This window comes from Nuphar pumila, chromosome 16 (genome assembly GCF_984573655.1).
Source record: "Nuphar pumila chromosome 16, dmNupPumi1.hap1.1, whole genome shotgun sequence".
NCBI lineage: Eukaryota > Viridiplantae > Streptophyta > Magnoliopsida > Nymphaeales > Nymphaeaceae > Nuphar > Nuphar pumila.
Window position 1 is genome coordinate 83,633,016 of NC_143264.1, and position 144,179 is coordinate 83,777,194.

At 38.4% G+C, this 144,179-nt stretch overlaps 5 protein-coding genes, 1 long non-coding RNA gene and 1 pseudogene across 17 annotated transcripts; 6 read left to right on the forward strand and 1 right to left on the reverse strand.

The window, feature by feature from the left end:
• Positions 1-7,012: 7,012 nt before the first annotated feature.
• On the reverse strand, positions 7,013-7,866 carry LOC149813894 (protein RADIALIS-like 4). Its single transcript, XM_089990884.1, has 2 exons — positions 7,513-7,866; positions 7,013-7,408 (listed from the first exon to the last, which is right to left on the reverse strand). Exons 1-2 carry the CDS (start codon positions 7,791-7,793, stop codon positions 7,375-7,377), a joined length of 315 nt encoding a protein of 104 aa, XP_089847010.1. The 5' UTR covers positions 7,794-7,866; the 3' UTR covers positions 7,013-7,374.
• An 11,591-nt stretch (positions 7,867-19,457) lies between these two features.
• LOC149813895 (uncharacterized) lies at positions 19,458-20,744 on the forward strand. The gene is made up of 3 exons (XR_016428368.1): positions 19,458-19,622; positions 19,865-19,924; positions 20,059-20,744. It is a non-coding gene; the product is annotated as an uncharacterized LOC149813895 (long non-coding RNA).
• A 2,809-nt stretch (positions 20,745-23,553) lies between these two features.
• On the forward strand, positions 23,554-25,417 carry LOC149813896 (transcription factor DUO1 pseudogene; annotated as a pseudogene).
• A 2,694-nt stretch (positions 25,418-28,111) lies between these two features.
• Positions 28,112-56,526, forward strand: ACD5 (Diacylglycerol kinase family protein). Of its 6 annotated transcripts, none has more exons than XM_089991550.1 (16): positions 28,112-28,250; positions 28,552-28,738; positions 29,190-29,351; positions 29,430-29,597; positions 29,676-29,799; positions 29,981-30,073; positions 31,550-31,661; positions 31,740-31,817; positions 31,905-31,931; positions 32,095-32,179; positions 52,691-52,840; positions 53,856-53,957; positions 54,058-54,432; positions 54,789-54,855; positions 54,931-55,097; positions 56,073-56,526. In XM_089991550.1, the coding sequence occupies exons 4-15, from the start codon at positions 29,557-29,559 to the stop codon at positions 55,066-55,068; spliced, it is 1,392 nt and encodes a 463-aa protein (XP_089847676.1). In that variant the 5' UTR covers positions 28,112-28,250; positions 28,552-28,738; positions 29,190-29,351; positions 29,430-29,556; the 3' UTR covers positions 55,069-55,097; positions 56,073-56,526. The 6 variants fall into 6 exon arrangements, with proteins under 6 accessions (XP_089847676.1, XP_089847673.1, XP_089847674.1 ...); XM_089991547.1 differs by having other exon boundaries at positions 29,707-29,799; XM_089991548.1 differs by having other exon boundaries at positions 28,143-28,250; positions 28,544-28,738; positions 29,707-29,799.
• A 5,358-nt stretch (positions 56,527-61,884) lies between these two features.
• Positions 61,885-87,098, forward strand: LOC149813898 (U-box domain-containing protein 52-like). The gene is made up of 9 exons (XM_089991221.1): positions 61,885-62,080; positions 63,948-64,066; positions 65,295-65,416; positions 67,229-67,335; positions 68,471-68,715; positions 68,818-68,913; positions 69,252-69,596; positions 85,795-86,544; positions 86,836-87,098. The coding sequence occupies exons 1-9, from the start codon at positions 61,885-61,887 to the stop codon at positions 87,016-87,018; spliced, it is 2,163 nt and encodes a 720-aa protein (XP_089847347.1). The 3' UTR covers positions 87,019-87,098.
• Positions 87,099-97,875: 10,777 nt separating this feature from the next.
• On the forward strand, positions 97,876-113,272 carry LOC149813899 (U-box domain-containing protein 35-like). 7 transcript variants are annotated; one of them, XM_089991685.1, is made up of 12 exons: positions 97,921-98,228; positions 98,330-98,438; positions 98,786-98,893; positions 99,741-99,982; positions 106,448-106,569; positions 107,098-107,219; positions 108,544-108,707; positions 109,121-109,440; positions 109,601-109,702; positions 109,863-110,291; positions 111,184-111,930; positions 112,439-113,272. In XM_089991685.1, the coding sequence occupies exons 4-12, from the start codon at positions 99,787-99,789 to the stop codon at positions 112,619-112,621; spliced, it is 2,385 nt and encodes a 794-aa protein (XP_089847811.1). In that variant the 5' UTR covers positions 97,921-98,228; positions 98,330-98,438; positions 98,786-98,893; positions 99,741-99,786; the 3' UTR covers positions 112,622-113,272. The 7 variants fall into 7 exon arrangements, with proteins under 7 accessions (XP_089847812.1, XP_089847810.1, XP_089847811.1 ...); XM_089991684.1 differs by lacking the exon at positions 98,330-98,438 and having other exon boundaries at positions 97,910-98,228; XM_089991682.1 differs by lacking the exon at positions 98,786-98,893.
• A 14,146-nt stretch (positions 113,273-127,418) lies between these two features.
• On the forward strand, positions 127,419-129,510 carry LOC149813900 (homeobox-leucine zipper protein HAT2-like). Its single transcript, XM_089991690.1, has 4 exons — positions 127,419-127,714; positions 128,321-128,646; positions 128,794-128,873; positions 128,969-129,510. The coding sequence occupies exons 1-4, from the start codon at positions 127,588-127,590 to the stop codon at positions 129,246-129,248; spliced, it is 813 nt and encodes a 270-aa protein (XP_089847816.1). The 5' UTR covers positions 127,419-127,587; the 3' UTR covers positions 129,249-129,510.
• Positions 129,511-144,179: the final 14,669 nt, after the last annotated feature.

The following is a 144,179-nucleotide window of genomic DNA, read 5'->3' on the forward strand; positions in this document are numbered from 1 at the left end:
ATCAGCCCAGAAAGTATATGACAAAGAGAAAATATGTAATAAACAAAGCATAGTTTCAATGACATGCCGATGTTTGCACTCAATAAGCATGTTTTATTCTGAGGTATGCAGGTATAAAAATTTATGAAGTATGCCATGGTTATATAAAAAACTTTTAAAATCACAACTGGTAAATTCGCCTCCATTATCAGTTAAAAAATCATGGATGGAGAGTTGAAGTTGCTTTTCAATGACATGCTTAAAAAACTTAAAACACTCAAACACTTGATACTTAGTATGCAATGAAAAATCCATGAGAAAAGAGAGAAATAATCCACTATGAGGAGATAAAAGTGAAATCCTTCACGTGAAGAGACTGGAGCAGACCCCCAAACATCGGCATATAAAAGTTCAAGTGAAAATATCGTAGAAGAGCAAGAGTGACCAAAAGAAAGTTTGTGAGCTTTGCCAATAAGACAACTCTCACACACTTTTATTTTGTTATTTTTATTAACAGAAATAGAATGACGAGAGTTTAAGTAAGAAACGATCTTCTTATTTTCATGTTCGAGATGTTGGTGCCATATATCAAAAGAAGCCACTCTGCCTGCATATGCCGCCACCTGCATATAATAATTAAATTTGATTTGATAGAGTCTCGCGTTGGATTTCGGTACCCTGAGGTTAATCTTACATGTATGTCGATCCTTGATAAGGAATTCAAAAGGGGTGAATTCAAAAATACAATCATTATTTTCAGTAAACTGACCCATATATAAAAGGTTCTTCATAATAGAAGGAACATGAAGAGCATTCTTTAAATCAATTGAAGAGTCATGAGCTTTCAGAATAAGATTACCAATGTACGAGATGTAAAGCATCTTACTATTGCCAACCATGATTTGCTCAGCCCCATGATATTGTGATTTATGAGAGAATTGTTGGTCATCCATGATTAGATGATTTATAGCACCAGTGTCAGGATACCAATAGTCATCAGTGGATTGCTGAAGAGACATGGCTGAGAATGCTTTAGGGATATCCCAAGAAGTTTTGGCAATATATCATCGTTTTCCATAATATTGACAGGTGACAACCCCACGACCACCTTGAGTTTGAGAGACAGAGTTACTATTAGACGTGTTTGAAAATAAATTTTTTTCTTGTCCTTTGTCACGACCACGATAAAAATCGCGGCCACGACCACGACCCTTGAAGACAATGAAGGCAGTTTGATGGGGTTTGGGTGTTTCAGAAGGCTTGGCATGAATTAAAAGGATACATTTTTCTTGGTTAAGAAGCATATCATATAAATTTGTGAAGGTATACATGGCTGAATTAGTGGTGACGAAAGTCACAAAGCTTTCGTACTCCAGAGGAAGCCCATTCAAAGTTATTTGAACTAATTCTTCATCTTCTACTGGATGGTTGGCGACGGAAAGAGAGTTGGATAGAAACTTTATGCGGTCTAGATAAGACAACATATCCATACTTTTTTTCTTAATAAAAGTCAAATCTTTCTTTAGAAGCATGAGTTTAAAAAAAGATTGAGATCCATAGGATTTTTCTAGAATAAGCCAGGCTTCACGGGCTATTTTTGTTCTCATGATTTGACCGAGAACAACTTCAAAAACAATAGCTTTGATCTAGTTGATAGCCAGTTGATCAGAGTGAATCCAAATAGGATAATTACGATTCTCTATTTTACCTCCATCTATCGCGACAATGAAGGGATCTGATTGAGGAGAAGAACTGTCGATAAACTTGGCTAATCATAACTGATTCGAGCTGGGATCTCAACAACAGATAGTTGTCCTGATTTAGTTTTATCGAGACAAGGTTGGCGATGGCATTCCACTGAGTCATAAAAGAGGAAAAAGATGATGAAGAGTCCATTGACAACTCATTGGAGCTTAATGGACATGATACCATGAAAGAACTTTAAGGCAGATGGAAAGCTCAATTTTTGTCTCTTTTGTTCACCGAGAAGTCGAGCACTTTATTTATAATCATAACAAAGTTTTATAATATATGGAATAACAGAGTTTGAGTTTTATAAGGTTTATAATACATTGTTCTAGAACACTCATGAATTATCATTTTTGATAATTCTATAAAAAATGGTAACACTGGTTTATCAATTATCATTTTTGATAATCTGATATTATCAAATTATCAAATGGACAGTTGGCTCATGAGACTCCTAATTGAGCTGGATTCCTTGTAGCTGCATTTGAGTTATCCTGAAAACCGTTATCGTTTTTGGTTTATGAGAAAGTCATGTGAGCGTTATTCTTATCAGCTGCCACTTTAACAGTAAGCTTTAGCATCCTGCAATTATAGTATTAGAAAATATGATATGAATAACTTAGAAGTCCATGTTTATTTTTTATGAAGGATGGGGAAACCACTATCAGCTGGCTAAGCCTGCCATACTTAAGGTTGTTGATGGTGTAAACTCATGCCCCTAGAGAGTCGCCAAGCTTCGGCTGGTCAAGTAGAGTCGCCAAGCTTCGTTTGGCCAAGGGCTTGTCTGAAATCGAGGCACTTTCATGCCGCTCTTATTTGATGATGATGCACATTTTGACCATGTACAATGCTGACTTTCAATGACATGACCATTCTGTTGGAAAAAACTCGCAAGAGAATGATAAAATTTTCATCTGAAAAATTCTTCATAAACACACAATGGTCTGTGGTGGTTCTTGAATATCCATGCTCAGTTATAAAAAAATCAAACTTATTATACCACTGCCTTGGTGCTTACTTCAATCCATACAAGCTCTTCTTCAGCTTGCAGACTAGGTGTTCTTTGCCCTTGTCAATGAAGCCTTCAGGTTACTCCATATAAATTTCTTCCTCCAAGTCACCATACATAAATACAATCTTCACATCAAGTTGTTCAACTTCTAAATTCATGCTAGCAGCTATACCGAGCACAGTTCGGATGGAGGACATCTTCACAACTGGTGAGAAGATCTCATCAAAGTCAACTCTCTTTTTCTGACCAAAACCTTTTACAACAAGTCGTGCCTTGAATCTAGGTTGAGAGTTGTTCACATAAGTCTTCTGCCTGAAGACCCACTTGTTCTTCAACACCTTCTTCCCTTTAGGTGGCTTTACCAGATTAAAGGTGTGATTCTCATGCAATGAATTCATTTTCTCTTTCATTGCCTTAAACCACTCAGATTTGTTTTCATTCTCCAAAACTTCTTGAAAAGTTTCTGGCTCACCTTGATCTGTAATCAACACATACTCATTTGATGAGTATTTCCTGGATGACTATTTCTCTCTAGTAGACTTCCTTATCAGAGTCTGAGGAAGTGACTCTTAGGGTGTTGGCTCTCCCTCAATTTCTGTCTCAGTACTTCCTTCCTCTGCATCATTATGAGAAGATGGCATCTCCTCTATGAAATCATGAACAATCGGTGCATCAAGGGGATCTAAATCAACAAGATCCCCCGTACTGGACTCTGATGGCTCAAACTTACCAATGTCTTCAATGGTCTGATCTTCCAAGAAGACAACATCTCGACTTCTAACAACCTTTTTATCAATAGGGTCATACAGTCTGTAGCCAAATTCTTCATGGCCATAGCCAAGAAATATGCACTGCTTGGCTTTTGGATCAAGCTTGGACCTCTCTTCCTTTGGAATATGAACAAATGCTCTACAATCGGACACTCTTAAGTGATCATAGGAAGCTTCTTTCCCGGTCAAAACTTTCTCTGGAACATCTTTCTTCAAGAGAATTAAAGAAGACAAGTTGATAAGATCAGCTGTTGTCCTCATTGCCTCACCCCAGAAAGATCTTGGCAATTTAGAGTGTGACAACAAACATCTGACACTCTCAAGAATGGTGCGATTCATTCTCTCAGCAACCCCATTCTGTTGAGGTGTCATTTTTACGATCCTTTCATGCTTGATGCCATGATTTATGCAATACCGATCAAATGACCCAATGTATTCGCCACCATTATCCGAGCGAATACATTTCAACTGTCTACAAATTTCTCTTTCAACCATAGCTTAAAAATGCTTGAATACATTTAGAACTTGGTCTTTAGTTCTTAGTGTATAAGCTCAGACTTTCTTAGAGTAATCATTTATGAAAGTCACAAAATACAATGCACCACCAAGTGTCTTGACCTTCAAGGGTTCACATACATCAGAATGTACAAGATCTAAAACATAAGATTTTCTAAATGCAATGCTTCTATAGAAAGAAACCTTATTTTGTTTACCATGGAAGTAATGGACACATGGTTCTAAGGATGTACCTTCAGCCCCCGCTAGGAGCTCTTTCTTGACCAAGACTTGCAGCCCCTTCTCGCTCATATGCCCAAGCCTTTTATGCCATAACTCTGTGGATGAGCCAGTCTCCACAACATTCACAATACTCTTGCATATCTTTGCTTGCAAAGTGTAAATAGAACATGTCTTTGTTCCTCTCGCTACCACCAATGAGCCTTTGGTTAGCTTCCACCTTCCGTCACTCAAGGTGTTATTGTAGCCTTCATCATCCAACTTTCTGGTAGAGCTCAGATTTTGTCGGATGTCTGGTACATGCCTAACATCTTTGAGCAACAATTTGCAGCCAATGTTTGTTTTCAAGCAAATGTCGCCTATGCCAACAATCTTTGACACATCTTCATTTCCCATTCAGACATTCCCGAAATCACCTTGTGAATAGAAAGTAAAGAAATCAGACCGTGAGGTAACATGAAATGAAGCTCCAAAATCATTTACCCAATCAGTCTCTTGACCAATCAAATTGATGCTAGTACCATCATAGATAACCATAAGCTCTCCATCTGTGAATTCGCTTGTAGCACTCTGCTTTTCTTTTGAGCTTTTTTCTTTGTTCTGCTCCTTGAACTTGAGCTTCTTGCACTCCCGTTTCATGTGCCTTTTCTTGTAGCAATAATAACACTCGACGTCTTTCTTTGAACTCGAGTGTGAGTGACTTCTGGATTTGTCACGATAATGTAGAGTATCACTCTTACTCCTTCTTCTCCTCCGATTTTCAATCACAAGTGCTTCAGAGAGGGAAAGACCTGATGATTTTCTTCTAGTTTATTTATTCAGTAGACTGTTGATAACTTGGCTCGTCGTTACGGTTCCATCAGGTGTGGAGTTACTAACTGTGACCACCAAAGTTTCCTAGCTCTCAAGAAGGGAACTAAGGAGCAACAAGGCTTGTAACTCATCATCAAAATCGATTTTCATTGTGGCCAACTGATTCACAATGCTTTTGATCTCATTTAAATGCTCTGCAATAGAGCTGCCCTTTTTGTATTTGAGGTTCACAAGCTTTCGAAATAGAAAAGCCTTATTCACTGTCATCTTTCTGTCATAAATGTTTTCTAGTTTGGTCCAAAGACCATGCGCCGAAGTTTTTGTGGATACATGATGAAAGACACTATCATCTATCCATTGCCGAATGAAACTGATCGCCTTTTGGTCTAGCTTTTTCCATTCGTCATCTTTCATCTCTTCTAGTTTGCCGCTGTTACCCTCTATAGGTCCATCTAAATCTTTACAAACCAAAAGGTCTTCCATTTTTATTTTTCAGGTCATTCAGTTTGTGCCATTCAAACTGATTATACTACCGACGTTATTCTTCATGACTTCCCACACAAATATAATAAACTGAGACTAGATGAACCAAGACTTTGATACCAGATGTTGAAAAAAACTGGCTTTCCCACAAGTGTGAATCGATGGAGGCAATATAACGATGACAGTGGAAGAAAGGTAAACCAACAACGGAAACAAAAACATCACACAAAGATTTATGTGGTTTCTTCTCAAACTGAGGTACGTCCACGACGACCAATAGGTCAACACCTTTCACTATTTTCAAACAAAGATTACAAAGTTGCCAAAAGGCATACGCCTTACAAACACACACGGTGTAACAAAAATAAACAAAGAGGATATGCCTCACTGAAGAATAAAGAACAAATGCTCTGAAGAACCAGCCTCACGAAGTTGTCCTGAAAGAAGTGTAACAACACTTCTTGCCTTTTTTTCATAACACACCCTTTCGGTGCTCTAAAAGTGTTTCTTACACTTTCTTTCTGTCTTTTCAGCTCTCTCTTACTCTCTCTCATCCATCCCTTAAATAGAGGACGAGACCCGCATTTAATGTGAAAGATTAAACGTCTTGCACAACTTACAATGCGCCTGAATCACTTTATCACAAATCGCTATCCAGCAAATACTACAAATCACTATCCAACGAAGCTACAAATCGCTATCCAACGAATACTGCAAATCACTATGCAGCTTAAAGCACTACCCACAAATCGCCATCGAAAAATTGTTGATCCTCAAAACTCTGAACAACTGATTCATCATTCAGCTGTGAGGATTTCTACAAATTGCTGTCCAGCGAATACTCCAAGTCGTCATCGAAAAGATCAAACATCGTGCTTGTGAATTCTGCCGCGATAATGAATATGCATCGAACTACTGCTGATGCCATAAATGATCTACTATTAGGCGATTTATTTCCAAGATAGATGGGTCCCATAAGGAGGGAAACCCAACACATTCTGCTACTTGGACTATGCATGGTGTGACTCCAATATGTGAATGATTGGGCGACCACTTGGAGGCTAACTTTTGTATGCTTTTAGTTTGTCCACCCTCAATCTTTTGAAAATCTCTTTTAAAATGTTTGCCAATATGTGCAAAAGTGTGCCTCTTATTTCACTAGTTGTATGAGCATACCTTTTCGATCCATACCAATTTCTTTGCACTCCTTTTGAAATCATTATGAATCAGGTGGCTCACTCGGCCTCAATGAAACTTGTTCTATAAGTTAGGACATATACCACATGGAACTGTTGGAGATTGATTGCAAGCTACAGTAAAGGCAGCCATGATCATACACCCCCTCCCCCCCCCCTCTCTCCACCACCGTTGTTTATGCAATATTATTTGTCTGTAATCCAAGAATGGCCAGTCGGGTAAAAGGAAAGGAAAAGCATAATAATCAACACGATCCATGCGTTGCGTGATATAATTATTGAAAAAGAAAGTTGCATTTAGTAGTATGATAGTTGCACAAGCTGAAGGTCTATTGTCACATCATGACACAGAGAGAGAGAATATACAACTAAAGGAAGCCTTAAATTCTCTAGGCAACCAGAACAGCAGTACTTCCCCACATATATAATAACGACTATGTTGAACCTTTACAGTTCAAACTTATCTAAACAACATTAAAAGCAGAGCCCATTTCTCATGGGAGACAACGGGGTTTCTATACAAACTATATTTACTATACCATACCATGAAACTACACATCTAAACCACTGGATGGTAGAGGGAGCCATCCAGCCATACACTTTATCATATAAACTGTCGTCTTCTAGCGTCAACTTTTCATTGACGTTGCAATTTCAGTTGCATCAGATGCCTGTAACATGAAAAGCCAAAAACAGAATTATAACATGTTCATATATACCACCATAGCACTGAATTCATGATGTCAGGAAATGAGTAGAGTTAAAAAAGGTTTACCTGCAATCATCATCTGTTAAACCAGACTTCCTTGCTTTGTTGTTGGCTGCAGAGGAGGACTTGTAGCTTGGGGATGGCCACTGACCTGATTCAATACGGCTTACATCCTCCATTAAGAGGTCATAGTGACGTTTCACCTCCTCTGCAGTCTTTCCTCCAACCATGGCTGCCACATTCTTCCATCGATCGGGCATGTCCTTGTCGAATACAGCGAGTGCCCTCTCGAAGGACTTGTTCTGCTTTGGTGTCCATGAGGATGAGCTCAGGGAACTGGAAGCCATTGCTTTGTGAAGAGAGTGAGGACACCAACAAGAATTTTATAATGAAACAGTAGAAGTGGTGGTTTTCTTGCATAACAGAGGATTGCATGATGACGGTATTTATAGAAAGGTGAAGGGACTCTCTTTCTGAGGATATGGGAATAAGGAATTATACACAAGGGATTAGAGGAATCAGAATCTCTCTGAATGGGAGATATTTGAAGACCATATGCACCCCAAAAGCGTTGTGATGACAAAGGTGGTGCACTTGAGATACCCATTCCATTGTTCAACTGAGAAATTTAAATTGCATGAGTAAAGTTGTAAAATTTCAGCAAGCTACAATATGCCCTGTCCATCTTGTTAATCCTTATTGCTGTGATAATGTTGGCTCTTGCAGATTCAGCAAGGTGAGAAAATTATGTTTTAAAATACCAAACTTCATTTTCTGTTAATTTTTGTTTTATTTTCTGAATGAGAGACTTGGAAGAAGTTTTCTTAGTTTGTTTATGACGATTATATTTCTAACCGACAAAAACGTAGATGGCATTGGCTTTTGGCACAATTCCGTGTTTTGAAGGCATAGCAGCGAGTTAGAGCGGTTGAAACGATGAACGGGGTTTAAAACATATAATGATTGAATTCCAACAAGGTGCCTGAACTTTCGAGCTGCAAAAGTGTTAAGTAAATTGTAAACTGTCTAGATTTGCCATATTATCTAGCTTGCGGTCAGTCTCAGTATTGGGCCAATAGTCAGTGCTATTTACTTAATTGTCCATATTTCTGGAGGTTTTTATTGTCTGATTGAGGATAATTTAACAGTAAATCATTCATTTGGGTTGGATTTATCTTATGCTATCTCATCCATGACAACTTATTTTTTTATCACTTAATTTAATGCCAAAACCATGGTTTTTATTTTTAACTAATGAATCAAGATCATTTGTATAACCAATTAATGGATCCAAGGTTGCAAAACAGATCACTTCAAGTTGACAAGGTCAGTCCTGAGATCATGTCAACTTCAACAGAATCTTTGAACGAATTTAGAATCCGCATCAATTGTGATGAGGGCAAGTTGCAGGAAAAAATGATGCAGGAATCGTGTATTGGATCCACTAGAAAAGATCCCAAATATGTTATGTTGGAAGTATCTACTTTTATTGCCTTCTTTTTTTCCAGAACAGTGGCACACCAGGACATCTTAAGATTAAATAGTAATTGAATCTGTCAAGTTTAACGGTTTGTACGTCTGGAATTTTTGAAGAAAAAAAGGGCCTTCTAAAAGAGGACAATTGGTACGTTGTCATTTTCAGAATTTGGTGTACTTGTTGGAACTTCAAGATTTCCCTTTCTTTTGTTCTTTGTCTTTTCTTAATTGATGCCGAGTGAAACGTTGAAATTTCATATTTTTATAGCTTGGAGGGATTGATATGTTGAAAAAAGTTTCATAATAAATTATTTTCTATTATGTGAATGTACATATCACTTACTTTTTATAAATATTTGATTCATTTAGTGTTTCCCACCAAAATACTTTTGAAAAGTGTTTAGTTTCATATCTAGAAAAAATAAATTTTTTATGGTTTAATTAAAGTCTTTTTTCTATTTTTAATAGTTTCAGGGTGACTTGCAAACGTTGTTGTCGATCGAGTGCATGTGTGAGTCACAATGTGACACTTTGATGACGCACTTTGCACAATCGAAGAGGCGCGAAGCATATTTAGAGGTGCCTAGGTCCACTTTCATCATACCGCACCCATGATGATTTTTTTGATCAAACTAGTTTTGATTTTCAGTTTCTCTAATTGATTTGGCCCGTTTGAGAGCATACAAATTGTGATTATGAGTAGGGGTGTCAATGGGCCCAGTTTGACCCATACCAAGCTTTATAGGGTGAAGGTTTGGTGAAAAATAAGATCCACAATTTTTCAATGTAAAAATAATAAAAAATGTTATTTTACTAGGTATGGTCCAAGTCTGGTTCATGTAATCCTCATAGGATTTGGGTGTGGTTTCTCTCATGGTGGGTTCAATTAGATCCGAGTTCGTACCCAGTACCATCATCTCAGATAAGGTTTGGGTTTGGTTCCACCTTAGTCCGAACAAAACCCAACCCGTTAACACCCCTAATTATGAGGCTTTGTGACTGTTGGGCGGTTTGGAGGTCTTTGATTTAATCTCATTTATAAACCAAAATGTTGTTTTTTATAAGCAAGCTCGGGTTAGGCAGACCCCTACCAGTTATCTCTTAAGCCCCATGTGGCAGAGGGATTTGAACATGGGCCTCTGCTTAGCACATGACCTCGCTTATCACATGGGATACTACTTTGGTGGTAAACAAAATGTCGTTAACCTTCCCAAGTTAACAAAGACCTTTCATTTTTGTCTTTTTTATCATAATATTTTTTTTATTCTTAAACTTTTCTTACTTTCTATTCTTTTGGCTCTAGTTTGGCGTGTAAGTTCGTGTATGAGAGAGATCACATTATCTTGCGAAGCAGTGATACTTTTGAGGTCCAAGCCTACTTGTATCTTGAGGACTCATTCACACACAAACCCAGGTGACCTGATCTTCTGAAGCAATCTTAAGAATGTGCTTCTAGACTTAGGATCTCGATTATTCAAAATCCTATGTTTTTGTCAATTGTGTTTCTATAAAACACACACACACACACATATATATATATATATAGATGCGTCACTATAATATGTTTAATTAAAATATGTTACCGGAGTGTGGGAACTAGGTATTTATGATTTTGCTAGGACTGTTAATTGTATATTTTTGATGAAAATATGATTTTTGGTTGCTTTAATATTTGCGAGAATTCTGAGCTGTCAATTTTTTATCCTTAAAAGATCTTGCTTATACATCTTAATTGGCTAATCCGAGAGAGCCGATCTCCATAAAACTGAGCATGCACATCACATCTGTACGGTGAGATTAATGAAAAAAAACCTACCAAATTTTGATTCATACTTCAGTAAACATATTCTAGTGACTATATATATATATTGCACATGTGATCTACCTTTTTGGATTAGTAAACATTTATGCTGGATTTACGAGGGTTAAAAAAATTTAACTGCCTACAATATACCAAATTTGCACCAGAGAGAGAGAGAGAGAGAGAGAGAGAGAGAGAGAGAGAGAGAGAGAGATTTTGTTTTGAAGACGTTGAAACTCCTATCTCTGAGTTCAGAAAAGACAGCTTGTCCAAGAGGAGGTTGGGATTCTAGATTTTCAAGAACATTTTGGACATCCTACTATTTGAATTTCTAATATGATTGGGAATAAAGCACACGATCTTGGGAATATATGGTCCCTCAAGTTGGGGGTGGTGAGGACCCTTTCATCTTTGACAGAAAGCAAAAGCTTTTTCACATAGAATCTTGGAACAGAAAAGAGTGAAGAAATTCATGTGATGTGATCTGTTTGCACTGCATATGCAACCACCACTAAAGGAAGGAAGTATGGCCTAAGCATAAGGAATTTGAAGTCTGGAGATGCACAGTGTGCACCATAGGTATACTAGTGCACCAATGGGACTCAGTTATTGAAGAATAGAGATGCATGAATCCCTTGATTTTCTAGTAGAAAAGCTGAAACATGATTCCAACTTAGATCTCTTCCCCTTCTCAGGATTTTTTCTTGGGGTGTCAACCGGTTGGGTTTGGTTCAGACTCAGGTGGAACCAGACCCAACCTAATTTGAGATGCTGATACTGGGTCCCGACCTGGGTCCAATCGGATACATGAACCAGACCAGGTAAAACAACAATTTTTATCCTTTTTACATTGACAAATTGAAGATCATAGTCAGAACTTGGGTCACGCCTGGGTCTGGTATGAAATTTCACAAACCATACCTTGTTTCATATATTAATCGGACCCTTGGGGTCCAACCCGGATTGTAGTCGATCGGATCTTCGTATTTATTGGGTCGGTCCGGGTCAAACCCAACCCATTGACACCCTAATTCTTTCTGATGTGTTTCTCGATTGTAAAGGGAGCTTTTCTGACTGCAAGTGGCTGCGTCCACTCTTCTTTTCTTTACCTTGCTTTTTTATTGGTTGATGGTCACCTTCTCTTTGACCTAATTGAGTTGCAGATCTCGTTACTTATTTTGGGTTGATTAATGAAATGCTTCCTTTACTAATGATGCTCCAGTTAGAAGGGTGGAGAAATGAGAAAATATATTAGTTAAAAGCGGTCGGGGTAGGCCTAAGAAGACTTGGATGGAGATGATAGGAAAGGATATGAATGCTTTGAACCTCACCGAGGACATGGCATTGGATAGAAATGATTGGAGGAGAAGGATTCATGTGGAAGACCCAGAATGATTTTCTTTTTTGGTTCATATCGCCCACCCCAATTGTTTTGGGATGAAGGTGTAGTTGTTGTTGTTTGTTGTAATGAAATGCTTCCTATTCTTTTAAAAAAATAAAAACTCAGATCCTATAATTTGAATTTTCTCAGTTTCGAAGCAGAACAGAATAAATCTGGCCATATTTGTTCCGAATCGGACTCAAATTACCATCCAGAACCAACAATCCGGATGGTATTCTATTCGGATCTGGATCAAAACTTCGACTACCGGCCTATCTAGGGTAGGATTTTGAGAGGGATACGAGTCATATTCAAAAGGAAAAATGGATCTTTACGTCCTTTCCCCCTTACCTTATTGGTCTCTCTCTCTCTCTCTCTCTCTCTCTCTCTCTCTCTCTCTCTCTCTCTCTCTCTCTCTCTCTCTCTCTCTTTCTCTCTCGTTTATTGCTTGCCTTTTCACCTAGGCATCTTTTGGCCTCTTCATCGAATTCACCACCATCTTCTCTCTTTCTCGTGCTTTTGTTAGTTTTGAAGGTTAATCTGTTTGATGTTGGGGTTATGCGACTTCGGGACGATTGTGAAATACATGACATGATTGATTCAGGTTTTGAATTTAGAGTGGTGAGTGTAGTGAGGGTCGAGTTGTTGCTTTGTGGGTGTTGGTGAAGATGCATCGGGTTAAGCATAGAGTGGGAGAATTAAGAGTCTTGGTTGGGAACAATCTGTCCAACATCTCTCTATCTCCTTTGGTGGAGAGATGGAGTTCTCCACTTGGAGGTCCTTAGCGGAGTGTTAATCCAATTGAGATCACTGTGATCATGTTTCACGAAGGATCTCATCTGTTAAAGAGAGAGGAGGGCCCACTCTCTCCTTAACGGGTGAAACTGTCCCATTCTGGACCTTGTCCAGAGATGAAACACACTTCATCCTGGATAATCTCAAGTAGTGAAACAATCCTAATTTCACGCTGGGTTATTGGCTACCCAGAAGGGCGCAAGAGACCAACACAAACTCTCTATTTAAGCTAGAGAGGGTTACTCACTGAAACACTGTGAAATCGAGTAATCACCAACTCCTCCTGAAGCAGGCCGTAAACAATCTTCATGCACTCTCCACGATCCTTTAGTGGTATCAGAGCTAGAGTTAAGAGGTGTGTGCAGGACCATCGTTGGATCAACATTCAGTGATCAACCGTTACCTAAAAATCAAACACCTGAAAACAGGTTAGTGTTTTTTATTTGGACATATCAGGCATGTCGTCGAATTCTGGCAACCTCTGTTCCTATTTGCAAATAACAAAGGAAACAAACATTGATTTGGGTCTGCCTATTGCAAATCACTCAAGAAGGGGATTTGATCCCTCGACTTTTCTGTCCTTTGGTTTTTAGGTTGGGTTCTCTATTTTTTTGAAGGTCGCTTGTTGTAGGCAACCTCATCGAGAAAAATAAATAAATAAATAAAATAAAGACATAGAACACAGACCCCATCTGGGGTCTACGACAAATATCAGAGGGTCACCAAAGTTCTTTTTAATAAAACAAAAAGGTTTCCTTGACCGTTGGCATCGATCGCTGATAGTGATTATTAAAAAAAAAAAAAGTTTTTTTTCTCTTTCGATTTTATCTTGGATTTGGGAAAAACCTAATTTTTCTTTTGCACAAGAAGGGTTTGATTCTACGACCTCTGTAACAAAAATAGGAGAGGTCGGGGTCTCCATTTCCCTTTTGAAAGGTCCCCTTCAATAAGCGACCCCAACAAAAAAAAGCAGAAGAGGTCACCGACATCGGGCGACCTCAAAAAATAAAAAAGGGGAGGAAGAAACATTTTTTTAAGATTTCTTTTCTTCAGAGGGTCGCTAGTTACTGACGACCTCTGTTTCTTTTAAAAAGAAGGTCGTTGGCATCGGGTGACCTCTGTAAATAAAAAAGAAAGGGGAAAATACAGTGGGTCACCAGAATCAAGCGACCCATGTTCTTAAAAAAACAACAACAAAAACACACACCTATTTTTTTCATCGCTCTCGTCTAACCATGTTTCGGCACACCGAACGTGCCTCTCGTCGTTATATTTTTTTCGATGATTCACCAGCAAACCGATTGATCTGTCTCTTTTTCTTTTCCAACGAACAAACCATCAGAGATCAGCATCCTCTCGCTGAATGAAACACAAAAAAATGAGAAAAAATACACACTGACATAGATCGGTCCTTTTTCTTCCCTTTTCCGATGAACTCCGACGAAGATCAGTCTCTTTTTCAGCAATCGACTAGTGGTTTTCTCACAAACTAAAAAAAACAAAAAAACAAAAATAAAAGAACATGCAGAAGCTTTATCTAGAAGCTTATGAAATTTTTGAGAAACCCTTTTATACTCTTTGAGAGGTTATATTACTCTTCTGTCCCTAGCCTTTCCAGAAATTCTGGTCATATCCCTGTCAGATTAAAATTATAATTTGACCAAGGTCTTTTTTATTATTCTCGGTCAAGTCCCCTGATAGATTGAATTACTTTTTTTGTCCTTGCATATTTATATTAATGCATGTTCTGTCCTGTTGTAGTTTATTTACATTACTGCCTCTGCTTTTAAATTAATTGCCAATTATATCCTTTAGTTGTAAATTACAGCAGTATAATTCACTTTGCTATTTATTACTTTTGTGTCCCTAAATTACAGGAGTATTACTAGGTTTTGCTGGTAATTCTAGAGAATGACTCAATCTCGGAAAATATTTTTTGAAACAGTTCAGTTTTCTGATTTTTACAGAAAATTCCCAGTTTCCTTTTAAGACCTACTTTTGGGGGATTATTATTACAGTGTTGTCCTTTGACTTCTCTGAAATTATAGAAAAGTGCTCAGAGTTTGCGAATTAACTCAATTTTAGTGAAAATCAAAGAACTTAATTGCAATACATTTTTTTTTGTATTTGCATGATATAATAAGATTGATATCATGATTTTTTTTATTATGAACATGATATTTTATGCATTCATATCTGATATTCTTTTATTTATCTACTTGTTGATTGTTGGACTTATACTTATCAAGTTTCACCATCTTAAAATAACCCAAAATAGAAAAATGACAAGTAGGGTTTTTGTTACTGAATTAGCTAAAATCGACAAGCTTAATGACATAAATTCTTACATTTGAAAGAGGTGGATTCTTCTTGTTGTAACTTTAGAGGGCTCTGACAATGCCCTCACTACTAAAATGAGCGATTATGGTACTTCTGCTACTTACGAGGTCAAAGCCTCATATATAAAATACAAAAGGGACAACATGTTCGCTAGAACCATCATGTTAACGTATATGGATGATGATCTCATTAGGGTATTTAAGGATTACCCTACAATGAAGTCAATGTTTGAAGTCATCTCTAAGAAATATGACACAACCTCTGAAACCCACATTCAACTTCTCTTAGAACAATAAAATACATGCCGTATTGAAGAAAATGACAATGTTATTGACCATGTCAATAAAATGCTTGTTATGACTAAGGACTTGACAATTGTTGAGAATGTGATTCCTAATCGGATGCAGATATCTACCATTCTGCATAGTTTACGATCCTCTTGGAAGATGGTATAAACAACTCTTAGGTTGAATTTAAAAAAATCTAATCTTAGAAGAACTTTCTGCTCAACTAAAAATTAAGCAACAACACATGCAACAAGAACAGAAGAACGAATTACACTTCACTAAAGATGGTCCTTATCGAGGCTATACCCCTTCTAGACGTCCACAATTCAAGAAGAAATGCTTTAAAGGAAATGGCAAATTTGATAAGAAGAAAGCTCCAACATTTTGCAAGTCGCATGCAACCACGTCACATGTGAAATGCTTCAAGTGTGAAAAACCTAAACACTTCAAGAGAGATTCCAGGAGCCGATCAAACAACAACACTGATAGAAACAAAAGAAATAGCCTGCAAAATAAGAGGCAAGATATAATCTATGTGATATCGGAATGCTCCTATACGAAACAAGCTCCTTTCGGTTGGTGGGTGGACTCTAGGGAAACACGACATATACCCATAACCAAGGAAGGGATAGTGGGCATGGTCGACGATAAACCTGGTAAACATCGGGTGTACATGGGCAACAATACCTACTCTGATGTTATGGGTGTTGGGACTTATTGAATTGAAACCTCTAAAAACAATATTTTTTTGTCCAATGTCCAGTTTGTACTGTCCATGAGACATAATCTAGTGTTATCCCGACCTTGGTTGCCAAGAGTTTTGAAGTTCATTTTTTACCAGGGAAGGTCACTATAGAAAAACATGGTCGAGTCCTATTTGATGGAATATTTGATAAAAATCATGGATTGTTCAAAATTCATGATTTAGATATGAATACAATTCATTTGACTTTTGCTTATATTGATATTGTCTTAATGTAGATGTAAATGTTTGGCACCAAAGACTTGAACACATTAACTTAAAAAAGATGAAAAAACTTGCTGAATTAAAATTAATACCTGACTTTAATGAATCATCATTTCATAGATGTGAACCTTGTATTTATGAAAAAATGACAAGGAAACTATTCTCACAAAATGTTGTTAGAGCATCAGAATTATTAGAAATCATACATACAAACATTTGTGGTCCATTCAGGACTCCAACTCAGAAAGGAATGCAATATTTTATATCATTTATTGATGTTTTTTCTAGATAAAGTTATGTGTATCTTATAACTTATAAGTATGAAGCATTAGATAAATTTAAAGAATATCGTCAAAAAGTCAAAAAGAAACTTGGTAGAAAGATTAAAGTTTTACAGTATGATTAGGGAGAAGAATATATCTCAAATGAGTTTTTCGAATATTACAAAATCAATATGATGAGACCTGAAACTACTACTCTGGGCACACCTTAATAAAATGGTGTGACTGAAAGATTTAATAAAACTCTTCTTAATATGGTTAGATGTATGTTATCTGATGCTTCATTACCCAAAGTATTTTGGGAAGAAGAAATACATACGACAACATATGTTTTAAAAGGGTTTCATATAAAGCTATTGTCCTAATCCCTTATGAGTCATTGAAAGGAAGAAAACCTAGTCTAAGTCATCTTCGTAGATAAGGTTATGTAGCTCATATAAAAGTTATAGAGTGAGCAAGGGATAAACTCGATACTAGATCTATAAGGTGTATTTTTATCGGATATCCAAAATGATCTAAAGGCTCTAGATTTTACCACCTAAATAAGAGTTTAATCAAAAGTAAAGATATAATCTTATTGGAAGATCAAAACATGAAAGAAGTTATTTAAGAAATAAATGGAGATGATCATCTTAATTTACAGTATGATTCTGATGACATGCATTAACTTATAAGTAGCGATGAATCTTTTGAAATCACTTCTTCTTCTCAATAGTTTTAAGTTGAATACAAAGGGTCTAGAGCTCCTTCATCTTATTTAAACTATTTTGTCTATCTATCAGAGGAACTGTGCTATGCTTTAGACATAGATGACATGAAAGATAACCTGTCATATAGTGAGGCAATAAACTCACGTGAGTCAATAGATTAGGTAAAAGGCATGGACGAGAAACTTGAGTCCATTGAGAAAAACCAGGTCTGAGAATTGACTGATTTACCTGAGGAAAGAAAAGGCATCAGATATAAATGGATATTAAAGAAAAAATTTAAGTCTGATAGTAGAATTGATAAATTTAAAACAAGATTAGTTGCTAAGAGTTTTTCTAAAAAAAATTGATTAGATTATGTTGACACATATTTACCTATTGCAAAATTCGCCTCGATAAGGATAATTCTTGCGATAATAGCTCACTACGACCTAGATCTACATTAAATGTATGTTAAAACTGCTTTTCTTAATGGTCAACTTAAGGAAACCATTTTTATAGAGCAACCTTAAGGATAGATAATAAAAGACAAACAAGATAAAATATATGGGTTGAAAAAATCTCTATACGAACTCAAACAATCACCACGTCAGTGGTACTTAAAGTTTCATAAGGATATTATATCATTAAGGTTTGTGGAAAATAAGTTTGACCATTGTGTTTATGTTTGGAAAAGTGAGGGTAATTTTTTATTCTCTCACTATATGTGGATGTCATTCTTCTGATTGAAAATGACAACAGTATGATTGCCAAAATCAAGTCATGGTTAAATTTTTACTTCAAAATGAAAGACATGGGAGAAGCATTCTATGTTCTTGGAATTAAAATCACTCAAGATAGACGCTCCAAATTTTTAAGCTTGAGTCAAGAAAGATATTTAAATCCTATACTCAAGAAATTTAAAATGAGTAATTGTAAGTCAGTTAGAACAACTGTGGTTAAATGTGTCAAGTTGAGTAAAAATGATAGTACAAGTGATGGACAAGAAAAACTAAACGTCCCTTATGTTCAAGATGTTGGTAGCTTGATGTATGCTACGATATGCACTAGTTTGAATATCAGTTTTGTTGTTAGTCTCGTTAGTTGCTACTAGAGTAATCCTGGTTGGTCATACTGGCAAGCGGTAAAAAGAATATTTCGATATTTAAAATAGACTATAAACTTGAAACTATGTTTTCAAGCTGATTCTTTAGAATTAACATGATATTCTGATGCTGACTTTGCTGGTAGCAGAGATGATAGTAAATTCACCTCTAGATATATTTTTCTCCTAGGAGGATCAGTTTCTTGGTCTTATAAAAAATAAGGTTGTGTAGCACAACATACTCAGGAAGCTGAATATATTGTATGCAATGCAGCTGCCACATTTGTTGTTTGGATAAACCGCTTCATTAATGATTTGAAGCAGGAAATAACCAACGAACCAGCCCAGATTTATTATGATAATCAGACTGCCATATCTCTTATGAAGAGTGGAGCTAATAATTCAAAAAGTAAACATATAATGATAAAGTACCATTACATTCATGATATAATTGAAAGAAATGAAATAAAAGTCAGCTACTTACCATATGATTGTTGATCCTTTAAAATGGGTATATCATTGAAAATATTCTCAAAACATGTATCTTATATGAAATTAAGATATGTCTAATAAAGACATATCTGGATGAGAAACTCAAAATATAACTCATTCCAAGAATGTTAATGCAAGGGAAATACTCCAATAGTGGGAGGCTAAATCGTGCATCTGGTTTTTTGTTTCACATGGCCAAGTGAGAGATGTTGATTCAATTGAGATCGATGTGACCATGTTTCATGAAATATCTCATCCATTAAAGAGAGAGGAGGGCCCAATACTCTCTCTTTAACGGGTGAAATTGTCCCATTGTGAACCTTATCCAGAGATGAAGCACACTTCATACTGTATAAGCAGGTCATGAAACGATTCTAATTTCACGCTGGGTTATCGGCTACCTAGAAGGGTGCAGGACTCGAGGAGAAACTCTTTGTTTAAGCTAGAGAGGGTTACTCATCGAAACACTATGAAATCCAGTGAGTGCGCCGACCCCTTCTGAAGCAAGCCGTAAACAATCTTCACGGAGCTGGGTGCAGTTGACTCCGTGCCGAAGAGGTCTTAGGTGAGTGTCCGTCATCAAATTCAGGCCGGAAAGGTGATTTTTGTGATTCATGGGTTGATCGGTACATGCTTTTTTGGTTTTTTTTTTTTTGGGTGGAGGGGGGGGGGGGTGTTGTGAAATTAAAGCTCATGGTTTTCGTTTTGTGGCTGTGCATTTCCTGGTATGATTGTTTCCGATTGGTAAGTTCAGTAAGTATGAACTGATCAATGGTGGTGAATCTAATGTTGTATCTGGGATTTCAGGTAACAGTCAATGGTGGCCATGCTGCTGGTTTTGGCATCTGTAAAAGCTGGCGGAGAAAGGTGGGTTAGAATTGTCTACTCTGCTTCCCTGATTCACGCATTTTTTTAGCTTTGTTGTGAAATATGATTGTTTTGGGATGAAGGCGTAGTTGTTGTTGTTGTGAAATATGATTCCTTCTCTTGTTGGCATGCAGGATTCGGCAACGGTGAGTGGTTAGTCATGCTGTCATCTCCATCTAGGAATCTTTAAGATGTTCAGTTCCTCAATCTTAATGCTGTGGTGATGAAATAATCTTTGATGAACATCTGTTAGCTGCTTTTGTGATTCATGTGCATTGCCTCTTCGTATATCAGTTAAATCTTATGATCATAGACGAACCATGGTTTCCCAATAATCATTTGTTGAAATATCTTGCCAATATCTGGTCCTGCTGTACATCTGACTGACTGCAGTGCTGATACTTTCCTGTTTTTAATGCATTTACCATGAGGGGTGCATGATATGTGATAGAAATTGTTGATGATAGAGAATAAGTCCTGGAAGTTATGATCTTCTGTTAGAAAAGTCGGTAATATTTTGGAGGAGCTGCCTTATCTTTATACTTTTCTTTCTGTTATTTTCTCTTGGGTTTAGCCGCGTTCTTAGAAAGATATCCTTCCACATTTGTTGGGATATCGATCTTATATTTTTTCTCCCATCCTGTAACATTTGTGTATTGCAACATTAATGAACTCGTGGATGTAGGCACATTGCCGAACCACGTAATTGCTTGTGTGCTTTGGTGGATTTACAGTGAGTTTTTCTTTCTTTCATCTTCTGAATCCAAAGAACATGATGGATTCACATGATGCCATTAGCATGTCACAAGTTTATAGGGGAGCCCTTGTATGAATGTTGAAGATGTGACTAATAGAACAGGTGTTGAAGATGAAATTCATGGGCGCTGGCCGATGACATGCTGGTGGTAAGCATCTCAATCAATGAGATGCACTTTGTCTAGACGTTAGGATCTAGTCTTGATGTATTCTGTTGATATTTGGATATTTTATTGGATTCTTTTGGACAGTGAAGTCTTAATCTTGGGCGAACTTTTCAAGGGTTAATTAATACGAATTTTGGTTGATGCATCTGGGCAGGGATGTAAATGGGTCGGATTTGGTTTGGATGTGCATTACCAAATCCGACAAACCAAATATATCTTAATCCAACTCCGATTCGGATTCGGATTCAGGTTCGAATAAAAATTATTGAAACTGAATCCTAATCCAATGAAAATTAAGTAACCGAATCCCACCCGAAATCTTCTTAAAAAGGGCGAATTGGGTTGGATTCGTTGGTAGTCTTTATCAGATTATATCATTCTGCCATTTATCACAATCTCAGAGGTGCGTGGGTGGTTAGTGGCTTACATTAAAAGCTGTCACAAAGATACATCGACAGCAGGACGCATGTCCCAGATTCGTCTTGCAAGTTTAATTTTTTTTTTTGAAAAATAGGACATGAGGACACAGTTTTTTTTAATCCATAAAAACTATTTTTTGATATTTTAATATTTAAAAATGGAATTCTTATTAAAATAATACTTAAAACCATTACAAGTATTAAAATATTGGCCATACGTGTCCGTGTCCACTCGTGTCACGTGGGACACACCACCAAACAAATGTGTCCCCCGTGATATGGATTACAAGTTGCACATGCATGTGAGATCCTGTGTTCTAATGGGTGACTGTTTTCTTTATTATGTCATATGGTACCTGATCGGATCCTGGTAAAAAAAACCGAGTTTGAATCTGAATCAGATCGTATAAAACTGAATCCAACCCGGTTTTGTAATCTGATTCAGTTTTTCTTTTTATACCGAAGCCAATCAATCAGATTCAGGTCCGTCAGACATCTGGCCCAAACCTAACTATAGACATCCCAACTACAAACTATGATGATCATTAAGTCCTTATTTAGATTTTAAAAGATATGGTGCATTTTTTTCTAGCTTTTTGAATGCCAACTACAAACTGAATCTGGCCAAAAAGCATAATATGCTTTTCTGATTGCAAGTGGGTCTGTCTGCAGTATCAATGGTCCGCATTTTATGCGAAATGAATGAGATAAATAGTTGAACTGCAGAAAGATTTTTGCTGATTATAGCCATCTTATGATAAAAAAGGTGATACTCGTATGTGTGATTTTAAGGGGGAAACATGGCTTACTAGAATCTGCCTATATATCAAAACATATGCTAGTGATATTTTGAAAATAACGTGATTTTATCGTGATATTTTCAGAAGCAGACATATTCCTGAAGAATCATGAAATTTCAAAATACCTCTGATTTTAAAGGTATTACTATTTTATCGCACGCCCATTTGCCACGCATCCAGTTCAAATAACTGGATATTTTCAGGCTGGGTTCGAGCATCATGGTTATGTCTTAGGGTTGAGTTTGGGTTTGGGTTGGATCAAATACTTGACATAGATCCAATCCACTGACACCCGTAGTCCTGAGACTCTGTAAGACCTGTTTTGATGACGTAGTGCTTAAAAAGAAATCAAATCAGCCACAAAAAAATGCCTAATTTGTGGATTAAACCAATTAAATCAGTCATAAAAATTAAAAACTAAATGGCGGCATTTTTGTGCCTATAACTATAAATTTGGTTTTCTTAGATCATCGGCACAGGTCAAACCCAGTAAGACTTTTAAACAGGAAGTTTACCTAAAACAAGTCAAACCAATCACAGAAAAATGGTGAAAAAATTGTGGATTAATTTAGTTAAATGAAGTGTAAAAATCAAAACTAAATGGTGAGACTATGAGTGCATGTGGTAAAAAGGGATGCTCACTAAATTGTCTGATTAATAAACCAAAATCTAAGAATATACTAAAAGGATAAAGAATAACTCAACTTTAGTCTTAAAAATTAATATGTCTACGCTTTTGCTATGAAGTGAAGGATTCATGAGGATGCCTAGAAATAAATATCTGGGTCTACTGAGAAACTGCCCTTTGGCATCCAATATGATTGGCTGTGAAAATTGAAATGCATTATTTTGTCAAACCATGAGAAAAAAGAGGAACTGTTGTGAACGTGGGAGAGAGAGAGAGAGTTTTGGAGGGAACAGTTAAAAAGGGAGTGGTAAACGTGGAGTGCTTATAGGAAGTATGGTCTTCAGGCTCTTTACCATTATCCAATTCTTTTTATGACATAAATCTGCAATAATGTTTTTACCATTTCCTTTAATCAGAATCAAGTGACACCGTAAAAAATATCAAAAAAAAAAAAAGTGACACCGTAAAAATTACCGAGTAACTTTTTACCATGTTGCTTGCCAAATTACCGACAGTTATGAGTAATGGATATTTGGATAACTCGAAAAGTTAACCGAGAGAGAGAGAGAGAGAGAGAGAGAGAGAGAGAGAGAGAGAGAGAGAGAGAGAGAGAGAGAGAGAGCGTGGGCTATAGTCTCTCTCACGAAGCAAGAGATTACAAATTTTATGGAGGCATGTCTGAACTCTGAAATACATTTGGTTTTGAGAATTTGATTTAGAACCAAATGCAAAAAACGCCAAGAAGTTTTAATGAACATGAGCGAGGCTTGGATTCTTTGCTAAGTCCATTCTGCTTTACTTCGTATCATTAGATTTAGATTGATCAAACTCAGGATTTCTTCACTAAATCACTTGGAACATGATAGGAAGTATCAGCCACGGTGCAAAAAGTTCGGAAACAGGGCCTCCCATGAGGAAGGGGCCATGGATGCCTGAGGAGGATGAGATACTGTTGGAGTATGTAAGGCAATTTGGTGCCAGAGATTGGAGCTCCATTCGATCCAAAGGTTTACTACCAAGGACAGGAAAATCTTGCCGTCTGCGTTGGGTTAACAAGCTTAAGCCTGATTTAAAGAGGTAACAAATTCCCTTAAAAGGCCTGATACATGAATCCTCTGTTGGTTTCAAGTGGCATACAATTCCATGGCATTGATCCCATTTATATTAGTGTCAGTGATACACATGCTGCAGTTAGAAAGTGGTAATTGTAGTAATGAATTAATCTATGTAGAAGGTTGTCATGCTTTCTGATGAACTTTATGTTATATTAGCCTCAACACTACACTGATTGTTTGACATTATTATTTCCATGGAGACTTGCACAAATTCTTGTGATTATATTATGCTGATGAGTAACATGCCTCACTTCTGGCGCGATGTCGCCAACCCTGTGCTTTAAAATGGCAATCCATGTTTCATTCTCTATTCCTGTATCACAGAGATACTCCAATTTACTCGTGTCTTATTATCTTATATGCCACTCTCAATGGAAAATTAATCAAGAATGGTGTATCCTGTGTCCTTCTTGGTGTGCACATGTGACATGCTTAATTTCATTGGCTATATATTTTGTTAAAATCAACAATTTGCTTTATTTTCGTTATTTAAATTAATTACATATATAGATGTCAAGTCTTACGATGATTAGTTATATTTGCATGATCACTGATCTGGACAAGATCTATAGTGTGGATATTAGTTACAGTTATTATAGGAGATTTTATTTCTGTATTGTTTTTGTTTTTCAATTTTGATGATGGGTTGTAAACAATTGATGATATAACATGACAGTGGATGTAAATTCTCACCGGAAGAAGAGAGGGTGGTGATAGATCTGCAAGCCAAATTTGGTAATAAATGGGCTAGAATTGCTACTTATCTGCCAGGAAGGACAGATAATGATGTTAAGAATTTCTGGAGCACAAGACAAAAGAGGCTATCCAGGATTCTACAGGCTTCATCCCCAAGTACTCTGGAGGCCCCGGCCCGGGACCCGGTTCTGGATTTGCCTCATACACCACCTAACCCAGTCGAAGTGGATCCCGGGGGCATTGACCCCATTGAGAATATCCAATTTTTTCATGAATTTTCAGTTTTTGAGGTGAGAAGAATGGTAATTGGTATGGTTTTCTTTCTCAATTACATTGGGTGTTCATCCTACTATTAAGTTCATTGTGCTGAGCTAACAATGATTAAGAAAATTAAGTCTTTTTAACAAAGTCAATGACCAAATTTGTTATTTTTTCAAAATTGAAAATACTTAGGTGCCTCCGGTCAACTGCCCGCCGTACTCCGGCGAATCACAGACCAACCAAACCACCAAGCCTGCCACTCTTAGCACTGCTGATGTCATCAACATGGTACCCTTGCTGGACCCGGTCAGCGATAGTTTCCTCAATTTGGACGTAGGAAGTGGCTGTCTGCTCCAAGAGTTCAAGTATATCAACCAAGAGGCTGAGGAAGACCCAACAAGTAGCCAGATCCCACATCCCCCACTTGATGCGCAGTTTATGCCAGTGAAGGATGAATTAACTGCTGAATTCTGTGATGACAATTTCCCGGTTGAAGCCATTGGCCATGACACTTTGAAGCTCCCACTTAGCTTGCCAATCTTAAATTATGGTGATGATAAAGCAGTGATCAAGCAGGAAGATATCGATGTTCCGGCGACGCCTGACAGTTTCTTTGATGATTTCCCAGCCGATATGTTCGATTATGTTTAGCAAGTGCCGGTGCTTGTGGTGTTGCCGCCGGATTGGTAATGTGTTATGTAATATGAGAGTGGTAGACACTGGTGATGCTAGTATTTTAGTTAGCTTAGAGTCACAGTACTCATGCTAGTATATGTAGCTTAATGTATAGCGCAGTGTTTCCCTTTCTTTTAATGTTTTTATTCTTTTTTGCTGATCAGAACATTCAGTGGAGATGATGGTGACGAAGGATTCAGTGTGTTGATTTGTATATGTTGGATTTAATGGACGTGTTTGTGATCAAGATGTTAGGTTGTGAATACACTGCAAAAACCTGTTGTAATTTTGAGTTTTTAATTGCCAATATCTGATCACTTCTGTTAGTCTTGACAAGAAAATAGAAGGAACATGTAGGAATGGCAGTGGACCGGGGTGTGGGACAAGGTCTCCACCCTCGCAACATCTCAAAATCCTGCCCTCCATCCCCGCACGGGTTTTGATTTTAACCTCCATCCTCGTTTCATGTCCTCCATCCCCGGTCCAAACGGGGCGAAGCAGGGTGGGGCCCGATTTCCACTCGATCCATTGCCATCCCTAAAAAAGGATCGGGAATGGAACGGGGACGGGGCAAGGCAGGGAAAATTGTAAGTCCATCCCCGCCTCCATCCCCACATGGGTTTTGAATTTAACCTCCATCCCCGGTCCAAATGGGGCGAGACGGAGCAGGGCTCCGTTTTCCCCGGTCCACTGCCATCCCTAGGAACAAGGACAGAGTTATAAACCAATTTCAGGTAGATAAGTTAAGATTCAAACCGTGGGTTCCAAGTAGGTTTGACACAGCAAGAAGATTAAGTAGTGGGTGGGTGCCTTTCTATCCATGCCCAGTCTTTTGGCTTCAATCAAGTCTTATATAATATGAGTATAATCGAACATGGGCTCATTCTTTATGAAGAATTAAAACAATGCAGCCTTGAGGGATGTGACTGTCAATGGTAGGGATGCAAACTGATCGGATCAGATAAATACATGGGAGATTCAGATTGGGGCCGGGTTGGAACAACGAAAAATTACAAAACCTCAATACTAGATCTGGCCCATTTGCATCCCTTGGTATTTGACCCATCAGGTTTTACCTGAACCCAGCCAAATAACAAACAGTCAGGTTCCAGTAACCAGTAAGGTCAAGAAAAGGAATCCCAAACCTAACCTGTATAACTTAAAGGGTATTTAAATTGTAAATTTGCACTTAGAATACATATAAAACACTCGGGTCAGCTGAGTAGGTCGGACATAGGACAAAATTATACTGAAAATTCGGTTTGACGTAAATGATATTCGGGTCGGACTTTTTATGCCCATAGCCAAGTGTTCGGGTTTGGGCCAGAGGGACACAAACCCGAAGCATTTCCCAGGCAAGACCAGGCCTAGTCAACTTGCTGGTGCTATGCATTTGGTCCGAACGCAGCCTAAGATTGGCCCAATCCAACCCAACACCTTTGCACAAATAGTGGCATAACTCCAAACTATGGCATAGTTGGTTCTGCAACAAGTAGTCAAGCACAATCAATTTTCCTATGGAAACTCTTTTTTTTTTTCCGGATAGGCTGTTTTCCTATGGAAACTTTAAATCAATGGTGAAAAGAAGAGTAACAACGGGGACTCCGCTTGCCTGGTAGGAGCAGCTAGTGCACGTTACCTTGTGTTGAGATGTTGCAGGCTCAAAACCCAATGGTATAATTGTATACCTAACCCCCAACTTGCTTTTCAAATAAAGGGAGTTTGCTAATCGTAATAATGGAAACTTTGGGGCTCTTTCATAAGTAGCTAACGTGGCTTTTTGTAAATTACTTTAAAAAAAAACTTATTTTTCATATTGTTGGAAAAACTCTTTTCTTGAACGAAATGATTAGATCATGATAATTCATATTAAAAAAAAACTATTTTTGGAAAACAATCTTCAACATGAATCCAAATTTGTAGACCTTATTTACCTATCACGTTTGTCTGGATTTAGGGATGTAAACGGATCGGACACCATATTCAATTAATTGGATGTTGGTTACACGGGTTAGGATTAGGATAGTAACCAGCTCATATTAGATCCACTTTTTTGCATATAAAAGATTCAGATATTCGTCAAATTCAGATATATTTTTTTTAAGATTCGGTAGCAAAACGGCATCCCAAAAAGTCAAGGGGGCGTTTGCATGTCACCGAATGGGTGCTGCGGTACCCCCTTCCTTGGATTTCACTGTTGCGGAAATGAAATCGGACCTCCCTCACGGGAACCGTTTCCACGGAAAAGAAGAGTCCAGCATGCATTTTGGTCGTAAATCCACGCTCTCACGTTTGTTTCTAAATTTTGGTCCCCACTAAAACACACGCCCGTCGATGAGTTTCCTTTGAAAATGCCCATTTTCCGTTACATGCAAAAGCCCCCCTAAATGCAACTAAACGGAATATCACCTCTTGTAGTTCATTTTACCCTGACTTATATATTTCACGAAAAGAATCTCCTATAAACGTCCTTTTTAAATCTCGTTTTATAAATTAAAACTGAATTAATCTCGGATAAGTTATTAGCTGATATTTTAGTCTCATTTTTATGTTTTTTAATTAATTTTTATTCATGTAATCATTGTTCAAAGAAATTCTTGAAAACGGTAATTGCTAATTATGGTCATGGCTCCTCCCCCAATAGAAAATGGTCCAAGACGCATATACCATGTGGATCACCAATTGTGTGTCTTACATTCTCCATCCAATAGGGGTACGTAAGAAGAAAGCGGAGGAAGAGGAGAGGAAGGGAATCAGGAATTCGGGACCCCTCTTCTCTCCAATCTTTGTGTACTGAAAAGATAGTTTGGTATTCCTCAAATTTCCCTTTCAATTCCTCCTTTGTGCTTTGGTGGTGGGAGAAGGGGAATTTTCAATCCTCCCCAAGGATTTCCCATCACTAAGATATCTTTCTGTTATCAGATGAGATAAGCAGCCAAGCAGAAACCTGATCCCCAAAAGAAAAAATGCGGCCGATGATTCGTTTTTTATTTTCTTTGTTGTTTCGCCAAGTGGGTCGTCTCTTTTTCGTTCCATAAATTGATACTTTCTCAATTTCTCTGCTACACGATTGTGAATCGAATCCTTTTAAATTCTATGGAGGCAAACAGAGGTGGGTCTGCCGAAATTGAGAATGTGGGCGAGTTGTTGAAGCCTCAATCTGCACAGAAAATGCATGTTGGTGCGGTGGAAGATGATGGGTTGGTTCTGAGTTCCACTTTGTTCCTGGATTATGTTGGGGAGGTCGACGTCACTCTAAATTCAAGTGGGTTGTCGTGGAAACCAACCGGCGATTCGGTAAGTCAGTTTTTTTTTTGGTTGAATTCTTGATTTTTTTATAATTGGTTATAATGGGTAGATAGCTGCAGCGTTGTTGGAATTTATGGCAGAATTATTTGGTTTTTTTTCAAATGATCTTTTATTAATTCATGTAAATTGTTGGTTGTTCTTGAGATTCAATTTCGGGTTCAGATTTATGTTTTCTAATTGCTAAAGCTTGATAATATTCCTCATTGATACAAATTGTGTGAGCTTGTTGATGTTTCTATGACATCTAAAGGGTGTTCATATTGGTTATATGTACAATGTCATTGTCCATACATGTGTATGCATGTGTTTTTGCTTATTTTGTTTGGTTGACCTGTTTTTTTCCATCTTTAGCCTGGGGAAACTGAAGAGCTGAATTGCCCGCATCGAATTCTTTTTTTAAACATACTACTAAAACTAATTTTCCTCTCTATGTCCATAGCTGGCAGATACCTCTACCTGTCTAAGAATTCAGCTCTCGCACAAAGGCCTGTCTGAAATAAAATTTTCGGAGATATATGCCGTTGAACTTACTAGTTGCGGTTTGGTTCATGACTGCAGCCTACCAATTACTGGAAGGTGTCTTTTGAGCTGTGACTCTGAGGTATAAATATATCATCTGCTTTCCTTCCTTATTTTGCGATAAGTAATGGATCTTTTACATGCATATTTGATTTTACAGATGCACCGGTTTGTGGTACATGGATTTAAAAGATCTAAGACACAGCCTTCTCTTTGGGTTCTGGCATCATATACTTTTTGTCATAAAGATCTACAGACCTGTAAAACATGGGTAGAACAAATAAATAATGTTCCGACTCTGGATATTGGAAGGCCTAAAAATTTATTGGTATATCTTCATTTGGATTGACAATTTGGAAGTTTAGAGTTATGACTTTTGATGATTGAAAGATGCAATCATTGCCAGCCTCTTCGAGGCAACTTTCCTGCTTCCTCAGGTCTTCGTTCATCCATTGAGCGGAAAAGGTAACGGATGTATGATATGGGAAAAAGTCACCCCAATATTCTCCCGTGCAAAAGTAGCAACAAAGGTAAGTATACGTCTAAATGTTGCATTGGTCTCTATATCCTTTTCGTTTGGCTGTGCACATGGGTACGCATAAGTTTTCAATTGTTTGCTTAAAAAGCATCCCTTTCTTTTTTTATGAATTGATGACCTCTCGCCTGTGGGTAATTATACAATTGTACTCAGCTGCAAACTTTCTCATGTAGGTCGTGGTAACACAGAGGGCTGGTCATGCATTTGATATGCTGTTGTCTATCACAGATGAGGAACTCAAGAACTATGATGGTGTTGTTGCTGTAGTAAGTACCTTCTTTTTCAAAGAGTGATTGATTAAAATGGTAACTTGCTTGTCCATAGAGGATGGGAAACTTTGTTGTGGCTGAATGCTATGTAATGAAACAAAGGTGCACGAATACAATGCCAACAAAGGGCTACACAAGTGCACAACAAAATTGTAGTCTCTAATGGTCACAATCTCATAAAAGAAATAAAGGAACTTCACACAAATACAAAAGCACAAGGCCTATAAGAAAAAGAGAACTTTATAACCTCACACAAAATGCTAGAAAAGTATACATACAAAGTTGGAGTGAGGGGAGGCTGCCTCCAACGGTCATATTTATGACCGTTGGGGGCAGTCCAACGACTAGTTGGACTGCCACCCAACAGTCACATTACATCTTTTAATAAAAAGAAAATAAAAAGAATAAAAACAAATACATTTCAGTTCCTAATGGATTGTACTAAATACATTGTATAAAAAGACAAAAATACACCTGACAGGTATACATATGTACATAGTATTTTAACATACTACCTAGGTGATAGGAGAAAAACACTCATACGGGCTCGTCTTCACTAGTATATTTGTCTTTCAGAAGGTTTTCAAAGTCAAGCATGTTGGTTTAATAGCTGTACTAAGTCACATGGGTGTGGGTGCGGGGATGCGGCACTTCCAAAAAACCTAGGTGCGGGGGTGTGGCAATATATATATATATATATATATATATATATATATATATATATATATATATATATATATATATATAAAGTCCAAAAGTTGGACATAAATGACCCTGGGTGCGTTGACTGCACCCAGGGTCAGGTTGACCGCATCGGGTGCGGCACCTAGTTGGAGAATCCCTGTGACATATAGGGCAAAAAGAATTTCTTGGTAAACAGATTTTTTTTTAAGTCCGAAAATTGGACCAAAATGACCCTGGGTGCGTTGACCGCACCCGGTGCCGCACCCGCATCGCATCGCATCGACGTGGGTGCGGCACCCTGCTAGCCAAATCCCTGTGACATAGTAGCTGTATTAGCAATTTAAAAGAACTAACCTTCTGAGAAGACTTTATGTTGTTAGATCTGGTCTGCGCGCAGGTCAACAAAGGAAGTATCACATGTGGATGAATTGTATAAACACCCAAGGAAATAACAGAACCGTTTCAAGACAAAATTCCCTGATATTTTGTTCTTGTACCTACTGCATTGTGCAGTACTGTTTTCCCAGTGTGGCTTGACATGTCAGTGGATTTGTTTTGATTGATAGATGAAAGGACTAGGCGCAGCTGTTTTGTATTCAGCCTTCACGATAGCTCCTTGCACTTTTTTCAGCTGTAGCTTTATAATTTTCTTATTCATGTCATAGGACTTTGTTCCTAGCTCGTATATATTATGATTGAATGGCTTTCAATTTGTGTTTTGAGAATGGATGCTTAAGGTTACATTTGGCTCAAAAGAGCTAAAACTCCAATTTTGGATTTGTTTTCCAGGGTGGTGATGGTTTTTTTAATGAAATTATGAATGGGATTCTCTGTACTAGACATAAGGCTTCTTATCCTCCCGCACCTACAGAATTTATGCAGTCTATTGACAAGGAAAATGGTAACTATCCCATAAATGGTGAGTTTAGGTTCAACGAATTCTGTGATTTTAATGTTCCTGTACATGACATTCTCATAGGGGAAATGCAGCAAGATGATGCTTCTGATCCTCTTCTTAGCAGCTCAGAGTCTGTTGAACTAGACTTACTAAAGTTTCGTATGTATCAGTCTGTTCTCTTTGACTGTTTGAACCGTAAGTTGGACCATCAAGTGCTAAAGTTTTCATTGACTACTGTGGTTTCAGGAACAGGAGCAAGGTCATGCATCACAGGTGATTTTATTCCTGCAGAGATATGGCATTGAAATCATTATAACCAATCAAATATATTACTTTGATATGACATGGAAATCATTATAACCAATCAAATATCTTACTTTTTGGTGATAATGAAGCAGACCTAATATTGACCAGTAGGTTGTTCTGTACACTTCAGGCCAAGGTTCTGCTTTTTCTCTCCCACATCAATGGTTTACGTTTGGAATTATTCCTGCAGGATCAACAGATGCAATTGTAATTAGGTATCCTCATGTTTCTGTGACCTGAATCTTGAAAACATAAATTCTGTGCTAAACATCCTAAAATGGCTGACCTTGCATGTTTTTGGCTTTATCTGTTTTTTATATAATGATGATCCATCAACAAATAATATGTATTTTATGATTAGGTATATAGTTATTGAAAATACTGTATTTTTTCTTTCTTTCCTTTTATTCTTTCATCCCTTTATTCTTTTACTTGGTAAATTCAAGGGCTGTAAGCGTGTAAGTCTATTTCTTTTACATCCACTATAACCTCATCAGGGATTATATTTGAGTGTTATACTTACAGATGTAGATAAATGCGCATCATCAAACTTTAATGCGCTGAGATGGGCGGGAAGAAAAAAAGAAAAAAAGAAAAAAAAAGGTCCTAAAATAATTTAGAGTGGTTTTTTAATGTGTTTCATTCTTCTTACTGAAGAGAACCCTTGTATTCTTGTCTCCTTTTTGGAAACAAGTGGCTATGTCATATCCCCATGAGATACCAAAGTTATTAGTTCCAGTCCATCAGTTTCCAATGATTTGAACAAAATGTTTCAAGGTGCTTATGTGTGGATAAAGATAAACCATTTCTTTATAAGTTCAATCCTGATGATTGCATAAAGTTATTTATGATACTATTTAATCAATTGAAGCATTAAGTGTGAGTTTAAGCAGAACTCACATACTAAAGATCATCTGCTAGGTTGATGTAATCTACACACATGCACGCACCCAGACACGTGTGCAAACAATGGTTTTGCATGTAAAAAGAAAAAAGAAAAAAGAAATTGGATCACCATATTTAAGGATTTAACATTTTTTCTCTTTTTCTCCCTATGGTACCCACACACACACACACATGCACACCCGAATCTCTCTCTCTCTCTCTCTCTTGATATATGTAAACAAAATCTTGACTAGCTGGGTGAGAGTCTAGGACAATGAACCTGATTGATTAAGTATCATGCCTTCAGTGGTCTTGTCAACTTCAACTCCAAGAAAGTACCACAGTTTACCAAGGTCCTTCATCTTAAACCTGTGATTCAAAAGCTCTTTGACCTGCTCAATATGCTCATTAGAATTGCCTGTAATGATAATGTCATCTACATATATCAATAACAATGTAACTATATCTTTGCATTTGAATATAAAGAGAGAATGATCAAGAAGAGATCGACTAAAACCATATTTCTCTACTTCAAGAGAAAAACTGTCGAACCAAGATCGAGATGCATGCTTCAAACCATATATAGCTTTCTTTAATTTGCACACGTATTCTTTGGAGTTTCCTTTTGGATATCCAATGAGTTGCTCAATGTATACTTCCTCTTTTAGATTTCCATGTAGGAATGCATTTTTGACATCCAGTTGACTAAGTGTCCACTGTTGCTCAACAACTAATGACAATATAATTCTAATGGTGCCCATTTTTACAATCGGACTGAAGGTCTTATCATAGTCTTGCCCTTGCTCCTATGTGAAGCCTTTTGCAATCAGTCTAGCTTTATATCGCTCAATAGTACCATCTGGCTTGTACTTTATCTTATACACCCACTTTGATCCAACAACATTTTTATCTTGTGGTCTAAGAACAATATCCCAAGTACCACATTCATGAAGAGCCTCCATTTCTTCATTCATAGCTTCGATCCATCTTTTAGAATTTGTTGCTTGATAAAAAGTTGTGGGTTGATCTTCCTTACCTAAAGAGGTTAAAAAGAGCTGGAAATCCATCGTGAAATTCTCATAACTAACCCACATTTCAATCGAATGTCGAGGGCGAGCAGATCTTCTGGGAATAGAGGATGAAACATAAACAGAAGAAGAGTTCATCTCCTGATTAGAGATAGGGGAAGTCTCCTTCTCTCGTCGAGAGTAAACAATGCTTTTATGCCTTTCGGGAGGCAAGAGTGGCTCCGATTCCATGCTATTTTGAGTCCTTTGTGTGACATCAGGCATGATATTTTTCTCATTCCTTTGATCACATTCTGAAGGAAAAATATCATCAGTACTAGAAAAAAGATCAGAGTTCAACCAGGGATGATAAACCTCAATTTCAGAAGGAGTGTTAACATTATGATCAAAGTTTAATTCATCAAAGAAAACATTCCTAGATATTTTGATGCGCTTACTTACGGGATCATAACATCTGTATCCTTTATAATTATCAACATATCCCACAAATCTGCACTTAAGAGCCTTATCCTGAAACGTGTATTGTATTGAACTGTCAACATGAACATAACATACACCGCCGAATACACACAAATCATGATAACTTGGATGAACTCCATACAAAGAAAAGTAGGGTGATTTATCTTCCAAGATATTCATGGGCAGTCAGTTTATGACATGAACTGCTGAATGAAAGGCTTCTGCCTAGAAGGCAACTGGGAGATTACTATCATGCATCATACTCATGGCACTCTTGACAATATGGCGATGCTTTCATTCAACAATTCCATTCTGTTGGGGTATATGAGGGCAAGACACCCGCCTACTTATTCCATTAATTTGGAGGAAATTAATAAAATCATTGGAGGATAATTCACCCCCTTCGTCACATTGTAAACAGAGAATATTTTCAGAAAATTGATTCTTAACAAAGGAATAAAAATTTTGAAATAACTTGAAAGTTTCAGATTTGCATTTCATAAAGAAGATCCATGAGAAGCGAGAATAGCTATCAACGAATATGAGATAATATCTAATTCCAGACATAGAGGAAACTGGGGCAGGACCCCAAACACCAGAACAGATAATTTCAAACGGTCTTGAAGCTCTTTTATTAATAGAATGAAATGGAAGAACATGACTCTTATACTGAAGGCAGCTAGAACATTTTTTATTATCAACACTTAAACCTAAACTTGACTTGGGAATAAGATTTTTTGAAACAAACTTTTCAATAAAATGACCACTACAATGACCCAGACGACCATGCCAAAGATTCGGCTCAATACATTCGGAAAGACTAAAGACACTCTTAGGAAGTACTGAAGAGGGCGATGAGGTGAGCTTCAAGGTGGAACCAACAAGCCGAACAAGAGTAGAAGGATTCTCTTGGAAGACATACATATTGCCTTGTCGTTTTTCTTCAGCGAACGTTTCCCTCGTGTGAAGGTCTTTGACACGAACAGAAAAAGGACTAAACTCAACTGAAGCATTAATATCATCAACAAGCTTAGAAACAGAAACAATATTTTTCTTGATGTTAGGGGCATGAATGACATTCGAAAGAGTGAGCGAGGATTTTGACATAGGAGTAATAGAGTTTCCAATGTGAGAAATGAGGTGGTGAGATCCATCCCCAGTGACTATACTATTTCTACTAACATAAGGAACAAGGGTTAGGAGTTTACTAGCATCACCAGTAACATGAGTGGTTGCACCAGAATCAACATATCAAGTGCCCTGATCATTCTGTTTTAAGTTTAATTCAGCTAAGATGAACAATAACAACTCCTTGACTTCTCCACTGTTCCTCAAACTATCTGTCCCCTTTCTTATCTCTGATTGCTTTCCTCTGTTTTGGGGGTTGAACTAGCAATGAGCTTTGATGTGCCCTCTTTTGTTGCATAAAAAACAAGTTGGTATCGTCCTTTGTCTCTGTGGATTGGGAGGAATATTGGGTGTAGGTAATATGCCACGACTTGTTCATCCCTTCCTTGACCACCCTTCTCTCTAAAATCATACCTACCACGTTCTCGCCCATAAGCAACCCCTGTGGCAAGCACGTTTTGTGCTCCAATGGGAATATGAGTCTCTTCAAAAAAAACCTTCAAGATCATCTCATACTGAAAAAGTTTGGCACGAAGATCTTTAAATGTAGGTAAATCTGGTAAACATAACAAGTAACTATCATATGGTAATCGGGTCCCAGCCCGCTCAAAGTTTGTTGTACCATATCCTTGTCACTAACTGCACATCCCACGATAGCTAGTTGATTTGTAATAGTCTTCATTTTATTCAAATATTCCATGATAATCATAGAATCCTTTTTCAACATTTGAAACTCCTTTAAAAATAGTACTCTGGCCTGAGAAACTTGAGAATACGTCTGAACCAGACGGTGCCATAACTGCATAGCAAAGCAGTTGTTTGGAATTTCCACAAGCACTTCTTGCGATAGAGTAGAAGTGATATAGGCCACCAACGCTTATCTCGCTTCATCCAGGATATATATTCTGGATTTCTGGTATATGTAATAGAAGAGTCTCCCTTACCATTCTTGTCTTCTTGTGGTATGAACTCTGGAGGAACTGGGACAGAGCCATCTAGATGTCTGGAAAGATCCTGACTTCTTATGAACGGAATAAGTTGTCTCTTCCAGGTTAGGAAATTGGAGTTGTTCAGTTTCTCAGACACGAGTTGACTGAGGAAGCTTGAGGAAAGACTAGATTGAGGAGGAAATGAATCCATACTCAAGAGATGAAGAATATTGAAATCGAAAATGAAAATTCAAAGGAAATACAGAAAAGAAATGAGAAACAAAGGAGAAAGATGATTTTAGAACAAGGTGGCAAGTAAAAGTCTGATTCAAAGGAAATTCAGAACAAAAATTTTGCTTCACTCTTTTTTTTTTAAACCAGACGATTTGCAGACCAGAAGCAGTAAAACAGATTTTGTTGTAAAATTTGTTTCGAATAAGACTCAATCAGTGTTGAGCACGTCACTTTGAAAATGACGTGTTTTCTGAATTAAAAGAAAAGAAGAAAGAGATTCAAGAGATTGATCAACAAAGAGAATGACAGTTGATTAAAAGAAAGAGAAGATTATGCCCATATCAAAGTTTGGCTTTGCATCTACTTTGGAAATCAGGAAAAAAAACTTTTTGACGTGATCCTTTCAATTTTGAAATCACGCCTAGGTCAAAACTGATCTTATACAAGAAGAAATCTTGTTTGTGAAAGATCACGTTCAAATTAGAGAGACAGTGAAAAGGGAAACAAATAATCGAAGGAAAGAAAAGAAAGCACGTCTTACCAATCCAAGATTGAATTTTGGAAACCAAGAATGAAAAAGAAGCTGATAAAATCGGTAGAAGAAAGAGTACAGGAAGGGGATTTGAGATGGAATAGAAAGATACCTTAGAAGAGGACGAGAAATCAGATTTTGATGAACCGAGAAGATCACAGACTTCAATGTTGGATCTGTTGCTCTGATATCATGTTAGAGATTGAAGGTTCTGCTGTTCAGCCACAGGAATAGAGAGAGAATGGAGGGGAGAACGTATGCTGCTGAAAACCCCTTCAGTTGGGACCTCGTATTAGGCTTCTCTTTAAGTATTTGTAATACAAATATTAGGGTACTAAAATACCCTCACACAATAGACTAAAATACAAGTGAGCCATTAATGAACATGTGCATAATGAATTTGAGTTGGGTTTAGATCTCAGATCCAAACCCAACCCAGATATGATTGATGATTTCTTTTCATTAAATACCTCAACACTCTCTTGACTGCATCCATGTGCCTTGTTCGCGGCTCATGCATGAACTGCGACACTTGATTGACAGAATAAACAATGTTAGGGTGAGTAAATGTAAGATATTGAAGCATATCGATTACACTTCGATATCTTGTAGGATATGGGTACAAATCTCCATCCTGTGAACTTAGCTTTTAATGTAAGACCCTCGGTGTAGACAAAGGCTTGCAATCTTGCATACCAAATTTCTTCAATAAATCTAATGTGTATTTATGTTGTGTCAATGTCAGGTAACCATCCTTCCTGTCTACCTTGACCCCAAGGAAATAACGCAAATCTCTCAAATCTTTCATTTTAAACCTTTGACTTAATAGTCTTTTTGTTTCTTCAATGTGATTCATCGAGTTCCCTGTAACAATAATATCATCAATATATATTAACAACATGGTGGTTATGCCCTTACCCTTGAATATCCATGTAAACTTCTTTCTTTAAGTCTCCATGAAGAAATGCATTTTTGATATTTAACTGACTTAATGTCCATTCATGTTTGACAGCTAAAGACAATGTAATTCTTATTATCCCCATTTTGACCACGGGACTGAAAGTCTCATCATAATCCTGACCATATTCCTATGTAAACCCCTTTGCAACAAGCCTTGCTTTGTATCGTTCTATAGTACCATCGGGTTTGTACTTAATTTTATAAACCCACTTGGAATCAACAACATTTTTGTTAGGAGGTCTGGCAACAATTTCTCATGTCTGACATTCATGAAGCGCTTCCACTTCTTCATTCATGGCCTCAATCCATTTGTTTGATTTCACAACATGATAAAACCCTACAGGTTCATCATGCTTATCAACCTGAAACAGAAAGAGTTGAAGATCCATAGAAAAATTATTGTAGCTGACCTACCTGTCAATAGGATGTCTGATTCTATTTGAACTCGTCAGGTTTCCAACTGGCACATAAGTATTTAATCCAATGTGAGGAGCAGGAAGAACACCTTTTTCTCTTCGCACATACGCATACCCTTTAAATTTGTCAATAGGATGAGATTGTGGGTCTGCCTCTTCTTCAGCGTGTGAAGCTGCATCGACCTGATCACCTGATTGAGGTAAGCATGCTTGACCTGGGTCAATGTCATTTTGGTTTTCATTAAAATTGCTATTGTCGCCTCTTTTAGCATGCTTTTCCTTTTTTTATTTCAAGAAATCATGTGAGGGGCCTCAAGATGATGATAAGCTGATGTTTGATGTTCCCTTACACATTTTTTATACATTAATAATATTTATTTTTTATTTATTTTATTAAACACTCGAAAAAAGATCGAGATTCGATCCCTCTATGGATTGAATTCCTCTTTTAGTGGCCAAATCAAATTTTTTATTGTGCTTCCTTATGTTTTTATTTTTATTTCATCATATTCATATTTATTTTCAGTTATTCATGCATTTAATCATGATCCATGACATTATTTACATGTTTTATCAATTTTATCATGTTAAATTAGGTTTTATTTTGATTTAGGGTTTTAGTTTTGTAATCTTAAATTTTGGCCGTCTGATAATGCTATTATTTGTCCAATTTATGCCAAAGGCTTGGCTTATTACATTTAGAAAGACTAAAAGCAGACTCAGGACCTGACTTAGATAACTCAGACTGAAAGGACTTAGACTTCAATAAGGGCTTTAAGACGGAACTGGTATGCGCAAATGGATCTTCCTTGAAGATGTACATATTTCCTTTTTGCTCTCCTTCAGCGAATGTCTCCCTCGTTTGAAGATCCTTGACATACACAGAAGGGGGAGTGAATTCAATATAAGAATGTGTATCATCAACAAGTTTGGACACAAAAATAATGTTCTTTTTTATGTTAGGAGCATGAATAACATTTGACAAATTGAGGGATGATTTTGACAAATGAATGATTGCATCACCAATGTGAGAAATGTGATGGTGAGATCCATCTCCAGTAACAATACTATTTTTACCAAAGTAAGGAACCAAGTTCGAGAGCTTACCAACATCCCCTGTAACATGGATCGCTGCTCCTGAATCAACATACCATAATCCTTGATTATTCTGTTTCAAGTGCAACCCAGACAATGCTGCCAGCAAAAGTTGTTTCACCTCCCCATCAGACTTGGTAACATTATCTTCCTTCTTGCTCTCAGTGTTTTGCAATTTGCCTTTATTTTGAGGATTAAACCAACAATTTTCCTTAATATGCCCCTTTTTATTGCACATGTAACATGTCGAGACAACTCTTTGATTTTGGTTCTTCGCATTGGAGTTGAACGACATATTAGGTGTGAGAAGCAAACCTGAACCTGCAAATCTACTACGACCTCTTCCTCCTCTGAAGCTATTTCCTCCACGACCACGACCGAAGGAGAACCCAGTAGCTAAAACATCTTGAGAATCAAATTGAGCACCAAAATCTTCAGCAATGCCTTTCAATGACATTTCGTATTGTAGAATTTTGCCCGAAGGTCCTCAAATGTGGGAAGCATGGGCAAGCACAACAATGATGTCACCAATACATGATAATCTAGGCCTAAACCATTCAATGTCTGTTGTACTTTATCCTTGTCCGACACTTTACATCCAATCATGGCTAGCTGATCGGTAATAGTTTTCATCTTATTCAAATAATCCGTGATAGATAGACCGCCTTTCTTGAAAAGTTGGAATTCACGCTTGAGTAACAAAACTCTTGCTTCAGATATCTGAGAGTATGTCTGTGTCAACCTGTTCCACAATTCCATCGTTGTGCAGTCGTCGGGGATAGCAACTAGTACTTCCTGAGACAGGGTAGATGTGATGTAGGCAATTAATGCCTGATATTTTCTCATCTAAGAGACATAATCCGAGTTGCGAACAAGCTTGGTAGATGCAACCCCTTGTGCGTCTGTTTCCTCCTTTGCGATGAAGTCTGGTGGGGCTGAGATTGATCCATCCAGATGACCAAAGAGATCTTGGCTCTTGATAAAATGAACTATCTGTCTCTTCCAAGTCAGGAAATTGGAATTATTTAATTTTTCATAAACAAGTTGGCTAAGGAAGTTTGATGAAAAACCAGACTGGGTTGAAGAAGAATCCATGATTATGAGACACGTGAATATAAGGTAGAAAATACTTTAAGAGGGGATCAATGGAATGACTAATCAAACTGCAAGATAATGTGACTGTTTAAGTTCAGTCCAGAAGAGAACTGATTATAACGGAATTTGGATCTGCTGCCTTTTTTTTTGACAGATATCAGATCACGTAAATATTCAAAGTATGAATCAAGCCACCTAATCATGTCGTGTTCGATTAGCATTAATAGGCTAAAAAAATTCGTTGTGTTCGAGTAGTGTGAATCAAGATCACGATGAATCGTGTTTTCAGATGAATCGACGATCAGTTTTGAAATGGGGGAATAGGAGAACAAATTCTAAGAAAAGGAAATCACGAGTTTTGTTTGGAACATAGTATCGATTCAAGAAGATGGGTCACGATGAGGATTTAAAAGGCAAGCAGAATTTGTGAGTTTCAAGATGGGTCACGATTAGGGTTTCAAGATGAAAGTGCAATAGATAACATGCCTTTAAAGGGAAAACACGTGTTTCAGATGGAAACACGAAAGCAGTTTTAAGAAGGGATGGGGACGAGAAAAAGGGATCGTCCTTTTGGAAGAAAACACGATAGCATAGATTTTGGAAGAGAGGAAAAATAAAAAAAACAGAGAGAGAAGAATACCTTCTTGACCGAAATCAGATATTCTCTATGGTCATACCTTTTGGAAGCAATATCGAGCCCTAGATCCAACCTTGCTCTGATACCATGTTAGAACTTTGGTTTACACCAAATCTGATCTTCAACAGAGGAAAGAGAGAGAAGAAAAAAGTAGAAGAAGAAGAATACGCAGAGTCGTTGGGCTGCACAAGGTTCATGACTTTTTTTTTTTCTTTTCGTGACCTGATCTAATATATTTATGTATTAGGTTACAAGGTAATTTAGTTATGGACATGATTGTCCTACAACAAAATGCAATATTACAGTTGTGCCCTAGTAAGCTCGTCAATACACAATCCCAATTTGGGTCTGGATCAGACCCAAACTGGTCCATCACTACACGACACTTAATACATGCTCCCTCTGTATGCAGGGGAGGGGTCGAGCCCCCTCCCTGTGCCTTCTGGTTACAGGGGAGGGGTCGAGCCCCCTCCCTGCTTCCTTTGTACACAGGGAGGGGCCTCCCCCCCTCTCTGTGTCCTTTGTTTGCAGGGGAGGGGCAGAGCCCCTCCCTGCTTCCTCCGTATGTTGGGGAGGGTACGAGCCCCCTCCCTTTGTTCCTCTATTACAGGTGAGGCACCGAGCCCCTTCCTGTTCCCTCTGTACGCAGAAGAGGGGCTAGGCCCCTCTCTTTTCTCTCTGTGCTCTCCGATAGGTAGGGGCTTTTCCCCTGGCTCTGCGTCTCTTGGCAGGTAGGGGCAGAACCCCTGCCTCCTTCCTCCTCCTCCCTTGGCGGGTTGGGGTCGGGCTCACTGCTGAGTCCACCCTTCGGCCTTGCGCTTTGCGAGCTGGGGTCGAGCTCGGCCAGACAGTCGAGTCCACCCTTCGGCTTTGTTGTCTTCAAACAAAGGACGTGCTCAGCCTGACAATCGATCTCACCTTTGCCCCTTTTCTTTATTTTTTCTTATATCATACTAAGTGTTTTTGCTTTTCGCAGCTTGCGCAAGGGAGCCCACTCGCACCTCGCGGCCTGAGATGTATATTACTTACACTCAGAGATGTACGCAGCGTTGTGACTCCCCAAGATAGGGGAAAGTTGCACAAAGGACAATGGACAAACTTAAATTAAGCAATTAAAACCAAAAATGGGAAAAGAAAGGACTAAGGACTATATATATGTATACATATATCTATATATGTATGCATTTAACTCAAGGATGCAGTTTCGTGATCCTTATCCTTTTACTTTCCTGGCTTTATTGCTTTGTATCGCAGCCATGCTTAATGTGCCTAGGCTTTTCTTTCTGCATTTACTTGTCTTTTACTGCTTTCTGTTGCCGATGCCCTTTATGTGCCTATGCTTTTCTTTTCGCATTTACATTTTTGTCCTTACTACTTTCTGTTGCCGCCGCGCTTTGCACACAGGCTTTGCTTACGGTTTTGTACCTCATGCATCGCCTTGCATATTTACTTGCTTGCATGGTTATTTAGCCAATGTACGATTAGTACCTCGTGCATTACTTACGAGGTTTTGCGTTGAACACACAGTTTTGCACTTTGGGGATCAATTGCACTTTACCCTGTATTGTGCACGAGCTCGCTTTTTGCTCACTTGCACTTAAGTGCAGCTTTGAGCATATGCTATTTCGTTAATTTGTTTTAAAAGACACGACTCACACTTATGCACATCGGTTCTCCAAAAAATGATGATTTTTTTGGCATAAACCATTTTTGAAATGCATAGTTTTGCAAAGCAGATTTTGAAAGTCTTTTGCGAAATAGCGGCTAGATCTCTCAAATCAATGTATTTGGAAGAGGTGTTGTACAACTTCGGTTCGTGTATCTGATACAACTCGGATAATCCCAATCAGGGACATGAACTCATGTTTTGGGGTGATTCATGTGAAAAACCCTTATCGCGTTTATCGAGACCAGTATTGCAAGGTATGCGTAGCATACAGATACTGCGATAGACGAATGAGAAATCTGTGGTGATCTTGCCTCGTACGAGTTGCACAGTGTTGTACTCACGATTTGAAAGATAAATCATGTTCAGAATAAGATGTTTGGTTCAACATATTCTAAGTATTCTCTTTTTCAAAGGATACAGGTTTGCACATGGGCACTAAAATTCTTAAGAAAAGGATTTCTTTTCGTGAGTACAATTTTTTGAATAAACAGTTTTGCAAAGTAAAGTCTTAGAGTCTTTTAATTTCGAAATACCAGCCAAGTCTTCCTCATCACCGTATTTGGGAATAGTGTTTTTGCTACTTCTGTTGTGTTTCGATACAACTCGGATAACCCCGTTTAGGAGCATGGGCATGGGTTTTGGCGAAGTTTTCGCTGAGAAACCTTGCATCATTACTGGTATCGCAAGGCATGCGCGTCATGCTAATGCTGTGTTATCTTTGGATGAAAGATCTGTGGAAATCTCGTATCTTGCAATGTTAATCAAGTAGTTAAAAGTCAAGATCTTATTGCATCACTCTTTTTACGAGTTATTGCTGTGGGAATTTTCTTTGAGAAATTTTTACCCCTCTCATCGTGGTTGTACTTTTAGACATGTACGTTGCATACCACGATGAGTAGGATGAGAGGTCTATGATTACCTCGAACGTGCGATGGCACGTGATTGAAATCACATAATGGTAATGTTTTCACCCTCACAAGTAAGTTGACCCCTCTCATCGTGGTTGTACTTTTAGATAGGTACGTTGCGTACTACGATGAGTAGGATGAAAGGTTTATGATTACCTCGAACATGTGATGGCACGTGATTGAAATCACATAATGGTAATGTTTTCACCCTCATAAGTTAACCCCTCTCATCGTGGTTGTATTTTTAGATAGGTACGGTATGTTTGTACTACGATGAGTAGGATATGAGGTATGTGGTAATCTCGAAACGTGCAATAACATATTGTTGAAATCACATAATGATGATGTTCGTCTTCATAGGCAAGATGCTTGAGTGGGGTGAAAGACCAGAGCATATAAAATGAGTCTTCAGTTAAATAACACTGGATGCACCCATTCAACCCACTGTGTTCATCAAGAGAGAGGATGGATTGATACAAAACTCTGATGGATAGGTTGTTCACAACCACCCTACGAGCAAATGACTCGGTTTTCCCAATCATCGGAGTTAGGAGAAAGGGACTACTGAAAATCATCCTAGGTGGTAGCTCCTATGGACTTCTGCAAAAGTAGGATGCATCCATTGTCTACGAATGCCTTTGGAAAATTCTCTCTCGGTTACTAGTCATCCCCTTAGGAGCAGATTCAGCTAGCTACTCGAGGTATCTAAAATACATGGCATAATAAACCTCCAGATTAGTCTCAGTTATTTCTACGTGTCGTGCCTTGTGTGTACCTGCAAGGCCAGCTAATATCGAAACATTAAATATCCTGTTCACAACACTGGTTGGCACGAGTCTCTTATGATTAATAAAACTGCTTGTGCAATTGTTTACAGCTCGTAATCCACGAACTGTTTACAACTTATGACTAATGTAATTGTTTGCTTTATAAGTTGTTTATATCTTGTGATTAATAAAATTTCTTGTTGTGTAATTGCTTGCATCTTATGTATCTACTTGTCATGAAATTACATATATCTTGTGGTACATGAACTCTTACCTTGTGATAGTTAATAGCTCACTTGATTTCATAATTAATTTCTCACATTGGAAACACTCACGGGGTTGTATAATCAATTGCTCATTTGCATAATCTATTGCTCCTGCTAGAGGTAACTTGCTAGAATAAGTAAACTAATCATGTTAGACATAATTTATTACTTGTTAAAATTGCTTATTTCAGTTCCATATTGTTTTACTTGTTCCCTACTATTTTTTCATGAAACTGACCTATTTTATGGGTACAAGTGATGTTTAGGTTTACAGGACAGACGATGGCACGATGGCGTGATGAGATCAAGATGAGACTCTTTTCCTGACGTTTCGCTCCTGAAGACCTTTTGGTAAATTTGCATAAAGGTTTTCTTGAAAAATCTCTCCTTTATACAAGTCTTAAACTATTAAAAATTATATTTTCGTAATCTATTTGGTTTCTTAAATATACAGAGTTTCAAATCTGTTTGTGAAAGAAAGTTTACGTTGTAATGTGCCCAAGGTCTATTGACTTGGTATTTCAAATGCCATTTTCCGTTGACCTGCTTTTTAAAACTCTGAAAAATGACTGATTGTGAAGCTTTCAAATTTTTCGTAAAATGTTATAAGTCCTGGATTTTTGGGGTGTTATAGTATTCTTCAAGCTTTTGAGCTCCCATTCAATAAAGCCTTTTTTACTTATTTATGTGTAGCCTTTAAAGGCCTCTTGTATTGTCCCTTAATGGACTTCTTTTGTATTTCTCTCTTGTGACTTTGTGCTTGTCCATTATTGGACCTTGTGAATGTGTTAAGCATTCTTGTATTACGTTTCTGCATACTTCATTACATGGTATCATAGACATACAATTCTTAGCGTGGAAATCGTAACAAGGTTCTCCCTCTTCCTTCTCATACCCTATTCGTGCAATGGAATCCAAGATTGATCTCTCCTTCAAACTCAATGGCAAGAATTACATGATGTGGGCATCCACAATGGAGAATAATCTTAAAGGAAAAAACTTTGGGGTTATGTAATGGGTTCTATTCTGGAACCTCAACTAAAGCTCAACAAGATAGAAGGAGGTCAAGAAAAAGCTTTTGAGGGAGATGCTCGCCTCAAAGCCATTGAAGAACATCAAAGAAAGGTGAAAGATTGAGAGAGAATTCATGCAAAAATTCTTGTATGGTTCATGAATAACGTTGAACTCAAGTTATCTGCTAATATAGCTAAATTTCGAAGAGCCAATGAGGCTTAGTTCTTTATGAAGGATATGTATACCCAAAAAGATCTTGCAATAACTTATTTTTTGCAAGAAAAAGTAAGAATTGTCAAACAAGGTGATTTGAGCATTTAAGATTATTATAGTGCTTTAAATCCTCTATGGGATGAATTAGCACTTTTAGAGCCTAAGTGGGTAGTCATTGAGGATGTGAAACTTAGGCAAAAACAAATAGAACAAGAAAGATTGTTTCAATTTCTATTTGGGCTTCGTCTCGAATTTGAGCAAGTAAGATTTTCCCTTCTACATAGATCCACTCTTTCTCTGTTGGAAGATGCTATTGCCGAAATTACTCAAGAAGAAACTCGGCTTGGCATGAGTAAGAGTATTGATGATGCCTTAGTCATGTCTAAACCGGGCAACAATGTTAAAACATATAAACCCCTATACTTTGGGAGGCAAGGTAACTATACCAACAATAATAACTATGGTGGAGGTAGAAAAATGATTGTTTGTCATCATTGCTATGAGTCGGGTCATATTAAACTCGCTTGCTCCAAATTAAAGGGAACTTTCAAGCCAAGGATTGCTTTTGTTGAAGAGTCAACTACCAAAAAGGAAGATGGAGGCAATAATGGAGATCTTAAAGAAACACTTGGACAAATTTCTATGGCTCTTCAACAAATTCTCAAAGCTACCTCCTCTACATCGGGTGCCGTCATCGCCTCCACATCACCACCTGGTATGTATTCTTTGATTTTAGATTTTGAAGCATCTTTTCATATGACTCTCCATGAAAATGCTTTAACCTATGTCACACAGACTCAGCTAGGGGGTCGACGCACCCGCGTCGACATGCCCCGACACGGGTGCGGCTTTGGACACGGGGTGGACACGGTCAACGAAGAGTCAGACTCGGTCAACGCATCAGGGCTGAGTTTGTCCACATTTTGGACTCGGTCAACATTGACCGAGTCTATATTTGTCCATTTTTATGGCAAAAAACAAAAAAAAATGATATATATATATATATATATATATATATATATATATATATATATATATATATATATATATATATATATATATATATATATATATATATATATATATATATATATATATATAAACTAGACTGTGCACAGTCCCCGTGTCCAAAATTTTTGAAATTGCGAAGCACTCGTGTCGCACCCGCACCCATGTGACATAGGCTTTAACCAATGTATGCACCAATTCAAAAACATCTGTCTATACGGCTGATAGAACTTTTTTTAAAATAAAGAGTATAGGAACACTAGATCCCAAAAATTCTCAAAAGTTTTTTGTTCCAAAAGTTAGAGTTGTTCCAAAACTGAACCTAAACCTTTTTCGGTCTCTCAAATTGTCGACTATGGATATGAAATACATTTTTCATCTAATGGTTGTTTTGTGCAAGATCTCCAGTTCGGGAAGCGGTTTGGGCAAGGCTATAGGAAGGGAGACCTCTACTTCATGGATCATTTGACTCTTCCTTCAAACTCTTTTTGTACTTATATCTAAGACAAAAGTATTGAAACTTAGCATAAAAGACTTGGACAACCAAGCTACTAAAAAATGTATCCTTTTCCTTTTGGGAACAAAATTTGTAAAGAAAAAGATATGAATTGCAAAGATTGTATTTTTGGAAAAATGAAGTCTATTCCATTTCCAACTAAAACATTTATTTCAGCAAGACCTTTTGAATTTGTGCACTCGGATGTGTGGGGTCCATCTCCAGTTATGTCTAAAGGTGGTTATTCATATTATGTAACATTCATCGATGACTTTACTTGATATGTGTGAATTTATTTTCTTAATTTTAAATCCGAAGTTTTCTTCATTTTTAAAGAATTTTGCATAAAAATTAAAAATCAATTTCAAAGTAATATATTTATTCTTAGATCCGATTCGGGTAGCGAATATCTATCCAATGATTTCAAAAATTGTCTAAAACAAAATAGAATTTGTCATCAAAGATCATGTTCTAGAACACTTCAACAAAACAAACTAGCGGAAAGAAAACATAGGCATATTATAAAACCGTTAGAACATTACTTATTTCTAAAAATATCCCTAAATTTTTTTGGGCCGAAGCCTTTTTAACTTCCACTTATTTAATAAATCGTATGCCATTATCCAATTTGAAAAATATCTCTCATTATGAAAAACTTCTTAACTTGACACCCGACTTCAATCGTCTACGTATTTTTGGTTGCAAATGCTTTGTACTTTTACATAAAAGAGATAATTTGTTTTCAAAAGAGATTGAATGTGTTTTTCTTGGATACGGTGAAAATAAAAAATGATATAGATGCTTTGATTTCAAAAATAACAAACTTTATGTTTCTAAAGATGTGACCTTCTTAGAATATGAAAATGGTTTGAAAAATCTTGATAAGAAAGATGAAATTAACTATATGTTTTTGTTTGATCTTTCTCCTACAAAAGATATGCATACTATTGATGATTCATTGAATCATTTTGAATTAATAGATGACACACAATATGAAAACTTTAATATTGAAGCATCATTAAGTAGTGATGACATCATTGATAAAAACCTTTAAGTTTATACCCGGCGTGAGCACAATAAACCTATTAGTGCCTTAGAAAAATTCTCTCAAAATAATGAATCTCTAGAAGAAACCTCTCTTAGGCAATTTACTAGAGAATCAATTCCACCAAATAGGTTTATGTCATACGAAATACTAACACCTAATTATAGGGCTTGCTTAATAGCTTTACACTTCCATTATGAGCTCACACATTATAATCAAGCAAAAAACATACCACATTGGATTGAAGCCATAAACATAGAATTAGATGCTCTCAAGAAAGCTAACACTTGGAAAATAGTTAAACTTCCTCCTAATAAGAAATCTATTGGATGCCGGTGGGTTTTTAAAGTTAAAACTAAAAGTGATGGAACTTTAGGACATTATAAAGCAAGATTAGTAGCTAAAAGCTATTCACGAGAATATGATATTGACTATGAGGAAACCTTTGCGCCCGTGACTAGAATGACTAGTGTTAGGACCCTAATAGTCGTAGCATCAACCAAAAAACTGGCCTATATATCGATTGGATGTTAAAAATGTCTTTCTTAATGGAAACCTAAATGAAGAAGTCTATATGGATCTTCCACCGGGATTTAATATTGAACAGAGAAAAACTCTTAAACTTTTAAAAGCATTATATGGTCTTAAGTAGGCTCTTAAGGCTTAGTATGATAGATTTAGTAATGTCATGACTAGTTTGAGTTTTCATTCATGTTATACTGAGTTGCTGCTCTCTTTGTGAAAAATGCAAGAACTAGTATTATTATTATTTTACTCTATGTAGATGATATGATTATAACAGAGAATGATCAAATGTGTGTTTGTAATGTTAAAAATATGTTAAAAAATAATTTTGATATTTCTAACTTAGGATTCTTGAGATATTTTTTAGGAATTGAAGTTGCATATTCTTTCCGTGGATATATGCTCTCACAAACGAAACTTGCTGCAGATATATGTACTAAGTCTGAAATTTCAAATGATAAGAAGGTGAAAACTCCTAAAGTGATCAATGCTAAACTAAGACTAGAGGATGAGATTCTTCTAGAAGATTTCACATCGTACAGACAACTCATTGGGTCTCTCACCTATTCGACCATTACCAGACTAGACATTGCTCATGTTGTTCACTTTGCTAGCCAGTTTCAACATGCTCCTACAACTGTCCACACGAGTGTTGTATTAAGAATCATTAGATACCTCAAAAATACCATCACTAAAGGGTTATTTTTATCCTCATCCTCTTCATTAAATTTACTTGCTTATACTAATGTTGATTGGAGAGGAGACCCTAATGATAGAGTCTCAACTACTGGTTTTTGTGTCTTTTTAAGAGATTCTCTTATTGCCTTGAGATGCAAGAAGTAACATAAAGTTTTGCTATCCTCTACTGAAGCCGAATACCAGGCTATGGCAACTACCACTATTAAACTTGTTTGGTTACAAAGTCTTCTCAAAGATATGGGTGTCGATATCTCCGATCCTTCAAAGCTATGTTGCGATAACAAAAGTGCAATTTACATTGCCAATAATCACACCTTCCATGAGCGTACCAAACATATAGAGATGGATTGTCACTATATACACGACGAATATCTGAGAGGAACGGTTACCCTGCCATATGTCACATCAGAATATCAATAGGCGGACTTCTTCACTAAAGCTTATCCTGCTCCCCGTTTTATTTTTTTTATTCTTACACACCGTAAATATACTATGGATCTCCTTAATAAGATAGGGATGAAGGAATCTAAACCAGCTTTCACCCATATTCCTATCTACCAAAGATTGAGTATTAGTGAAGTAGAATTGCACTCCGATCCGACCAAATATTGGAGTGTAGTTGGTATGTTGCAGTATCTCACATTTACTCATCCAAACACACACACACACACACACACACACACACACACACATATATATATATATATATATGTGTGTGTGTGTGTGTGTGTGCACCTCACAAGGGCATTTTGGTTTTTTCACATGTAAATATGTTTTCCATTTTTCTTGTTTTGTATTTTTGTATTCTTTATTTATTTATTTTTGTAAATATCTCAACCTTGAAGGGCATTATTGGGATTTTCTCATAGGAGCCGTTAGACTCTACCCAATGACTACATTTCTAGCCGTTGGGTAGACCCCAATGGCTCTATGAAGCCTCTTTCTTGTATATATAGGGGTGTCTCCCCTTCTCTTATGTATTCTTCTTCAAGGGTTTTTCCCTAATACAAGTTGTATTCTTTATATGCATTTCAGCCCTTAAGTGGCTTATTTCAATATTGCCTTTGTGTCAGACTCATAAGTGGTAGTCTCTCGTGTTAAGGTTTTGCTCATAAGTGGCTCATTGAAGAATTGTATTGAATCATGACAATTCTATGTGCAGACCTACCAGAATTTTTCTCCAATTCATGTGAGGAATTGGATCATATTCTCATTAATATTGATTTGACTACTTTCTATGAAGAGCAGTGTCCGGTTACAAACCACCAAATTCATCCATTGAGGCAACAACTGTCAAACAAACATTTACCCAATTATGGTGGCACACATGTTTGACAAAACATGGCTATGAAAAGCCTTCCATTTTCAAGGAATCACAAATAGCCCAAGTGTCCCAATTTGTGACTAAGGAGGTCAAAAAGTGGGAAACAAATGATCACGAAGAGAGAACCCCACACAATGGGAAAACATATTCCCATACTTTTAGGGGGTTCTCACCTTGGACACGTGTATTCTCTTATGGTTTTCGGGGTTTCTCACCTTGGACACATGTATTCTCTTATGGTTTTCGGGGTTTCTCACCCTGCAGCAAGAGCTGCAAGACACATGTTTTCTCTTATGCTTTCCGTGGGTTTTCACCATCTGAAGAAACCTTCTTGAGAGCCATTGTGGGCAACCGGGAAAAGCATAAATCTCACTTGCTGCCTTGGGCTGAGTGGATCACTCTTCTCCCAATAAGGCCCCATTTAAAGCACTATATGGGAATCTACCTTCGACTATCACTCACCTTATGGATGATGCCACATGGGTCAGATTGGTTGAGGCTCTCTTACACGAGAAGGACCAACTTGTGAGGAAGCTCAGGTTACATCCTCATGGAGCTCAAAGGAGGGGACAACAACAATCCCACAAGTACCCACTTGTAGATGAATCTCCAGCTTCCGGCCTTGAGGACAAGGCCACTTTGAAGAGGATGAGATTGATAGCATACCATTTTATTGGATCCAGTCTACTTGTAAAAAGAGGGTTATTGAGTTGTATTTTGAGTCCCCTCTTGGACATGTTTAGATCCAAGACCCAATTATAGGGGTATTGGACCATGGGTACTATAACCATTTGGGTGAGTTTCTTGTTTTAGGTCTTCTTTTGTATTGGGCGGATTTGGATCTCCTCACACGTTGTATTTGGATCCAAGGATCTATGGAGGGTGTATGGGGTTACATGACTTAGTGAGGGGTATTCTAGTCTTTTGAGGTTCATGGGGTCTATAAATACTTCCCTGCTAGGGTTATTTCATAATGCTTAAGGATCCTTCTTAATGAATTACCTCTCTTTGGTCTCTCTCTTGTAGAGTGGATGTGGCTCTTGCCTCTTGGGGCTTGAGATTAGCTCATTAGGGTTCTTTAGTGAGATTTCCCCTTCATCTTTCATCTACCCTGATTCCTCACTCATCTCCACCATAGCCAACCCCCCTATTCCTCCATCCATCCAAACTCCTCCATGATCAGCTACCATTTGCTAAGCTTTGCTTTGTTATGATTAATCTTTTTCTTTAGCGTGGTGATAAGTTGATGGTAGCAGTGCTGGTCAATGTTTGTCATTACTCTTTAACCAGATACTGCGACTTTTGTACCAATGTACACAAGGCTGGCTTATTTGGATGTTACCTCTTGATTTGTAAATGAAAACATGTTTTCATTATTTGTTTCATGTTTGTAGTTCTACTGGAGTTCGTGATCCTGTGACATCTGCATTGAACATTGTCCTTGGAAAACGAAGGTTTCTTGATGTTGCTCAGATTGTTAGATGGAAAGCTACTGCATCATCTATGGAGGCACCTTCTGTACGCTATGCAGCATCTTTTGCAGGGTATTCTCTCTATATTACTGATGTTCTTTGCTTTTGCAGATTTTCAATCACAATAATGTGACCATTTTTTTTTTGTAATATTTGTAATCCTTTTTCTCTGCATGAGGTTAATATTCATAAAATTTGTATGCATAACTAAAATCAAATTGATAATAACAAGATGACACGAATAACAATGAGGTGCATTAACAATAACTAGCACTACAAAGACTGACAATTAAAGGAAAAAAATAGAAGGCCTAGGGACAAGAGCACCAAGGGGCATAACTAAGGTTATCAGACTAGGAAGGGAAGCAGGAAACTAAACAAGAAGTGGAAGCAAGAAGTGAGGCATTTTAAAATTTATAAAAAAGCAGGAAGCAAGGAGTCCATTTAAAAACGAAATAGGAACAAAAAAGGAAGTTATATGGGATCGAATGGAAAGCAAAATACTAATCAAACATGAAGAGAATAAAAACTAACATAAAAATGACTTCTTAAATTTCATTATTTTGTAGTGTAAGAATTAAATTCTTCTCAAAATGTAAAAAAGATGGTTGTCAATTTAGAGAAAGTACAATGTGAGTGAGTGAAGAGTGAAAGGAAGCACATGGAAAACGTGAAAAGTGGCATGAGAGGTGTATAGGATGCATGTAGGGAAGCAAGGAAAAAAATATGTGGGAAGCATAGGAGAAGTGTGGGAGAATTCAGATTCCCATCAAGTTTCAGAAGCGAGGAGTATCACTCTTCCAAAGCGAGTTTTTGAGAAGTGCACTTCTTACCTATCTATGAAGCTTCTGGTAACTTTGGGCACAACAATGGCTAGATGACTGCTTCAAACAAATGAGTTCTTAAAAACCAGAATTTTATTTGTTCATGTTTTTTTGAGAACCCAGATAATTCAGCTGACTTCTGAATTATAATGGGCACTTAATGTTGCTGTTCATTGTTGATATTCTAAACTTCTTAAATTGCCGATGTTTCATTTCAGTAAGGATTTCTCATACTTACATTGATCATGCGAGCCTATCATCAGGTATGGATTCTATGGAGACGTAATCAAAGAGAGTGAGTGCTATCGCTGGCTGGGCCCTGTTCGTTATGATTATGCTGGAACAAAGGTGTTTTTACAACACAGGTATCCTAGAGAAAGATGATCCGGACATGTAAATCTTGAGCAGTGCTTTGTTTTTAGCCTCACCCTTCTGTTTCTCTCTAATCATACTTGGTCTCTTCAGATCATATGAAGCAGAGGTCTCTTTTGTGGCATCCAAAGAAACAGAGGAAGATAGTAGTGAAAGCGGATCCCAAGAAATTGGGGAAAGAGTTAACGGCCCAGCAAAGAAATTTATCTGCCGGGTGGACTGTCCCACTTGTAGTGAGGCTGTAAAGCCTGTTCAGTTGTTTTCAGATGATGATACATCTCAATCATGTGCACAGAATGAAAGTTTAAGGTGGATAAGGACAAAAGGGCGTTTCTTAAGTGTGGGTGCAGCCATTATCTCATGTCGCAACGAAAGGGCCCCTGATGGTGTGGTGGCTGATGCACACCTTGCAGATGGTCTCCTACATCTTATACTGATTAGGGATTGCCCTCATGCTCTGTATCTCTGGTAATCTGGAAAAGAATTTTCTCATTGCACTCAAATTTGGAGAATGTTTTCATCATGGACTTAGTTTTATCCAATTAATCGCATTACATAATGAAAGTTGGAGCAGGAAAAAAAATCTAAAATCTGCTTTTCAACAAAATAAGTTTAAAAGAAGGATTGCTAACTTCGTCACCTGCTCTCATTTCTTGTTCAATTGAGTTTCTTTAAGAAAACTGTTCTTTCCTTTCTGCTGTTGCTCTCTTGTCCTCTAATTATGTGTGGAGAACTTGATTTTACCATCAAGTGTTGAAACTTCTCATTTCTTAATTTTGCTAAGAAAGGGGATTGACCTTTTCTGATGTTTTTTTTATATCTAGGCATCTAACTCGGCTTGCAAGGAAAGGCGCGGATCCACTAGATTTTAAGTTTGTGGAACACCATAAAGTATGCAAAACATTTGGAAAAATTGACATCTTGCCTTATGTTCTTTACTGCTAATTCATCCGTTTTCATTTCTAGACTCCAATGTTCACCTTCATCTCGTCTGGGGATGAAAGTGTATGGAACTTGGATGGTGAACTCTTTCAGGCACACCAACTGTCTGCTCAAGTTTTCCGGGGTTTGATCAGTCTGTTTGCAAATGGGCCTGAAGATTAAAGACTGTTAACGGTCCTGTTGAGCTTCAGGTAAAATGCCTGAAATATTTCAAACTTTGATTACTTTTAATTGGATATGGTATTGCTTTTGCTATTTCTATTTTGATGGCTCTACTCTAGGAGTCAATGTAAGAGTGTGCTGGTTGCAGACTCGCAGCTTGCTCAATTTGGTCAGGGTTTCCACTGACTCATCAAAACTCTAGCAACTCAGTCTGACCCACACATGCAGTTGCGAGTCTATCAAAAAGCATAACGGATTGACCTTTTTTTATGCCTATTGGATTCCTGTGACCTGGACTTTTTAGATGATTGGAGAAATATATGATCTTGAGTCAAGGTGCTTGGTTGCACTTAACACGATGGTTGGCAAATGAGATGAGTGGCTCATTGCCTCGGCTCATTAAGTGCTCATTCAGATGAGCAGATCATTATGGTTGGCAAATGAGATGAGCAGCTCGTTGTCTCATGGAGATGGCAAACGAAATGAGCATCTTATTATGGTATGGTTAGCTGAGCCGTGGGCTGCTCATGATGATGAGCTCGGGCTGGTTTGCCATTATTTGGAGCTTCAACACTCCAAGCTTGGTAATTTTGCCCTTTACTAGCCTTACCAGACCCAGGTGGACTGAATCATATCCAGTTCTGGCCAAATCTAGGTGGGTTGGGCCAGGCCGGGCCCTTTAAACCCGACTGATAAATGGGCTAGGTCAGTCTGGGCTCCGCTGAAATTGTATTTTGGCCCTACACGGGCCCACCCATTTACCAGTCAGGTCGGGTTGGGCCCGATTCTTATAGGGCTTGGGTGCAGATACCGCCCAAACCTCTGCCATAGCGGGCTTGGGTACCCACCAGCCCATGGGATACCCGGCCTGTTACCCACTCTTACTGTGAGCTGATTCTATTTAAATCATATATGTGGCTTATGTTACAAGTTCCCCAAATTCTAAGATTATGACTAAAAGGTCATTTATGTAGTTTTTTTACTTGTGATATTGGTTCTTTCAGGTTTGCTCAAAGAGTCAAGCAACCGGCCAACAAAAATATAAGTTCTTTTCCAGAAATATATGTTATGCTCCCCCAACAACACCACTCCCCCCCCCCCCCCCCCCCCAACTTGGCAGCATTTCAGAGTCACCAATTTTTGTATACCAACTGTATTTGCTTGCATGAATTGACGCAACTGCGGATGCAAGGAAAGTAATACAAGACAGAGGGAGCTTGGTGCAACATGTTGTACTTAGAAAGCACCTTTGCCAGAAAAATGGGGATATTATTCTAAGAATCTTTTTTATCAAACTGGCAGGCCTGTACGACGAATAATGAGAAGTGCATAAAAAAAGGATATCTGACCTGCCTTTAATCTCATTTGTAAAGCTCTCATGATGGTTAAGATCCAATCTAAACATATTGTAATGGAATTTCAAAAGCTAAAATTGAACATAAAAGTTTTTTTTTCGTCAATGTGCCTTATTTGAGGCAGGAACAATGGTGTCTTGTAGATGTAGTGCGAGTAGCCTTATGTGACTATAAAAACGCTTGCTGTTTTCGTGCAAAGTCATTAGGACACGAACCACCTCTCTCTCTCTTTCTCTCTCTCACATGCAGTGCATGCACTCCAGCAAAAAAGACGATCTTTTAATTATGAAATTTTGGCATTTTTATGGCCATTGGTTTTTTAATGGCCAAAAAGTCACACAGGTGATTAAAATGCTGATCTTCACTACAGATCATGTAGATCATGTCGTTAGAGTCGGATTTCATGAAAACAACCTGCAACAATGAAATCCAATAAGGGGTATGACATTACGATGCAAAGATAAGGATGAGTGGATCTCGTTCTTTCATTATAATCCAATTTACCAAAAAAAAGTGATTTATACTCTTCATTAGTATCAAATAACAAAATATATATAGAGAGAGAGATGGGAGTAGCTGCCTACGGCAGCCTACCAGGGTTTCCAAGTTTTTTTTTTCATAACTGACCACGCAGATGCGGTGGGCATGATTGATTTGCTAGGAAATGACACTCGGATCATATTTTTTGATAAATATGATTTTTTTAAGCCTTGAATATTTATGATATTTATAAACATTTTACACCATCAATTTTTTAACCCTATAAAAACCTACCTGCGTGTTTGAATAGAATGATTCAAGAGTTCATTCCTATAAAATCAAACACATAAAACACATCTATATGGTCAGATTCTAGAAAAACATGGAAAGGAACCCTTAAAAAGCCCCTATAGGCAGCAGTATATATATATATATATATATATATATATATATATATATATATATATATATATATATATATATATATATATAGAGAGAGAGAGAGAGAGAGAGAGAGAGAGAGAGTAGCTGCTTACGGCAGCCTACTCCCCCAGGCCATCCATCACTGATGATGGATGGTTGAAGTTGCACAGCATGTGTGTGGCACATGGCGCACACACGCAAAGGTCTTTGGCGGCGGTTGTGACCGCCAAAGACCCTTTCAGCATTACAAAAATTTGTGCACCGTCCATCACACACGCTATGAACACCTAGGGGGTGTAGGCAGCTACTCCTCTCTCTCTCTCTCTCTCTCTCTCTCTATATATATATATATATATATATATATATATATATATATATATATATAATCACTAGAATATGTGAATTAGAAATATAATAACTACCATGTGAACTAGCCATTTCCAATGCCCTTTTTGTAAATCCAACCATGTAGATGTGTTCGGCATGATGAATTTACGAGGAATCAACTCTTGGATCACATATTTTCAATGGAAAATATGATTTTTGGATGGTTGAATATTTATGAAGATTATGAGTCATTGATTTTAAAGCCTTAAAAGATCTTTTTTATGCATCATAATAGGATGATTCAAGGGCTGGTTCTTATAAAACTTAGGATGTAGATCACATCTGTGATTTAACAGAAAATAGCAAAAAATCTATAAAGCACAGTTTATAAGCTAGATCTCATATTTTCAGTTCTCGTGTCTTATATGGATGTCTTTGGTATCAATGTCCATACAGTATCTGATACATTAGATGTAATGCATGTTTGATTTAGTGGATATCGGCCCATTGATCATGGTTTTTTGACAATTTTTTTTTTAAGTCAGAAAGATTTCAGCTGTTGAATTTTTCATTTGCTGGAAAACCTGTTTGTACATCAGAATTTGGTGATCCAAGGGCCGATCCTCACTAAAAAAACACGTTACGGTGTCAAATTGAGTCGAAACAACTCACCCATGTGAATTTAGACTCATTTATACTGTATGGACATTGATACTAAAGATCATCATATATATATGGACTGGCGGGGTTGAGAGAGAGAGAGAGAGCTTGGCCTCACGAGTATGCGACTTTCCATGGTCATTGACGACTTATGTTAGCATATTAGGTGTACAGATGAGTTGAGTAAGGCAAAAGTAATGGTACATATTTGATATAGAAATCTGGTATTGAATTTGATACAGATATGTGTTCATATTCCATGTAGGAACGTGGTACTGAATTGGATACAGATACATCATGTCCCTCCAATGTGGTGGACATCATTATTCCTCAAACATATTTATATATATTTTAAAAGTTTATCCAACTTCAATCTAGTTATATTAATGCTAACAAACATTCTATTGATTAAAGTAATCAAAACACTTTTAAAAGCAAAATTCTTCAAGTAAACTATAATCTAAAAAAAAATGTGTTTTGACCTTTTATTTATCTTAAAAACAAAAAATATTCTCCACTTGAAGGTAATTGTGTGCTTTTAAAAAATACAATTACTTAACAAATGTCTCTTTCATTTGACCAGCTGAATATGGTTATGTTTAATATAATTAGTTTAAGTTAGACAAATATATATAGATGTGTGTGTTGAACATTGACTACTATGAAGTTATGATGCTATTAACTATAAATCATTGCTTTTTCATATTTTCTATATATTTTTCTTTTTAACACACCTTATAGCTCTGATCAGCATGGTTTGCATGCTCAGTGTAAAATGAGTTTTGGTTCATGCGTTTGTGATGTGCAAACAGGTTTTCACGGACTTGAAAAGTTGACGAGCCATAATCTGTGAAGATTTTATGATTCAAAAAATAACGCTTTTATTTGAGAAAATTTGATCCATGTTGCAATCCTTAACAAACAAATCATTCTAAACACATCTACGTGGTTAGCTTCAGTTAATACATCTTGCACCTAAGATTTTCAGTTGTATAGTATATATGGTACCTTCAATAATAGCAAATATCATATTTCAAAAGCTTCAAAAATCAACTACTCATAATGCATCAAACTCCAGGACTTAAAAAATCATATATATATATATATATATATATATATATATATATATATATATGGGTCAATATTTAGTGCTATTGAAGGTACAAAATTATTGAGTATAAATCACCTTCTTTTCATATTTTTAGATTTTTTTGGTGAATCAGACAATGGATGCGATATAGATCGGTTTGTTTAATAGAAGATGAGTTTTGAATCATGTGAATTTGGCATATAAGTAGGTTTTTAAAGAGCATAAAAAATCAATGGCCCACAAAATACTAAAATTTGTCAACTCAAAAAATCATACTTTTGGATAGAAATAACCCATTCTAAGGTTTGACTCTTAGCAAACAAATCATGCTAAATACATCTATCTGGTTACATAAAGGTTGAAACTATGATATCCAGTTCAATAGTTTCATGCTCTGAATAGAATTCTTGTTAAATTAATTTGATTCAAAGCATGATTTTTAGTGAATAATGATAAATACATCTAAAAGCTTAAATTAAGCATTAAACACATTTAAGCACAATTTTTTAAAGGGGTATGGGAGATAAATGGTTTGGAACTTAAACATTACTCTCTATATATATATTTATATATATAGTAACCTTTATCATCAAACACTTGAGTCATTCGATGCAAATTAGACGCTTTTGCACCGCTGATCTCATGCACGATAAGCGACACAATTTTTTTGCGTGAATACAATTTTTAGAAGCGGTCAAGAACGTGTCGTTCGATGCTTCACCTGTTCAATGATATAAGTTTTCGTGTGTGTATATATATATATATAAATTGGTAGCTGCTCACATGTTAGTGCTAAATGATACGTGCTAAATTGGTTTTTTTCTGTTTTCTGGTATTTTTTGCAGTTTTGACTTCATAAATGTGTTGGGCATGATCGATTTATGAGGAAACCACACTGTGTTTTCAATGAAAAAGATGATATTTGGAGCCTCAAAAATTTACAAAGATTTTACACTGTTCATTTTTTCAAACATTATAAAAACTTAACCATGTGTCGGAATTCTATGAATTTATAAGTAAAATAAAAAGACTGAAAAACTCACCTAATATATAAAGAGAGAGAGAGAGAGAGAGAGAGAGAGAGAGCAGTTTGACCTCAACGGGGATGTAATGTGATGGTACTACCTATGTGAGCACGTTAGGTGGCCAATTTGTTTAGTGTAAAACAGTATGAACGTGGTACTGAATTTGGTACAGATGCATTGTCCCTCGAGCGGGGCGATGGACGTCACTTGCTCATGCCACCCTGACGCATATCCCCATCCTTTTACATCTACACGAGCTCAGATACATCTATCTTTGATTTCTCATCAGGCACTACTCCGCCCATGCACAGAGAGAGAGAGAGAGAGAGAGAACGTGCCCACCTCTTTTCAATCACCATGAGTTTCTGTTCCATTAAGACCGAGACGTGAGTTTCTGGTTTTTGGTACACGCGTGGACGTGTTCTTGTCTCTTTCTCAGGAGCATTCTCACGTCATACTTGATAAGAGACGAAGTTCTGCTAAGAGGCAAGAGTTGTTTCTGCGACAGAGTTTCTTCCCTTTATAGCTGCAGGAGTTTCCGGGTAATGGGTTTCTTCCTCTTTGGTGCAATGTTTCGTGCAATCCCAAGGTTTTTGCTTCGTTGATCATCGAATCATTGCCTTGGTTTTTGAAGATTTTGAGTCATTGCTTGGGCTTTTGAGGATTTCTCTTGTGTACCTTTTGTTTTCTCTGGGCCGGTGATTGAGCTTTTGGGTTCTTTGGTTTTGTAACTTTGCAATCTACTGCAGTTTGCTTGTGGGGAATTCACTTCTGCTGCTGTATATGTTTGAAGGTCTTTTTTGTGTTCTAAGCGATTACCACCAATCTTCTCATGAATAGTTTTGGCTTTCTGCTTGACGGAAGACTATGTTCAAACACATTAATTCTTTTGTAATGTACTCGTTTCTTGAATTTATTTACGTTTATGGGTTGTTACATGATAGATTCATGATTTTGTAATCCTACCCACTTTCCGTGTTTGGTTAATTAGTGATGACCTTTTATGGCCTAGGATGTTTTAAGAGAAAAAAGGAGAAAAAGAAGATGGCATTGATTATCTTAGTTTAAGTTTTGTTTCTTTGCTCATCTTGGTTTCAGAATTTCTTAGTGAAGTCTGTGAATGTAAAGTGTACACTCTGATTGAGACTTGTAAAACCTGCTTGGGACTAGTCCACTGGAACCCGCTTGGACAGGGTATCCGGTTTTGGAGTTTGGGCAGCTGAGCAGATTAGCAGCTCGGCTATACCAAACAACTTGGTGATTGTTTTGGGCTTGGAGTCCCAGCCAGTTTTAATGTGAGACTCCCAAATGGCCATTATGTTTCTGAAGAATGGTGGTGCCTGTTAGAACCCTAAAACCAAGTTTATTCTGGTTGCTGTACTAATGTTGCTTCTTGTATCCTTTTTCTTTCCTAGTAGAGAGAAGAATCTTTGATTTTTCCAGCTCAGAAGTGCAAATGGAAGTGCCTAATGTGGAAAAAGAACACGCATCTCCGCCGACACCAACTACAACAATTGCAGTCGCTGCCAGTGGAAAGAAGAACAGCAAGCTTGCACTTAAATGGGCACTGGGGAACTTTGTTTCTGATGGAAGAAGAATTGTATTCAAGATCCTACACATACGACCCAAAATTACAATGATTCAAGGCCCAAGTATGTTAATTATGAAATATTGGCAACCCTTCTGGAGGGGATTGCCCGTGAAACTCTTTTAGCAGAACACAATTAAAACCAGAAAACTGTTGATTTTCTTGTAGCATGTAAAAGCATATAAAGTTCATTTCTGTTATTGCAAACATCTGTTACCACAGACTTGCATCACCTCTAATTTTCCCTTTAGCCCTAAACTCTTTTTTTTTCGAGAATAGATTTCACTTGTGATATCCTGTAAATGATTTGATAGATTTCATCTGTTTAGATTTGTTTATTACCTGTATATAGGGCATGAAAACAGGGGAGATGGTTGTAAATGAAGGCTGAGACATTGATATGTTTGTACGCCAAGGGAACTGTCGGTTTCAACATGACAGAGACGTGTTAAATGAATGGTAGTTGAGCATGTTGTCTTTTTATTTTTATCACAATGGAATTGTAAGAAAAGTGACTAACCAAATTAATATTAAAGACAAAAGATCTGTAAGAAAGATCAAGCAACCAATTAAGGAAACAAACTTTTATGTAACAAAGTATCAAGTCAAGTTAAATATGTAGGTGAAGAACACTACAATGAGAAGAAGTACAAAAGAACTGAGACTAGGGATATACATGCATGCATGCATACATACATACATACATCTATATATGTGTGTGTATGCGTGTGCATGTGTGTGTGTATAGAAATAGAAAAAAGGAAAGAAAGATAAAATCAGCTAGTATTAAAATCTCCTATTGCTAGCATAGGAAATCCATGGAGAAATAAACAAAATAGGCTTTCTACATATCCATTATCCAAAGGGGAACAAGTTTTATAAGCTGTAGCAAAGAAACAGACTTCATAGAAGCTGATATATGAAAAGCTAAGTATGGCTCATATACTAGATTCTATGGATAAAGGATCTAATTGATAGAAGAAGCACCGTAAAGATCAATTATTGAGGTTTTTGGCTGATACCGTAAGTCCTGCTTACTTATGTATGTTATAATATGATATAAAAGCTAGGATAGGAATCAACTTATGTAATAGAGTTGATCAACTAAGGTATGGAGAGTGGTATAGTATCATGTATGTATGTACATGTACATGTATGTATGCATGAGTAACATATAGGTCCTAAGCAATCTTATCTCCTAATCATCCTAAATGGGCTTAAAGTAGCATGTGTAGGTGTTTGCTTAATCTAACTTACAGATATTTTATATAGCTTAGTAGAAAACATGCATTGGATGAGGTACCTTTCATGTTTAGATATGTTTTTAGGCAGTCAAAAATCAGTGGCTCATATTACTCTAAGCTTGATGATAAATAAATAAATAATTTCTAGTTAAATTGAGCTCATGCAAACTATGTTTTTTTTAGTAAATAAGCAATAATAAACACATCCACCGGTTTAGATTAAACAGAAAATACCTGCAACTTTTTTTTAAAGTGATTAGGACTTAGGACAGTTAGGAGGTAAAACTGTTTAAGAGATACAAATTTTCCCATATAATATATATATATATATATATGTGTGTGTGTGTGTGCGCACTTACATATAAGCACAAATATCAATATGACCAAAATATGGAAAATAAGGCTTTGGCACTTCAAGCTCTTTGTAAGTTATATGGAGTCAACTTTGATACAAAAGCTGACAATAAATATAATATATCCTTTATATATTAACAAATGTTGGGTAAAATCTGTATAAAGGCTTTACTAACTTAGACATGCAATAATACTTGGGGATAATGAAGATAATCTGAAAAGAATATGTAGATGTATAACATTTTTTGCTAACCTATAATGAATATTCTTTTCATGGAAAATAACTTAGCTATTGTTTTCTGTATGTTTGCTGACCAATTTTTGTACATGCAGTGGGATCACTTCCAATCTCTGCAGTTCGTGAGGATATAGCTTCTGCATATATGGATGAAATAGAATCAAAGACAAATGAGATGCTTGCTCCTTACCAACAGATTTGTGCCCAGAGAAAGGTCTCAGTTCTCTCTTTTCTTTTCTTGACCAATTTATTTTTAAAATATACATGAAAATGGGAGAGTGAAATGTATTTCAAAAATGGTTTCCTATTACTTTGGAGTATTGATGCTTAGGTTGCACTGATCCTCATGAAAGTTGCCATGCAATGCACCATAATGGATATGCACGAACTTGCATGTGGTGTTTAGCTGTAAGTAGGGCTGCGAATGGATTGGATATGGGATGGATTATGCTTGATCCAAATCCAATTTTTATGCAGTTCATTGAATCCGAGTATGAATCTGAATACAATCTGATGATCTAAGAGTGAATCCAGATCCAAAATATATATGGTGATACTCGATTTGTTAAAAGAAGACTGAATTAAGGTTTTTACATGTAAAATGTGCAGAAAGATCGGATTAGATCTGAATCAACAAAAATAGATCCATCATAAAACACTGATCCTAATGTGTAAATCTGAATCCTGTCTGAATACCGATTTGGAACTTATTTTAATGACCCTTATCCACAAATAAATTGTCAGATTCATATTGGAGGTGTGACCAAGCCTGATCTGGTTGCACCTGCATCTATGAGGGATTACATATTTTTGGCACATTTGTGGTTAATTTTGCATTTTGCAGTGAAGCACCTTTTCCTGCTTGACCCATAGTCAAGGCAGAGTTGTATTTGTATTGACTTAAAACATAAGTGATTATCTGCTGACAACTTGTGAATATCGTCTTTGTCCAATCCTGGCTAATCAATCAACTTATGGTTAAGTTTGAGCTGGCCTTAGCTTTTGGTTACTAGAGCCATCGATTTGACTAAGCCTGAATGGTTGTGTTTGTGTCTGGATTATAACAATCCATTAGATCTCTCTCTCTCTCTCTAAAAAATTGCAACTTGGAGACCAAATTGCTTCAAGGCCATTCACATCATAGGAAAATCTGCAAGTCATAATGTAACAACTTTGACTGACTTCTGGTCATAGTTCTTGGATTTTAATAGTTAATGATATTGTAATTGTGTTCAATATAGGAGGCGGATTTAGACTGGTTCAAACTTTGTGTAGATGTCGGCAAAGTTTCTTTTTTTATTTTACAGGTGCGACCACGCTTTTGCTGTGGTTTCTTGCACTTCTTATTCTCAAATTTCATTTTCTTCACTCATATTTCCCATTTATATTTTGCAGTTTGTTGTTAAGCAAACATAATTTATTTGTTCATGTTTCATATGTAGATAGAAGCTGAAATGGTGGTGATTGAATCAGATGATATAGTGGCTGCAATATCTGCAGAAGTTGTTAAATCTAAAATTAGTAAGCTTATCTTAGGGTCCTCCTCTCGTAATGCTCTCTCAAGGTATTTACCACAAAGATAATGTGTTTTGTGTGTTTGTGCATGCATCTTTATGTGCGCTCAAAGTGAATGTGTGTTACAAGCATATTCTGTGTATCAAGGAAGTTGCACGTGTGTGTATGTATGTGTGTCTCTCTCTCTCTCTCTCTCTCTATATATATATATATATATATATAGATAGATAGATAGATAGATAGAGAGAGAGAGAGAGAGAGAGAGAGAGAGGGAGAGAGAGAGAGAGAGAGAGCATCACAATCCCTATCAAATAGAATGATGACTGGTTATGGCAGCTTGTGATTGAACAATCAAAAACATTTTGCTCTTTCTTAATTTTAAAATCAATAGGATGATCTATTTTGACAATTTAAACTTTTTCCACAGGATATCTTTCCATCCAAATGTTTTCAGTCGCTACAAAATTTTTATCTCTCCCTCTATTTCTTTCATGTGTTCTTTATGCTTCTAATTTGTTCCAAAGGTGCATATGATTGGTCATAATTATATACTAAAGACATGTCTTTTTTATGAAGGAAATTCATTGGAAATGACGCATCCACAGCGGTTTTGGGTTGGGACCCACACTTCTGTGTTGTCTATTTTGTATCAAAAGGAAAATTATCATCCGTGCATACAGCTAGGCTAGAGATAAATAAAGGTGCTGAAGTTGTAAGAAGCCAAACAAGTCTCTCTGTTAACAGTTTCTCCAGTTATGCTTCCACCAAACGGACAGGTAGTCTTGCTTGCGTAGAGTTATTAGTGCACAATTTGGCTCTATAGAAAAATAGTTATGCAGTATAAGATCCTTGTAGTATGCAATAATTTTTTTCTTTTCTTTTCTTGGTCTTTTGAATAGATGTGATGATTGTGATCATCTTTCCTTTTTGTTGGTTCAACATGAGTGTTAATCAGCATAATTATGTTTCATACTGCACTCACCATCACTTCCTGAGATGGTAGATAGGTTTTAAAGATCTGGTGGTATGCAAACCATTGATGATTCTACTGCATTTATCTATTCATTCATGCTTATACCGTTAAATTTGGGGGTGCAATTGTTATAGATTCACCAGTATGCTTGTGGCAGTGTAAAAACCCACCAATGGTGTTCCAAAATTTAGGAGCAAAAAAATGTGGATTTCTTAACATCCATTAAAGTTGTGCACAGTAACACTGTGTGTGTGTGTGTGTGTGTCTGAAACAGTACGCTGCCTTAACACCTTTAACCCTATGTCACATGGGTGCGGGTGCGACACGGGTGCAATGCAATTTCAAAAATTTTGGACACGGGGACTCGGCTATATATATATAAAGTGCACAGTCGACTGTGCACACAGCACAGTGTATATACATATATATATATAAAATCATTTTTTTTAGTATTTTACCCTAAAAATGGACGAATATAGACTCAGTCAACGTTGACCGAGTCCAAAACATGGATGGACTCAGCCCCGGTGCGTTGACCGAGTCCGACTCTTCGTTGACCGTGTCCGCCCCGTGTCTGTGTCCGCACCCGTGTCGGGGCGTGTCGACCCCCTAGCCGAGTCCGTGTGACAGCTTCAACCACAAAGAGAGGTTTCCAGACTAATGTTACATATGAAAGAGTAAATAAAATACTAGTGAGTTAATTCACAAGACTTTGCTCGAGGATAAAATAATGAATATATGACAAAAATAAGCCATCAAGATGCTTGTACTTTTACAAAATTAACCACAAAAGATGTACCTCAATTCAAAGACAACAAGGGAAGCCTGGATCTAAAATTACAAAGAAAGATTTATCAATCACCGTAAATACTGGACTCCTGTATGAAGTGCCTACAAGTGTTGGACACTCCACGAGCTTAAAAGTGGAATGTCTAAAAATGTCAGTGTTGTCAAGTGCGACTGGTTGGAGTTCCTCGGCAACATGCAAGAGGCAAGTTGGCATTATAAAAATTAATGCTGGGTAATGTTTGTCAAACTTTGGTTTTCTTAGACCTATGAAATCCAACCATATGTAGGCTGGAACTCGTTGAGATGCTTCATTGGAGGCTCTCAACTAGATTTTGGCCTTCCCCATGAACTGTTCAAAATAATTGGTTTAGTGTTACTGACATTAAACATAGAGGATTTAACATTGAATGCATATGGCACACACAGACCAATCCACATGTATAAAAAGTTGATGAACTTGAAAAGGTTATGTGCAGTATGCATCTATTTTTTCTTGAACACTGGTATATTTGTTGTGTATATTTAGTTTATACTTTATAGTTGTCTTGAAATTTTATTTGTATTAATCAGATGTGCACAAATAAAGAAAGTGAATGAGATTGTGTGAATGCATACATGTAACTCTTGCCTTAGGGTCATACTTCCATTAAGTTGTTGAAATTGTTGTCTTTGTAATTTATTTGTGTCAGCAGATGCATGTAAGCATGCTCCCATCTTATCAAGAAGGAACTCCCATTGGCTAGAGTGTGAATGGGCGCAGGTGCATGACAAATAGAAAAATCTGAATATTACATATATATTTTCTCTCTCTGCATGGACTGTTGTAATCAATTAGGCATGGAGAAAATTCAAATGTGTTTTGCTTGTGGTTGGTGAATCTTATGGCAATCTTATTCTCTTATCAAGTATGCTAGTGAATTCTGTTTGTATAGCAAAACATGATGAAGACAGTGCAAGATGTTACTGATATCTTAGAATATAAAGCCAATAATGAATACTTTGATGCAAATGAAGAATGAGAAGCAACAGCGGAAGCTGGTTAATAAGAATTGGAATTAACATTCATGGAACAAAATTGCAGTAAACAGGAAGCGTGTGCAGGCACATCCCATTGGAATAGTCAATGACCAAAGTAGCACTTGGGTGATAGGATGGGAAATTGTTTAATGTAAACAGGAAAACTATACAGAGAGTATACTAAATGCAATTGATGCTAGGAGTGTTGACAGGGCCTTTTAGTTATATTGGAACTGTTCTTTTCTTTTTTAAATACTACATTGACATTCTTGATGCTGGAACTTTTTCACATGGCTAACTCAGTTATAATTCTTTGGGTACCAGGATGGTTAGCAGGCTTATTTAGAGAACTTCAATTGCATTCTCCACCCTTGGTGGATCAGCGATATATGGCTCCTTTAACTATAAATCAGCATGATGGTAGTGGAATAACTAGTGCTGTTGACATGTCCCACTCTAGGACTCCACGACGTTGTCATGAGGAAGATTTTGTCTCTATTGGTTCTGGAGTTTCTCATCGGATTTCTACATCAAATTCCCTAACAGATTCATCATTGTTAAACAGCCAGGTAGTAAATCCTGCATTTTTATTCTCAAAATAAGTTAATATTTGCTTGAGGATCTAATTTCTAATTGGTAGTAATTAACCAATTTGCAACATTTTGTTGCAGATAAATGATGAGCTAGAAAAACTAAGGATTGAGCTTCGGCATGTCCAAGAATTCTTTAGGATGGCTCAAGATGCAGAACCCAATACTTCTTGCAAGGTGATCCCAGTCTCATTCTAGAAGATATCTTTAGTATATTCATCGAACTTATTTATTGGGTATATTTTTGTTGCATCCACACATTGTGCATCCCTTAGTTTTAACCAATAAAATCAGGATCATAGAATCACAAAACAGAAAAAGGGCAGAAATACTCAGACTATATGAAATTAAAAGACAGATGCACAGATTTTTTTTTTTAATCTATTAATGTGAGTTCATCTATCTGTAGAATAAATTCTTAGGCTTAACCTTGCATGTTTGACCAAACTCATTTGTGCTGGCTAATGTCATGATAATGCAACTAAAAGTGGATCATATGGATTTCTTTATATTAGGTAGCTGAGCTAAGCAACCTAAAGATGAAAGAAACAAATAGGCTTGAATTGATAAGCACAAAAAAAGAGAAGGTTGGAGAACTCGCAATGTGTGAAGCTGCTGCAAAGGAAGCTGAATTTGCAATAAACCATAAGCTGAAAAGCACACATCTGTACTCGGATCAGCAATTTGAGAAATTTGACTGGGAAGAAATAGTTTCTGCAACTTCATCATTCTCTGATTCACTTCAGATTGGAGAGGGGGGCTATGGAGCTGTTTACAAGTGCACTTTGCGTCATATCACAGTAGCTGTGAAAGTCTTGAAAGCAGTTGAAATCCAGAATGACAAACAATATCGAAGGGAGGTATGATTATGACAATCCATTCTTCCAAGAATTAACCACTTGAAACTTCTAAATGTTGCTTGAAAACATAATAATGTGAATTTGGACTCTGACATATCAGTTAGCAATTGCCTGGTTTCATGTCAAATAATGGGGACCAGATCAGCAACTCTCTGAGCTGACTCAGCTTGCTCCCCTTGTGGACTTGCATGACACTCTGCCAAGTCATATCAACTCAAATTCAACCTGATGTGTGTTCAGTAAGATTGTATCAGGCCCATGATTTGAACAGCAGGCAACTGTCAACTGCTAAGACTGTCATTATTCATGGTCATTTGATATTAATGCCATTAAGCAAATTCAATCTCAGCATTTGTAATGAAATGGTGGGCATTTGTAATGAAATGGTGGTCTTCTACAAATGCCCGAACAATTCACAAACATGTGTCTATTGGAAACACTACACCCTTGAAAGGGTATAAATGGAAGAACACTTGAAAAATAAATAATATTTTATTCATACACAAAATGCTTAAGAAGCATTGATACTTACAAAGGAGGGGATCACCCCTATTTATACAAGAAGGAAGCGGGCATAGAGAGCTCTTCCAATAGAGTCATTGGACCTAGTCCAACGACTCTATTTCTAGCCGTTGGACTAGGTCCAATGACTAGTGGTTCAGTCAAGATCTAAATAGATCTTGACTATGTAATTCAAATTGAAGTACAAAAGAAAAAGAATAAAAGAAAAAGATAATAAAATAAATATATATTATATAGTTATTTTAATATTATTATATATATAATATATATTACATGTTTATATTTTAACACTCATCTTCAAACTTACGATACAATAAGCGAAAGTTTGTCTAAGAGAAAGTGAAATCTGAGAGCAACGAGAGGCTTCGTGAAGAAGTCTGCTAATTAATACTCTGATGTAACATATAGCAGATCAATGGTTCTATATAATTACTCTTCTCTGACATAGTGACAGTCCATCTCAACGTGTTTGGTGCGCTCATGAAACGTCTGGTTTCTTGCAATGTAGATGACACTTTTGTTGGCACAGTACATTTTTTAAGCTTGCGTCACTTTAGCTCCCATATCTGTTAGCAATCGTATGAGCCAAACAACTTCCATAGTGGTGGTTGTCATGGCTCTGGATTCAGCTTCGGTGGAAGAAAGTGAGACATTCTGTTGCTTCTTGCACCTCCACGAAATTAAAGATTCACCTAAGAACACACAAAAACCAGTGGTTCAGTGCCTGTTATTTAGATCACCTTCCCCAGTCAGCATCAATATATGCAATTAAATTTAAAGATGATGAAGCAGACAGGAAGAGTCCTCGTGAAAGAGAGTACTTTAAGTATCTAATAATACGCAAGGCTGCTCCCATATGCACAGAGGTGGGAGCATGTTGAAACTGACTAGCAGTGTGAACAACATGTGCTATATCTGGCCTAGTAATAGAAAGATAAGAAGCTCCAATAAGTTGTCTGTAAGGAGTAGGGTTGTTAAGAAGTTCTCCATCATCAATTTTCATTTTAACGTTGACAGCTTCTGGAGTGTCCACTTTCTTATCATCTATAATTCCAGACCTCGAAACAATATCAAAAGCAAATTTAGATTGAGATATCAAATACTCATGAGAGGAATAAGCAACTTCAATGCCTAAAAAATATCTTAATAAACCTAAGTCAGTCATTTCAAAGTGAGTTTTAAGAAGAATTTTGATATTTGCAACTCCCTGTTTGTCGCCTTTAATGATGATCATATCATTCACGTAGAGAAGGAGAATAATGATGCATGCATCAGATTTCTTAATAAACAAAGCAGTGTCAGTTAAACAAGGTTGAAAACCAATATCAAGCATAACATGACTAAATCTATCATACCAGGCTTTTGGAGCCTGTTTAAGACTATAAATAGTTTTTTCTAGACGAAGAGCTTTACCCTTAGGGATACTAATATCAGGTGGGGCTTCCATGTATACTTCTTCAGTGAGATTTCTATTCAAAAAAGCATTTTGACATCCAATTGAAAGATAAGTCATTTTTGAATGGTGGCCAGGGCTATTAAAGTTCTGACAATGGTCATACAGGCCACAAGAGAGAATGTTTCTTTATAATCAATGTCATACTCTTGGGCATATCCTTTTGCCACTAGACTGGCCTTATACCTTTTCAAGGTTTCATCACTTTTGGTTTTGACTTTGTATACCCACTTATAGCTTATAGGTTTCTTACCTGGAGGAATATCTTTGATAATCCAGGTGTTTGCATTTTCTAATGCATCTAATTCTGTTTTCATGGCTTCTATTCATTCTATATGAGTTTTGGCTTGAGAATAGGATGAGGGTTCTGTAATGAAATATGCGGAAAAGCAAAGAGTGCACTAAGCACTTACAACATCCGCTAATGAGCAAACAAAAAAGGGCTAATACCCAAACCCACAAGAGACAACACAACATAAAAATATAAATGTCTCTTATTGAAAGAGAGAGAGCTCTCAAGAGTGAAGAATACAAGAGGGGTTCACCCCTATTTATACACAAAAGAGAGAGAGGGAGAATGGCCAAGAGGCCTTAAAAGGAGAGCCACCTAGGGGCTCCCCATGTAGTTGTTGGGAGCCCCCAACGGTCACAAATGTGACCATTGGGAGCCCCATCGACTGCATGGTGGGGCCCCTTTTGTGTGAGCAAAAAACATAAAAATAAAAAATATGTTTTACAAAAAATAAAAGGGAAAATAAAAGAGGAAAAACAAGTACCCCTATCAGGTACTTGTGAAATGACTAAAATACCCCTATCGGGTATTATACATATATATATATATATATATATATATATATATATATATATATATATATATATATATATATATATGAATTACATGTATTTTAACACCCTCCCTCAAGCTTTACGGGGATATAACCGAAAGCTTGTTAAGGAGAAACAAAAACCGAGGAGCCGCAAGAGCCTTAGTGAAGAAGTCCGCCAACTGGTATTCTGATGTGACGTAAGGTAGTGCTATGGTTCCTCTGAGGTATTCATCACGAACGTAATGGCAGTCCATCTCAATATGCTTAGTACGCTCATGGAAGGTGTGGTTGCTTGCAATATAGATTGCGCTTTTGTTGTCGCAACACATCTTCGAAGGAGTAGAGATGACAATGCCCATATCACTGAGGAGGCTTCTTAGCCACACAAGTTCCATGGTTGTAGTGGCCATAGCACGATATTCTGCTTCCGTCGAGGACAAGGATACTTTGTGTTGCTTCTTGCATCTCCAAGAAATCATAGAGTCACCTAAGAAAACACAAAATCCGGTAGTTGAGACTCGGTCATTGGGATTTCCTCCCCAATCTGCATCAGTATACGCAATTAAATCAAGTGACAAGGCAGAGGAAAGAAAAACTCCTTTAGTTATGGTGTTTTTGATATATCTGACGATTCTTAAGACTGCACTCATGTGCACGGTTGTAGGTGCATGTTGAAACTGACTGACAGAGTGGACGGCATGAGCAATGTCTGGCCGTGTGATGGATAAGTAGGTTAGAGACCCAACAAGTTGCCGGTAGGGAGTAGGATCCTCGAGAGGTGTTCCATCTTCCAACCTTAATTTTGCATTGATGACTTCTGGGGTTTCTGTCTTCTTATCATCGGAGATACCAGATTTTGAACAGATGTCAGCAACAAGTTTCATCTGAGAGAGAATGTACCCTCGAGGAGAGTACGTCACTTCAATTCCTAAAAAATATCTTAAGAAACCAAGGTCAGACATATCAAAATTTTCTTTCAAAACCTTTTTAATATCATTAATGCCTTGCTCATCACTTCCTGTGATGATCATATCATCAACATAAAGTAGTAAAATAACTATTGAAGACCTTGCACTTTTCACAAACAAAGCAGTGTCAGTATAGCATGAACGAAAATTCAAACTTGTCATTACATCACTAAATCTATCATGCCAAGCGTTTGGGGCTTGTTTTAAACCATATAATGCCTTTTTAAGTTTGAGAATCTTATTTTTACCAATACATACTCCTGGTGGGGGATCCATGTAAACTTCTTCATTTAATTCGCCATTTAGAAATGCATTCTTAACATCGAGTTGATAGATAGGCCATTTTTTCACTGACGCAATAGCAATAAGAGTCCTAACACTAGTCATTCTAGCAACAGGTGCGAAGGTTTCTTCATAATCTATAGCATATTCCTGAGCATATCCTTTAGCAACTAACCGTGCTTTATAACGTTCTAATGAACCATCACTTTTGGTTTTAATTTTGAAGACCCATCTACATCCTATTGATTTCTTTCCAGTGGGTAATGAAGTTATTTCCCAAGTTTTTGCTTTTTCAAGGGCACTAAGCTCTAAGTTCATGGCTTCAACCCATTGGGGAATATCTTTGGCCTCGTTATAGTGTGAGGGTTCATGAAATGAATGCAACACAATTAGACATGCTCTATATCTTGGAGTTAGGGACTCATAGGAAACAAACCTATTAGGATGATTGGATATCCGACTGGATCTCCTTAAAGAGGTTTCTTCTATGTTGGATCCTTGAGAGTATTTTTCTAAGGCGCTCATCTGAGTTTGTTGACCACGCCTAACATATGTTTGGATTGGTCTATTATTCTCATCTATAACATTATCAAGAGGGATTTCCTCTAGGTCATTCAAAGACTCATTAGAGATTTCCTCTTCTTGAGGAGTCTCATCTTCTTGAGATAGAAGATCAAACAAAAAAGTATATTCACTTTTGTCAATATCTTTAGTTTTCACAAAACCATTTTCATTTTCCAAAAATGTTACATCTTTGGATACATAGAGTTTGTTATTTTTTAAGTCAAAACATCTAAAACCCTTTTGATTTTCTCCATAACCCAAGAAAACGCATTCAATAGCTTTAGGAGATAATTTGTCCCGTTCATGAGTAAGGACAAAACATTTACATCCAAAAACTCTTAATCTATTGAAGTCGGGTGTTCTTTCAAATAGTTTTTCGTATGGAGATGTATTTTGTAAGGATGAAGATATCATTCTATTTATTAAGTAAGTTGAGGTTAAGGCCGCTTCGGCCCAAAAATTCTTTGGAATTTCTTTGGAAATAAGGAGTGTCCTAGTGGTTTCCATGATGTGTCTATGCTTTCTTTCGGCCAAGCCGTTTTGTTGGGGAGTCCTAGGGCACGATCTTTGATGACAAATTCCATTTACTTCTAAATAGTTTTGAAATTCATTTGATAAATATTCTCCACCCGAATCGAATCTAAGAGTAGAGATATTACTTGAAAATTGATTTTTAACTATCATATGAAATTTTTTGAAAAAATCAAAGACTTCGGATTTTAAATTGAGAAAGTAGATTCATACATACCTAGTGTAGTCATCGATGAAAGTGACGTAATAGGAGTACCCTCCTTTAGACATGACGGGGGAAGGACCCCAAACATCCGAATGGACTAACTCAAAAGGTCTTTTGGACACAAAAGTTCGGTTTAGAAAAGGAGTAGATTTCATTTTGCCAAAAATACAATTCTTGCAAACAAAATGTTTCTCATTACAAAATTTCTTTCCAAATGGAAAGGAGTACATTTTTGAGAAACTTGGATGTCCAAGTATTTGATGCCAAATATCAATATTTTTATCTTGGACATGGTTACAAAAAGAGTTGGTGGGGAGTTTCAAGTTGCTCATGTAATAGAGATCTCCCCTCCTATGGCCTTGCACAATCAGCTTCCCGGACCGGAGATCCTGTATAGAGCAATCCTTAGTTGAGAAGGAGATTTTACATCCATGATCACATATTTGAGCAACAGAGAGGAGATTTAAATTAAGTTGAGGTACAACTCTTACGTTTAGCACAAAGAAATCTTTTGAAAAGTTTAAGGTTCCAAAACTTTTTACTTGTAAAGATGTTCCATCGGCAGTCAAAACATAGGAGTTTTTATAATTATTACATAAATCGGAAAGCTCATTTTCAAGGGGGGTCATATGAAAGGAAGCTCCAGAGTCAAGGATCCAAGACGACATACCTGGAGGAGAGGAGGAAGCTACGGCGGCACCCGAAGTTGATGGAATCTTGAGTAGAGTTTGTAGTGCTTCCGATAGTTGAGCAAGAGAAAAAGAGTCCTTTCCTTTGATTGCTTCATCTTTCTTTTGAGTAGCTTCTTCAACGGAAGCAACCTTATTTTTTGGTGCTTCATTCAACTTAGGGCAATTAGGTCTTATATGACCCGGTTCTTGACAATGATGGCAAATGACTTTTCTATAGTTGTCATTATAGTTATTTTGTCTTCCAAAATGTGGAGGTTTGTAAGTTTTCATATGGTTGCCGGGTTTTGATACGGCCAAGACATCATCTCCTCCTTTAATCATGCCAAGACGGGTTTCTTCTTGGCATATTTCGGCTATGGCATCTTCCAAGGGAAGAGGCATTGATCTATGTAGGAGGGAGGATCTAACTTGTTCATATTCGGGCCTAAGCCCATGTAAAAATTGGAAAAAGTGTTCTTTTTCCATTTGTTCTCTCCTTAACTCCACATCTATACTAGAAACCCATTTTGGTTCTAGTAAAGATAGCTCATCCTATAGAGGGCCAAGAGTGCTAAAGTAGTCCCTAACACTCATTTCTCCTTGCTTGATAGTCCGGATTTTTCTTGAAGAAAGAATTGACGAGCAAGGTCTTTTTGGGTAAACATACCTTTCATGAAGAACCATGCTTCATTTGCCATCCGAAATTTGGCAATGTTGGCGCAAATCTTGAGCTCCACATTGTTCATGAACCAAGCAAGGATCTTGACATGCTTACTTTCCCAATCTTCTATTTTAGATTGGTGATCTTCAATGGCCTTCATGCTGGCATCTCCTTCAAGAGCTTTTTCTTGATCACCTTTCATCTTAGTTAGTTGGAGTAGTGGTTCCGGAATGGTGCCCATAATGTATCCTCAAAGCTTTTTCCCTTTGAGGTTGTTTTCCATGACGGCGGCCCACATCATGTAGTTGGAGCCATTGAGCTTGAAGGAGAGATCAATCTTTTGTTCTCCTTCCATAATAATCACTCACAAGAGGATAAAAGAAGAGAGATACAACACGAAAAAAATATAGCTACACAACTAGCTATATTAAGAAGAAAAGCATACACAAGGCTCTGATACCATGTAATGAAATATGCGGAAAAGCAAAGAGTGCACTAAGCACTTACAACATCCACTAATGAGCAAACAAAAAAGGGCTACTACCCAAACCCACAAGAGACAACACAACATAAAAATATAAATGTCTCTTATTGAAAGAGAGAGAGCTCTCAAGAGTGAAGAATACAAGAGGGGTTCACCCCTATTTATACACAAGAGAGAGAGAGGGAGAATGGCCAAGAGGCCTTAAAAGGAGAGCCACCTAGGGGCTCCCCATGTAGTCGTTGGGAGCCCCCAACGGTCACAAATGTGACCGTTGGGAGCCCTATCGACTACATGGTGGGGCCCCTTTTGTGTGAGCAAAAAACATAAAAATAAAAAATATGTTTTACAAAAAATAAAAGGGAAAATAAAAGAGGAAAAACAAGTACCCCTATCGGGTACTTGTGAAATGACTAAAATACCCCTTGCGGGTATTATATATATATATATATATATATATATATGAATTACATGTATTTTAACAGGTTCAACATATGATTGTATTAATGCAATGGCTGCCCTATATGTGGGTGAAAAAGATTCGTAAGACACAAATTTTTCAGGAGGTCTAGAAATTCTAGATGTACTTCTGGGTGAAACTTCAGAATAATTTTCTAATGCACATGGAAGATTTTGCTCTCTACGTCTTGAATATTGTAGACTAACATCCCTATGGATTTGCTCTCTATTATCATTATAATTTTCAACAACAATAGGACTTTGATCATTGTCAAAGTCACATTCAAAATCACATTTATTGGATTTTGAATTTAGATCAATTAAAAAAGAATATTCAGTGACATCCTTGGATTTTTCGAATTCAAAGAAACTTTCTTTTTTCAAAAAAGATACATTTCTTGACATATATAAATTTTCATTTTAAAAGTCGAAATACCTGTAGCCTTTTTTATTATCAGCATATCCTAAAAAGGCACATGGGATTGCACGAGGAGAGAGTTTGTCATTTTTGTGGGTGAAAACAAAACATTTGCATCGAAAGACTCTTAATCTAGAATAATCTGGAGCTAAATTGACAAATTTTTCTATTGAAGTTATATTCTTTAACGAGGAAGATGGCATCCCATTGATGAGGTAGGTGGCAGTTAGGACCGCCTCAGCCCAAAAACTTTTTGGAACCTGATTTGCAATTAGCAAGGTTCTAGTAGTTTCTATAATGTGTCGATGTTTACGTTCGACTAAGCCATTCTGTTGTGGAGTGTGTGGACATGATCTTTGATGTGTAATGCCATATAAATTAAGATAGTTTTTGAATTCTTTGAACATAAACTCTTCCTCTGAATCAGTGCGAAAAATAGAAATATCATTCTGAAGCTTATTTCTAATCATTTTATGAAATATTTGAAAGTTAGCAAAAACTTCAGATTTATGTTTAAGAAAATAAATCCAAATATGTCTAGAAATGTCATCAACAAAAATGACATAATATGCATAACCACCTTTGGAAATAATTGGTGTGGGGCCCCAAACATTCGAATGTATTAACTCAAGTGGTCGTGAAGAAACAAAAGTTCTACTAAGAAATGGTAATCTTTTCATTTTTTCAAGAATAAAAAAACTTTCAAAATTACAAAATTTTTCCAAATTTGAAAGATATTGAATTTTAGACATGTGAGGATTTCCAAGTCTTTTGTGCCATAAATCTGTAATGAAATAAGCGGAAGAAACCAAGAATGCTAAAGCATTCACTATGTCCCACACGGACAAGTGCAACAAGCACAAGAGAGAAAATCCACTAAGGGATATACAAAGGGCCTTATAAAAAGGCTACACACATGAAAAATAATATCACTATTATTGAAGAGGAGCTCTCAAGAGCAATACAACATACATGGGGGGTTCCCCCTATTTATAAGAAGAGGAGACCAAAGGGGCTCCCAATAGAGTCGTTGGGAGCCCCCAACGGTCACATATGTGACCGTTGGGGGCCCCAACGACTCCATTGTGGGGCCCCTTTTCGGTATCCAAAAAATACAAAAAGAAAAATAAAAAATAGTGAAATACGAGAAACAAAATAAGTACCCCTATGGGGTACTTTGTGAAATGACCATAATACCCCTATCGGGTATTATGGTATTATTACATATGTTTTAACACCCCCCCTCAAACTTTACGGGGGAATGACCGAAAGTTTGCCAAGGAGGAACAAGAAGCGAGGAGCAGGCAGGGCTTTGGTGAAGAAATCGGCAAGTTGATATTCTAAAGTGACATATGGCAGTGTTACTGTCCCACGAAGATATTCATCACGTACATAATGACAGTCCATTTCAATATGTTTCGTCCTCTCATGGAAAGTGTGGTTGCTGGCAATATAGATAGCACTTTTGTTGTCGCAACAAAGCTTCAAAGCCCCGGTAATTTTGACTCCCATATCTTGAAGAAGACTTCGAAGCCACACCAGCTCCATTGTAGTGGTTGCCATAGCCCTGTATTCTGCTTCAGTAGAAGACAATGAGACTTTCTGCTGTTTCTTGCACCTCCAAGCAATTAGCGAATCCCCTAGGAACACACAAAAGCCAGTAGTTGAGATTCGATCATTTGGGTTTCCTCCCCAGTCAGCATCAGTATAAGCTAGTAAATCTAAGGAAGAGATTGAGGATAGGAATAGCCCTTTAGTCAAAGTATTTTTGATATATCGAATGATCCGGAGCACAGCACTCATATGCACAGATGTAGGAGCATGCTGAAACTGGCTTGCAGAGTGCACATCATGAGCAATATCGGGCCTGGTGATAGTCAGATAGGTGAGGGAGCCTATGAGTTGCCTGTAGGGCGTAGGATCGTCCAGCAGAACTCCATCCTCCAGTCGTAGTTTAGCATTGATAACCTCGGGAGTCTCCACCTTTTTATCATCTGAAATCCCAGATTTGGAACATATGTCTGCAGCAAGCTTCATCTGTGACAGTATATACCCTCGAGGAGAGTATGCAACTTCTATACCAAGAAAGTACCTGAGAAAACCCAGATCAGACATATCAAAATTATGTTTTAACATATTTTTAACTTTAAGAATACCGCTTTCATCATTGCCAGTGATGATCATATCATCAACATAAAGCAGAAGGATGATGATACTATTACCTGCATTTTTAACAAAAAGAGCAGTGTCAGTATAACATGAGCGAAATCCCAATTGTAACATGATAGCACTAAATCTATCATACCAAGCCTTAGGGGCTTGTTTAAGACCATATAAGGCTTTTAATAACCGAAGGGTTTGACCTTGGTTAACACTGATTCCCGGCGGAGGGTCCATATATACTTCTTCATTCAACTGACCATTAAGAAAGGCATTTTTAACATCTAATTGGAATATAGGCCATTTCTTAGATGATGCTACCGCAATTAAAGTTCTAACGCTTGTCATGCGAGCCACGGGAGCAAAAGTCTCCTCGTAATCGATGCCATATTCTTGTGAGTATCCCTTAGCAACTAATCTAGCTTTATAGCGCTCTAGGGAACCATCACTTTTTGTTTTGACTTTGTAGACCCATCGACATCCTATAGCTTTCTTATTTGGAGGAAGGTGAACTATTTCCCAAGTTTTAGCTTTATTTAAAGCATCTAGTTCAACTTTCATTGCTTCAACCCAATGAGGTATACTTTTTGCTTGATTATAATGGGAGGGTTCATAATAAGAATGCGAGGCTATTAGACAAGCTCTATATTTAGGTGAAAGAGTTTCATATGAGACAAACCTATTAGGTGGAATAGATTCTCTAGAAGAACGCCTAAGGGAGGTTTCTTCTAGGGGTTCATTAAGCCGCAGGAATTTTTCTAAAGCACTAATAGGTTGGGCTTCCTCACGCCGAGTGTATACTTGGAGATTGTCACCATTAGTTGGTGATACATCATCATCATGAGAATCATGAGTATTTTCTAAAATTTCCGGATGACTCAAAGAGTCATCATTTGAATCTTCTAAAAGATCATTGATAAACATATAATCAATTTCATTTGATTTTTCCAATATGTCAAATCCATTTTCATCTTCTAAAAAGGTTACATCTTTGGAGACAAATAACTTATTGTTTTTATGATCAAAGCATCTATAGCCTTTTTTATTTTCACCATATCCTAAAAATACACATTCTATTGCTTTAGGTGACAATTTATCTCTTTTATGTAAAAGAACAAAGCATTTACACCCAAAAATCCGAAGACGATTGTAGTCGGGTGTCATTAAAAAGTTTTTCATAAGGAGAGATATTATTCAATTTTGAAGATGGCATCCTATTGATTAAATAGGTGGAGGTTAACACGGCTTCGGCCCAAAAATTTTTAGGAATATTTTTAGAAATGAGTAAGGATCTAGTGGTTTCCAAAATATGCCTATGTTTTCTTTCCGCTAGACCGTTTTGTTGAGGAGTTCTTGGGCAAGATTTTTTATGACAAATGCCATGTTGTTTTAGATATGCTTGAAAGTCATTTGATAAGTACTCTCCACCCGAATCGGATCTAAGAATGGATATTTGACTTTGAAATTGATTTTGAATTTTTGCATGGAATTCTTTAAAAAAGTTAAAAACTTCCGATTTAAAGTTAAGAAAATAAATCCATACATATCTAGTATAATCATCAATAAAAGTAACATAATATGAATAACCACCTTTAGATAGAACCGGAGATGGCCCCCAAACATCGGAATGTACCAATTCAAAAGGTCTTGTTGTCACAAAGGATCTAATAGGAAAAGGAGTAGACTTCATTTTGCCAAAAATGCAATCTTTGCAATTGATATCTTTTTCTTTACAAAACTTGTGTCCAAAAGGAAAAAGATACATTTTAGAGTAACTTGGATGTCCAAGCCTTTTATGTCAAGTTTCAATATTTTTGTCTTGGACATAAGTACAAAATGAGGTATTTGGAAGCATTAAATTATCCATAAAATAAAGGTCTCCCTTCCTATGGCCTTGCCCAATCCGCTTCCCGGACCGGAGATCCTGCACAAAGCACCCTTGGGATGAGAAAGATATTTCACATCCATGGTCGGCTATTTGAGAAACGGAAAAGAGGTTAAGATTTAATTTTGGAACTATTCTAACTTTTGGAACAAGGAAATTTTGAACATTTTTAGAATCAAGAGTTCCAACACTATTTATTTTGAGAAAAGTTCCATCGGCCGTAGAGACACAAGACATTTTTGAATTGGTGTGCACATTGGTTAATGCATTTTCATGAGGGGTCATGTGAAAAGAAGCTCTGGAATCTAAAATCCAAGAGTACGTACCGGGAGGTGATGATGAGGCAATGGCGGCACCGGAGGTGGAAGAAGTGACCTTTAAAATTTGTTGAAGAGCCAAGGAGATTTGTCCAAGAGTGTCTTTGAGATCCCCGTTCTTGCCGTCATCTTCTTTGGTGGTGGATTCTTCAATGGAAGCCACCTTTGGCTTGAATGCCCCATTTAGCTTTGGGCAAACGGGTTTAATATGTCCCGGCTTATAACAATGGTGACATATAATCATTTTTCTTCCACCACTCCCTTGCTTACCAAAATGAGGTGGTTTGTATGTTTTAACATGATTGCCGGGTTTAGATACGGCAAGAACTTTCTCTATGCTTTTACCCATGCTATGCCTAGTCTCTTCTAGAGTAATCTCGGCAATAGCTTCTTCTAAGGGAGGAAACGTGGATCTATGGAGAAGTGAGGATCTCACTTGTTCAAATTCGGGACGAAGCCCAAATAAAAATTGAAACAATCTATCTTGTTCCATTTGTTTTTGTCTTAGAACCACATCCTCCATAGATACCCATTTAGGCTCTAAAAGAGCCAATTCATCCCACAAAGGATTTAGAGCACTATAGTAATCTTGTATGCTCATGTCACCTTGTTTTGTGGTTCTTACTTTTTCTTGCAAGAAATAAGCTCTTGCAAGATCCTTTTGGGTAAACATACCCTTCATAAAAAACCAAGCTTCATTTGCCCGGCGGAATTTTGCAATATTTGCACATACCTTAAGTTCGACATTATTCATAAACCATGCTAGGATTTTTGCATGGTTGCTCTCCCAATCTTCCATTTGATGATTATAATCTTCAATGGCATTGAGACGAGCATCGCCTTCAAGTGCTTTCTCTTGATCTCCTTCCATCTTTGTGAGCTTAAGTTGGGGTTCCGGAACGGTTCCCATTACATAACCCCAAAGCTTCTTGCCTTTGAGATTATTCTCCATTGCGGATGCCCACATCATGTAATTTTTTCCATTGAGTTTGAATGATAGATCGATCTTGACTTCCATTGCTACACAAGGAAGATGTGAGAAAGAAAGGAAGTAGAGAGAGACAAGATTTTACCTTTAGAAGATCTTATGGCTCTGATACCATGTAATGAAATAAGCGGAAGAAACCAAGAATGCTAAAGCATTCACTATGTCCCACACGGACAAGTGCAACAAGCACAAGAGAGAAAATCCACTAAGGGATATACAAAGGGCCTTATAAAAAGGCTACACACATGAAAAATAATATCACTATTATTGAAGAGGAGCTCTCAAGAGCAATACAACATACATGGGGGGTTCCCCCTATTTATAAGAAGAGGAGACCAAAGGGGCTCCCAATAGAGTCGTTGGGAGCCCCCAACGGTCACATATGTGACCGTTGGGGGCCCCAACGACTCCATTGTGGGGCCCATTTTCGGTATCCAAAAAATACAAAAATAAAAATAAAAAGAAAAATAAAAAATAGTGAAATACGAGAAACAAAATAAGTACCCCTATGGGGTACTTTGTGAAATGACCATAATACCCCTATCGGGTATTATGGTATTATTACATATGTTTTAACAAAATCCAATTTAAAATTTTGAATATTATAACAAAATGCATTATTAGGCAAGTCTAAAAAGTTCATGTAATAGAGTCCTCATTTTCTATAGCCTTCCCCAATCAACCTCCCTGACTGGCAATCCTGTACCTAACAACCATGAGAAGAGAAGGAGATATTACATCTATAATAAGATATTTGTGAAATAGATAAGAGATTCAAATTTAGTTTAGGGATATATCTAACTTCTGGAATAAAAAATTTCTTGGATTTTTGAAAATTTTCAAAACATCCTACTCCTTTTATTTCAAGAGATATGCCATAGGCTGTAAAAACCTTTGACACACTTAAGTTATTTTTAAGACATTCGAATAGGTTATTGACATTCGAGATCATGTGAAAATAAGCACCAGTATCTAAAAGCTAAGGAAAGTTACCTGGACGGGAGAAAGATGCATCAGCCGCTCCAATTGAGGCTTCAGTTGAGGAGGATGCCTCTTTGAGAAGAGGTTGAAAATTTTTCATCAATTGAACCATAGATACAGGTGCATTTTGATCTTTTGATTGTTGCAACTCTTTTTTCTTCTCTTCTTTTTAACTTTAGACATTGAGGCCTATAGTGCCTCAGTTCATGACAATGATGACAAATGACTTTTCTTTTGTCAAAGTCACCATTTTGCCTTCCAAAATGAGGCGGTTTGTAAGTTTGAGTATGATTTCTCGGTCTAAACACAACTAGAACTGAGTCATTTCAACTTTTGGAGTACTTTTTCTAAGTCTATTTTCCTCCATAGTGAGGTCTTCGATAGTATCAACAATAGAAGGAATTTTTTTACGATGTAAAAGGGCCGATTTGGTAGATTCAAACTCTGGCCTTAGACCATTCACAGATTGATAGAAATGTTCCATATCGAGTTGCTTTTGACGAAGCTCGATATCTTTGACACAATGCCATTTGGGCTCAAGAAGAGCCAACTCTTCCCAAAGTTTGGACAACTTATTGTAATATTCTCGAATAGTTTTGTCTTTTTAAGTCATTTTCCGAACTTTGTCTTGTAAATTGCACACATAGCAATATCTTTAAGAGAATACATGTTTTTAAGGTATTCTCAAGCTTTATCGGCATGCTCAAACTTAGCAAGACAAGCATTTTTTAATTTCTACGCTATTAATTAGCCATGACATAATTTTTGCATGCCCTATCCTCCACTCTTTCCATTTCTTTTCATAGGTGGCTAACGCCTTGCTCTTTTCCTCTTCCGTTAGAGGAACCTCTTTATCCCCCTCTTTTTTGGTAAGAGATAGTTTAGGTTCCAAATCGGAACCATCCACTATACCCCATAATCCTTTTCCCCAAATGTAGTGCTTCATAATCGAAGCCCGCATTACATAATTAGTATCATTTAGCTTCATGGGTATGATGGTGATCTTATCATTGTCATTCATCTTTTACAAGAGTAAGAGAGGAATATATGGGACAAGAGAGAGAGAAAAGAGTAGATAAGAGAATAAGAGAGAGGATAAAATACAAGTTTTTGTAGTTCAAGTCCTTTTTTCTTCAAACGAATCTTCTTGAGCCAAGAACAAGGTGATGAAACACTTTTTGTAAATGAGGCATGGAAATCGAGGTGAAGCACTTCAAGATCTAAGGTCTTCGTGGCTTTGATACCATGTAATGAAATGATGGTCTTCCACAAATGCACGAACAACTCACAAACATGTGTCTATTGGAGACACTACAAGCATGACCCTTGAAAGGGTATAAAGGGAAGAACACTTGAAAAATAAATAATATTTTATTCATACACAAAATGCTTAAGAAGCATTGATACTTACAAAGGAGGGGATCACCCCTATTTATACAAGGAGGAGGGCATGGAAGAGCTCTTCCAAGAGACTCGTCGGACCTAGTCCAATGGCTCTATTTCTAAGTTCAACGACTAGTGATTTAGTCAAGATCTAAATAGATCTTGACATGTAGTTCAAATTGAACTACAAAAAGAAAAAGAAGAAAAAGATAATAAAATAAATATATATTATATAATTATTTTATTATTATATATATATAATATATATATTATGTGTTTACATTTTAACATCATTTGCCTGACTTTTGAAATTTCATGCAGAAGATATTTTTTGAGTGATTATTTGCCATTTAGAGAAGTATGTCATTTATAGAAGTTAAAGCAGTGCCAGAAACTTGTTTAGTAAATTGTTCCTGAGTTTGAAATTTTATCTTGGTTGCAGCTTGAGATACTCAGTAGAATTCGTCATCCTCATCTACTGCTACTTATTGGTGCTTGTCCTGATCGTGGTTGCTTGGTTTATGAGTACATGGAAAACGGTAGTCTGGATGACAGGCTACGCAGAAAGAATGGTACCCCACCAATTTCTTGGTTTGACCGTTTTCGAATAGCCTGGGAAGTGGCTTCTGCTCTGCTTTTTCTACATAGTTCTAAGCCACAGCCAGTCGTTCATCGTGATCTAAAACCCGCAAACATCTTGCTTGATCACAATCTTGTAAGCAAGATTGGAGATGTTGGTCTATGTACGCTCATCCCTCTTGATCATTACACCATGGCGACTGTCTGCAAGAACACTGCTCTTGTGGGCACATGTGGTTATGTTGATCCAGAGTATCAAAGAACTGGTTTGGTCTCACCAAAATCAGATTTATATGCTTTTGGCATCATAATTTTGCAATTGTTGACAGGACAGCCTCCTATGGGGCTGACCCACTTTGTGGAGAAGACAATAGAAAATGGCCAATTGGAAGAAATTTTGGATGATAATGGGGGGAAGTGGCCTATCAAAGAGACGCAGGAGCTGGCACACTTGGGATTGCATTGTGCTGAATTCAGACACAAGGATAGACCGGATCTAGAGGATGATGTTCTTCCAGTGTTGGTGAGATTGAAGGCGGTTGCTGATCGTGAGAAGCAGTCAATACCCAAAATACATGGTTCTCCATGTCATTTGCTGTGCTCAGTACTTCAGGTTAGAACCTTCCTTTTCTAGCGCAAATTATGTTTTATGTTTAAGATCATCTTTATCACTTGGCTGTGAGTCTGTGACTATAGTTCATGAGTTCTCTTTAAAATGTGCATTTTTGTGTTTCCTAGTCTTTTTCTGTGCATGTGTGGCAGTGAGTCTGTGTGCTTATGTGTGTGCTTCTGTTTGAGTTGGAGTGCAGCTGGTGTTTTCTTGATTTGTTGTTTTCCATTTTTCTTGGTAGCATCATCCTTGGTGAGAACTGAAATCTTGATATGGAATTTCAGGACACTATAGACGACCCAGGGATTGTATCTGATGGCTTTATATACGAGATATGAGTGGAAAGCCATAGAACTTCATTACTATCATACTCTTTCTTCTGTAATCTCAAAGTGGAAGTTGAAAAAACAATGGGACTTTAAGTTTCTCTTGCTTGGTAACAAGAAATGGGCATTATTTAACTTTGTACATAATTAGAAATTGAAGCTTCTCTTGAGTACAGGACATCATTTGCCTTTGGTTGGTTTAGACTGGAACCATGGATCTGTTGTATTAGCCCTTGAGGTTGTCAGTTCTTTTTCTTTATTCTGGTCATTTAGCTAAAGTTTCTCTCTCTCTCTCTCTAATGAAATTGTTGGAATTCCAATGGCTTGATGTTGCGAGCAACCACATCCTATTGCGGTTATATAACCAGATCCTTTGCTTGTGATGCCTGCTTGTTACTTGAAGTTCCCACATTCTCTAACTTGGCTTCCTTTACTGATTACTAATTTCATCTTTTTCTCTAGTCTATTATACCACTGATGGAAATGATCTGTTCCATTCTACTTGCTATTGGATTATTAAGAAATGATATCTTCCATCCTGCTTGCTATTTGACCGAGACATTGATTTGGCAGAACTGATGTTTCACAATCATTGTTGGCTGAGCTTTGTGAGCCCGCAGAACAACTGCTTGAGAGATGTTTTTTCCCTAAACTATGCTATTACTCCGGTAGATGGCACTTAATAAAGTTTTAATCAGCTCAAACTCAAGCAATTCAAGATTGATGTCCCTTTGCTTGAGCTTGGTCTTGGCGTTAAACTGTGTGGACCTCCTGGCCCTGAACTAATTTGAGCATGGTCCGTTCTCGGCTTAGGTGCAGCCTTGGACACTTTCCAAATGAGATACGGCCACCAAAAGTAAGATATGTTTAGTTTGATAATGTGAGCTTTCTCCACGGATAGACTAAAAATTTTGATATATATAAGAACCTACTAAATGAAATGAATTTTTGGTATTTTTTTGAAATTTTGAATGCACAGGTGTGATCTATATGCTTGTTTTTATAGGAATCACTTCTTGGAGCATTTGATTCCGATGCATGGATAGGTTTTTATAAGGTTTCAAAAATCAACGGCATACAATTTTTATAATTTTTGTGGTGAAAATAACATTGAAAATCTATGTTTAGTAGGTTTCGGATTTAGTAGGTTCCCATTTCCCCATATATATATATATATGTATGTGATTTTTTACTCTATCGCCTTCGATCTATGTGTGGGTGTGAGGGTGTATGTGACCCGGCTGTTTTCATGTGTGTGTGTGTGCTACAATCAATCAATTGCATCTACAATCAACTTAGAAAAAAAAAATTAGGGGGTGTAAGTCTAAGATGTAATCTATATGCTCTGTGTAGTTGGAATCAGCTTTTGGATCGCTGGAGTTCGGCATTTGTATAGATTTTTCTTCTGGTGCAAAAAATGAAGTCATAAATGCATTAAATTTTCCTAATTAAGAAAGATATTTTTTCATTGAAAAAACACAATCCAAGAGTCAATTCCCACTAAATCAACCATGTTGAACGCATCTACAAGGTTAGATTGAGTCAAAACAGCTCACAGTGAGATTCCAACCGGACTTCTCAAAACCTTAAGACTTAGCTTTGGATCTATTAGATGGATCCAATTTTAAAAACAAGTTGGATCCAAGAGTGATCCAAATTATTGAACCGAACAAGTTTAGAATCAGATCCAAATAAAGGAACCAACTTTAAAACAATTAAACAAATGTGTGTGTGTATATATATACATAATATATTTATAGATGAATATTAATTTGGATCCAAGAACCAAATAAGACCCAAGGTGGATCTTATGTTAAATAACATAGGGATCAGATCCATTCAAACCGAGCATGGGTGTCCCTAGATCTTAGACAGGGTTGGACTGGGCTCGGCTCAGTCGAGCCACCAGATCGCCCCAACCCCTGTGGTACCCCCTTGTGTTCTCTTTTTTGGCGAGCCGCTAGCAATGCTATTGTGCTCGCTGCTCCCTGAGCTGACCCAATTGAGTCAAGCTCAGTTTCCTGACTCGATTCATTTCAACTGAGCTCAACCAAGGCTGACGTAGTTTATCAAAACAAAGCCCAACTCGGGCTCCCTCTAATCGAGCCTCAACTCGGTTCCACTCGAACCGAACCTAACTCAGTCCACTCAAACTGAGTCTGACTCGATCCACTCGAACCAAGCCCGACTCTATTGAGATTATTGCTGCCCCCTCTTTAATTTTGGAGCTCAACTCGAGCTCAACCAAGCCGCTCTTCCTTTGGGTTTGTTTGCATTATTGGCTCGGTTCAGACGAGCTTAGATCAATTAGGGTTAAGCCCCCCTCCCTCCCCCCCCCCCCCCCCCCCAGCCCTGTTAGTGAGCTCGAATCGAGCCTAACTAGGTTTGATGATAACCAAGGCAGCTCAATTCAAACCTTCACCGAGACCAGCTCAGTTCACTTCGCAACCAAGCCAAACTCAATTTGTTCTTAACCGAGCCAACTCGATTTAACCAAAACCAAACTTAGCTCAGTTTGACCAAAGTCGAGCTCGGTTTGACCAAAGTCGAGCCCGGCTTGACTCAACCCAACTAAGCCCAACTTAGTTCTACCTAACCGAGCCCAGCTCAATCCGGTGAACTCGAAATCAGTTCGGGTTTGACCCTGATGCCATCATAGTCATCACCTCCACCAAAAAAATATGTTTTTAACCATCGCTTTTGCCGCAGTTTCGCAAAAAGAACTTGAACGCTTCGAACTTGTGCATCCACGAGTTCCCATACCTCCAGTACAAATACTAAGGCACGAGCAAGCTGTCACTTACGCATAAATTTGTCAAAAGGTTGTACCTTTTATGAGGTAGGGAAAATACATGTGATGACTATGGTTGTGCAATACTAATATAAGTATTTCTTATTTACGTCGAATATATATATTATATTATTATACATATATACATACATATATATGTATGATTTATTTTAGTATGCAATTTTGCGTATTAATATTTTATTTAAATTATATGCACATTTATTTATGATGACATTTATGCAAACACTAATTTCTTAATTTATGCGTGCATTTGTTTGCGTACGTAGTTTTATGTACTCTTGTTTTATTTAAATTATGCACACATTTATTTACGATGGTATTTATGCGGATGTTGCTTTCTTTAAATTATGTGTGCATTTATTTATGTATGCATTTTTGCATATACTTATTTTATTAAATTATGCATGATTTACTTACATATGCACACTTTAACATGCATAATGTGTTTTAATGCTCTTTTCAAAAAACATGTGCAAGATTTTATATTTGCATGCATCAAACATTTTTAATTATCGAACTTTATGAAACATTAGCCCTGAGTGGTTCGAATATTAAAAGATAGTTAAAAAAAATAAGTTTGATATGTTTCAAAAATATGTAATTGAATTTGTTTTTGGACAAGCAAAATACGAAACTTCGATTACGTTGACCCCAGTTACACGTACTTTAAGTTTTTCGATATGCATCGGGGAATAACTTAGTTCTACCTCGACTTGAGGATCAGGATATCGTTTTAATAAGCGAAAATATCTTAGAATACCCTTGTTGGTTTTAAAAAAGAAAAGCATTAATCGTTTCTGAAAACTGAGTTGTTTATCATCATTGTATACTATAAGACATGCGAGATATGCCCGTACAGTAATGAATGAGTCAAGGTTTATGGAAAACCTCGTAGTGCAACAATGCACCATTCCATAGGAAAATCACATACAAATTCGAGGATCGCCATCACAGACAAAGTGCTCGATTAGTTTCAAAATCAGAATATGGTGAATGAGTTACAATAATAACAAACTTGAAAACCTACCCAAAACAGGTAGATGATGCCTATCTAAGCGAGGCATATGCCAAATGTGGTAAAACTCCTTAATAATAGAGAATCTCATAACTCATTCACCCATTATGCCTATCTGGAGATGATAGTTGGTATAAACTTCAATGGACAAGTTGTTAGCAACTACGCTTTATGAGTGACAATAATTTGGTGTCCTTAGTCATCAGAGCTAGAAGACATGGCTACCAATTATTATCCTAAGTGATTGATCCCATAACTTCTGCAAAAGTTAAGACACATTCTCGTTTATTTCAGCATTTGAAAAATTCTTTTTTGATTTTTATATTGTCTCCTTTGGATCACTCTTCGCTAGTCATTCGGGTTATCAATTTATATAAAATAATAAACCCCCGAATGGTCTCAATTGTTTCTATAATTTCATCATGTAAGTACCTATAGGTAGGTAAATATCGAAACAAAGACATGATGCACACACTGCTTGTTTGAAATAGAAACAATACTCTGCTTATACAATTTTGTGAATCGTTCAATTGCATGTGATACAATATTTTTGAACCATGATTAATACTTGTATTAGTTCTGTATAACTACGTGACATCATTGTACCTACCAGGCTTTCATGAGTCTGACTCTTTTCATGGGATCCAAGTGACAAGTAGACCACTGTTATAGGTGATGGTGTGATGATGTGGTGATGTCAAGGATTCATTGTTCACTTCTTAGCACTATGAACTTTTATATAAAATTATTTCTATCTAAACCTTGGTTTGAATCTTTATAGTTTTGAATGAATGTGCAGAAATACAGACCAAAAATTGAGACATTTGGGGACCCAATCCATTTACTAAATATTTTGCTTGTAACTTGCCCGGGGTTCGCTAACTTGATCTTTTCGAACCAATATTCCGCTGAACTATCGGTTTAACTTTGAAAAAAGATTAACTACAACATTTAAATTTTTTCTTAAATTTTACAAGTTAAAAATTTTGACGCGTTACAAGTGGGACGGTGGGAGTGGGAGGGGATGCGGATGTGCTAGCTTGACATGGAGGGATGGGATCCAATGGTGCTCATCTCAGGGAAGATTCCTCCAACGATGCTCATCGAGAGAGAGAGAGAGGATCCAATGATTCTCGATTTAGGAGAGGTTTTGACTCAACATAGAGGGAGGGGATCCAGCAGTGCGGCTCAGGGAAGGCTCGGGCCTCCGATAATGATGATCTAATGCTGAGGCGGTAGTGTGGTGGGAGAGAGAGAGAGAGAGGAGCATGCAAAATAGGGAAGAAGGGTAAAAGGATAACTGAAACCTCTTTAAGCATGGCTATTGTTGGCCGTTGGATCTTATTAAGATCCAGCGGCAAGTGCAACTGCACAGTTACTAATCTCTCTCTCTCTCTCTCTCTCTCTCTCTCTCTCTCTATATATATATATATATATATATATATATATATATATATATATATATATATATATATATAAAGAGTGAGTGAGGGAAACATGCTAAATGGGTTTTTCAGGCTTTTTCATTTTATTTTTAAATTTAGACTGTACAAATGTGATTTGCCACTCAATTTTATAGGGATAAGCTCTTGTAGCGTTTGATTCCAATGCATGGGTGGGTTTTTATAAGGTTCAAAAATCAACTGTTCAAAATCTTTTGTAAATTTTTTATGATTCAAATATCATTTTTTTCATTGAAAACACATGCTCTGTGCATTGATGCCTAGTAAATCACCCATGCCAAACTTATCTCTGGGACCAGAATCATGAAAGAAGCATGTCTTCCTCACTATATATATATATATATATATATATATATATATATATATAGAGAGAGAGAGAGAGAGAGAGAGAGAGAGAGAGAGAGAGAGAGAGAGTAGGGCATTGTTGTCTATGCCCAACCCATCAAACAACTAGCAGCTAAAGGCTGACCAATCTAACGGTCAACATTAATACCTTATCAACCCCACATTTTCTTTCTCCACTTTTCAGGTTTTCCTAGATAGGCTCGTTTGTCGATTTTGTGCAAAATAAGAGAATTAGCGGCGGTTCTTGACCGCCCTGATTTTACTCAGAACGAGATCGTGAACGGGATCAGTGGTGCGTGCTAGTCCGTCAAACACTTTAGGGGTTACTCTGTGTGTGTATGTGTGTGTGTGAGAGAGAGAGAGGTGCCCCAAAATGTTTGGGACGTGCATTACATTGCATGGTGGGCTAAATTATTTGATGTCAAGTACAGGCACTTCCAATCCCAATGAGAGCCCTGCATGAAACAACTTGACTGTAACGGTCAAGCTGCTTTTCACCATTTACGGAAAGGTGCAACTCAATTTGGTAGTTAATCTTATGGACTAGGACTAGGCTTTTCACTCGTGGCTCGGCTCATAAAGAGCTCGGTCAAACTTGTAAAATAGGCTCAGCAAGCTGAATATGAACAGTAGGTGCTCGGGTCAGCTCGACTCATATAAGCTTGTTAGGTAATAATAGAAGTGTCAATGGGTCAGGTTTGGTTCGGACGCAGGTGAAATCAGACTCAAACCTCATTTAAGATGATAGTACTGGGTCTAATCCGACCCATTATAAGAGAAACAATACCCAGATCCTACAAGGATGATGTGAACCAGACCCAGACCCAGACAATACAAGATAAAATAGTATTTTTTACATTGAAAAATTGCTGATCTTAATTGGAACTCGAGTCGGGCCTGAGTCTATAGTATGAAATTTTGCAAACCATACCCGAATACATTGATCAGACCATTTGGGACTGACCCGAATTCCAATCGGGCCTTCTTATTTATCACCAAACCCTGATCCTATAGGGTTTGGTATGGATCGGGTCCTGTTCAAACCCAACTCATTGACAGCCCTAGGTAATAAGAAATATATTTTACATGTATTTTTTTATAATCCTATTTCTTCCCGCTCTAAAACAATGTATGTTTTCTACAAACAAGCCAGCTTGAACTTGGTTCATTTAACTCAGACTGATTATGAGTTGGAACTTGGCTTGGCTTGCCACAAGAATGACCCAATTCAAGCTCGTCTGGTTTACCAGCCCTAACTAAGACCACCAAAAAAGGGGGCGGCAAAAATGAGATATGCATTTTAAATAAATGTCTTAGTGATTACATATATCATCATCAATACAAAATTGCATTGAGTCATATGTTCTTTTACCCAAGAAAAAGTATTTACTAATATTAATAGTTCAGTATATATCTAATACTCTATCCGAGAGTTATCAGTATTTATCAAAAGAGGTTTCTATATATTAACGTAATACTAGTGGATCAAATGACAAATACATGAATTGAGCAAGAGATTGCTATTAATATATTGTATAGTTTTTGCTAGGGGTGGCAATTTCTGACACGACCCGCCAACCCGCCTCTTAGGTGGGTTCGGGTTGGGCTTAAGCCAACCCGTTTAATAAACGGGTCGACCCGCGTAACCCGTTTATTAAACATGTCGGGTTCGGGTTGGGGGTATGCCAACCCGCCAACCCGGCTGACCCGTTTAATAAATGGGTTAGGCGGGTGGGTCGACCCGCCAACCCGACCCGCCAACCTGACCCGCCAACCTGAAAACCCGTTTACCCGACCCAACCCATTTATTAAATGGGTTGGCGGGTCGTGTCGGGTTACCCGTTTATTAAACGGGTCGGGTTCGTGTTTGCCACAGTCAACCCGTTTAATAAACGGGTCGGGTTCAGGTTGAGGTATGCTGACACGCCAACCCGACCCGATTGCCACCCCTAGTTTTTGCTCATGGTGGCCATCCGATTTGCATTTTAAAAAGCTCAAAAGTTAACAAAACCACGTGGCATTCATCCAAAATGCAAACAGACGGCCACAATGTCAGCATGAGCAAAAACGCTCATTTTCAGCTGCTTCCTCCCACAGGTGCCTCTTCCTCAAATGATATTATAATTCTTTTAAATATCCCTTCATTCCCTTTTTTGGTCTATCTATATTATCTTAGTATTAGTTAGTGATCCCAGCTCGAGCTAGGCCGACAAACTTTTTTCGTGTTATGCCTTGGTGCAAGGCAGGACGCTAATGAAAAAAAGTTAAAGATCTCGAGAAGAAAATAATCCTATTTGACCATTATACACATAATGACAAATGTTTTAAACGGCAATTTCTCGTTTCTCAAAAACTTGCAAGAAATTGATTTTTTTTTTAAATGTAGTGTTTTTTCGGCAAAATCTTGGCAATAGAAAAACAAATTTAAAAATATAAAATTTATTTTTTATAAGAAAATATTAATAAAATTTATTTAAAAATAAAAGTACATGTTTTTTTTGCGATAAATAGTTGTTTAAAACGTAAATATCGCGTTTAAATCATGGTATTTATGTTTTTTCATAAATCTCGTGAGATTTTGAAAATCTCTCGAGAAATTGCCATATATTATCACGAGATTTTCATAAATCTCGTTATATTTGTCACTATGATTATACATTGATAACATCAGAAAATGGAACAATCGTGAATTTCGGGTAACCGAACGAGCCACTGAAGTAGCTAAAGTAATGCTAAATTCTGGCAATAAAATAGTTCTTTAGCAGGTCTATTGATAAAGATCAATAATTTATTCTCATATGCATTGACATTCCTCTTTTTTCATTCTATGTGGTGTAGTTTTAGCAGGAAGGAAAGATGGGAATGAAATCACAAGAATCTCGGCCTAAAAAAAAGGGGTTATGGCAAAATTGTCTGTTGCTATAGACTTGAATGAATTAAGCCTTGATTTGGAAACCTACCATCAGCCAAAGTACTGCACTCAAATTTCACCCACCCAAATTCATTGCAGTGTGAGGAGGGTGCAAAATTATGTGATTCATATAATCATATGACAAACGTTGCATCACTATCATGTATGCATTGGTGGTGTTTGGTTTACAACGGTAATGTTGATTTTGCTAGTTTCATAAATCAACAAAATTATGTAAGATCCAAAGAATGGTGCAAATAAAAGGGGAAAGAATAAGATAATGGTGAAAATCAAACGCCAATGAATATGGAGATATGCTGAGCACTGATGACATAGGCATAACGCCCCACGTCTATTGGAGGATCCTAGGGCTGTAGATCGATAGGGTTTGAATCGTATGATCCAGCCTGACCCGAACCAGAACATCTGGGTATGGGCATAAAAATGCTGAATGAATATTATTTGGGACAACACAAACATGAACCGAGCAATATGTGGGTTAGTTTTGGGTTATGATTTTTGTAGGATACCTAACTTAACAAAGTTTGGAGCAGGTATTTTATATTTTCAGTAAAAATAAGCTCCTTAAGTTATATGGATCCAGATTTGAGATTTCATTTCCTTGACCCGAGAGCCCAAAAATTAGTTGAGCAGGCTTGGGGTTGGATATATCCAACCCGTTGACGACCCTAACAGGTACATGTGCATGTCAAATTCCTCAAGTTGTTTTAAATTTCAACCAATGTTATCCCTGCATTGATTTTCTTGAGAATCACCCAAATTGGTTTTAAACTTGTTTTAATTTTATGATAATTATGCTTGCTTTAATTTTATGATATTTATTGGGTATTATATTGTTTAGGCATGAAATGCACATTTTTTAATTTGGTTGGACCCTACAAGCCATTATTTACTTTATTTTTTTTTATTTTCCTTATTCTAGATAATTTTCTTTTTATAATGATGTTTTGAATTTGATTAAAATCAACAATTTGAAGAGGCCGATTCAAAAACAATCTGATTCGATTCCCGCTGATTTTCTCAACTGTTTTGAAAAATGATTGGGTATAAAAACTGATTCTACAACATTTGTTTCAACTTGCAACAAAACAAAAAAGCTAATTAAGAGAGCATTTTAATCACTTTATTTGACTAAGCTAAGGTCAATTGACTGAACCGTTTTAAGACCAAACATCTCTCTTGCACATATTATAGCAGCTAAATACAATAACCGAATGAGTAACTTACAGCAAGCCTCTTAACTTATTGGTTATTTACAAAAAGCGACTTGTAACTATATTGAATATTATACTTTTACAATTTATGTTTCAAAAGCACGCTTAATCTTAAATCTTTACTTTGGCCCTTGTTTAGTCAAATTTGGGATGTCAATGGGTCGGATTTAGGCATTGCCTAATCTGACTTAATCGGATCTGACGACCTATTGGGATTCAGAATCAATCGGAGTCAGATGAAAACAGATAAAACCAAATCTGGAACTGACTAGTCTAAAACCCGTTACTTACACTTAATCGGATTCATATTCAGATTTCAATACAAAATTAATACTGTGTCCGAATCTAGTTTTTTAATAGGATCTGAATTTGGCTACTGAATTGGATTAATCAGAACCAGATTCAGGATCTGGTATCCGGTTACATCTGAGCCGTTGACATTCCTAACTCAAATAAAGTGACTGAGATGCCTTTATTTGTTAGTCAAGTCAGGTCCTACCTTTACAAAGCAAGCCATCCAAGCAAGTTGGTTTAACATTTGTGATGAACAAAAAAAAAGTGCCAGTATTATGGGGCATGCGGATTATTAATGAGATAGGATCAAGTTAGAGGCACATCTGAGGAAGCTTTGGATGCCATTCATTCATGTGATGAACAGTAATCCAAACACCATGGATGGATAGATTACCTCTCAGATGGGTCCCACAAAAAATTTCAGAGCCATTCATCTTGTAGATGAACGGTGGGTAAAGCACAAAAAAATGAATGGCTGAAAAATAAGAAAAAATGGTAGTGTTTGAGTTGCTGCTCATCTCATGGATGAACGGCATGCAAGAAATATCATCAAAGTTGCCTCTAACCTGATACAGTCTCGTTATTAACATGCTACTTGACCTCTTTCCACGAGACCAGGCAGGTATCTGAAATGCTATTCATAATGTGAGCAGTTGAATGCAACAAACGAAACGTTGGGTGGTTTTTTCTAAATGTTGAGGATTTTTTTTTCGTGCATCCCTTAAGTTAGATTTTTTTTTTCTTTTCTGAAAAAAAAGGAGAAACATATGGCGAATAAAACAAAGTAATTAAATAAGTCAACACAAAATTATTGACCCACTGTTGGGCTTTTCCATGGTGCTTCCCCAGATGAGATTTCCTGCGCCACCTTGCTTGAAGAGATCTTTTATTTTTTTGACGAAACATTAAAAGAGAAAAAATCTTAAACGCAATGTCCAAGAGTAAACGTAATAGACACGAGTCTTCAGTGAGAGAGAAGGGTTCCCACTCCCAGTGGAAGAATACATGGTTGTAACCTCCACAAACGTGCCAAAAAGTGCTCTCTGATGGTAATTTCCCTCTCATGTCAAAAAAGGAAGAGAGGATACGAAGTTGGTATCTGAGTTTGTCGCAGCAACAGCAACAAGGAATGCCATTTGAAAGAGAAAAGGCTTTGTCGGTGGGTCAACTTCTGTTTTCATCATTGGTATTATCTGTTCTAAATGATTCCTATTAGTTTGGTGGGCGTGAATGTGGAGATTCTTCTGCAACTTGGGTACCTTGTTGTGTAGCTGGTGATGAAGCAGGTAATAAGAACCACTCATTTCCTTTTACCTTCTTGTGGAGTGTTATATTTTGTTGGTTCTTCTTATTGTTGTGATTTGTGGTGAATTTATGGATGTTATAGTCTTGTAAAGCATGAGTGGGTTGCGGGTAGCTGAAATTATTTAAGAGTCGTTTCACTTCAGTGGTTTTCAGTTTTGTCATTTAACTTTTTGCCAAAAAGTGGTATCCTGGTATGTGCTTCTTAACTTTTTCTCCCCTTCAATTCTTTGGCTTTTGCTTTTGTTGGAATTATGTTTTTTGAGCTTGATTAATTGTAGATAGTTGGAATTGGGGTTGAATTAGTTGGGATTTAGCCTTAAGTTTAATTAACTAGGAAGTTTGCTTCTTCATCCTATTTTCCTTTGCTTTTTTTAACATTTTTTACATATTTTTTGATTTTTTTTCTATTCTCAAGCATGGATTGATTATGGGTGTCAAAGCCATAACGGGGTTTAGTTCAAGGTTTTGAATTTTGGTGGATTCAGTGTTAGGTTCGGTTAAAACTAGCCCTTTTATGTGCTTCTTCTTCTTCTTTCAGTGATTATGATTTTCAAAGAGTGAAAATATTTTGGGCGGCAGTTGTGATTGAGCTCTAGTAAAAGATTTTGAGCTTTTGGGGAGTTATTCTGAAGATTAATGGACTAAAGTAATAAAACTTCCTTTTGTTCTTGCTTTTTGTTTTTCGTTTTTGCTGCTGCTTTGCTTTTTGTTTCTATATGCTAGTTCTTTTGTATGCTTCTTTTCCTGCTCCTAGGGATGTAAGGTTTCAAATGAACTTAATTAACAAAGGGGGTTTGGAATTATGATATTCTGCCTGAGGTTAACGTGCCTTTGTAACGTGGTAGCCTTCTTCCTGCTATTTTTCTTCTTTTTCAGTTCTGTTCTTCTTCTGATCCTTTTCGTTATTTTGATCTTCCAAGCACTAAACTTGTGTGCATGATTTTTTTTCTATGTATTTGCTCCATGGACTTGAAATTTGAGTGGCTACATGTATTAGGTTTTATCGGTTCTTATTTTATATTAATTTTGATTGGTATCATATGTCAGTGGTGAGCACAAACATGGTTTCTATGTATATTTCATGATTTACTCTCACTCTTCCTATTATTCTTTTCGTATTAAAAGAACTTTGTTTTTTCAGGATTCCATCTCTGCCCATTGAATTTGATTTTCCTTCTCCATATGGGATGTCGAAAATTATGGATTTTTATGTGCACACGTGTTTTTTCCTGTTGCTGTTTGTATTCATATATTATATATGTATTTAGTACGACAGTATTATTATTTCTTTAGGAAAATTTTGAAAAGCTTTTGTTCAAATTTTAGCCAAGCTGCTGAGTGTAGTGTGTTCTTTGTGGCTAAAGAAATATAGTGACCCAAATAATAAACATTTTATTCTTTAAGTTTGGTTTAAATCTTAATCATTTTGGTGGTTCTAAGGTGCCCATTTAAGAATGGTGAATTCTGATTTCTGGGATTTGTTTACTTCACAGATGAGATTGTCACCCTAAGATATTCTTGGTGTCTTCCAAGGTTGAAATGGAAATTCATGACAATGAGGAGGACAATGTACTTGCATTGCCTAGTTCACCATTGACAATTGCCATTGCTGTCAATGGAAGCAGGAACAACAAAGATGCTCTCAGGTGGGCACTGGAAAAGTTCATCCCTGAGGGGAGAACTTTTTTCAAACTCTTACATGTGCGTGCAAAAATCACAGTGATCCCTACACCAAGTAAGTGATCCCTACACCAAGTAAGTAATCCATGTTTAAAATTAGTTTTTGTTGTTATCTCCAAATTGTTTGTTCTCTTCTTTCTAATCTAATCTATTTATGCGATTTCATCTAATAAAATTTTGTGTTCTTATTAGTAGTTAACAGGCCAAGCTTGAATTCTTGTTTCCTTGATCAATCAAAGAGCAGTTAAGGATCTGTATTTGGTCAAACCTACGAAAATTATTTTATCTATGCATTTTTCTAATTCATACATCACATAATTTTCTTATTGCAAATCTCTCTCTCTCTCTCTCTCTCTCTCTCTCTCTCTCTCTCTCTCTCTCTATATATATATATATATATATATATATATATATATATATATATATATATATATATATATAGTGAGTGGTCGGTGCATGATCACTTTTGAACATGTCCAAAACGAACTTCCGCTGAGCGTCGATAGAGCGTGTGATGGACGCTCAGCGGAAGGGTTTCTGCGCTAAGACTTTTAGCGGCGACAAAAGTCTCCGCTAAAGGTCTCAAACCTTTAGCAGCGACTTTTGTCGCTGCTAAAAGTCTCATTACAACACCTTTAGCGGCGACAAAAGTCGCTGCTAAAGGTGTTGGTTGGTGGAACCGCGCGCGGAGCATCCATCACGCCTGTGATGGACGCTCCGCGTGAGTTTGTTTTAGTCATGTTCAAAAAGTGATCATGCAGCTACCACTTTTCCTATATATATAGATTATATAACATGTAACTCTATGCATAAACATGTGAGTGAGAAACATTGTTTGGACTGTAAATGATTCTATCCATATGTATATATGTTTATTCCATGGTTGCATGTCCTTATTTGACCTAATCTTTCTTCGGTTTTGTTATGAGGCTTCATATCCTTCAAAATGGACATGTTTTAAAACTTTACATCAGTGTTTCAAGTATCATATTGTATTGTACAATATGGTATGATAAGTATCGTTACTTTTGGGTTTTGTGATACGATACACACTCGTATCGTGATACGAGTGTATATTGTACCCGTATCAGGTGTATCGTACGATACACTTTTGACACACTTTAAAAAAGCCGAAAGTTACTTTTTTCATTTTGGGATTTAAATGCCTTTTAAGGGCCGACTTCTCCATTTGTTTAGGGGCCACTAGAAGTGCATTTCCACCATTTTTTCACCCAAAGAAGTGGGTTAAAGTAAAAAAAAATGCATTTTCACTATTTTTGACTCAAGAAAATGGGCTAAGGTAAAAAAACTTTATTATGAGTAAAATTACAAAGCTACTCTTTAAAAAAAAATCGCCTTGGGGGACGCTGCCCCCCTACAACCCCCCACTAGCTTACTGCGAAGTTGGATCCGCAAAAATTAAAGATTTATATCAAGGTAGAAATCGGACTCCACACTCCTCCAACAAAGATGGCATAAGATTATCCGACATAGCAATGGGGCACTCAAGTAATGAGTGGAAACTGATTGAAAATCGAGGGCAATTGCTGTCATAATATTTTTGTTTATGTAATATGAAAATATGAGTCTTGTGGCATGTTCTTAATTGCAAGATATTTAATATTTTGCATTGTTCTTGTGAGATATGCATGCAATATTATCTATGATTTTATATTAGTTGATGTTTGGTGATGTCTTATTCCACTCATAGGGACATAAATACTTCATGTGTTTTTATGGTTGTATTTTGTGCAATTCATTATTGTTTCATGTGATATGATTTTTTTAGAATTTTTGCTAATTTTTTCTGATTTTTCTTTATTTTTTAGATTATTTGAAATTTTTTTATTAAAAATTTACAATACGTTTACGATACGATACAGTGTTATTTTGGGCCTGACCGATATGGGTAAAGATACAATACTTACAACTTTGATTTACATTAATGCCCAAGTAACCACGGACATGATGACAAAATTAGGCATGAGCATCATCGACTTGGCATAGGACTAGCCTTTATTGCTAGGCATATTGTGTAACGCCCCAAAAATCCAGACTTGTAACTTTTTAGAAAAGTTTAGAAAGCATTGAAATCATACAATAATCAGAGTTTAAATAATACTTCAGCGGAAAATGATATTTTTAAAACCACAAGTCAATGGATCTTGAGCACATTACAGCGTAAACTTTCCTTTTGTCAAATCCCGCACAACCATTGAAATCAAATGGTTTAGAAACAGAATTTCAATAATTGAGAATTCGTTTGTTGAAACCAAGAAGAAGCTTACTAAAACAGTTTTATTAACTCACGGTTTAATAAAAGAGAAATTTTGAAACACACTTTATACCAAATTTACCAACATGTCCTCAGGAGCGAAACGTCAGGGAAAAAGCTCTATCTTGACCTCATCACGCCATCGTGTCATCGCAGACTGTATTACCTATCCAAAACCTGCCCATAAAATGGGTCAGTTTCACTAAAAACTGGTAGGTGCACAGACAGAACAATATTGAACATAATTAAGCAGAATAATTTAATATGTCAAGTAGATAGGCAATTATATAGCAATTTAATTTCAACAGATTCACAGAGCAACGACCATGAGCACAATGCTAAAATTTTTACAAGCATTTTATTGGCACAAGTAGGCTAACTATTACAAGCAAAGCGCTGCACAAGAAAGTTAACTAGCAAAATACAATGCTTCATCAACCACACACACAATTCCATAAGTATTGAACCTGTTGTACACTATAACTTTCACACGTGCATGATTGAACATATTATGTGATCAGATTTAAATTATGTTTCGATATTAACTGGCCAAGCGGGTACGCACAAGGCACGACTCTAGAAACAGCCTAGACTGATCCGGGGGTTTATTATGCTATGTATTTTATGATAACCCGGATAGCTGACTGAGTCCGCACCTAAGGGGACGGTCGGTGACCAAGAGAGAAATCCCCAAAGCAGCATAAATAATGGATGCATCCCAAACATGGAGAGCTACCACCTAGGATAATTATGGTAGTCTCATTCCCCTAACTCCGATGACTGGGGAAGCCGAGTCTTTTGCTCGTAACTGCCATTAATGGTCTGTCCATCGAAGTTTTGTACCTTCCTGTCCTCTCTCCTGACAGGAGTCAGCGATTCGAATGAGTACATCAGGGGTAGTTAACTGAAGACTCATTCTACATACTCTGGTCTTTCGACCCACTCGAGTATCTTGCCGGTGAAGGCGAAAACATCACTTATTTAGGTGATCACAACATTTTGTTATTTGCGCTCATCGAGGTTGCCACAACCTACTCATCCAATCATCGCAACGTACAAAGACGTACTTGTCAAAAAGTACGGTCGTACATGTCATAAGTACGACTACGATGAAAGGGATATGGTTCCACAAAAGAAACCCCAACAGATGTTATCTGCAAAAGAATTAATACAACACAGCCTGGCAAGATAAATCTTGAATTCACTTCAACAACATTTTTCATATTTCATGATGCAAGGTCATCTCGGATCTCTCGTCCGATCAACAAAGTACTTAACATGTTGTGCATGTCTAAAAGTACGCCATACTGAACCAGGGAGGTCTGTGGGCTTCTCAAAAGGAATACCCAACACACAACTTCATAACAATTCAAAGAATATAGGAGTGCTCATTTGGCACGATTCATCCTTAAAAGCCATAATGCCACATTAAGTCATTCACACAAGACACAACACTATCAATCTTACATCCAAAATTTATCTTAGTATCGACATGTTATACTAGATTGATACATAAAGAATGGGTCCTTCAACAGAACCCCACTCATTCATATGCTCATGCCCCTGATCGGGGTTATTCAAAATGAGCCGCAACTTGAGTCAAGGTTATAAAACATTTCTCCCAAGTGTGTGGACTTGGGAGGGGCCAAATGTGACTTCGCAATCCTGCAAGACTTAATCATACTTTGCAAAAGTTGTGCATTTTGAAGAGCCCTGGGTTTGCAGAAGGAAATCCTCTTTAAAAGAACTATAGTGCACAAGTGCAACTTCTGGTGTTTTGAAAACAGGTGATAACAGGATAGGCACAAGACTACATTTATGTAAGTACATATTTACCATGAGTGTGAGCATATGCAGGTTATAACATGTCAACAAACAACTCTCGACTTGCGATGCCGCACATCGAGGGAAAAGCACATAAGTAATACATGAGGTACCAACACCATACATTGACCACTTAGACAGGCAAACACATAAGGTCATAAGTAATACACGAGACACAAGGTCGTACCTCACTCAAAGGAAACATGCAGGCAAAAATGGATGCAAGCAAACAAGGGCATATGTATTTCAAGAAATACGAAACCACACCTCAAATTCATAAACACTACGCAAAATAATAATCGAATAATGAAATTGTACATCCACCCATAGAAAGGTACAGGCAAGTATACATGCGAGCAACTTAGGGCATAAGTATTGCAAAAAGTGCGAAACCACCTTCAACACGTAAGCAAATACACAAATTACTACTCGAAGAGTAAAACCGTACATCGACTCATAAACATGGAGACAAGAATAATAAGTCACGCAAAAGCAGTATAAATCTAAGTACAACTAGCATAGACATTTTAATTATTTCAACTTAATTAGATCTTATTGCCCCTTGTGCGACTTTACCCTACCTTGGGATGTCGTGCAACTGCGTACGCCTACGCGTGAGGATAATATGAGGGTTGAGTCGCAGAGCACGAGCGAGACCTGTTGCGTAAATCTGCAAGAGTGCGAAACATTTAATTAAGCTAATTTAATTAATGGTGCGATGAGGACATGGGTAGGTTTAGGCGACAGGCACTGCCGAAAACAGCAAGGCGGTAGGGGCCCTCGGCTCCTTCCGACAGAACAATAAAATAGCAGGGGCTTCAGCCCCTGCCTGACGAGGAAGCGAAGGGCAGGGGCCTCTGCCCCTGCCAAACAAGGTCACGCATGGCAGGGGCATCGGCCCCTACCTGACAAAACAGCTGACAGGGGCCTCGACCCCTGCCTCACGAAGGTAACAAGTGGCAGGGACACTGGTCCCTGCGTGCCAGCTCAGAATGGGAGGGGTTTCGGCCCCTGCCAGACAGAATAATGAAGGGCAGGGGTATCGACCCCTACCCCGCAGAACAGAGAACGGCAGGGGCCTCGGCCCCCTTGCCTGAAGAACATGATATGGCAGGGGCCTTGGCCCCTGCCTGACAAAAATAGGGAATGGCAGGGGGCCCAGCCCCTGCCTGACGAATCAAGGGACAGCAAGGGCCTCGGCCCCTGCCTGCAGAACCAACAAATGGCAGGGGCCTCGACCCCTGCCTGACAAAACCACGGAGCCGCAGGGGTGACAAGCCCCCTGCGTGCCGAGAAACAAGAGGCAGCAGGGGGGATATCCCCTGCCCTCCCAGAAGCCAAGAGGCGGCAGGGGCGAGCCCCTGCCAGCCCAGCAAAACAAAGGGCGACAGGGGCATCGCCCCTGCCAGCCGGAAAAACAGGAAACGGCAGGGGCATTGCCCCTGCTCACCGGAGATTGAGAGGAGGCAGGGGCTAACCCCTGCCAGAGAGAGGGCTCGGGACGGGGGTGACAGGGGGCAACCGACCTCCCGTCGGTTTCCCTATCACCCACAGGGGTGAGGAGGTGCCGCAGGGGCCATTGGCCCCCCTGCCGGCACTCCGGCGAACACCCACAAGAGAGAAGGGGACGACAGGGGCCCTGTAGGCCCCCTGTCGGGTTTCCAATGGGCAAAGAGGGAGGTGGGAGGGCGCGGCAGAGGCCGTGCGCCGCCTGCCGGCGTCCTGGCGAGGTGACAGAGAGAGATGGGAGGGGGAGGAAGAGAAGGTGGAGGCTGCATACCTGGAAGGAGAGGAGGCGAGGTGGCTGGCGGCGTGCGCAGGGAAGGAGGAGGCGAGGTGGCTGGCGGTCGGCGGCGTGCCGGCGAGGTTGTCGCCTGCAGGGAACGAGAAGGGGGGCGGGGCATCGTTCCTCCCCTCCCGCAATGCTCTTAAAGAGCTCGGGGAGGGGCGACAAAAGGGGAAACCCCGATGGGTTTCCCAATCGGGCCGAAGGCGCGGTGGGGGGATGCGGCGCACAGGGGGGTTTTGTTTTAAACAAAACCTCTCCTGCATCGGGTTATGAAACCCTATCGCAGGCGAGCTCGGGTCGGGTCCGGACCCGACCCGGCCCGGGTCCGATTTTTTTTTTTTTTTTTTTTTTGAAAAACGTGGGTTTTACATATTGAGCTTAGGTCATGGTACAAATATATGTATCTGGATTCTGAACATTTTATATATCTGCCTATCTGGGCTTTTATCATGCCCGGCAATCTAGGGTTCAACCAGAGCCTTGTCCAACCTAATTAAACATGACTATTGCTTGCTCCCTAAAGGCTAAAGTCCTTGATCTATCACTGAATTTATCCTTTATGATCATGTTGCTTCATGGACACCCTCATTACCAGTGTAGCTAATGGTTAACAAATTTTTTTGTTCATATAGTGGGAAATTCCCTTCCTATTTCAAAAGTTCGGGAAGATGTTGCTGCTGCATATAAAAAGGAAATAGAATGGCAGACAAACACAAAGTTCCTTCCTTTCAAGCAAATGTGTGCTCAGAGACAGGTATAACTTTACCCTATGCCCTGTTCACGTTGTAACATGTTTACTAAGTGTACCCTTCAAAAGTAATGTGTGATTTTCAAGTTAAGATGCAATCAACATTTTGTGTTGTAGCTTTCTTGTTTCTCTTGATTTGGACTTCAAGCAATTATTTGAGGACTCAGCTAGTTTCTCTCACAGTTCTTCCAAATCATCTTGACTTGTTGGGTTATGGAACCCTAGATGGCGAGATATAGAGGCTGTCTCAGGTAGACTTGATAACTTGACCTAGACGGACTTGGACCAAGTGTGCTTGAGATAACCTTTTTCTATTTATTTTACTTCACCAACTTTCTAACCGCCTGAAATTTTTCTTTAACATCAATAAATGTTGTTTAGGATGGCTTATTTTTGCATGTCAGCTTCCAGTTTACAGAAGATGATCTTTAACTATTGGATTCTGGCATCCAAGATGTATCTGTACTGCAAAACCCTTGTTTCATTGTCTTAAGTTTTCCTGGATAAGCAATAAAACAGTGGTTATATTTATAGGTGGAAGTAGAGATCAATGTGATTGAGGCAGATGATATAGCAGATGCCATATCAGAGGAGATTGCTAAATCTGAAATCAGTGAACTCGTTATTGGATCATCATCTAGAAGCATAATTTCAAGGTAATGTTTTTTTATGAACGTGCTTATATGTTTAGCATCTAGTAGTGAATTCACCATGTTAGCAATTCATGTTGATATATATATATATCCCTTGGCAAAATACTATATAATTTGTTACTGTGGCACTGACAACTGATAAATCACAAGTCTGATAGTTAATCATGGCAAAGAAGATTGCATCATAAAGTTTGTATAACAATTATGATGTTGTATGGAATGGATAAATTACTGAAATGATCAAGCCTGACAGCTTAGAATCCAAAAGTGTATGGTAGTTGTTACATAGATTTATTAGTGATATATGTATTTTCGTGACTGATGTCACTTCCCCCCCCCCACCCACCCACCACCACCACCACCACCACCCACACACACACACTTTTTGTACGATTTTATCTTTTTTTAGTACACTTGGTGTTAAATGCTTGATGAAATTATTGTAAACTAGCTGGTCTGAGCTTGAATTTTCAATCTTAGTTCTTCAATAGGATCTGGATACTTGACACTACAAACTTTTTAAAGGTAAATAGTAATTTCAGTTAAAGGGGTATTCATGTCTTTTGGATGCTTATGACGTGAAGGATATAGGAACCATGATGATGAACATCCTCTTACATTACAACTGAGATGACTAGGGTTGTTTTCACTTGTGGAAGACAAATAAAGGTATGTATTTTCAACAAGTTAAAGACCTTGGCTGTGAAAATTATTGTGTTCCTATTTTCAAGTGGATCATTTTTTTTATTTCTTGATTAACATGTGCTTATTGATGTATCCAATGTATTTATTAATCTAATTTGGCTCAATCAATTAGTTCTTCGATAAAGAAGAAGGGTTTCTGTGCTCAGCTATCTTTTGTTTCAGGAGTGAGAGTTCAAGTCTTTTAGAGAGCTGATCCAATCTTTAAATGATTTTTCTTTGATAAACCAGTATTAGAGTTGGTTTCTTCTTGGGGACAGGGTTAGGGTTATGGACATGTTTGTTCTCAAGGGGTTGAACTGCATAATGTTGAAGAAGACTCTTGATCATGCGCCAGACACGAGGCTTTGGCTGGGTGCACAATGGGTGGAAACATGTGCCACAAAACTCATTTTAGCATCAAAATTTAGTTTGAATTTTTTTATCAATAAATCCATTTTCAAGAATAATTTATTAAAATCATTTTCTGAAAAAAACATCATCCAGACAGGCCTTTGCTCATTATACATACATGATACATCTAATGGATTATTTGTTTATTTATTGTTAAATTAGTTATTTAAAATGTGACATTCCTACATGTATTTATGCTTGCTTTTGATTAAAGAGAAGTTACATTGCTTAGGAGATTCAGGCATCGTGGCCTATCCAAAAGAATATCGGGCTGTGTTCCAAACTTTTGTACTGTCTATGTCATTTCAAAAGGAAAGTTATCATCCATCCATCCAGCAAGTTTAGAGAGGAACTGGGGCTCTGTAGATGTGACTGACAGTTCCAGCACAATGACAGGTATAAATTCTTCATAAGACTGTTCATAACCAATTCTGTTGGCTTAATTATTCTAGCTGGTTCAGGTTCCATTTTGCCTATAAGTGTCCTGGCACTGAATCAGGCGACTCACCTTAGTCATGCATTGTCATTCAGGGTGAGTCACCCAAGTCCATCAGGTTGCTCCTCTGACTATCAACTTTGTACTGGTCTAATTTGAAATGAGTCACCTGGTGCAAGGTCAGGTCAAAGGATCTCTAACACTGCCAGGGGTTTTTCAACTGGTAGGACTTGGGCTGGAACAAGGCATCCTCTAGCAACATTGAGATCTGATTGAGTAAATTCCCAATCCATTGCCCGTCATACTAAATGCATATTCCTAGCAGCAGGCAGGGATACTAATTCTGTTATTCCTATTAACATCATGATTCCAGAATGGAGTGTTGTATACTCGTCTAATGAGCACATTCAGTTATATCCTCCGTCTCTGTTGGATCAGCGTGATCAGGCCCTTTCAATTGTAAACCAAATCATTTCTAATGGAAGGCCATGTTCGGTTGACATTGATCATTCTAAGAGTTCATCTCTGCCCAACACGGAGGATTCTGTCTCTCTCAGTTCTGGATATGCAGAAACACATTGTCATGTTGCCATTTCTGCAAGTGATAGAAGCTTCCTGACAGAGACCTGGTCAGGGATCTCTGATCAGGCATCTACATCAGATAATCAAACAGATACCTCCTCTGTTGGACAGGTAAGACGCACCATCAAGGATTGTGACACTAGTTTGTGTTCTGGGAGAAGATGAAGATGTATTCATTCAGTTTTGTTAGAAGTCAATTTCAAGACAAGCTACAGTAATTTTATTGTACCTTTTTCTGACCGACTTATGTATGTGTTGCATCTTTGGGCAGTTGGATCTGAATATTGAGCTAGAGAAGCTGAGAATTGAGCTTCGTCATGTTCGTAAGATGTTCACTATAATTCAAGAGGAGAAAACTGATGCTTCTAAGAAGGTAAAAAAATGAACAAAAAAAAAAGAAAAATGTCTGGTGGTGATTCTGAATTTGTGATTCCAACCCCCCATTTCATTCAACATTCACATAATGGAACCAGTAGCAAGTGCAATATATAAAGAATTAAATGTCATGTTGCTTTCTCTTTTCTTTCAATTAGGTGACTGAGCTCAGCACTCTCAAGATGAAGGAAAAAAACAAGCTCAAAGAGATTAGTTACAAGGAAGAAATAGCAAGAGAACTTGCCCGACATGAGAGAGAGAAGCGTGAAGCTGCTGAAAGAGAAGCTGAATTTGTAAACCAATGTGCAAAAAGTGAACTTCAACAGAGAAGAGATGCTGAGATTATTGCTGCAAATGAAGCAGATGAGAAGCATAAGCTGGAAAACTCACTGGAGAAATTGGATCAGCAATACAAGAAGTTTTCATGGGAAGAGATAGTATCTGCTACCTCATCATTCTCTGATTCACTCCAAATTGGAGCAGGTGCATATGGAACTGTCTATAAGTGCAATTTGCATCATACCATGGCAGCTGTTAAGGTCCTTCAATCAAATGAAGGATACAAGACCAAGCAATTCCAGCGAGAGGTATTAAATATTTTGAAGATGAGTTATGGTGATATATGTGTGGATAAGGTAGAAAATAAGCAAATTTGTCAGCAAGAAGCTCAGTTTCAATCCACTAAATGCTTACTTGAGCTCAAAGAACAGGTTTGACAAGAGGAGCTTGAGCCTGTTTCTGAGCTCAGACCTATAAACACACTGAGCTGAAGCCACCTGGTGCTCAACTCAGCATGAGCTTAACTCAGTGCTAGGTATATTAAAAATAAAAGATACATTTCTTCATATAGATGGTTTTGACAAGAATATATTTGTTTTCATTGGGGGACAAGCTTATTTTTAGTCCAGAGATAACAAATGCAACTATTGTATACATATTAATAAAATTTACAATAGGCAACTAATTTTTTTTATATTTAAACATATTAAAGTCAAATCAAGCTGACTAAAGCTCATCCAGTGTTCAAGCAAGCCAAGTTCAACTAGTAGAAGTCAAGGTTAAGCTTGAGCAGGCCATAGAGGCTGCCGAGCTATGGCCTGCTGAGCTGAGCTTGAATATCCAAAGCTCGACTTGGTCAGCTTGCTTACAGCTCCTTGCAGGGTTATGAATTGGCTTTACATTGGCAAGTAATTCTAATAACTACTGAAAAACAACATTAATCAATGCTGGTGGGCTTAATTTCACTGCATGGTTGTGGCATTGTTCCAGTATATGGGTGGTAATTTTGACATCCATTTTTGCTCTTGGAAAATCATATGACGAAAACTCTGGTAAACAGTTCAGCTTGTATCATATTAAGCCAGCTATTATCACATACAGAGATTTAAGCAATAACAATGTTGAGATCTTTGGAATTTATCTTATATATGATATGGTATCATGCAACTTGATGGTCATTTTTTTTTCTTGGTTTTTCAGCTTGAGATATTGAGCAGAATTCGCCATCCCCATCTGTTGCTGCTTCTTGGTGCATGCCCTGATCATGGTTGCTTGGTTTATGAGTTCATGGAAAATGGTAGTTTGGACGACAGGTTGTTCAGAAAGAACAATTCCCCACCAATTCCTTGGTTTGATCGCTTTCGAATAGCTTGGGAGGTAGCATCAGCTCTGCTTTTTCTCCATAACTCAAAGCCAAAACCGATTGTTCATCGTGATCTGAAACCTGCTAACATCTTGCTTGACCATAATTTTGTAAGCAAAATTGGTGATGTTGGTCTAGCAACGGTACTTCCTACAGATCATGCTACTACAGTATTTAAGAACACAGCTCTTGCAGGCACCTTTTGTTATATTGATCCTGAGTATCAGAGGACTGGTTTAGTGTCACCAAAATCAGATATATATGCACTTGGCATGGTAATCCTGCAATTACTGACTGCTAAACCTCCAATGGCTCTTGCGCATTTGGTAGAAACAGTATTGCTGGAAGATAAGTTGCAAGATATTTTGGATGATGCAGCTGGCCTATGGCCTCTTGAAGAAACACAAGAATTGGCAAGTTTGGGTTTGAGCTGCGTGGAGTTAAGACGCTGCGATAGGCCGGATTTAAAGATTGGTGTTCTTCCAATGCTAGAAAGATTGAAAGGGGTTGCAGAACTTGCACGTTCTTCCATGCCCAAAATTGAAATATCACCTCCAAACCACTTTATTTGCCCAATACTTCAGGTTGGTCACTTTAATTTCCTGTCGACTTTTTCCTGTCCATTCTTCCTTATGTTCAGTGAGTTCCTAAGTGTCTGATTTCCTGTTGATACATGAGATCCGGGGGGTAGTCAAATAAAAAAAATCCTAATGGATTTTCCCATGATTGGTGCATGTATTCATGCAAATTCATTAAGTTCATTATATATTGTGGAGATTCAGTTTGGACAGCCTGTGGTTAACGTTTCCAAGCTTTTTATCAAGGACTTAATTATCGCATTCTAAGTTTTTTGTATTTCATTTTTTTTCAAGAATTGCTAAGATCAAGTTACTGAGAAGTTTCCATGAAGATTTCTTGTATGGTTCTGTCTCAGGAAAAAAAAAGGAACTTTATTAATGTTCCAATGTTCAATTGATGATTGAAAGCTTTCTGTCCATGAAACCTAAATAACTGTACTGATTATGTTCATGGACTCTCATTCTAATTTGCATTCTTGTGTTGGATTCACTTGGATTAGTTAATCTGATGCAGGATGTGATGCAAGACCCTTGTGTTGCAGCTGATGGCTACACATATGAGCGAAGAGCGATAGAGAGATGGCTCAGCATGAATGATAAGTCACCAATGACAAATTTGCCATTACCCAGCAAAACCCTTATTCCTAATTACACTCTTCTTGCAGCAATTGTGGATTGGAGATCCAAAGGTTTGTGAGTCCATCATACGCTTCGAGGAGTGAGGCATGAATAGCTTTTTCTGATGTCCATTTGAGAGGATGTTATGCTACCATTATATCTGGAGTGCCCTTTCAGCAGAGCTCAAAAGTATGTGGATTTATGTCTGAAATTTGATGGCTGGCTTGAAATTAAGGGGGGGTTGCTTGAGTTTCTGGCATGCCAGAAAATGTAGAAAGGAAAGAAAGTTGTGTACAGGTATTCCATGAACCATCCATGCCTGATCGGGTTCCAACTGCAGTGAAGTCAGTCTAGTTCTTGATCCACCTCCAACTCTGGACCTCTGTCCCATTTGACTCGGGTTCAGTCACCTGTATCTCACTCCCATCACCAATTATTCAAGCGTTAATTCTTAGTTTGCCGGGTTATCTCATCCCTAATCGATGTTGGTTGCATCTGTAGTTTACTGAGGTATCATTGTCCTTTAGTTATGTAAATTATTGTAGAGAAAATGTAGAATCAAGTTATGTTTGGCGATCAAACTTGAGTTAAATCAAACTTTGTTGTTCAGTCCCTAAGTGTAAGCTATAGCATCAGTATTTTTTGTCTACTAAAACAATGAAGTCTTGAGTTCAAACATTCAGAGACAGATTTTGTTAAAAGGTAGAAATTTGTGTTGTTCAACTTGTAATTTTCTTTTTCTACCATGTCCTAGCTCACGATATGCATGTGGTTTCTGTGGTATTGGTGTTACTCTGATTGGCACTTATCAGATTAGTGTTTGTGACAGCTCTTCTCCCACTTGTAGTTGGTGGTTGGATGGCTTGAGTTACCCTTGGAATTTTGACACTAGTGAGTAGTGACAAACAGTGATTCCTCTTCTAGTTTGTGTGTTACAGGTGTATGATTTGTTCTGCGTAACCTCTGTTCAAATAGGCATACGTGCGCTAGTCTTCTGTTCTAACCGGTAGGCAATTAAGCCCAGCATAGTCCCCGGGGGTGGGGGTCCTAGCCTCAGAGTTTTATGCTGCCAGCATAACGACTGTAGGTATGGCAGGCTGAGCCAGCGCGACCAGGTCTTCGTGCAGGATGCGGTTTCTTCGGGTTATAAATAAATAAAAAAAAAGTTTTACATTCCAACGAACGTCTGGCCGTGTTGGGTCAGATTTCATTACTCTGCTCAAAAGCAACCAGTTTCATCAGACCTGATTCTGAATCAAAGTTATGGACTCGAACCCCAACTCAGTCTGGATAAGTGCACAAGTTTCTGTGTCACACCATATGGGTCACAGAGTTTGGATATCATGCTGGCCATATATATGGTATTGGGTCCAGAAACAAATTTGGAGAGTAAAAATACACAAATCTAAACATCAATCTGGTCATTGGGAATCCGTAGGGTCCTTTCAGAATCACCCAAAAGAAGATCCACAAAGAAGGCAAACACGATATAGAGGCAACCTCGACATATTCAAATCATAAAGGATGAAGCTTCTTAAACACTTCAAGAAAACCAACCCATCTCGGAGTAAAAAATGATGGGATGAATGTTACAAGCATTAAGGACAACAAATTTAGAGAGAGAGAGAGAGAGATTAAACTGGTTGAAGTTTTAAATTTATTAATCACTATTCATGGTAAAACTTAGGGCTCTCAACGGGTTGGGTACCCAACCCATTAGGGTATATTTGAACCCACCCAAATAACAAATCATCCGGTTCGGGTTTTCGGGTCAAAAAAATGAAATACCAAACCCAGACCAACATAATTTTTAGAAATTTGTTTATTAAAAATACATATAAAATACTCAGGTCGGATCGGGTACCAACAAAAAAGTCGAGTGAGGACAGGTACCCAGCAAAAATCATGACCCAAACCTGACCTGCATATTGCTCTAGTCGGGTTTGGCTTGACACGAATATTATTTGGGTCAGCATTTTTCATGCCCATACCAGGGAATTTGGGTTCGGGTCATGTCAGGTACCAGATACAAAGTCGACCCTTTGACAGCCCTAGTAAAAATGAGGGCATGAGGAAGGATCCGGTCATATTTAATATGACCAACTATTGGTAATGTTGACTATTGTCCATATTTGTATGCACCTAAGGCATTTTTTTTTCTTTTTTTCTTCTTAAAAAAGACTAAAGTATGCTTTGAACCTTGGGGATTTTTCAGGTATGAATTTTACTGTTAAAAAAAAAGAGTGTAATTTGTAAAATAAAAATGAAAATAATACAATAAAATGTAAAGGGGTTTTCAGTAAATGACATTGCTAAGTGCCAAACTCTGTATGAGTATCAAAAAAAAAAAGTGCCAAACACAATCTGGACACAATCTGGCCGGCCCATGTGTCCTTGAAATCTGGTCAGTTCATGTTTTTCAGTTACGATCAGCTCTAGAAACAGGCGAGAATTTGGATTTTTTTTTTAATCTCGCATTTTTTGGGGGCAAAATCTTGGCAATAAAAATTAAAAAATTAGAAGGAAATATAAATATAAAAAAAATTTTGAGATAAAATAAAAAATGGCTACAATTATTAATAAAAATCTATTTCATGTGAACAAATCAAACTATTTGCTGCAGTCAGGGCTGGGCTAGGACTGGACTGTGCTACAAAAATGGATAAAAATCTATTTCATATGGAATCAGGGCTGGGCTAGGACTGGGCTTTTAAAACAAAAAAAATTAACTGTTTCTGGAGGCAGGACTGGGCTACAGCTCAGTTCTGCCCCCCCCCCCCTAGCTACGCCCTTGGTTGGCGGGTCGGGTTAGCGGGTTGGCATACCCCCAACCCGAACCCGACCTGTTTAATAAACGGGTTAGGCGGGTCGACCCGTTTATTAAACGGGTTGGCTTAAGCCCAACCCGAACCTGCCTAAGAGGCGGGTCGGGTTGGGTTTTGCCACCCCTATCCACAGGTGTGTGTCCCTTGCAGTCAGGCCAAAGCTGTGTGTACTCTCTAATGGGCAATGGAGATCCGCCAATGAATTCAGAGAGTAAAGTGGTTTTTCCCGGTTATCTTTAAAAAAAAGGATGGGTTAAAGTGGAACAGGTTGGATCCCGGCCAGATCTTGCCGGTCCTAATTAAGAGTTTGCTGCAGTGGTTCAGGTACGAGTGATAATCTATGGTCAAGTCCAAAGTGTATATTAAGATCCACATCACATTTTGGCACGTCAATGCAAAACCTGGTCAAAAAAAGAAAGGTTTGAAAATGGTGTGCTTTCATGAAAAAATGAAGGTGAGTCAGTTAGGCTGGGTGAGTCGAGCCACACCACAATCTGCTGCTGTAGATTCTCGAGCCAAGCACAAACAGGGGGGTTCTTAACTTATCCCCCTAAACCATCCTAAATGGTAGGGGTGTTAACCGGTCGAGTTTGGTTCGGACCCAGGTGGAACCAGACCTGGTCTCAGTTTTTGGGTATGGTATCAGGTCTGGATCTGGGGTTTAATCAGACCCACCATAAGAGAAACCATACCAGGACCCAATAAGAATTACATGACCCGAGCCATAACTGGTAAAACACTAATTTGTATAATTTTTACATTGAAATTTGCAGGCCTTAATCGGAACTTGGGTCGGATCTGGGTGTAGTAAAAACTTTCACAAACTATACCCGAATCCATGCATTAATCAGACCTTCGGGTCTTAATTGGATCTTCTTATTTATCACCATATCCGGACCTTATAGGGTTTGGTTCGAGTGGGTCCAGTAAACCCGACCCCTTGACACCCCTACTAAATGGTTTAAAAAGGCATACGGGTAAATGTTTACCTAAGAGTAATGAGTAGCTTCTAAACAATTTCAATTTATGGCTAGGTCTCTGCACCTGGAGTGGTTTCTTGGAGTAAAAAAAAAAAATTTGTTTGTCTCATTCTTGGCTTGCGTCTCAATCTGAGAAGTATCTTTGATTATAATGGGTTTCGTCAAATGTGGGGTTCTGATCCATTGGATCCTTAGGAGACACAGCCACGTGAAGTCCAATCAAATCATTGAGGTCCATACCGCTCTCAAAAGAATCATTGAGGTCCACACGCCTAGCAACGCAAAATAATGTGGAACAGACACCACATAGACAAGTCTACTTATGCTATTTTGACATATTCATGCTGGATCCAATTAACCCATTGGCTGGATTCAGTATTGGGTTTTTTCAAGCATGAATGCAAATTATTCAATAGGGATCTGCATATGGTAAGAAGATCTGATTCAGCTATATATATGTACTTGATAAGGAACTGATTAGGTCTGGTTTGGCTGGGGATTTCCTAGCCGGATCAACATCCAGATCCAGATCCATTAAGCTTAGGTCAATCAGGAAAGATTGGGTAGCATCCAAGTTCAAAACTACTAGCACATGGCGAGACGCATAATGCTGTCAATGGGTTGGATCTGCATCAAATATCCAACCTGACCTGAACAAGAATTTCCAGATTTGTGTATAAAGATACTAATTTGAATATTATTCAGGTCAACCCGAAATGGCTTCGAACAATACTCAGGGCGAGGTTCTAGCTACCCAACCCAAGTAATTTTTTGTGTGTGTTTTTTTTTTTAAATAAAATTTGTATTATAAGCCATTTTGAATTGTACGGATCATGTTAGAAGCCAACTTTCTCGACCCATCATGACCCGAACCCTAACCGAACTATATGTCATCTGGTTAGGTTTGGATGCACCTTGATTGGTCAGATATCGAACTCATTGGAGAAGACCGAGCAACTCCTTGTCTAATAGGTCATGCACTTCCACTCTGTTGGTTCTTTGTAGGGCTGTCAAAGGGTAAGGTTTGTCTGGCATACCAAACCCTACCTGAACCCACATATCTGGGTATGACCACAGTTTGACTCGAACCCAACCTGAGTAACATGTGGGTCAAGTTTGGGCTATGATTTTGCCGGATATTCTACCTGACTCGACCAACATAGGGGTGGCAAAACCTGACACGACCCACCAACCCGCCTCTTAGGCGGGTTCGGGTTGGGCTTAAGCCAACCCATTTAATAAACGGGTTGACCCGCCTAACCCGTTTATTAAACGGGTCAGGTTCGGGTTGGGGGTATGCCAACCCGCCAACCCGGCTGACCCATTTAATAAACAGGTTAGGCGGGTGGGTCAACCCGCTAACCCGACCTGCCAACCTGTCCGCCCACCAACCCGTTTTCCCGACCCAATCCATTTATTAAACGGGTTGGCGGGTCATGTCGGGTTACCCGTTTATTAAATGGGTCAGGATAGTGTTTACCACAGCCGGACCCGTTTAATAAACGGGTCGGGTTGGGTTTGGGTTGAGGTATGCTGACACGCCAATCCGCCAACCCGACCTGATTTCCACCCCTAGACTAACAGAATGGTTTTTTTTTCATATTTTTATATAAGAATATATTATAAATAGTCTCAAAATTATGTAGGTCCAGGTTTGGGATTTCATTTTCTTGAGTTCACTTAGGCTGACAGCTTACAGTGCTCTTTGGTCGCAATCATCACTAATTGGTCATGCCCACAGTTGGCAGGTAGATGTTCAAAAGGTGATCCTCAACCATGGATCCGAACGAATGCCCATAGTTGAATCTGGATCTGGATCTGGACCAAATAGACCCGATCCATTTTCCTATATTTCGGGGCGACCAATACTTTCTTTGTTGATATGATTGTGAAGGAAACACAAAAGGGATCAGATAAGTACTGTGGGGCCTAGATATATTGATTGGTATCATGGTGCATTGTATTTAAGAAAAAGGTGAAAAGGGGAGACATGGACACATGAGGAGCATGGTCCATCAACACATAATGATGATTTGTGGTCCTCCATAAGAGGAGAAGTATTCAATGCTGCTGATCTTCATAAAATCTAGACACAAGAGGTGGCAATCATCATATTCATGCCTTTATCTTTCATTTTTAACTTCTCATTTTCCATATACTAGATGATGGGCCTCTTTTCAGTGAGGCACAACCCAATGGAAACCTGGTGTGAATAGGCTGAGTGCATCTCCCTACGGATGCATGTGCTGATTAAGGGAGCGTTTGAATGCCAGGACATGGGTGTTGTCCTGGGACAAAAGAGTCGGGAGTCCTACTCTTTTTTTCTCAGCCCCAACGTAATGCAAATGTGGGAAAACACGCCCTAGGGGACTGCTATGTCCATGAATAGGTCTTCCCTTGCATTTCAAATGTGCCCTAAGGGGGTGTTTGACTCGCTGGACAAATGCCAACGGGACACATGAGGTAGAGTTTCTCCAGGACATGTAGGGGTGTGATTCACTGGTTTCCTCTCACCCATGTTAAAAAAAAAGGGGAGGGAAAACCAACGGGTTCCCCGCCAGACCAGTTGGTTCTCGCATGTCAAATATATATGGGACAGCACCAAAGCAGGGACAGGTCAGTCCTTACTTGGGTGCGTCCATGATTCAAATATGCCCTAAGGGTGCGTTTGTATGTCACTAAAGCATCCCAGATTCTGCAGACATTCATGAAAAAAGGATGCCAACTTTTTTTCAGAGTCCTATCAAAGGGCTATGTCACAAAGATGCGAGTACAACACGACACATGACACAAGTCAATATGAGTTCGTACATTTTCTGGAAAAAAGAAGATGTAATAACACGGTTTTTAGTTTTTTTTTTTTAATCAATACAAATTATTTTGTACTATTTTAACATATAAAAATACAATTTTATTAAATATATTTAATAAATTAAAATGATTCAAATAATACTTGTACATGTCTGAATCGTGCATGCATAGTGATCACCAGCTGAAAATGGCGTGTCCCTGTGACATAGAGAGGATTATTCCAAGCATCCATCAAAAGTTTCAAGGTCAAATCCATCGTGTGATACGTGGCATTACGCTCACCGAGTCATTCCCCCAAACTCACGAAAGGCGGAGACATTTGACATGTGTCTCAACGTGGGCTTAAATAATTCTTTCGTGAAACGAAAAAAAAATAATAGATGTCATGTCTTAAAGCAATCATCATCAACTCCCATTATGCTTTTTTATTCAAGTGGCGCTATCACATCATGCTGCTCGAAAGCCGTATATGTTCTTGCACAAAAAAACAATGTTGGCAATATGTGTATCGGCCCTGAATCGTTTAGCCACCGATTCAGATGTATCGATACTCAAGTGAATCATTCGGTATCAGCCCAAAAACAATAATAAATGATTTCGTGACACGTGTTAAAACTATTTAAATAATTTTTATATTTTATTAAAAAAGTATCCGATTCAAGCTTGAAACGTACCGATTTTCTGCCAGTACGATACGCATCGATACTGATAACACGTTTTAAAAAATGAATGATTGTGCAACAGTGACGGTGCATCATTTAAAGCTGTTGTTTTGGGGACATGTCCACAAGGCTGTCTGTGTGGTACCAATTATGTTGGTTGATGACTACAAGTTGCAAATATCAAAGTGAGGAGTTCACATGGGCAGTGTCATTGGACACATGGGACGCAGCAGCCCCACACGTGCGCACCTCATTCCCTCCCACAACTTTTTCTTTCATTGAAAACTCCACCGGGTCCCACACGTGCACAATCCCTGGGGCACCAATAATTTGAGGATGAGTTCAATAATTTGTGTCCACTTGGGGTCAATGGCCAAGACCCAAAAGTAGGTTTCATTTTTATAATCCATTTTGGAGATCACCCCCAACGTGTCAGTAATCAGTATCATATTTAGGGGTGTCAACAGGTGCAGTTTAATAACAAACAGTCCGGCTATGGTGATAAATAAGAAGACCCGATTAAGATCTGAGTTGGGACTTGAATGTCTGATTAATACATGGATTTGGGTATAGTTTGTGAAATTTTATACCAGACCCGGGCTTGACCGAGTTCCGATTAAGACCCATAATTTTTTAATGTAAAAATGATAAAAAAAATAGTATTTTACCGAGTATGGCCCGAGTCTGCTTTATGTAGTTCTTATCTTGTTGGTGTATGGTTTTTCTTATGATGGGTTAGATTAGACCCGATACAATACCCAAAAATCGGTGCCAAGTATGGTTTCACCTGGGTTCGAACCAAACTCGACTCATTGACACCCCTAATCATATTATGTGGGTGAACAGTTAAAATGGGTTTGGATATGTTGTGAACCACATCATCTTTAGTTGAATCACTAGACCCCTATGAGATCCAATTGAGATATATCATCTAGGATGGCCTAATCAAAAAATCAAATTCACTTAGCATTAACCTAATCCTCGTGCGCTCAAACCATGAGACAACCTTACGATTAATAACCATCATACGATTAGATGCCAATCTCTAGGGATGTTGACAGACCGGGTTTCATCCAATGTCCAACTGAGTCTGACTTTCGATAGTCCGATCCAATAAATCAAAACCATGTCCAAATATAATAGGATTCAGATATGGTTTCGATTTTTCGCTATCGAATCCAACATATATCCAAAGCCGGTCACAAGTAAAAAATTGTATTCGTTAAGTGCTTTTTTCCATCCAAATTCGAATCCGTTTAGCCAGTTAGTGGGGATAATGTATTGGCCATATCCAACCCAAATCAAAACCGTTTACATCTCAAGTTTCGCAGCTGCATACGTGGCACCATGAGACACGTGGTTGGCTTCGGAGAAAGCTTCGTGGAAGCCAGAAATGAAATTCTTTGCGCCAATGATTTTCCCTTTTGACCTTTGACTGTGGCCGTATCCACCAATCAATTAAATACACGTGTATCGACGAGGTTCGCAAGTGCGATGGGCTGTCCGTGTGCTGTTCACGACGTGAAGGTGCGAGTACGAGTGCACATGCACGGAATCACCCGCGAGGCAGCCACCGTGGAAGAGATTTTTATGACGTAAATACCCCTACTAGATTCCCCGATTTTGCCTTTATTACCCAAATTATCCCCCTCCATCGGTGAGGGTGATCGAGGGAAACATGTATTTTACACGTGCAATTGGGCGAGGTCTTGGCTGATCTGGCTGGGGTACGGAAAGCGATGAATGATGAGATGGACACATGGGGGATGATGCGGTGGGGCCATGCAATCATCTGCCGATAAACGTTCATGAAGGGGCCCCGAGCTAATGGAAATGCACAACAAAGGTTCTTGTATTACTGGACATGCCACTCCCAACAAACTTAACGAAATGTGGCTCGTTAGTTTAGACACCCAAATAGATTTGGAGGATAAATTCTCAAGTGGACATAAATTTGTGGCAATAGGAAATGTTTTGTGATTGCATGGTGAAAAGATCAGGTGCAATATGATTGCACAAATATTTGTGCATTAAGCACCTGATCACCTTCCATCAGAACTGTCAGTTGTGGGGCCCTTAAGGCCTGATGGAGGGTAATCAGGTGCTTTTGTGCCATGTGATTGCACCCAATCCGGACCCCTTTGGATGACACCCAAGCCTGGATTTAAAACCAGGTTTTTGCCAAAACCCATGTAAGTGGGAAAAAGCTCTCCCCCAAGTAGTAAACTTGGTTTATCAGAAAGGGCTATTTAACCCCCCCTCACCCCGCTCCCTTCCCACCTCACTCCTTCCCCCACCCCTTCTCCACCTCAATGAAAAATGGATGCCAGCTAGGGTTGCAAACAGAAGCCAAATTTGCAAAATTTTGCTGTCTTGGATATGAACTGATCTGACATCCCAACGTATTTTGTGGTCCAAGATCCAATTTTGTGGTCCAAGATCCAATCTGTTTGCAACCCTACAATCACTCATTTCCCAATTGGTTGGTGGCCTACAGTGCCATCCTTTTTTTTTTTTGTATGATAAAATTATGGCCAATCATTTTCCATTAGGCCACTGGCTGGCCCGGTGTCACATAGTGAGGGTGGCACCAGCCTAACCATTTCCGGCTGGTGGCTAGCTGAAAAATGGCTGCCCACTTTTTTCCTGTTTTAAAGTATTTTTCTTCAATTTGTGCAAGCATTTTCTGACCAACCACAGGCCAAGTCGGAGTCTATGTGAGGGCAACACCAACCTGGCCGATAGGGATTGGGGTGGGAGCAAGGGACAAGGTCTCCATCCCCGTCCCATCTCAAAACCCAGCCCTCCATTCCTGCACTGGTTTTGATTTTAACCTCCATCCCCATTCCAAACGGGGCGAGGAGGGGCGGGACCCCATTTCTCCTCGATCCATTGCCATCCCTAAAGAAAGATTGGGGATGGGGGAGGAAGGGGCAATGTGGAGATCCGGATGGGAATGAGACGGGGCACGAAAAAGCTTAAGTCCATCCCCACCTCAATCCTCGCACGGGTTTTGATTTTAACCTCCATCCCCATTTCATGTCCTCCATCCAAATGGAGCGGGGTGGGGGGCCATTTTTTCTTGATCCGTTGCCATCCCTAAAGAAGGATTAGGGATGGGGCGGGGCAGAGTCAGGCAAGGCGGGGATTGGAACGGGGATGGGATGGGGTGGGGCGGGGAAAAGTGTAAGTCCATCCCCACACTGGTTTTTATTTTAACATCCATCCCTGTTTCATGTCCTCCATCCTCGGACCAAAGGGGGCGAGGCCGGGTAGGGCCCGTTTCTCCCTGGTCTACTGCCATCCCTACTGGCCGGTCAGAAAATGGCTTGGCTCTTTTTTATTATTATTTGTTTATGTTGAGATCTAAACCTAGTTTTGCCCCCCATGTCATCCAAACAGGGCCTTAGTGATTTAATAGGGTTCATTTGCACATGTAAACAACATGAAATATATGAACAATATGTTCGTGTATATAGGGAAATATGTAGTTACTAAACAAGTTTGGTGCAAACTCACGCAGATTGACGCTGGCCACAAAAAAAAATTACAATTTTTTTTTTACATTGTCAAAATTGCACAAAACAGTGGTATTGGTCGGTCCATGTCGCTATTCGCTCAGACCTAGAACATACTTACTTTTTACATAGAAAACCTCCTAAACCTACCCAATAAGAAATATTTATCAATTTTTTGGTATTTTTTCTAAATTATGACCTTACAGGTGTGATCTATGAGCTTGTTTTTATAGGAATTAGTTCTTTGAGCATTTGATTTAAATGCATGGATATGTTTTTATAAGGTTTCAAAAATCAACGGCCTACAATTTCATAAATTTTTTAGGCTTCAAATACCGTTTTTTTCATCCAAAATGCACGATCCAAGTGTCTAAAAAAATCAATCATGCTGAACACATAAAAGGTCAGAATTTCAAAAAGATAATAAAAATCCGATAAATATGTTTTATTGGGTAGGTTTGGGAGGTTTTCTATTGAGTAGCTTTTCATTTTCTTATATATATATATATATATATATATATATATATATATATATATATATATATATATATATATATATATATATATATATATATATATACATGTTCTAAATGAGTTTTTCTGCTCTTCTGTTATTTTTTTGCCCTTTTGATCCCATAAATGTGTTGGGCATTGTCGATTTATAAGAAATCCATCATGTGTTTTTGTTGAAAAAAAATGGTACTTGAAGCCTCTAAAATTTACAAAGATTTTGTACCATTGATTTTTTTGAACCTTATAAAAAATCCACCCATGCGTCGAAATCTAACATTTCAAGAGTTATCCTTATAAAATCAAGTACATGGATCACATCTGTTCAGTCATAATTTAAAAATAAAATGAAAAAACCTGAAAACTCATTTAATACAATTCATTTTAGCATATTTCATTTAATACCTACTCATTATATATATATATATATATATAGAGAGAGAGAGAGAGAGTCACGTGGGGCTTCGTGGATGATGGTACCACCCAGTGCTGTAGTTTGTACTTGCACAGGTAAACATGAATTTCACTGCCCAACTGGCTGTCCATCCAGCTTTCTTTAGACCCAAACTCAAGATCATGTCCCCACTTGCTCAGATTGTTCCTTTTGCTCCAAGTCTGCATGCTTCACATGATCCGATTGCTATTTTGGGTTAAACCTGTGGTCTAAAACCATAAACCCCCCTCGCTGAGAACCATGTCACTTAATGGGCAGGTAAACCCCTTGGTGGTGGGGTCACCCACACTCAAACCCTTACGTACGGAGCCCACCAGAATTCCAATTGACCAGCTCAGCCTTTCAGAATCTTTGGTACAGATCCGCAAGGTCCATCTTCCAGCCCTTTACTCATTATTACGCCCAAATATTTGCGGAGATGCAGTAAATGTTGTCAGTGTCATTGTGAATCAGCCTCTTCATATCATATCATATCCGGCAGAAAATTGATAAGAAACTAAGCTGGTTTTGGCTTATTTTTAAATAAATTTTAAAATATTATTTAAAAATGAGTTAAAAATAGTTTGTTAATATTTTAAATATTAATTTAATATTTTGAACCTCACCGAGGACCTGGCATTGGATAGAAATGAATGAAGGAGAAGGATTGATGTGGAAGACCCATAATGATTTTTTTTGTTGGTTCATATGGCCGACCCCAATTGTTTTGGGATAAGGCGTAGTTGTTGTTGTAATTTAATATTTTTTGACATGTGTCATCTGCTGGTTAAAAGTTGGTCGATTTAGCCAGATCCCTTGATATGACTCTGACAATGTTCGACCCAATGTTATCAGTATCGGTAAGTACATATAGTATCGTAGAATTTGGACACGATTCACCCAGAATTGGCTATTTTTTAAATAAATGCCAAACAATACTAAAAAGTATTTTTTTAATGGCTTTAACACGTGTCACATTATGGTTGACGCATAATAAATTTTTATTATTTTTCCGACCGATACAGAATGATTCAGCTGAGCATCGGTATCGGGGGGCCGATACGGCTAAATTAGTGGCCCAACGATTCAGGGCCGATACGGATACTGACAACACTGGTTGGACCAACTAGGATCAAATGACTTTAACAATGTTTAATAAGCTGGCCAAGCCTGTGTGGAGATTGCCAGGCAGAAGCCAAACAGGATTTATGATTTATACTACCATTGTTTATTACAATTTTTAATATTTTTTTAATTTATCTGTTAAGTTGTCTTAATTTATCATAAAGGGATGTTTAAATAGAGGCTTACAAAAACTGAAACTTGAAACAAGTGCTCATATTAACTTGTTTTGTTAAAATTTTGTGAAATTTGAAATTAATAAATTTATTTATTATTTATCTTATGAAAATGCATTAGGCCAAGACAGGCAAGGCCGCATAATGCTTGGCAACTGGTTACGTTTACTAAAAACTTCTAGAAGAACTTTATGAACTCAATTTGCAATCATGAAACTACTTGTTTCTTGCATGCTTTTAAAGTTGACGAGAAACTTGCTTCTAGAAAATAGAGAACTTGCTTGAAAATGCAATTTAATTTCATGTTAGGAGAATTATACTTTAAATTTATTTATTTTTTAGTAAAATGCTTTAAAAGATGCATTTTAATCATAAGTTTTATCCACTTTAATCACAAGTTTTATCCACTTTATACCTATTCGCTTATATAACCATTTATTCTTATCCACTTTCCCTTCTATAAAATTTCATTCTTCACACAATGATTCGTGGTCTAAATGGGTCGGATTCACGATGGAGGTTTTGTGATTTTTAGTTGTTCCGCGTATGATTCGGATCTGAATCTCTATGTATTTAACTGTTCCCAATCCAAACCGTTTGCATCCCTAACATTAATGCATTTCTTCCATAAAAAAACATTAATGCATTTCTTAAACACTCGCATCTCGCACCCATTTTCAGTTATTCAATCGCTACAGCTTGACTAGTTTCTAACTTGGGTGAGGGCCATACCAGGCACGCTTGGACCTTAACCCAGCCCAAACCAAGCATGTTTAGACAATGCATTTGCTCTAGTCGGACCAAGTCTTCTAGAACCGAACCCGGACCCACTAGGTCGGACCATGATGGCTGGGACTGGATAATAAGCGTGACGTTAGGGGGGCAATTTAGTAAATACTGATGAGAGAGTGGGTTGGAAATGAGGCAATGATTAGGGCGAGCACGTGCCGGGGGATAACCCGACAGGATGATAACGATGTATGAGCGTGGCCAGGCAACGGCATGTTGACCCACGTGACTAGGGCAGGTTTTCATCCGTGTAAAACGCTAGACCCACGTGACCGCCACTCCCCCACTGTCGGACACCAACCACATGGCCCCACCCATGTTCCCCTGAGGGTCCCACCTGCCCCCCAAACCCCTAGGCTAAGGCCTTGTTAAAAAATCTTAACCACATCATCGAGCCATCCGCCGCCGTATAGACCCGGTTCATCGTGCACCACACTCACCGATTCGGTTTGTTTTAGTCTGATTCAAAACGTTGTGGGCGTCGATATTGGTACCCGAATCGATTTTCAAAATGATTAAGAAAATTGGTCGAAGCAAATCGAGCTGATTCAGCCATTTTTAAATATAAAAAATCATTAAAAATTAGAAAGGACTGCTAAATTGTTGTAAAAAATTTAAGAATAATAAGAATCAGCATTTTGCGGATCAATTTTGGGCCAATACGATATGAATTGGCCGATTCGCAATGATACTGACAATACAGGTCTGATTCAGGCCGTCCAACTGGTTACTACAGTTTTGGAAAAGATATTAAGAAAAGCAAAAACACTGTTTTTTTTTTTCTTTTTCTAAGAGATTTTTCTTTTCTAGCTTTTTGTAGATACGAGATTTGGATCTCACCGAACCACCCGTTACAAAGTAAAAAGGAGTCGTGGGGCGAGCCGAGCCGACTGGAGCCGAGAAGCCGAATGAGGTTTTGGGGGGAATAGTGTAGGGTGACGGGATGAGGATGAACACTTAACCATGGTTAAGTTGACCAGAGAATACACACACGCATCCCTCATGGATTGCGTGCCTATAAATACCTGAGCCTCCCACCCCCCACCCCTCATCATCACCGCAACTCAATCTGAGAAAAGCGAAGCCAGAGAGAGAGGTAGAAGAAACCAGAGGATTCCATCTGCTCGTTTCTTCTGAAACCCTAGAAATACACAGAGAAAGGCGGTAAACTACTCCTCGGTAGTTTCTGAAACCCCATTTCGGAGAAGATCTAACGGAGATGGAGGAGGAGGTAGGGTTGGATCTGAGCTTGTTTTCGGGGTGCCGCCACGCGTTGCAGTTGAAGCTATCGACCGAGGCTTCGTCTTCAACCGGCCTTCGTCTTCAGAACGCGGACCTATCCTCCGGTACGGCTATCGAAAAACCCTAATCCTTTCTTTTCAATTTTCAACTCCCCTGGCCCTCTTTGCTTTTGCATCGATCCCCAAACTGAGGCGTTTTCCTCGGTGTATCTTTTCTCATGATCTGGGACTGCTCTTTTGACCGATTTTGGGGTTTTTTTTCTCGTGTACTTTTTTCTCTTTTCGGAGTTTCTTGATCTGTGATCATGGAAAAGACGGGGCTCTGTGTGTGACTGGAGAATCGGATCTCGGATCCGAGTAATCTGCAGACACGAGTCGGAGAATCGGATCTGAAATGTGAATTTTAAGTATCGGGGATTTTTACCCGCCAGGGAATTCTGGCTATGAGAAGTTGAGAACCTTATTTTTTCGGGAGATCTCTGGAAAATATCGGCAAATATAAAGTATAAAAGGTAAATAATACCTACAAATAATATGTAAATAATACGAAGGAAAAATATAAATTATTAAAATTTAAAAGGTGGGCTTTACTTGTATTGTAAATTCGGGTTGATGTTGCTATACTTTCGAAAATATGGTTTCTGAAAATAACGCGATAAATATTTTCAATATTTGGACAGTATTTTAATTTGAAAGTGTGATATCATGCAGAGAGGAACTCCGAGACATACACAGGGGAGAGGAGACCCTTACTCAGGAGGATCGATGTGAATCGGGTGCCTGCTGCGACGGAACGAGACAGCTTCGAGGAGGAGGAAGCCGCGGCGACTTCGCCCACGAGCACGGTGTCGAGCCTGAGCGGCATCAAGCGAGGAGGGGACAACGATCTCCTCCTGGAGGAAGAGAGGGCCTCCCCTAGAGGAGGAGGAAACGGGACCAGCGATGATGAAGATACCTCCAGGAAGAAGCTGAGGCTCACCAAGGACCAATCCGCCGTCCTGGAGGATAGCTTCAAGGAACACCCCACCCTCAATCCCGTATGTATCATCCCCACCCTAAGCACCCTTATTACCCTCTTCTTCCTTGATTAGCTTTCTTAGCAAAAGGGCTCTTCTGATCATATTCTTCTTGATGGGCATTTCTTGTGGTTCTGACATGGGTGGTGTTTGTTTGTTTGTTCACAGAAGCAAAAACTATCGTTAGCCAAGCAGTTGAATCTCCGGCCTAGGCAGGTGGAAGTTTGGTTCCAAAACCGGAGAGCAAGGTATACCCCGCCCCCCTCTAACTTTTATCAATCTCATGCATCAACCACCAACTTGATCTACCTGACTGAGACCACCTTCGATTGGATGAATGCAGAACCAAATTGAAGCAGACTGAAGTTGATTGTGACTTTCTAAAGCGGTGTTGCGAGAATCTGACGGACGAGAACCGGAGGCTGCAGAGAGAGTTGCAGGAGCTCCGGGCGTTGAAGCTCTCCCCGCAATTCTACATGCCCGTTCCTGCCACCACGCTCACCATGTGCCCTTCTTGTGAGAAGCTCGCATCGATGGCCGCCACCAACTGCCACTGCCGGATCGTGCCGCCCGCCATTAGCCCGATTCCTGTTCGTGGGTTCGACATGCCAGCTCGGTCATGATCAGAGAGACAGAGTTTCTTTCACCGGTGGAGCCTTCCTTTTTTCTGGTCTTCCGGCCGATTGCTGTGTTTCTTCACCACGCGTGTATATCTATACGCATAGATTAACACGTTGGTCTAGTTTCTGCTCTTTTCTTTTTCTTGTTCCATGAAGAATCATAAGAGAAAATGTAATCGGATTCTTTTGTTATAATTGTAAAAAAAATGCTGTAGCTCTGTTTTTGGAATTATCATAATCCAACAATTGCTGCTTGTTTAAGAAATGATCCACAAATTATGTGGGTTTCTGTAAAACCATGAGAGTTGAGAGCATCTCCACATTGTTATGACATCATTCGAATTCATGAAATGTGAATGCTACATGGGGATCCTTTGGACCTTAGCTTAGCCATTGAGGTGACGACGGTCATGCTTGGTGCAAACAATTAAGCAAGTTTTGGGCTCCATTTTTGCTTTAATTCTCAAGTAGCTAGTTAGAACTTTTTTTTTATTTATAACCCGAATAAACCACCCTTCTGGTCACACTGGCTCAGCCCTGCTATACCTAAGGCGGGGTAAAAACTCCGAGGCTAGGACCCCCGCCCCCTTGGGCTTATATGCTGGGCCTCGGCTTAGGCAAAGAGGAGACGCCCGTGAGAACCGAGCTAATTAGAAGTTGCAGTTGTATCGATAAAAAAAGATTATATTTGATTAAGTTTCTTGTTTTCTCTGTGATGCTTACTCAATAATAATGAGACAGGAGGGAAGCAGTTTATATATTCCCCCCCCCCCCGAACAGGGCAGTTAGCTACATCTCATGATCGGGGTCCCAAAGAGCACCACGTATGTAAGCATGTGCGTCTCGTATCCCCATGTTTGTCATCATTAATTAGCGTTGGAGTTTGATGCGATTGCAAAGACTTAAGTACCCTCTCCTCCATTGGTGCAAAAAAAATGACGGTTCTTGAAAAAGAGTGGTTGTAAAGACTTAAGTGCCCCGAAGATGATTATTTAAGACTCAGTCTCTGCACTACAGGATTATCCGAGAAAGATATCTCCCCTGGAGGAGGCCATGAACATCAACCCTTTCACACTCTCTCTCCCTTCTATTTCTGCTTCTATGCACATCCAACATAAGATCTTACATTGCTCCATCAAGCACTGACTGACCTGCACATTTACTGTTGTGGAGCCTGATTCAGAGTTTTTACCCTTACAGGAGGAGGGTCTGGGGGCTCCTCTCAGTGTGGGTAGCATCATTCAACTTGAAGAGTTATGGAGTCTGATTAAGAGCTTTTACCCTTACAGAAGGGGGGTCTGGAGGGCTCCTCCCAGCGTGTTCATGGCCTTTTGCCCATACAGGATGCTACCCGTTCGGGCTCATCAACCATCTCTCGCTCTCTCTCCCTTCTATTTCTGCTTCTGTGCACATCCATCACAAGATCCTATATTGCTCCATCAAGCACCGACTGACCTGCACATTGACTGTTGTGGGTCCTTACTGATGAGCTGCCTCTAAATTTATTCGACTCTGGGTCCTTACTGCACTTGAAGTTGAGTCGTTGTATTTTTTGTTATTCGGTGGGTGGTGAGGCCCTCCTCTACTCTCTCAAGACTCTTAGCTTGGGCAATCTTTCTTTTGATGATTGTGGTTGTAATGTATCGTTGAAGTTAAAATGGGGAATGAAATGACAATAGAAATCGCTGAAAATTTACAGAAATAAATGCCCGCCTTCTAGAAAACTGAATCGTCGGTTTCTCTTCCTCGGACGGACATAAATGCCCTCCTTCTAGAAAACTGAATCGTCGGTTCGTGAAAATGACAAAACTGCCCTCCATCAATATCGCGGGAAAACGTTCCGCAGAGTTTGCGTATGTAGCAAGCGTTATGTTGTATGATACAAATAGTTCAAAAAATCCTTTCTCACTCTAAGCACTCTACCGGAGATTCTTTGCTTTCATCTCGAGTTGCCGGAGCATCCTTTCCTTTTTACCAGAGCATATGTTTCCGTCTTACGCGCAGTCGCAGCATCGTTGCCACCTTCTGTTGCATATTAGTTATTACTGTTGCTTACTCTATAGTTGGAATATCCAAATTCCCATCGTTTTGGTGAGTTTCGTGTAAGTTTTCTTTCTTTAATCTGAAGATTGGTTCTTATACAAGGATTTGTATTATGAACCCAAATATTCCGACGATTTCTAATGATGATGATCGTGTATTGTGTTGTGCAGGTTAGCAATGTCTGCGCCTCATCAGATTAGAGATACCCCGTCGTTCTATGGGTTGTCTATTAGAGAAGTGATCCGCCAGTCCCATCTATCTAAAGTTTTTGAAAGATACCAAAATATACTTAAGATTGAGAACGATGAAGACAGGGAAAAAGCCTTGGAATCGTATTTTGCGAAGGATTATCCATCAGATATCGAGGCTGCGGACCAAAGGAAGAACTCTGAAGAACGAAAGATGCAGAACAAGGATGACGAAGAGAAGGCAAAGGCCAGAAATATTGATGAGAATATAAATAGAAGGCGGAGGATTAACGCACAGCAGATGGAAAAGAGGAAGAAGAAGGCGGAGGAGTGGGAAAGGGATGTTAGCAATATGATGGCGGAGGCTCATAGGAGAAACTTGGAGAGTAGAGCAATGCGACACAAGGCAAGGCTACTGAAGGAGGCGGAGGAGAGGCGAAGGCAAATGAATAAGGAGGAGGAAGAGAAGGAACAGAATATTCCTCAGTTTGAGGAAGAAAAGGAAAGGCGAAAGAGGGAGTTGGAGTTCGAGGAAGCTAAGGAAATGCAAAGGCAGCAGAAGGAGAATGAGGAAAAGAAGGAAAGGCAACGGAAGGAGAAGGAGGAGGAGGTAGAGAAGGAAAGAGAAAGGAAGAAGCAGGAGGAAGAATTGCAGGAAAGTAGGAAACAACAACTGCAAGAGAAAGAAAGGCGGCGGAAGGAGAAGGAGGAAGAAAAGGAAAGAGAAAGGAAGAAGCAGGTGGAAGAACTGCGGTAAAGAAGGAAACAAGAAATCAAAGAGAAAAAAGGCGGCTGAAGGAGAAGGAGGAGGAAGAAAAGGAAAGGGAAAGAAAGAAGCAGGAGGAAGAGGCGAAAAGGGAGAGACAAAGGAAGCAGAAGGAGGAGGAGATAAAGGAGAGAGAAAGGAAGGAGAAGGAGGAGGATGCGAAAAAGGAGAGAGAAAGGATGCAGGAGGAGAAAAGGGAGAGAGAAAGGAAGGAGAAGGAGGAGGAAAAAAGGCAGAGAGAAAGGAAGCAGAAGGAGGAGAAGGAGAAAAGGGAGAGAGAAAGGAAGAAGAAGGAGGAGGAGAAAAGGCAGAGAGAAAGGAAGCAGAAGGAGGAGGAGGAGAAAAGGGAGAGAGAAAGGAAGGAGAAGGAGGAGGAGAAAAGGCAGAGAGAAAGGAAGCAGAAGGAGGAGGAGGAGAAAAGGGAGAGAGAAAGGAAGGAGAAGGAGAAAAGGCAGAGAGAAAGGAAGCAGAAGGAGGAGGAGGAGAAAAGAGAGAGAGAAAGGAAGGAGGAGGAGGAGAAGGAGAAAGGGGAGAGAGAAAGGAAGGAGAAGGAGGAGGAGAAACGCGAGAGAGAAAGGAATCAGAAAGAGCAGGCGGAAAAGGAGAGAGAAAGGAAGCAGAAGGAGGAGGAGAATAGGGACAGAGAAAGGAAGCAGAAGGAGGATGAGAAAAGGAAGGCGAGAGAAAGGAAGGCGAGAGAAAGACATGCGACAGTGGAGCCGGTAGAGATGGAGATTGAAAGGCAGTTGGAGGCAGTGGACCCACCAGAAAGTCCCAGGTTGGAGGGAGAACAGCAGAAAATAGCGACCAAGGTAAATATATTCGTCCTGTCTGCGAAGATTTAATAATATGTTTAGCGATTTTGGTATAGCGATTACTGTGTTAGGTATTGATATTTATAGCGATTACTGCGATAGTATGTCTGCAACCGATATTTTTATAGCGGTTAGTAGAATAGTATTTATAAGTACAAATGGAAGTAATTTATAATTTGTATGAATAATATGTTATTTTGTGTTACAGGGAGGTCACAGGAGAAGTGGAGCACCAGGTGAAAAGCTCGGAGGTCGCTGTCAATGGCCTGTAGTTCTGTCTTTGTATGGTCAACTGAGTGCATATCAGAAAGACCGACTACGAAATATGCACTTCGGTGGCCTTTTGGACCAGCAATATTTTGAAACTTGTTGGAATACCATGACTCACCTGGTAAATAAGTGGAATGATAAGACTAACACATTCCAGTTTGATTCTTTTTAGATCACCATGACTCTAGAAGATGTGGCGAGGATCACTGGCCTTAAGTGCGATGGCAGTGCTGTCCTATTACGGCATTCAAACTATAACGCAAGGGAAAACTGCACTGCCCTTCTAGGAATGTCGATGGACGAATGGAGTCAATGTATTTATGGTGGAAGCAATTCCACATCAATGAAGGTCTCAGTTTTTCGTAATAAATGGGAAGGCCACTTCGCTACTTGTGCATCTGAAACAGCTGACCAAGAGTTGCGCGGCTTCCTTCTATATTTTTTTGCTCTTACATTATTTTCCGATTGTTCTGGTTCGAGAATAAGTTTCATGTGGCTGCAGTACCTGGCAGACTTAGACGAAGTCGACAACTATGCCTGGGGTGCCACTATGCTCGCACACCTGTACAGTCAACTCCACCGTGCGAGTAATGGTACGAAAACAGTTGGCGGATTTTGGCCATTTGTTCAGGTATTTGTTGATTACATACTTAGTATTTGTAGACAAATCTCATTGCAGTCTGTGGCGTTGCTAATAATATTATTTTTTTTAGGCCTGGGCGTTGGAACATATTATCCCATTGCGTCCACGGTGTGGCCCTCCGATTTGTGGTTTTCCAAAGATCGGTCGCTGGGCCAGAATAAATGTCGCAGTTTATAATGCTAAGTTCATTTTAGATGGGCTGCAATTAAACGAGGTAAACGTTCTAAAATTGTTTACAATCGCGTCAGCATTTACCATTGAGTATTATAAATCGTTGTAATGTTCAGCATTCTTAAGTATACATCGCTGCAGGATTGTCTTCCGTAGTGCATATCGTTGTTGCCATATCATGCGTAAATAAATTTTAATATATTTGTCATTCGTTATTAAAAAGAATTACCAATGTACAGGTTTTGTGGAGACCTTATGGAGATGGGGGCGATGATGAAGACGTTGTTGAGGAGGCTGCTAGATTGTCTGACCGCGATTTGTGGCTATTCTGCAATTTTGAAGCCGAGTTGCAGCAAGGTAGTTGAGTTCTCCTACAATCTGGCTTGGGGCAGTCTATCCCAAATAAGCCTTTGGTGAGAAGAAAGATGAATATTGGTGGGGGCAGGCACGTGAATTGGAGCGATCGCTACAGGGACGAATTATTAAATTGGAACTCAGGTGGTTTCCCTGCCGTACCGTATGATCATGAAAGACGACAATTTGATCCCTTCTATTTCGAAAGCTATTGGGAACCAATGCGGCGAAATCGGAAGATTGAGAAAATTGTCAACCCATGCCTCCCAACTGTCCCTTCTCATGTTGTAGCCCAGCCTCTACAACCAAAACGTCGTCTCGCTCTGGTTAATACGACTAGTCCATCAGTAACAAATCACGAGGAACACCGAACACTTGCTCCAAAAGAGAAGACTGTCTCTGCCGCAAAGTTCGAACTTATTGAGAGGGAGAATAAGAAATTAAGGACAGAAGTAAGCACTATGGGCAATCAATTGAATGCAATGGTGGACATGATGACCAGTCTTCTTAGGCAAGGTTTCGCAACGAAGAGGCCACCCAGGATAGACAGTCCACCAATAAAAAGTGAGAGACAAGTCTATGAAATTTCATCAGATTCGTTTAGTGACTCAGAATAAATCCTAGATTTTCATTTTTATCACGCTATACATTTGTTGTAATTGTATAATGAGTTGCAGTAACGTGAAATTCTTTTACTGTTTAATTCTTTATTATTACATCTTTCCGACTTTGGGTCTCGGTAATAAATAAACTTTAAACGAAAATAGATGTTTCTTCAGAAATCGTGGCATTGCCTAACCTCTTTGGCATCGCTAAGATATAGCATTTCTGTTTAGCAATCGTTGTATTTGTCTTCGCCTTGAAAGAATAGCGCACAAAGTATTGACGATCTAAGCCATAAACAATAATTTAACGAGTTCTGACGGCACAAAGGTTTGTATCCATATACGATAATCGTGAAAAGGTATTTGTGTTAAATAATCAATAGATAAGGAAAGGATTTGTTGCCATCGCTGGATACTTCGTGCTTTGAGTCGGAGAGCGATCTGTGGCATCGCAGCATAGTGATTTGTGGGTATTGTTCGAATGTCAAATCACACGTGAAAAACGTATTTTTGAATATTTAAAACTTAATGAGCGGCATGGAAAGACGTATTTTTGAATACTTCGAATGCAAGCATTTAATTTGGCGGCGGTTATCAAAAAAAGGCGGCATGCGAAAAGCCGTATTTATATTTTTTTTAAACGCAATCAATTAATTAGCTTCGTGCTTTGAGTCGGAGAGCGATCTGTGGCATCGCAGCATAGTGATTTGTGGGTATTGTTCGAATGTCTAATCACATGTGAAAAACGTATTTTTGAATATTTAAAACTTAATGAGCGGCATGGAAAGACGTATTTTTGAATACTTCGAACGCAAGCATTTAATTTGGCGGCGGTTATAAAAAAAAGGTGGCATGCGAAAAGTCGTATTTATATTTTTTTTAAACGCAATCAATTAATTAGCGGGTTGTTTTCAAAAAATGGCTGCACGTTAAAGGACTTTACCTTTGTAGGTGAGGACGGCGTTTCAGTATCTCCGTTGCAAAGGTGTCATCGATATCTCCGTCCAGGCATGGCGCCGAAGAAGGGGACAATCGGAGCAGTACGACCAGCCATGGCGGACAAGAAGAGGACGAGTGGAGCAATACGACCCGGCACGACGCCAAAGACGATGGGAGCACTACGACCGGGCACGGCGGCAACGGAGAGGACGATGGTAGCAAAACGACCAGGCACGGCGCCAGAGGAGTGGACGAGGGGAGAAAAACGACCAGGCACGGAGCAAACGGATAGGAGGATGGGAGCTAAACGACCAGGCACGTTGCCAATGGAGTGGACGATGGGAGCAAAATGGCCACGCACGGCTCTGAACAAGAAGACAACCACATCCACAGTACCAGGACTAGCGCTTAAGAGGTATATTTTTTGAAACGCCTGAGCGGTTTAGTGAACATTTGGCTTTTCATGTCGTATTTGGACTAGTGTTGTTTACTGTAGACAATAATTTCAATGTCCAATCCTGAATACCACGCTCATGGTGCACTCAGTGCAACATCCACAGTCTCGGGTGGGCGGCAACGCCCTGACGAGTTCGTAGATGACATCGAGCAGATGCAAGATGAATTTGCAGATGGGAACACTATCAGTAATTTTGTAAGTATTTGTCCACTATCAATTTCTAGGTCATCGGTTTGCATGTTCTGAAGTTCGTAACTTTGTGCAACCAGACAATGTATGATTTTGTCAATTACATTCAGAGCAACCCAACGAGCAATACAGTACGCATCATCAACCCGTATTTCATGGTATGTCTGTGCCGCTGTTGTTCTGTTTGCTTTCATGACGTACTCACGTTTCTTGGTGGTTAAACCTTGCTATTTCGTGCAACAGATGTACGTCCGGCGAAAGCCATACAGCATAGGATTCGAAGATGCACTACCTTGTTGGAACAACGATGATGAGTGCATAGACATTTCGAAATTTGGAAAGGTAAGTGAACAAACCTCTTATCCAAGGTTTATTCGTAACATCCCCATCACGATAAGTCTCTGGAACGAAAAATGATTTTATCGATTCGCAGATTTTACTTCCTACACTCTGGCAACATCCAGACCATTGGGTCCTATACGAGATGAATTTTCAGCTAAAACAACTATGGTGCTACAACTCATTGGACTGCCACAGTGGCGTAGAACGCGATGCTATGCATTTGGTAAGCTTGTACCCAAAGGTGAAGTAGCTATTCGAGGTGGACCGGACTGTAATATATTATCCTTTTTTCACAGGCGGGATTCCTTAACGGGCAAATGGATGTCGACATTGGTGAGTGGATGTTGCTCTGTGTTGACGATGCTCCGTTACAAAGTAATGGGGTCGATTGTGGCATATTCGTAATGAAGCATATTGAAGCAATATACAATGGAGAAGAACCTTGTTTCCACGCTGTATGAGCTTTGTATCCGATGTTATTGGGTATTCCTGTTATATATTGGTTTCACATTACCTGTTTTGTTACAGGAACATATGCCGATAATACGCGACGAAATATGCGGAAAATTGATTGAGTTTAAAACGAACGGCAGACAGAATAGTATAAAGTGAAACCTATCGATTGCTCTGTCTGTACAACCTAACGAGGCCCTCCATCACCGTTCTCGCCGTCCTCCTCGACAGCAACCCAGTCGGTGCAGTCGCGCTGAGGGTGGCCAGCAGGAGCTCCGCCAAGTCCTCTTCCTCTCCCTAGCGAGGTCTAAGCGGATTTGTCGTTCCGGTGACGGGTGTTCATCTCGTTCCAGTGACGGGTGTTCTATGAAAAGTAAATTGTATTCAGAAATAGTTTTGTGTTGTATACGCATAACCAATGCTGGTAAAGTTGTTCTTAAGCAATGAAGAATACTGTACGGCGAAAGATATTTCTAAATATCGCATTACGTGAACTTATCAATAAGAAAGGTTTGTTCTTAGAAATCGCTGTATTGATGAACCGACGGTAATGTACACCTAAGGCGATTTCTTTAGATGTACTTGTGGATTTATTTGAGACCCAAAGATTCGGTCTAATCGCATTGACTACCATTCAGAATAGCCCTCTGGCATGACATTGTTTTCATTAATGCGGGGTGCTTTTTTATTTAAGATTTGCTTTTGGTTTAATGAAACTGACGTATATACTCGAAAACTGACGGAGGGTGATAGGACGTTTCATTAATATTTGAATGACACAACACACAGTTTCACTTTGCTTCGCGAATAAGGAACCGACATAATCGACAATTCCTGCATAAACGACTTATTCTTGAATCGAGTGCATAGGCGGCTTCGACGCAGTTGTCGTATCCATCTATACCTTTTTCATAGGTCTGTAAGATCATAATTGAAGAAACCGTCGTTTAAAATTCAAGCAATTTTCAAATGCTGGCACAGGTTTTCATGGTCGTAGCAGTGCAGTTTGACGTTAGACCACCAAGCGTATCGCTTTGTACTATTCGTAAAATACGAACGCGACATTAAAGCGATGTTTAAGCATACAACATTTCATAGCGATGTTGAATATTATCATTTCGAACATTAGAAGTCTTTGTTCATTGCACACATCGCAGTCTCACCCTGCGACTGTCAATCACGCGGGTTGAGCGCATATCTTTTATCAATTACAAGCCTTTTAGATCCTCGCTTCCGTCAGTTTCTCCTCCGAAATTAGAAAGGACGTCAACTTTTTGCAGAGTTCTTCGCGGAATCCGGGTATATCAACCTGCAAAAACAGATTGTAAACTAGAAGCAATAGACATGCCCTTAATTCCCAATAACAAAGGCCAAGGAATGGCATACAGCGTCGAAACAGGGTTCTGCACCATTGTATATCGCTTCAATGTACTTCATTACAAATACGCCGCAATCAACGCCATTATCTTGTAAAGGAGCATGGTATGTCGTGCGATAGATCCACTCGCTGACATCGACTCCCAAAATGGCTATGAGGAAACCGATCTAAGAATAATGCGACCAAAAGTAAATTCATGACCCCAGTACACTACACGATACTCATATAGATGGAATCTTACGAGATGGGAAATGTCTAGCCGTAAACCACTGTCAACTTCCAACGAATTGTCACACCATAGTTGTTTTTCGCATAAATCCATCACGTATAAGACCCAATGCTTTTCAGACTGCCAGAGTGTAGGAATCAGTATCTGCAAATAGATCGAAAAAATGTTGTTACCACTGTCACGCTGTAATATTGCACTGTAGGTTTGTTTGCTTACCTTTTCACTTGTCATAAGGTCTCTGCAGTGATTACCGTTAACCCAATAAGGTTTGTCGTCTTGAAATCCACTGGAGTATGGCAAACGGCGTAATATAGTCTGCAAACCGAAAGAAACATTGCTAACACCAACGTTAACATACGAATCAATTGGACTAAATCAATAATGAAAAGCAACATAAAATACAACCGATATACCATGAAATATGGGCTGACGACGCTCACAGTCTGGCTTGGTGCGTTGCTTTTAATATAATTTACGAAATCGGATATAGTCTGTTTGCAGCAAATATGGTGTTGTATTGATCATACGTACACATGGCTTACGTTTATACACAACTACTACTAGTTTCATACTAACAAAATTACTGATCATGTTGCATTGTGCGAATTCACTGCGCATTCGGTTGATGTCCTCCAGGAGTGATTGACTAAGTTTTCGCCCAACTTCGTCGGTGGATGTTCGACTGAAATGAATGCGGACATTGCAACGACCGATATTTAAATTACATTATATAGTACACAAAAACAAATCGCAAAAAACGCATGAAAGAGACGGATTTTGCTGAACATGTAGACTATGTGTAGACAATATACCCATGATTCGTCATTGTTGGTCGTGTAGATGTCTTCGTCTGCCTCACCGACTATAATTTTCTATGTTCGAGGGCGGATCTCCAGGTTTATGAAGGAACCGTCGGTTTGGTTGTTGCTGGTTCACGAAGTAGAAGACAAACACACATTCCAGTGCTTGTGCGACTATTTATGACCTAAAAGATGTACTGCTCAACCAACATGATCAATGAATAATGTACGACAACTCAAACATTTATGGGTATCCGTTGGAAAATACACATTGAGTAGACTTTTATTTATAATATATGGATACAACTTTTCACAAGATAACAATAATGATTTCAAAAGGCAAGTGGAGGTGTCGGGAACGCGAAATATTTGCTGGAGAAGAAGTTGACTGGAGGTGTATGGCGATTTGTGGTTATCGTTGAATAGCGATCTGTGGCATCGCAGCACAGTGATTGACAGTCCTACGCTGCGATGCTACACATCGCAGCACACTTGAACAATCCTTCGCATCACGCTAAGATTGACAGTCCAACAATAATCAACAACGTTCTACGCTGCGATGCCACATATCGCTATTCAATGATAACCACAAATCGCCATACAGTGATGCCATCATTCGCCTTCCTGCAGAAGCAAAAACCCGCTATCTATCGATTTGAACAAATTCAACCACGAACCGCAAGTCGTCAATGACAAACGACTATAAACTCTCAAAAAATCCGGCATTGTGGAGATCGGGTCATGCAAAGAGGCATGACAACTAAGTTAATAGCCCACACGAGATTCCTGTGTCCCAAACCTATCTGTCGACTGCATCATAGCCTGTCATGAAAGAGAAAATATTAGACACTGAATTAAGTTTCACAAGAAATGCATACCTCCTCGCAACATCGATTACATACCAAAAGCCTTGTAAAACTGTAGTGATCGTTGCCGGAAATCTGGTCAGGAGGAATGTAGGTTTGAACGTTTGCCGGTACTTCTGCAGGGTATTGCTGCATGATGGACATTACACGAGTTAGCTATTTGACAAGCTTCACGCAATGGGAAGCAATATAATGTTTTACATACCTGTTCATTCGAAGGGCTTTGTTGTTTTTTATTACAGGTTGGTTGTTTCTTAGTCCTTTTCTTGTCAACCAATTCTAGTGCACCATTTGCCCTCAGACGACTGCGATCAGAGGCAGGTTTTCTTTTGATACCCTGCGCTTCATGAATATGTCCATCATAATCAACAACGTTCACTACTGACTTGTTGAAGATAATGTTTACGCTTCGGCGCAACTTCTCGGGAGTGTCAAGCGAGACATGATTTTGACCTACGTTGTTCGATCCCATTATCTTCGGCTGGTATTCATTCGCTGCAACAGACTTAATGTGAATTAACTCCACGTTTTCAAGTAACTCCGTTGCAGCTTTTCTCACACATGCATAGCCTTCTTCGCTTCTCGATGCCAAATCAGCAACATGCATGAATGACCTACACAGTTGTTGGTAACAGGAAGCTATGTGGCACTTCTCGTCAACACCAGATTTACTCGCATTGTCCATAACGAGCATTTCAATCTTCGCGCGTCTTGTCCATCTTCGCATTACGTAAGACTCAGGTATTTCTTGTATCTTCTCTTGATTGAGTGCCTTTAATGCATGACAGCATAGGATACCTTTGAATTCATACATTTTGCACGAACATTCTACCCTTCCGTTGTCGACATTGTACGTGACATGCGCTTCTTGCCTTTCCTAATGCTTTTCGCCCTGACAAAAAATATGGTATTTGTGCATATTCTCGGTTTGCACCAGTTCTTCTATTTTGCAATTCATGACATGCAACACCTCTTTCTTGATCCATTCAAATACAGTTAGTGTATACAGAGCTGCAGGTCGCATCAATATTTTCATGCCAAAAGTTAGAGGTCGTGTATTGAAGCATTTCACGTCTTGTTCAAGCTCATTCTGTCTTAGATCGTCTACAAATAATTCATATTGTTCCATGAAACGAAACATTGTTAAACATGAATACAGGGTTTTCTTCAGCGTGGCATGCATAGATTCGGCTCTTTGTGTGCTTATCATACCTGCACAAAAGTATTGTCTTCCATATGCCAATGCCCACTTCTCTTTTTCTGCATATAAATTTTGTAACCACAGACAGTCAGCAAGGTCGTATGTCTTAATCATTTTGTCCCAATCTGACTTAAAGGTGACCTCGTCTACGCTATGAAGTACACACCTTGTAAAATGTTTGTCAAACCCTGTATTCTGATTAAATATGTGTCCTATGTTCTTTGCTGCATTTTAAAAGATATGCCACAAACACAGGCGATGATGTGCATCTGGCCACATATGAAGCACTGCAGCCGCAATTGCGGGATCACCATCTGTAAGTACAGTTTCAGGATGCTTCCCGTTCATTGCCTGTGTAAATACTCTGAACAACCACTCAAAGGTTTCCTTGGTCTGGTCATACACAAAAGCACCGCCTAATATACAACTCTGTGCGTGATGGTTCACTCCCACAAACTGCGCAAATGGCCACTGTTCAGTGTTAATCTTTACTATAGTATCAAACACAAACACATCATTGAAGCATTCATAATCTAATCTAGACCTTGAATCTGACCAAAACATATTCACGGCATATCCATCTGCGTCCACTTGCATTGCAGTAAAGAAACCATGTTCATTACTTGATTTATTCTGTAAGTAACGAACCAAACAACATATTTCTCCGTTCTTCATGTTATCTGTCATCTTCCTGCTCAAGTGGTTTCTAAGATCCAAAGGTGTGAATGGCACATTTTCGCGACCACCATCAATGCGGGTAAACAAATTGTATGTCTTCCTTGGTGCAATGCCGGCGCTATCGGCTATTTCAGCCATTGCAGCATGAGCTACAGTTACTTTACGATGTGACCTTAGCATAGGAGTCATAAATAATGCAGATAAATCATGATTATGATCACTGATTAAAGTACGCAAGACAAATTTTCCATTCGGATGTCTTCTCAAAACCAATCTCGCCTGACATCCACATCTTGATTCTGGCGTGCTCCTAGTTGGATTTCCCATTGATTTCTTCCAACCTTTCTTGGAACAGACATATGTCTTTCTAACCAAGACACCCTGTGCATTTTTTGACCAAGAAAACCTTCTCACACTGAAGCCAACTTTTAAGGCATAATCATTGTAAAATTTATATGCATCTTCTTCATTATTAAAATGCATTCCTTCTACAGGAACATAGTCAAGTGCAATTCCATGTACATTCCCAGTTCCTACGGCTTTATTAAGCGTACTGACATCAAAATCAGGATCATTATTGAATTGCATTTCTTCTCCTGGAACATTGAAGTCAGGTGTACTTCCGTGTACATTCCCGGTGCATACACTTTTATTATGTGCGCTGTCGTGGTAGTCTACCTCATCATTGAATTGCATTTCTTCCACTGGAACATTCAAGTCAATAGTGGGTCTAATGCCTGCACCCTTCTTTTCATGTGCATCGTCAGTGCAGATGTTCAATTCTTCAGTTGGGTCATAAGTATAGATATTCAATTCTCTAGATCTTTCTATTGATTGAGCTACATCGTCTTTATTACAACCTGATGATAAGCTCAATAATGTTTTAAGCAATATATCAATTTGTGTTTGCAGTAACATGGCAAACAAGTCGATATTATCTCACAAAAACGAGAGTCTGTTACTAATACAGCGGTTTGAGATACAATGCATATGATGAGTGAATGTAGGATACCTGATGGGGTAGAGGCCCTTCCTAGCATCTGCAAACAAGCATTCCTGTCAACAGGTCCCAGCGTCTTACAAATATCGATAAGTTTCCAACCTTCGTAAGAACAAGATCTACCTGCAATAACCAAACAAAGCCATAATGACACACAAGACGACATGCCTTCTTCATCGATAGCATGATGCTGGGAAGCTACTCACGCCGCCTTGATGGAACTGGTTGGAATGTTTGTGCATCATTGCTTTCTTCCTTAATGCCTAACAACAACGACAAATAAAAGAAGACAGTGGAATGTTTTGTAAGCAATATATCAATTTCCGTTAGCAAGCGGCATAGGTTTACTACGATTTAATCAGGATGCATATAAGAACGGATACCACTAAGGTTACGCAAGTCAAAGCAATGATTTAATGAATGAAAGTATCAAAGCAAGTGCGGTTTGATGTTTGCTTATGCTGAGCATCAACGTGTCGCTTACCATGCCAATAAAATAAACATGTCGTACATGTGTGTTGACGATAACGCTCTCATAATATCCACG

Excerpts from the sequence above, each read along its gene's own strand:
- LOC149813894 (XM_089990884.1), bottom strand. The coding sequence starts at position 7,793 with ATGGCTTCCAGTTCCCTGAGCTCATCCTCATGGACACCAAAGCAGAAC. Across the intron at positions 7,409-7,512 it reads TTAACAGATGATGATTGCAG|GCATCTGATGCAACTGAAAT; the intron begins GTAAACCTTTTT and ends TTCATGTTACAG.
- ACD5 (XM_089991545.1), top strand. The coding sequence starts at position 28,538 with ATGGAGGCAAACAGAGGTGGGTCTGCCGAAATTGAGAATGTGGGCGAG. Across the intron at positions 31,662-31,739 it reads GTCTATTGACAAGGAAAATG|GGGAAATGCAGCAAGATGAT; the intron begins GTAACTATCCCA and ends ACATTCTCATAG. Across the intron at positions 54,433-54,788 it reads CCTCATGCTCTGTATCTCTG|GCATCTAACTCGGCTTGCAA; the intron begins GTAATCTGGAAA and ends TTTTATATCTAG.
- LOC149813898 (XM_089991221.1), top strand. The coding sequence starts at position 61,885 with ATGGAAGTGCCTAATGTGGAAAAAGAACACGCATCTCCGCCGACACCA. Across the intron at positions 68,716-68,817 it reads CATCATTGTTAAACAGCCAG|ATAAATGATGAGCTAGAAAA; the intron begins GTAGTAAATCCT and ends ATTTTGTTGCAG. Across the intron at positions 69,597-85,794 it reads ACAAACAATATCGAAGGGAG|CTTGAGATACTCAGTAGAAT; the intron begins GTATGATTATGA and ends TCTTGGTTGCAG.
- LOC149813899 (XM_089991684.1), top strand. The coding sequence starts at position 99,787 with ATGGAAATTCATGACAATGAGGAGGACAATGTACTTGCATTGCCTAGT. Across the intron at positions 108,708-109,120 it reads CAGTTCCAGCACAATGACAG|AATGGAGTGTTGTATACTCG; the intron begins GTATAAATTCTT and ends TCATGATTCCAG. Across the intron at positions 109,441-109,600 it reads ATACCTCCTCTGTTGGACAG|TTGGATCTGAATATTGAGCT; the intron begins GTAAGACGCACC and ends ATCTTTGGGCAG.
- LOC149813900 (XM_089991690.1), top strand. The coding sequence starts at position 127,588 with ATGGAGGAGGAGGTAGGGTTGGATCTGAGCTTGTTTTCGGGGTGCCGC. Across the intron at positions 127,715-128,320 it reads GAACGCGGACCTATCCTCCG|AGAGGAACTCCGAGACATAC; the intron begins GTACGGCTATCG and ends GATATCATGCAG. Across the intron at positions 128,874-128,968 it reads TTCCAAAACCGGAGAGCAAG|AACCAAATTGAAGCAGACTG; the intron begins GTATACCCCGCC and ends GGATGAATGCAG.